The following is a 144179-nucleotide window of genomic DNA, read 5'->3' as shown; positions in this document are numbered from 1 at the left end:
TGATTTTATTCTACAGGGTCTTCACAAAAACCTTGTATTCAAAATGCAATTGATCTGTCTAAAATGCAAATTTCAAATAGGGGCAGAATTTTGATTCGAATTAACCGATTTGAATCATTTTGTTAGAGCATAATTCAGGGCTTCTGCTGCTGTTTAATACAATAATTTTTTTTTATTCCAGCCAGTTTTATTCCAGCAAGCATTGGTTCAGTATCAATGCCTGCTGAACCAATACATAACTTATTAATTAGTTTCAGTGAATTGATTGAAAGTCCGGACAACTGGATTTGAGTAGCCTCTTATCAGAGAGGAATTCAGTAGCTGGCATTGTATGTTTATGAAATGGTTTATATCATTGGTGCAAGTTCAGTGAGAAATACGATTCAAGGACTCCCATATCAACAGAAGAGGAAGTTATTTGGAAGCTTCTTTCATCTTGGTGGTTTTATCTTCAATACAAAAAACCCAATCATACACAAAGTTTTGCAATCTTACCTAGACGCATGAGGCGTCCTTGAAAAAAAGAAGAAGGAACGACATTACCAATAAAACGCTAACATCTCACAAGAAAACAGAGGCCTGTCCCATATCAGAATTATAATAAATTCTCCAAAAATACAAAACCCGTATCGAAGTCCTTGTGTATATCCAACGTTTCGGAGCCCCTCGGACTCCCAGCCAGCTGAGGTCAACTGGAATTGTAGGTATCGAAGCATTCAAGCAACTCATATCACATCGAAATAAAAAAAACGCCACGTTAGTTAACAATTAAAGTCAACTCCATCCGTCTGTCAAGTCGGAAGCTCGTCTGCTCTTTGTGGTTTTGAAGAAAAGAACTTAACTAAACAATTTTGAACCCAAGCAATTAAAGAAGCTTAGACAGAAACCCAATAAGAACAAGCCCCCAAAGAAGCAAAGACAGAAAAAAAACGACTGGCCTCTTGAGTAAGTAACCTGTTTTCATACTGAGCCTTCTTGATCCTTTTTGGCGAGGAGGCGATGTTTGAGCATTTGTAATTGCGACCATGCCTGAAGGCACACGCTCTAGAAATCAATCTACCAAGTGTCCTTGCGCGGAATGTAACAGCGAATGCAAGGACTGGTGTCTTTCGTGTTTTGCACTTGGTATCATTCTGGAACATGTTCTGGTATAGCTGCCAGTTTTTTAGGATCGCTAACAAAGCAACGTGTTTTAGTTTGATTATGCAAAAATTGCCAAGAAAGTACAAAAAACAAATCAAAAGGAACTGGTCAAAACCCTAATATCCATTCACAAGATACAAAGTGGGAAAAATGATGGAAGATAGCGCTACAATACACGGTCTGCCGAAAACAATTGGAAAAGAGATTGATAGCAAATTAAAATTTCTCCGGAATAACTTTGAGGCAAAATTTTATAAGCTAATTGAGAAACAAGAAAAGCCAGCACGGCCTTAACCAGCTTTCCACACTCCGAATTTTTAAATTACAATGAGAGACATTCTAGAGCAGCAGGAGATGGAGAATATTGAGATTCAAAACGAGAACAAATCATCGTAATTTTTAGAGTACCAGAAAACAAGGGATAATCCGGAGAACAGACAAAAAGACCGCATTAATTTTTTCTCCGATTTTTGTACGAACTGTCTAAGCTGCGGTGTGCCTGAAATACAGAAAGCTATAAGGTTGGGCGAATGTCCCTCGCAGACATATCTAATCAGAAGAAATAGACCTCCGAAAAAAGGTCCTGAGAAACAGAACTGAGAAAGAAGAAATATTCAAGTCTCTTAAAAACTGCACCTAAAACTGCAGATCTTTCCTACAGAGGAATAGGCGTCTCCCATGACCACTCTAAAGAAAAGAGAGAAATCATAAAATTGAAGCTACCTGAAGCACTGGAAAAGGACGACCAAAATTTTGAGCGCTGCTTGAATTTCATTAGGGGACCTGCCTCAAAACTCGAAGTCCAGCTTAAAAAAAAATACATACCTCCGCCTGAATCTGAAAATGACGGCTTCTGACTAAAAGGCTCGCTCAAGCTCCTCCTAATAAACGTTAGAAGCTTATTTAGCCTGCAAAAGCGGCTTAAACGAATTGATTTTGTATTGAAACACTCATTTTATATGTTACATCTAACCGAAACGTGGCTTTCAAGCAACATCAAGACCTCAGAACTGCTCCAATCCCAACATAACATAGTTAGGGCTGATAGAAGGTCAAAGAACAAAAAAATCTAAACACAGAGGATGTCTGATAGCAGTGTCAAACAAATTCAGCTTTACTGAAGTAGACAATCGTCACCTTTCAGAGTCAATTCAAGAATCCCTGGTAGTTAAAAAACCAACCTGACCCAGCAGTAAAAGCTCTCTTTTTTAACCCAGCACAAGGGAGCCCCGATAGATCTCAACAAAACAATTTTGATGCTATTTTTGCCTTGTATTAGTTTTCGCTAACAAAAAATTCTCCTAACTGATGATTTTAACTTACACAGGACAGATTGGAACATATACCAATCAAATGATGCTTATGAAGTCTGTTTTATAAACAGATTCTTCGACTATCAGATTTTTCAAGCAATGTATTTCAAGCACCAAGTCATCCTGTTCGGACCTAGTCCTTGCAAATGATGAGGGTTTCATATGTTCAATCAATAGATTAGACGATTTAGAAGACTATTCTGACATTTTTCCGCTTCAAATCGGAATAACGGGTACATCAAGAGTGTCTCAAAAGAAACGAGAAATATAATATAGCTATTGCAATTGAGGCTTTGGTTACCTAAATGAGCTTATAACGAACCATCCCTTTGACCCCTACTGTTAGAGCAGCATAGATAAAAACACCGATTTGTTGTACGAATGGATCTTTCATCTGATAGAAAAAACTAAGCCCAGCAGAGCTCGACGCACACAAGAACTTCAGCCGTTGGTATCATCGAAAATATCGCACAAATTAAACAAATTGAGGTCAATAAGGCTTAAATTGAAACGTTGCGTGAAATTCCCTCCATTCTTAGCCAACCAACTATTAGAACCAGAAAGGATTGTACTAATTTGAAAAAAAGAAACCGACAAGAATACGAAGAACAACTAATTTCAAGCAGTAACAACCTTAGAATATTCAATTATTTAAATAGATTCCAAAAAGAGTATTTCGGGCCAAAATTTGTACACCTGACTGGAATTCCGTTGCACAAAGCAGCAAAGAAAAAGCAGAATTATTCAATAGGTTTTTCTCATCAGTAGTTATTGACGAAAGTTATGAACAGATTGATGCTCCTGATCTTCTCGATGCTAGTGGACATAAAACAAACTTTACCGAGAACGAGATCACCAAAAAACGGGAAATGTTGGTTGTCACAAAAAGTAGAGACGCTGATGACATTCCGACAACTTTGTTCAAGAAAACTGCAAAAACTGTTTCCAAATCGACTAAAAGAAGGTTACACAAAGTTGCCGGTTCATGGAAGCATGGTTTGGTCTCACCAATCTTCAAAGATGGTAATACAGGTGAGGTAAAAGACTATAGACCTGTCATACTGCTCAACATCATATCCAAAAAAGTTGAGAAGTTAGGCTTGACAATTATCTCAGAACATTTGTTGAACAACATTACATCCGGTCAATTTGGTTTTGTAACGCGGAGGTCTGTAATCTGGCATTATATCACGAGTCTGTCTAATATCTCTGAGATCTTGGTCAATCAGAAGAGTTCTGTTTCCTACTGCAGTTTGATCTCTTAAAGGCCTTTGACAAAACAAAGCATTCAGTTCTGATGGAGAAGTTATCCAGCATGAATTTACCACGAAGTCTCGTTTTACTTATTAAAGATTATCTGACTGACAGGACGCAAAGCGTAAACGTTGACGGCTACCAATCTGAGAAACGTCTGGTCTCTTGCGGAGTTCCTCATGGCTTTTTACTGGGACCTCTCATTTTCCTGATCTACATTAACGACCTGCCAATTATAGTCTTTTCGTCTCTGGCACTCTTGTTTGCAGATTATTTAAAACTGATCCATTGTACTAAAAATGAGTCTTTCCATTAGAGCCCCACCTCCCAGCTTAGTGGTCAGATAACTTATAGACCCCGCAATCATGGTAAATATACCATTACGGGGGGCTATAATTTCATGGGGGGCTATAATGGGAAATATCCCCAAATATGACACTCTCGACAAGTCATATTTGTACCAAAAATGATATTCTAGACAAGCTGCAAGTTGACCTAAACAAACTCAACAATCGGATTGTCTAAAACAGCTCCGTTTCCAGTACAAAAACTGATTTTCTACACTATTTGCTTTCGGGAGACGTCTCGGGGAGGTTGTGCTCTCTCTAGAGAACAATTTGATCCAAGAAAAGAGAGTCGTTAAGGATCTTAGGCTAACTAGGATCTTAGTTGTTAAGAGACCCTAAATTGGATAGAAAACGTGCGGAATCGAATAATGAAAGCAATGTAAACGTTTTATCTCATTCGAAGGAACACCAGCTGCAAAATTTCCATGAAAACAAAGGTTCACTTATGTCGAGCTTTTATAAGTCCGACATTAATGTTTGCATCTGAATGCTGGGAGATAAAGCGAAACGAGTATCAAGTTTTATAGCGGTTTAATAGAAAGGTTATGAAATGGATGACAAACAGGATGAATTGTTACAAGGAAGCTATTGTTCTAAGCAATATACTGCCACAACCCTACTTTAAAGTCCTAATGGATCTGCTTTTTAGCAGCATAGTGTCAGTAAAGTACGATGTCGACTTGCGCAACTATTAGATTATTCAATGGGCCGGAAGAAGATCTAGAGTTATACTGCAAGAGATTCGATACCAAGCGCAGAGACTAAATTTCTGGTAAAGAACTGGTTTTCGGTTGAACATCCTCAAAAAGAAAATGAATTTTTTGACCACATTAACCAGAAAAGAAGACTTCTAGAATAAATGTAGAATTTTTTCAAAGAAAACTGCCCTGATAATAACCTCTATATTTGGATCTTTTTGTGCCTGTGCCAAAACGGTAGTGCTAATTCTATATTTTAATTCCGGGACTTATATTCCCCGTGAAATTGTCACAAATCCATAATAAGAATAATAATATCATCATGCAATTTATCATTTGCGATTTCGCACAGTTTTGTACTATGATATTGTGGTTTGTGGCGTCTCAGTCATTGCGCAGGATAATTTCTAGCAGCATCTCTAATACACCAATATCCATTTCAGTCATACTTGTACACACTTGAGTGAAGTGTATGAATTTATGACAGCGACAACAGTCAAGCCGTTGGAATTTGAACTGATATTACCTTTCGGAGCCTGACTTATCAATGCTCATTCCGAACATATCAATGTAACTCTGGGCGTCACACGTATATAAAAAAGATGTACTAAAAATTTTGGGTTTCAGGGTTAAAGATTTAGTTTAAAACTTGATTTTTTACCTGTTTTATGGCTGACACAAGGTTGATAGGTGTCAGAACAGAAAATAGACCTGTGATTAGACAAAGCTCGGGCTTCGAGTGAAATCAACGAAACTGACATATCTTTATTGACTTGGTTAATTTACCACGATGATAAAACCGATATTGGGTACCGACCAAAACGAGGATTATTTTCATTTATTGAACACCAAACTTACCATCAGAGCTAACCATTCTATTAAATCTTAGTTTATTTAAACCAATTTTTCTTCACCATAATCTATTTAACAATTTAACTTCTAACTTTGCATTTTAACCAAATACCACGCTCAATTAGCCAAAGAAATAGAGTTTTGCGCACGGGTGGCTACTATAGTGGCGATATGGGTTAAAAGTAAACAGAAAACCACCACCATATAATATTGAGCGTTGTACTAACTTCTAAAAGAAAACTATTCTTTTGAAAATCAACTTTCGACACGAGTGTGACGTCTTAACATCGCGACCCAAAAAAGGAATTTTGAACTTGTTTCGGGATTCGACAAGGAACACTGCCATCTTCGAACTTTCAAGTGAGAACTCACTAAAAAATCGAATACCGTAAATCGGTTCGTACATTTTTTTTCAATTAAAAAATAGCGTTCAAAATCAAGCGAATTTGAAATTGACATAATTTGACTTAAAATACACCAATCGAACTTTTTAAATTTTTTTCAAGAAAAAAAACAGTGTCAATAAGTTTCAAAACTTGATGAGTTAGAGTGTCAAAAAGTAGTTCGGGTTTCGAACACAATAATTGAAAAAATTTGAAAAACAGTAGTTTTAAGTAAAATACTGATGGAGCGGCGCTCCTCAAAAACGCTGTTACCGGAGCTTTTTACGGGTTCGAATGATTTTGAAAGTTATGTTACACACTTTGAGCTCTTGTGTCAACTTCAGAAGTGGCAAAGAAAGGAAACAGTAAACGGCGCCGAGACCGAAATTGGTGAACAGCCGCATTATTTTGCGTTAAGGCTACAGAAATCGGCTATCGATTTTTATCCTACACTTTCGGAGGACACCAGGAAGAGCTATGATGAGACCGTTAAAAGCTTTCAGACAACATTATAATGAGAAACCTGTAGTTTTCCGAGGGAGGCTAGTTAGGAGGGTCCAGCAGCCGGGTGAAAAATTAACAGATTTCCTCGGTGATTTTCAGACATTAGCCTTGAAAGCATACCCTCAGCAGTCTAATGAGATAAGAGAACATCTCATTTTGAGGGGATTCCTCGAAGGCATAGAAAATATTCAGGTGCAACTCAACCAGAGAAATAACTTGGGTGACGCGGATATAACTTTAGACGAAGTTTTAGAAAGAGCATTACATATTGAAGCAGTCACGAGAATTGAGGAGGAGGATAATGAGCCGCGGGTTTCTGCCCTCCAGTTGATTGAAGACACTCAACTAGTTAAATCGATTAACGATTTAGGGCGAACACTGCAGACTAATCAATCTAACAGGCAAGATAATCAAAAGTTTTCATCGCATGGAGGGAGGCCAAAAGAGTTTCTGCGAGGAAGTGAGCGTAGTTCAAAAGAAAACCGAGATAGAAATAGAATCTCTTATAGCTATAATAGAAGCAGCGCTGATAATAGACGAACCAATTGAGAAAGTAGAGCGCAATCGCCAACACCAGGAGGCGAGAACAGAGGCCGAGGTCGGTCTCACGAGAGTTGTGCCGAGCAGGCAAAGACAGCGGTGAGATTTGAGAGAAAAAGATGTCGCCGTTGCGGTCAGTGAAATCATTCATCTACAGGATGCAAGAATTGTTCTGAATATGGGAGTCCAAACCATTTCAAACGAAATTGCCCGTATTTAAACGAGAATTGGCTGAAGATGGCAGGGCTTCATTTTCAGCTAGCTACGTAAAAACTTTGCGTGGCGGAAACAGCCCAATGGAGGCCTTGTTTGCCTAAATAATGACAAAAGACAAACTGATAATGGCCTTAATGGATGGTGGAAGTAGTCTTTATATTTAAAGCGACACACTATATCAGCAACTGGGAGAATCGAGCCAGATCAGAGTGTGCAATAAAAAAAATAATAGCTGCCAACAACGGAAAAATGCCTGTAAAAGGGTCAACAGCTATTTAGGTCCATTTTCGAAAACATACATCTGAGATAACAGTTGAGTTTCTAAAGACTAAAATTGAGATAACGCCTTGTTTATTGGGCATGGAGTTTTTATATAATTTTGACTGTATATTAAACCTCAATTGTCCCCATCACAACGAAGTAATAAGAATCTGTTTCAGTTGCTACTGAGGATCACGAATTACCTCAATGCTGCGAAGGTTTCATTAAATGCAAAGTTTCCGATGAAGAGTGTAACATAACACAGCAAACAGACATTTTAGTCGAACCCATGCAAGAGTTTGAAGACAACTCACAGTTATTATTAGCGAGATCATCGCTGAATGACATGGTTGATGATGTCGAATGGGTTCGATTTCTGAACCCTACATTAGAACCAAAGAAAGTTTACAAAAACGCGAAAATTGCATGTGCGGAAAACATCGAAAATAATTCAAGAATACAACAAAATAACCCTGACAAAAATACAAAACGAAGAGATGAATTTGATTTTGAGAAGCAGGTGAACTCAAGTTCAATGAGCTTGTCTTGTGAGGAAATAACAAAAGTGAGGTCACTTTGCACAAAATATGAAGTAAAATTTTCACGAAACTTAAATGATATGGGATTTTTTGACAGCATTCATCAAAAAACAAAATTAAAAAAGGATGCTGTGCCATTGAGACGTACATACGGCAGCATGAGCTTTGAGAAAAGAAAAGCCATGAAAAAAAATTGTTGAAGACTTGGAACGAGACAACTTAGTCGAATCACCACATTCCGACTGGGCAGAACCATCATTAATTGTACTAAAAAAAGTTGGAACCTATCGCTTGGTTGCTTTTCAAAACCTAGTGGAGTTAATTTCTGCTGGCCTCTCTTACGAAATGGCTCTAGTGTTTTTAGATGACGTTATCGTTTACGGAACAAATTTCGACGAACATCTGAAATGATTAGAACTGGTTTTCCAACGTTTAGCGGAGAATGGATTAAAGATTAAGGGATCAAAACGCTGTTTTTTCAAAAAACGTGTCAGCTTCTTGGGGCTCATTATATCCGAGAGTGGAGTCGAGGTCGACCCAGAGAAAGTAAGAGTGGTAGCAAGAATGAAAGAACCATCATCCCTGAAGGACGTCAGGGCCTTTCTAGGCCTTGTGAGCTGATATCGGAAATTTAATCAGGGTTTCGGAAAAACAGCAGAACCTCTTCACAGTTTGCTGAATGAGTCGAAAAATTTGGAATGGAGTACAGAGTGCAAAAATGCGATAACCGAGTTAAAAAAAGCTTCTGGACGCCCCAGTTTTAGGATATCCAAACGATAGGGATCCGTGTACATTAACTACGGATGCTTCGTTGACAGGAATTGGAGCTATTCTTACCCAAAAGCAAGGAAAGGAGGATAGAATTATTGCGTATGCTAACAAAACTCTGAGTAAAAGTCAGCGCAATTATTCAGCCACAAAGCGGGAATTATTTGGAATCGTTCATTTTACTCAACATTTTAAAAACTATTTACTTGGTCAGCACTTTTTAATTAAAACGGACCACCGGGCTCTTGTCTGGATCTATAGTTTTGAAGAACCAGACGGTATGGCTGCAAGATGGATAGAGAAACTTGGGCAATTTAACTTTGACATCAAGCATAGAGCAGGCAAAAGAATCCCACACGCTGACTGTCTGTCGCGCATAAACACAGAAGACCATGAACAAACATGAACAAACAACTTTTGTTAACGGTATTGCGATTGATGCAGAGCAAGACAATACCGATTATGGTAGTCGAGGTTGGCAGTTAGAAAATCTGCAGAGAGTACAACTGCGAGGTTCGCAGCAAAATGACAAACTACTCAAAGAAGTATAATCCTGGATACTAAACAAAAAAAGAAGGGAACCACGGCAAATGAAAAATGGAGCATCAAAGGAGTTATGGAAACACTGGGTTCAGTATACAAATCTTTGTCTCGTAGACAGGATTTTGTATCGCAAACACCAAACAGAACCAAACTTTGAGACTGTTTACCAAATGCTTGTACCATGGGAGAGATTGTCCAACGTGCTTGAGCTGTTGCATGACTCTCCTAGCGCAGGTCACTTTGGGATTGAGAAAACATACCAAAGGGCTTGTGAAAGGTTTTATTAGCCCTGCATGAGAAGGGACGTAAGAAACTGCATAGAAAGCTGTTACGTGTGCCTAAAAAGGAAAGGCACTAAGCAGAAACATCGGCATTCACTCACAGAATGGAAACCTAGTCATCCATTTTGGCAAGTATCTCATGATATCAAGGTTCCACTTCCGGAGTTTCTGGGAAACAAGTACAATTTGCTAATCGATGATCAATTCAGTAAGTGGTACGAAGCCGTAGCTTTACCGAATCAAGAAGCAAAAACCGTGTCAAGAGCGTTTGTTGAACACTGGATAGTAAAAATCGGCGAAACGAAAAACAGCCGTTAGGGAGCAGAAGAATACCGAATTGAACAGCTCAGACGATGGTGATGTACTTGAAATAGAATCATCAACAGACAGTGAAAGCAGGCTAAACACAGAAAATCAATCCAAATCTGAGGATGCTAACGAGTCACTAAGTGTTACAAATGACACGTCTGAGAATGAACATAAAGAATCAGAGCAAAAAACCTCTAAAGGCAAGAGACGGCAAAAAATGTTGCCGAGGAAGGAGGTGCAACTTCATCAAAACCTACAGATTACAGTGCAAAAAAATCAGCAGAAACAAAAATTCCAAAACCAGAAAAAAAACACAGGAATCTAGTAGTAAAACAAAAAGTACCCAAGAAAAGATTAATAGTGATCCCAAGGCACCAAAAATGGCTACAAGGCCTCGCAGCCAATTAAAACCGGTGCCTGAGAAATTAAAGAATTACTTTACTGAGCAAGATGAAGAGTACTTTAGCAATCAGGAAACTAATGATGTTTTTGTTTCAGGAAAATCTAGAAAGAAATAATGGAATCGATAAGAAAGGCGAGTTTGTCCGGAGCATCGTGTGATGGAGTATCACTATGTTTGTATCTGGCATTGCTAGTTATATTTGCTTCTCCATCACCTTGTATCAAGTTATACGGGTATGATTTTAATACGGGTATTATCAATATCGTATCAACAAAGATCTATTCTCTAGATCACAGTACAAACTGTGATAAAAAATTTAGAGAATCGAAAACAAAAGAAGAAGGTAGTTTGATATATGCTGAGGTTCAGCCTGAGATGAAAATTAAGTTTTGCATGTATGAAGCGGTATATACAGAGTGGGCAATTTAAAAAAAGCAAGGTATATGACGATGTCGTTTTTCTCAAGGAAAATTTGAGACTACTAAAATCAATATACTATTTAAATGAGGGAGTTTGTACGAACATTTGGGAGAAGGAAAATTTTGCCATACTTAGAGAGAAATTTTGTTATGGAAATTAGAACACTCCAATGCGAGACTCAACGACTAAGAACTCAAACAACGATTGAAATATCAAAAAGCAGTGTTAGTCCATCAGTAACGCTCTTCCAGAAAGGAACTTACGTTGAAAGAGCAGGATTTGTGTTATATGTTCATAAATGTGCCAAAGTGGTAGCAACAATAACTAAACTTCTTTTTGCACAGAAGAAGTTCCTGTGTTGGTAGAAGGTCAGAATTTCTCTTTTATTAGATATATGGACCCTATTACAAAAATTATGTATCAGAATTATACAATCGCTGCATGCAACCCGCTGTACCCAAATGTTGTCAAATTAGAAGACGGCAGTTTTCAACAATATGGAGAAACGCTGAAGCATTTCAATCGTGAGATATATCAGTGGTCGATGAATAGTAACCTAAATGTAAGTAATGAAAACCTGCATCGCAGCCTTTTCTCCACATCAGACGTTAAACATAGTCAAAATGTTCGAGCAATTCGGCATACTAGTAAAAGAATTATCAGTCGGGAAGCATTCTGAGATTCGGATGGAAAATACAACCATGAAAATTTTATTCAATGGAACGATCAGTTCCAACAATTTTTTTCTCACAAATGAGAAAACATTTTTGCAGAATTAAAGAACCGAAAGCCTATATATTTCGTTGAAAGCAAAGGACATTGCTGTGTCAGTCTTGACAGTCCACCTCATTTTTCAATTTGTGAAAAATTTTCCTAAATTGTTCATCTATTTAGGATTAGTTATTAATGGAGTGTCTTGGCGACAACTATTGCGGAATCTTGACCCCATAACGGGAACACATATGTATAATCAATTACTCAAATTAATAAATGAAAGCTCAGAACAAAAGAAAATGATTGAAGAAAAAGAGTCCTTAAAAGAGTCAGATGTTTTTTAAAAAAAAAGAAAGAAAAAGAAAAATAAGTTGTCTTGAGTTCAAGAACAAAAAAAGGACGGAACGTCTCGAATTCGAGGCCAAAGAACTTGTCTTGAGTTCAAGACCAAAAAAAATTGTCTTGAGTTCAAGACCACAAAAACGGGAAGGTCTCGAGTGCGAGACCAAAAAAGAAAGGAAAAAAAGGAGAAGTTTTGAGTTCAAGATTGAAAATATCGAGAATATTTAGAAGCAAAAAGGGTCTTTTATCCAATATAGCGGGTAATGAAATTCCACAGATTGGTGAATATGTGTACTACTTGCCAAAATTGAATTGTGGAAATTATTTCCGGGGTTTCCCCGGGAGCGTATCGAGTGGAATCTTGTCTGTCGCAGACTCGGGAAGCATCTACGCTAGAACATCTGGCACCAGCCGATATTCGTTGGCGTGCTCTGTAGACTGAAGTGTAACTGCGAAACCAGTGCTTACAGTTAAAGACCTCGTCGATCTTCGACAGGAACTGGATAACTATTGCAACAAGACCCGACAGGCAACAAAAGAAGTTTTGGGCAAATGGAGTGCCGAATGTGAGGCGTTACGAGATAACTTAAAGGCAGCAGCAGCCAGAAATGCTGAAAGGGAGCAATCCATTGAAGTATTGAAGCAAGAGTTCGCCGATTTGAAAGTCAAGACTGCTAAGAAGGGCGAAGCCATCGAAAATATGGAGAAAAAGAATGACCAATTGAGGCTGGAACACTACAATTAGTATTTGGCGAACACGTGCCGAAAAAAAGATTCTCTCATTGATCGACAAAAGAGTGCTCTTAGAAACGAAAAAGCCAAAGCAAAGGCCACGGTGAACTGTTTATCAGAGATTCTGAACAAAAACATTTTGAACCGGCCTTCAACGCTATACGAGATTTTGTTGGTAAAATGTTCTGCTCAAAAGATCAGATCAGGAAACACTACCAAAAAAAAGCCTGTTGACGCACCCTGATGCTGGTGGAGAAGGAAAATTCTTCAAGACTATCAACCGGGCATATCAAATTCTGACAAAAGATGCGCCACGGGAAGCGTACAACATATTTGGACTTGGCGAGGCAGAAAAAGTTATGAACAACCAAAACTGACAATTAAACTGTCCATATGAATCTACAAACTTTCTGAATAGTAAGACGTTCACATAACAAGATCTGCGATTGAAAATATTGCTTATTTTTGAGTGAGTGGTGAACTCTATTCTTGTTAAGAGGGGGGGTGTGAGCGTCACACGCATATAAAAACATTGGGTTTCAAGATTAAATATTTAGTTTAAAACTTGAATTATTACTTGATTTATGGCTGACACAAGGTTGATAGGTGTCAGAAAAGAAAGTAGACCTGTGATTAGACAAAGCTCGGGTTTCGAGCGAAATCAACGAAACTGACAACTCTTTGTTGACTTGATTTTTAAAAAAATGTCAATCTAAAACTTTCTTACGAACGTTTTCGAACTCTGAGTTCATCGTCAGGTTATAAACAATACAAAATGCTAAAATGAAAAGCCGGCAAATAAGATGCAAATCAATCATTCAAGGAAATTTAAAACGAAGTTTTACATATCTACAATCGTATCTACAAATCATTTACATCTGAGTAAAAATACATTTTCGACTTGATGTAGCAGATGCATATCGACATGTTTTTTATTAAAAAATCTACATATATTGCTTTAAACTTACTTTGGTTTTGTTCAATTGAAGAGTTGAAATTTTCGTTTCTCAACGTGTTTTTCAGGTTGAATTTTTATCTCCAAACTATGCTTTCAGTGTCAATTTTTTGTTCTTTCATTCGCAGCTGGTTATTGTATACTTGACGATATTCCCTACCCAATGCCTAAGATATTGATTACGTTCCCAAATTTCTTCATATGTTGTCAATGCTTCATGGAACGCTTCCCGATTGCTGGTTGCTCGTAACAGGCGGTGTATTTTCCCCTGTATTCTGCTTTTCTTATGTTGTAGGGGTGCACAGCTACGATTGTTCATTATTGTTTCAGTATCTGATGGTTTTTGATACCATGTGCAAAAAATGTTCCCCTCTGGTTGTACGTTAATTGACATGTCCAGAAATGGCAGAATGTTTTTGTCATCTGTTGTTTCTTGGAGACTTGGATGTAAATTGGAGATTTGGATGGAGGTTATTGACCGCATCTAACAGCTCTTTTGTGTCACCTCTAACTGTTCTCACAATTTCGGCGACATATCTTAGAAATACTTTAGTTTCAGACGAATGGTTAATGTCAGTCTGATCATTTTCACGACAGAATGAGCACATCCAGAGCTGGTTTTCCATGCAATCATATTCTGTGTTACTGAATTGCGTGGAACCATCTATTACAAACTTCACACTCAACACCCCTGGAACGTGTTGTCACACGGTGTTCGCAATTGCGACAAGTGCTAGATTGTCTGTAATTTGAGTTGTGGCTCCCACGATTTCATCCAAAGGTTTGCCAAAATCCCCGCCAAGAACGCACCCATTGCCAACCCGTCTTTCTGACAGTACCAACTTTCATTGCATTTGAAATGGACGTTGGTGACGGCTAATTCAAGCAGACGTTTCATTGTTGTTCTATTTATGTCTGGTTTATTGTTCCTAGCATAAAGCGATCGCAGGGCAATGTTACTGGCTTCCTTTACGGGAACGTTGGTGTATAAACTTTTTACATCTAATGATAGGATTTGTTCGTCTTTTTTGTTCGTACTTTTATTTGCTCCAGATTCTTTCGTGCATCATTTGTGTTAGTTTCTATGTTTGCTCCTTCAATCTTTTGGAAAAAGGGTGTTAGAAACTTGTTAAATTACGGTAACAACTTCCCGGGATAGAGAGAGCAGGTCTCAGAGGGGTTTCTTTTTTGTGTGCTTACATATCCAAAAGTTCTTTGTTTAGTTCTTTTTCATTTTTCATTACGATATTATCACAACTCTTACCAAGTTTTCTGAACTGTTTGCAATCTGAAACTTTTTCCAGTTTTTCTGCGTACGTGCTCTTTTTCATAACACAAAACCCTACCCCCCTTATCAAAAGGAACAGCAATCAGAGCGTTGTCACGCAGATATTTTTGCACTTGCTAATGCTCTAAAGGTGCTTCTCTGATGTTTTTTGAGTACCATTTTGCTGCCGCCTCAATTTCGAACAGTTTCTCACCTGGTACATTGTTCTCACGCAGTTTTCTTGTCTATGTCAAACTGTCTATGTCAAACTATCAAACTGTCTATGTCCGCCAAGAAATGCAACTCTTTAAACTTGTCCCTTATTGGATGCTTTGGACCAAAAGTGAGCAAGTCCCTGACGAATCCCGGCAAAATGATATTTACCACGATGATAGAACCTATATTGGGTACCGACCAAAACGAGGATTATATTCATTCATTGAACACCAAACTTATCATCAGAGCTAACCACTCTATTAAATCTTAGTTTATTTAAACCAACTTTTCACCATAATCTACTTAACAATTTAACTTCTAACTTTGCATTTTAACCAAGTACCACGCTCAATTAACCAAAGACATAGAGTATTGCGCACTGGCGGCTACTGTAGAACTATTGAAAACGTCGGATGCTTAAGACGACTTTTTGCGTGTGGTTTATCCGTTCATTTCTTGAAGATACTACGAATGGCTGCTCGGAAGAGGAATTAACAAACGCAATTGAGTAAAGCGTTCTTTAGCAGTTCCATTTCGCGTTGTTTTGTTGTGTTACTAGATATGAAGTTTGATAGTATTTCGGCATTTTCTCGCTTACGTAGTAGTTTCGTGAATATACTGATACAAGGAAGAAGACGAATTGTAAATCCATAAGATTTAACCTACTCGTCTCCAAAAACACAATTGCAAGGCAAACACAACAATCAGTAGCTGTTGTATCAGACGGTAGGCTACAAAAGCAGTGTGTTTTCTAAATTTATTTGACAAAGGTGTTGTGAACTTTGGTAGCTCGGAACAAGAGGAAGACATGCTACCGAATTGTAGATCTTGTGTCACTTAATCTACACATTGGTAGCATCTCTTCGTCTACGTAGTTAGTTTCTTCAGTATATTGATACAATAATTGTGGAGAAATGCTAATTGATAAAGTGATGACTTGGCATATTGCATTCAAGCAAAAAAAAAACAGCAATATCAGTTTCCAACAAATTTCAAAAAGCAAATGATAAGCTTTTATTAACAGAACAAAATAATAAGTTTTTACTACTACTACTACACTGTAAAACCAAATGCTACTAATACTACAATATCGTTTCTGTGAAAACATTGAAACCCAAATTATCCACTTCAAGAACGGGGACGAAAAATTACCACAGTTTTTTGAAGGGAAAATTTTCGTCTTTTTCTACTATTAATAATAAAAGTCAATCATATTTAAAAAGCAGATGTTTGGGGAAAAAATTGTAAAATTAATTGGATAGATAACCTAACTGTTCCGGAAATGCAAACCTGGAATAATTTCTTAGATTTTTAGAAGCTTTTAAATTTAAGCAATTTTGATTTAAGGTGGGCCTTCAAGGTTTATCAGCTATAAGATGTACTTCGTAATTGAGCAGAATTTCGTTGCTCATGGTTAGCGATGAGCAGTTAAGGTTAACAGCTTTAGAGAAGACAAAGTCAATCAAAATTTAAAGTACTACAAGCGTTTATGAGTGTGAAATAGAATTTTGAGTTGACCAGTCATTGGGACTCATCCATAGCCAGATTAACCTCTACATTTGAAAAAAACTCTCTAATCTTTTGCAATTTTGAGGTGGTTGCCATTATAAACCCCCACCTCTCGAACTAGTGGCCAAATAACCCATGGCCCCTCCAAGATTGTTAAACCTAACATAATGCGGGGCTATAATTTAGTGGGGGCGCTATAATGAGAAAGACACCGTTTTTGTACCAGCAGCGTCATTGATAACTTCTCTACGTTTGTTAAAGCAACCATTTCCTTGAAAAATTCCTCTGTGGATAGGGCGGGGATACGAAGATGTTGTGACGCAAAATTTTTACGAGGTTTGGCATGGTCTGTGCGCAATTGTCAGTTAATGCCGGTCTCTTTCTGTTACGAAATCTTGTTAAACTGCATTGTCCAAAGTTTTGTTATAGAAAAACAGTTCTACCAGTTCTCTAAATGTACTTCGATGTTTATCACCCAATCAGTGGTCCATTTTTTAAAGTTTTGGATTGTTGTTGCAAATTCCAAACTTGCATTTACTCCGTCAGATACATTTGTTTTCCGTTTTGTAGTGATTTCAAAAAAGCAAAAAAAATGGAAGCTGTTTATCTATAAACCTTTTCCTATATTTTTAAGCATTAGGTTGTCCAAAATGATTTTACGGAAGACATTTGTGTCAGTACTTACTAGTCATTTTCTGCTTTTGTGTAGTTCTTCTAGGCTATGTTGACAGGTAATACTTTCTTGAACATATTTTTTTAGTTCAGTAGCTTGGTGTCATACTAACCTTCTCTCAAAGCAATAGGCTACAAAAAGTCATTAAAGTTCATAATAAAGACTTAGAAGTGTAATTTAACGTTAAAAGTTGCTGTTCAGGTTTTCATTAAATTCCTTATAGTATTTTTTGTAGTTTTTCCATTTCTTTCATTTGGAACTTATTTGAAAAAACTTGCCCCTAGTAATTAACGATACAACGTAGCCGAAATAAATCTTTAGATTTGATTTGAATTGACACTTTGAGAATTGTTTCTTTTGCTTTTGAAAAGTGCACATAATCTTTTTAGCGTCCTGAATGACCAGTTTTTATTCCAAAACAGATCTCCTGAAACTTGAAGCGCAAGGTTGCGTTAGTTTTCAAATTGATCTAGCAGATGATGAGCAAAAGACCAGATTATGCTTCGGTTGACCTTTAGGAGGTGTCTTTCGCTGTAATTAAGTCATTTGATTTTCTTCACACCAGAATGAAAAATTTGAAGTCACCGTTTCTAATACATTGCTTCTTTTTTAGTTTCTTATCATTACCAGAACCTAAACAAATGACAGCAGTTGGTTGTTGAAGCAAATCATTGATACTCAGGCAGATTTTAGAAATTGTTTCCGGTTAGTTAAATACAAATGTAGCTGAACTAATTTTCCTCCAAAGCCGATGTTCTTTTTTAATCAGAACGTTATGTGGTACGGCGATAAAAGTTTTCGCACAGTGAAGATACAAGATGCTTAAGACTTTGACTGCTTCATTATCAAGTTCTTTGTACACGGTGTCCAGAAAGAGAAGTAACTGTAATGTATTTGTCGATTTAAAAATTGTAGTCGGTCAATATAGGGGTGGGGAGGGGGCAAGTCATTCTCTGTGTATAGCTACAAATTTTGACGATTAAAGTAGTACAAGATTTAAGTTCAACAAGGCGGCTCGGTAATGTGCGATGGCACATAAGGTTCCGACCCCGCCCATCCACAATTTTGGCATAATTGTGTACCAAATGAGGAACAGATAGAAAAACCCAAAAATTATTTTTTGCGAATCCCAAAAAAGCCCAAGTCTTTTTCAAAAAATTCTGTATGAACGATAAGATAGCCTCCAAAGCAAATAACTCAGTGGAGTAAAAATTGATGCATTAGATTGCTGTAATATGTCAATATTAAGAAAGCGAGTCAAGACGAACAGCAAAATCAAACAACAACAACAACAACAAACATTAATTACATCAAAAAATTTATGTCCCTCTTAAAAACTAAAATTAATAACAAAGTCAACATACCGTCAGATAAACCTAAAACTAAACAAAGATAACATATTAATCACCAGAAAACATATGCCACCAGTCCATAAAAAGGTTTGGTAACAATTACACAAAAAAGAACAAAAACAGTAAAGTAAAAAAATTAACTTATTTTTTTGAAACAGTTAACTTCAAAGTAATAAATACCATTAGGAATCAATTAATATTACCACAAATTTAAGATTACCGCTGCTTCTATAGAAGGGCATTAGGACCTGTCCTTATTCATTTTTTAAAGCGGCCAAAAAGAACAACAAAGAACAAACAAAATTTCAATTGAAACTTGCCAGAAAACGCTGTCAAAACCGTCAAGCCAAATTTTGGCACTCAAAATATATTTGATTGCGCCTTCTTCAAACAGCTATAATGTAGTACGTGGCCATTAATTAATAAGACTAGGTAAAAAGTAGACAAAAAAGCGAAGTGCTAAAGTATGTAATACTTTTAATTTTTTTTTCGAAACAAAATTACATTCAATGTCATGAAAGGCATGAATTACAAAAAGAGCTATTTAAATAGGGTCATTTATTCATGAAAAAGAAGCCCTCGAGACCTGTAATTATCCAGAATATTTCTTGCATCTACAAAAAGAACGTCAAATATGACAAAAATCAAATTAATTTACTTTTTTTTTGTGAAAAACCGGTGTCGAAGCCAGTAAGGTCGTAACAAATTCTCTAAAAAAATATTTTGGGACACCAATCCCTTTTATTCCCTTGACACCCATAATGTCATATTTGACCCGTTTTTAACTAGCGAGATTAGGTAACAAAAAGAAACATAAAAAGAACAAAATTGCGAAGTTAAAAAGTTTTTTTTTTAATTTTGGAAAACGATTGTTTTCAAAGTCATGAAAATCATCAGCTATCTACTAATATCAGAATATCGGTTCTTCTATTCTTCCATGAAATAATGTGATAATGTGACAAAATTAGAAAACGTGAAAAACTGGCAAATATCAAAACAAACAAAAATCTGAAATCTTGTAGTATCAAAGCCAGAAAACAATAACTTCAGGCTTAAAACTGCAACCGAGAATAAATGTTAAATCACTAGAAAGAAGAAGCAGTCTTTCTTTGCTGGCACTAAGCTGGAAGTTGAACAAATTAAGAAAAAAACAGAGGAAAAGTTAATTATGCCATTATTTATTGAAAAGTCAATTATTTTTAAAAAAAGGAACGACCATAAACTTTCAATTAAAAAACTAAATGCATTTTGCTAGGAGCTTCTTAGCAAGCGAATTGGTTGGATCTATCACTCCTGAGCTTTGATTTGATATGTTCTGTTCTTTATTATTAAAAATTTTTTTTTTAAAAAAAAAAGACCGACTGATTACAACTCGATTTTTTTGGATTGTAGCAGTCCAATAATGGCCCAAAACTAGCCCTGCTAATGATTATTGTCCGTTAGGAACAATTGATTTTTCGAATGTTGTAGATATAGATAATTTGTTAGTTGAAAACTCAAAATAAGTTCTGCATTTTTGATAATCAACGAGTAAAGTTAGCAAAAAACGGCAAAGTTTTAACTAAAGCGCACTCTCAGCGGACTCTAAAGTAGAAATAGCCCCCCTCTGAGTCTACAAAAATTGTATGAGTGTTGTTTGGGGGTGTACTGTCGGCAAATTTAATCAAAATGGACTAAAGTAGCTTATTTCGTGCTGTTTTTGATGAAAAAGGCTAAATTTTGAAATGTTCATCCAGATTTTTTGACCAAAAAAAATAAATCAAAACAATCAGCAATGCTTGTTCGTCTTAAAAAATAAAACCAACGACACTATTCTTAAAAATTATAACAAATTTTAGCAAAATTGACGAAAATTTAGGCAAAAATTCCGGGAAATGTGAATGAAAACAACGTGAATTTACTCTTCTTTTCTCAGAATTTCAAACCTCGATAACTCCCTGTAGAAAACGAAAATTAAAAAAATCTTTTTAATTCCATATTCTACGCTGGACGAGCTTTCTAATGATACCAGTCTCAACTCTCTACGATGAATATATCGAGCGGCGAAAATTCACGGAACAAAAAAAAACCCATTTGAGTATATAGTTCCTCCCCCCTCAAGGGGGTCGGAACAATAAAACGATTCCACTGAATGACTGAATAAATTTAAGTTACTCACAAGACCGAATATAATGAGCTTGGGCTTAATTGATTTAGATTATAACCGAATGTTAAAGATTCTAAAAATTAATTTGAATTACCGTCTTTTTCGCTAATATGAGCATGAAAGCTAATAGCTCAACTACTAATCAATGGATGTTGAAAAATGGCTACTTTTTCAATTTGAATGATAGTAACTTTAGCGTCTCTATACGCCATTATATCATTTCAACCCTGCCCTCTGAACAACCTACTGTCGACGAACCCACACAAACTAGTCAGTATAGAGCAATTCATCCTACCTCAATTGGTTATGTTCGTTGCTCTCGTTTCATTAGTCGCATTTAAATACTATCTGACCTATCCACCTTCTTGGAAGATTTTTTTTTGCTTACGCGCAAATTTCGAACGACACCCCCACTAGGTTTTCTTACTTCTGTATTTAACCATAGACACTTAACGTAGCCATAGCACCAACCCATTCTCTCTGCATAAGACAAATACTATGGGGGTTCAAATAGTATGCACCCACTAAGCTGGGAGACAAAAACGGAAAAGATCTAAGTTTTATTAATCTTAGATGATCTATAGCGCATTTTTTTCGTTTTCGGATTTCTGACGTGCAAGCATAGTTTGCCCTTGTTAGAAGTAAACATACTGCTCTTTGAAAAACTGTGCTAGCAGCATATATGGTTATGCAGGAATTGTCAATTGTAGCAATATTTTTGCGATGTATAATTGCGTGCTCACTATTGACTAATAATTTGTGCTAACTTGTGTAATGAGAAGCAATAAACATCTATTTTGATAAAACTTCAAATATAAATGTTTTATTGAGGTGCTTTCAATTAAATTCTATAGCTTTTATGGCAAATTGAATGAGCGTTTTAATTGATGTGTTCACTTTGGGCGGTATTTGTGTATGTTTTGCTTCAATATTTGCTTCAATGGTGCTGTCTGCTCTCAAATCTGGCGAGCTGAAAATTTATTGCCAAACATCATTTTGTTACGTCATTTTGTTACAAGAGTTCATCTTACTTAGTTTGGATGTGGTTAGCGGTATTGCTGGTTTTCAGGTGAGTGTTGCTGATGGTTCTGTAAAATCAGAACGCTGTTGTGAACTTTAGTCGGTTTAAACTTGACCGAGCATGCGCGAGCATCAATGAAACTATGACTTTGCTTTGTTCCAAAATTTCTTTAGAAATGTTGGGGTAATTGAGTAAGACTGGCTGTTTTCCAGACCAAATCTTTTTTTTTGTTTGGTGCCCAGAGCACAAAAGGTGGAACCATATTGAAGCTCTCAACGAGCTGATTTGAACGGTATAATTTTTCAAGTTTTTCTCAATTTCCATGATTTCATAGTGGTATGTTAAAAAGAGTACAGAATTTTAACCCGGTCGTTCTTGCTTCAACTAAAAGTCGAATGAGAAGTATCAACTTAAAATCAAATTTATTGAACTCCTGCGCTTGCTAAAGCAGAAAACAACCGAATCAAGCCGTCGTTTGAGAGCAGTTCGTCTGACATTAGCCATTTACGTTTTTGAGTTGTCAAGACTAGATAATCCGCAGAATTTTTTTAGTCCCGCTTCCTGTTTGATGTGTTGCTGTTATATTTCTGAGCATGTTGCATTTTTCGCTATAAATGTTGAGGAGCTTATCGTTTCGTTTGATTATTTTGAAATTGTTTTTTTTTCCGTTAGAATTTCTGGCCTTCTCTTGGTTTTTACTATCCACAAATTTGGATTGTATTTGTTCCGTGTGTTTTGTACGATGTTTTCACACGTTTTTCTGCGACTTTGATTTTTCAGGATGGGGTAAACAGGGAACGCCAAGTGGGCATTAACTTTCATTAGAGGCCCATTGCTGGCCGTAGTAGTCTTTCAAGTGCTTAGTGGTGCAGCTGCTGGGAAGGGCATATATAGGCGTTAAAAAGTCATTTTGTTTGATCGTACGTAAATTGTCGTTTCTTAATTTTCATAAAGATCTTTTGCAAGACATATTTACTTTTTATTACCTATCTGTCACCTGCATATTTTGGTACTACAAACATAAACACACAAAGTGTTATTTTTGTAATTTTCTTGTAATGTTTTGAATTTTTCTGTCATATGTTGTTCTCTTCCAGCCTCAGGGATCAGGTAACCTCCCCTAGGCTTTGATAATAGGTTACTGCATAGTTTCTAGTTGCATTGGGTTGGGTTTCAACTTTATAATATCACGAGTTTTGGTATAATTTCTATAAAGTTTGCGGTTTATTAAATTTAAATTTTTGTCATTTTCTGAGTTTTGGGCAGCGAATCATTCGTAGAACTTGCAGATGGGTTACTTAGCAGTTTCGCGAGACAAAAAAATTTCGCGGTTTGAACATATTAATAGCGCGAAAATTGGAGACTTTCAATAAATTTTGCAAGTTTCAATTTTAAAATATTTGTCATGATTTTGGTTTGGGTAAAATCTTTGAGTATTTTTGCGTTGAGCATATTTTTATTTAGTTATCGTTTATTTGAATTTCTTTTTATCTAAACTTTAGAGACTTCTGAGCTTAGAGAGTTTTTGCTGTTTCTGAGCCCTGAATGCAGCAATTGTTCCTTGATTTTGTCATTTCATGTTTTTTTTTGAAATTTGTTTTTTTATTTTAACTGTCAGTCATAGCTTATTATTTTATATTATCGGTTCTCTTAACCTTTAAACAGAGTATCTACAATACAGGTTCTGTTCTGATAATTCTCAAATTATTTACAAAGTTTTATTGTTTGGCTTGTGTTATCCACATCTTCTGTCAGTCATTTGAGGAGTTTTCATGGTTTCCATTCAATTCTTTGAACTGTAATTCAGGTCTTGTCCTACTAATTTTTTTATGCAGCCGTCAAGATTATTGTTACGAGCATACGACGCAACATTTTCTTCAAATCTGTTTTTTCGTTCATCCAATTTCAATATTGAATTGCGTGCGTGACGACGTTTTTCACTCTTGTTGAATGTTACTTTGAGACCAGCAGTAAGTTTAACAGATTCCTCATCATAATATAACATCTCAGCTTTTGATGAAAATCAGTTTCTTTTTTGGTCTGTTTCTTTCAACTACTTTATGAGACTGTAGACCTACGAAGCTATTGCGGCTATTCCCTGTCAATATGCCAGCTATATATGTCTGCGTCTGTTTCGATCAATTTTTGCCATTTCACAATTTGGTCTTATCTGAAATTCTGTCATCATTTTTTGTTTCATCTCGTTGATGTCGTTGCGGTAGGCTATGCTTATGTAAACGAAGTACTTTTGTATTCTGCTGCATTTTCGCACTTTTTGCAATAGTATTATCTGAGTATCTAATTTCGCTGACCGAATTGTCCTCGAGGAATTTCGGGGTCATTATATGCAAGACCTATTTGGGTTTTCAAACAACTTGCAATGGCAAGGGCGAACAGAAAAAACATTCCCAATAAACAGTCCGAAAATAGACCGATGACTGTGGATCAATAGATCGAAAAAGGAAGCCCTGGTTAGTCTCGAAACAGCTCTTAGTAGATGGAAAACCAAAATCACTGAAGTTTAGTGGTTAGTATCTTGGATTTTACAGCGTGCTTGTTGGAGCTCGCACAGGGCAGAAAATTATAACATTTTCAACTAATCAGGCAGCTTCTAGCAGTTTGATGCTCTTTCTAAATTAAAAATATAATAATAATAAAGGTTGAGTTATCGAATGGAATTAAAGAAGTTAAAGTTTAAATTTATAACTGCAGCCTCTCAAAAGGTTAACCTTATTGTGATTCAGATTACTCTTGAATGAGTTCTGTAAATTTGTTTCAATATTAAACTAATTCGTTTTTCGTAACTTGATGGGAATCTGCTCTTCCGTATTTCAGCTTTTCTGCTCTACTTGAAATTTATCGCTCAGCTTTTGTGTCGGTAGGTGTTTTCTTCTTACTAGTGTTACTGTTACAGCTTTCATCTCAGTTATTGGAAATCAGGTCTATTTTTGCTCGAAGCAGTTCAATTTTTGCTCGAAGCAGTTCCTAGGTGTAGCCTGGTATTACATCGGGCGATGTAATTGTCACCAGAATATTAAGAATAGGGCGCGGTATAAAATAAATAGAAGGCTGTGTAAATCATTGTTTTGATATCCGATAGGGATTTCAAGTTTCTTATAGCTATTTTTTGCAAGGAAGGAGAGAAGGGTCAAAATATTTTTCAGCCGCAAGATTCGTTTCGCTTGGCTATTGCCGCTCTAGGCCTCAATATCGATTGGATTTTTGCTTCTCAGTGTCTTGTTAATCTGCTAAATTATTGAGTTCCAATAATTTTGAGAAAGAGTTAAGTAGAATTTCGTTTGGGGATTTGTTACCAGTATTAAAAAGCAGTTATGTATTGTTGTTTTGGGCCTGGACTTCAATTGCTCCGATACTTTCTTTCATCGGAATTTTTTAACACCCACCACCATATTTAATGGTCGATGACGATTACTCATGTATTTTTCACAATTTTTCTCTGCATTTTAATGCACTCATAAATATAGCCATTGTCAGCTCTCTATTACAGCAGAGATAATCTTCTGCTTTCAAAATATCTATTTAGTTCTGGAATGTCTAATTTTGTTCAAAATTCTTCACTTATATTGCATCAATAGAATATATTTGCCTTCATTATCATGGAAATGCTGGAATCGCCGAACTAGTTGTCTGCGAGCTAGTAAGTAACGAAATTGTCTTTCATCTCTGTGCATTTTGAAAACGACGAACGAAACTATTGCGGCTATTTCCTGTCAATATGCCAGCTATATATGTCTGCGTCTGTTTCGATCAATTTTTGCCATTTCACAATTTGGTCTTATCTGAAATTCTCTGTCATCATTTCTTGTTTCATCTCGTTGATGTCGTTGCGGTAGGCTATGCTTATGTAAACGAAGTACTTTAGTATTCTGCTGCCTTATCGCACTTTTTGCAATAGTATCATCTGAGTATCTAATTTCGCTGACCGAATTGTCCTCGAGGAATTTCGCGGTCATTATATGCAAGACCTATTTGGGTTTTCAAACAACTTGCAATGGCAAGGGCGAACAGAAAAAACATTCCCAATAAACAGTCCGAAAATAGACCGATGACTGCGGATCAATAGATCGAAAAAGGAAGCCCTGGTTAGTCTCGAAACAGCTCTTAGTAGATTGAAAACCAAAATCACTGAAGTTTAGTGGTTAGTATCTTGGATTTTACAGCGTGCTTGTTGGAGCTCGCACAGGGCAGAAAATTATAGCATTTTCAACTAATCAGGCAGCTTCTAGCGTTATGATGCTCTTTCTAAATTAAAAATATAATAATAATAAAGGTTGAGTTATTGAGTGGAATTAAAGAAGTTAAAGTTTAAATTTATAACTGCAGCCTCTCAAAAGACTAACCGTATTATGATTCAGATTACTCTTGAATGAGTTCTGTAAATTTGTTTCAATTTCAAACTAATTCGTTTTTCGTAACGTGATGGGAATCTGCTCACCCGTATTTCAGCTTTTCTGCTCTGCTTGAAATTTATCGCTCAGCTTTTGTGTCGGTAGGTGTTTTCTTCTTACTAGTGTTACTGTTACAGCTTTCATCTCAGTTATTGGAAATCAGTTCTATTTTTGCTCGAAGCAGTTCAATTTTTGCTCGAAGCAGTTCCTAGGTGTAGCGTGGCATTACATCGGGCGATGTAATTGTCACCAGAAAATTAAGAATAGGGCGCGGTATAAAATAAATAGAAGGCTGTGTAAATCATTGTTTTGATATCCGATAGGGATTTCAAGTTTCTTATAGCTATTTTTTTTGTGAGGAAGGAGAGAAGGGTCAAAATTTTTTTCAGCCGCAAGATTCGTTTTGCTTGGCTACTGCCGCTCTAGGCCTCAATATCGATTGGATTTTTGCTTCTCAGTGTCTTGTTAATCTGCTAAATTATTGAGTGCCAATAATTTTGAGAAAGAGTTAAGTAGAATTTCGTTTGGGGATTTGTTACCAGTATTAAAATGCATTTATGTATTGTTATTTTGGGCCTGGACTTCAATTGCTCCGATACTTTCTTTCATCGGAATTTTTTAACACCCCCCACACCCTTCCACCCACCACCATACTTTATGGTCGATGACGATTACTCATGTATTTTTTCACAATTTTTCTCTGCATTTTAATGCACTCATAAATATAGCCATTGTCAGCTCTCTATTACAGCAGAGATAATCTTCTGCTTTCAAAATATCTATTTAGTTCTGAAATGTCTAATTTTGTTAAAAATTCTTCACTTATATTGCGTCATTAGATTATATTTGCTTACATTATCATGGAAATGCTGGAATCGCCGAACTAGTTGTCTGCGAGCTAGTAAGTAACGACATTGTCTTTCATCTCTGTGCATTTTGAAAACGACGAACGAAGCTATTGCGGCTATTTCCTGTCAATATGCCAGCTATATATGTCTGCGTCTGTTTCGATCAATTTTTGCCATTTCACAATTTGGTCTTAACTGAAATTCTCTGTCATCATTTTTTGTTTCATCTCGTTGATGTCGTTGCGTTAGGCTATGCTTATGTAAACGAAGTACTTTAGTATTCTGCTGCCTTTTCGCACTTTTTGCAATAGTATCATCTGAGTATCTAATTTCGCTGAACGAATTGTCCTCGAGGAATTTCGCAGTCATTATATGCAAGACCTATTTGGGTTTTCCAACAACTTGCAATGGCAAGGGCGAACAGAAAAAACATTCCCAATAAACAGTCCGAAAATAGACCGATGACTGTGGATCAATAGATCGAAAAAGGAAGCCCTGGTTAGTCTCGAAACAGCTCTTAGTAGATGGAAAACCAAAATCACTGAAGTTTAGTGGTTAGTATCTTGGATTTTACAGCGTGCTTGTTGAAGCTCGCACACGGCAGAAAATTATAACATTTTCAACTAATCAGGCAGCTTCTAGCGTTATGATGCTCTTTCTAAATTAAAAATATAATAATAATAAAGGTTGAGTTATTGAATGGAATTAAAGAAGTTAAAGTTTAAATTTATAACTGCAGCCTCTCAAAAGATTAACCTTATTATGATTCAGATTACTCTTGAATGAGTTCTGTAAATTTGTTTCAATTTTAAACTAATTCGTTTTTCGTAACTTGATGGGAATCTGCTCTCCTGTATTTCAGCTTTTCTGCTCTGCTTGAAATTTATCGCTCAGCTTTTGTGTCGGTAGGTGTTTTCTTCTTACTAGTGTTACTGTTACAGCTTTCATCTCAGTTATTGGAAATCAGTTCTATTTTTGCTCGAAGCAGTTCAATTTTTGCTCGAAGCAGTTCCTAGGTGTAGCCTGGCATTACATCGGGCGATGTAATTGTCACCCGAAAATTAAGAATAGGGCGCGGTATAATTTAAATAGAAGGCTGTGTAAATCATTATTTTGATATCCGATAGGGATTTCAAGTTTCTTATAGCTATTTTTTTGTGAGGAAGGAGAGAAGGGTCAAAATTATTTTCAGCCGCAAGATTCGTTTTGCTTGGCTACTGCCGCTCTAGGCCTCAATATCGATTGGATTTTTGCTTCTCAGTGTCTTGTTAATCTGCTAAATTATTGAGTGCCAATAATTTTGAGAAAGAGTTAAGTAGAATTTCGTTTGGGGATTTGTTACCAGTATTAAAATGCATTTATGTATTGTTATTTTGGGCCTGGACTTCAATTGCTCCGATACTTTCTTTCATCGGAATTTTTTAACACCCCCCACACCCTTCCACCCACCACCATACTTTATGGTCGATGACGATTACTCATGTATTTTTTCACAATTTTTCTCTGCATTTTAATGCACTCATAAATATAGCCATTGTCAGCTCTCTATTACAGCAGAGATAATCTTCTGCTTTCAAAATATCTATTTAGTTCTGGAATGTCTAATTTTGTTCAAAATTCTTCACTTATATTGCGTCATTAGAATATATTTGCTTACATTATCATGGAAATGCTGGAATCGCCGAACTAGTTGTCTGCGAGCTAGTAAGTAACGACATTGTCTTTCATCTCTGTGCATTTTGAAAACAACGAACGAAGCTATTGCGGCTATTTCCTGTCAATATGCCAGCTATATATGTCTTCGTCTGTTTCGATCAATTTTTGCCATTTCACAATTTGGTCTTATCTGAAATTCTCTGTCATCATTTTTTGTTTCATCTCGTTGATGTCGTTGCGGTAAGCTATGCTTATGTAAACGAAGTACTTTAGTATTCTGCTGCCTTTTCGCACTTTTTGCAATAGTATCATCTGAGTATCTAATTTCGCTGACCGAATTGTCCTCGAGGAATTTCGCGGTCATTATATGCAAGACCTATTTGGGTTTTCAAACAACTTGCAATGGCAAGGGCGAACAGAAAAAACATTCCCAATAAACAGTCCGAAAATAGACCGATGACTGCGGATCAATAGATCGAAAAGGAAGCCCTGGTTAGTCTCGAAACAGCTCTTAGTAGATGGAAAACCAAAATCACTGAAGTTTAGTGGTTAGTATCTTGGATTTTACAGCGTGCTTGTTGAAGCTCGCACAGTGCAGAAAATTATAACATTTTCAACTAATCAGGCAGCTTCTAGCGTTACGATGCTCTTTCTAAATTAAAAATATAATAATAGTAAAGGTTGAGTTATTGAATGGAATTAAAGAAGTTAAAGTTTAAATTTATAACTGCAGCCTCTCAAAAGATTAACCTTATTATGATTCAGATTATTCTTGAATGAGTTCTGTAAATTTGTTTCAATTTTAAACTAATTCGTTTATCGTAACTTGATGGGAATCTGCTCACCCGTATTTCAGCTTTTCTGCTCTGCTTGAAATTTATCGCTCAGCTTTTGTGTCGGTAGGTGTTTTCTTCTTACTAGTGTTACTGTTACAGCTTTCATCTCAGTTATTGGAAATCAGTTCTATTTTTGCTCGAAGCAGTTCAATTTTTGCTCGAAGCAGTTCCTAGGTGTAGCCTGGCATTACATCGGGCGATGTAATTGTCACCCGAAAATTAAGAATAGGGCGCGGTATAATTTAAATAGAAGGCTGTGTAAATCATTATTTTGATATCCGATAGGGATTTCAAGTTTCTTATAGCTATTTTTTTGTGAGGAAGGAGAGAAGGGTCAAAATTATTTTCAGCCGCAAGATTCGTTTTGCTTGGCTATTGCCGCTCTAGGCCTCGATATCGATTGGATTTTTGCTTCTCAGTGTCTTGTTAATCTGCTAAATTATTGAGTGCCAATAATTTTGAGAAAGAGTTAAGTAGAGTTTCGTTTGGGGATTTGTTACCAGTATTAAAAAGCATTTATGTATTGTTATTTTGGGCCTTGACTTCAATTGCTCCGATACTTTCTTTCATCGGAATTTTTTAACACCCCCCACACCCTTCCACTCACCACCATACTTTATGGTAGATGACGATTACTCATGTATTTTTTCACAATTTTTCTCTGCATTTTAATGCACTCATAAATATAGCCATTGTCAGCTCTCTATTACAGCAGAGATAATCTTCTGCTTTCAAAATATCTATTCAGTTCTGGAATGTCTAATTTTGTTCAAAATTCTTCACTTATATTGCGTCATTAGAATATATTTGCTTACATTATCATGGAAATGCTGGAATCGCCGAACTAGTTGTCTGCGAGCTAGTAAGTAACGGCATTGTCTTTCATCTCTGTGCATTTTGAAAACGACGAACGAAGCTATTGCGGCTATTTCCTGTCAATGTGCCAGCTATATATTTCTGCGTCTGTTTCGATCAATTTTTGCCATTTCACAATTTGGTCTTATCTGAAATTCTCTGTCATCATTTTTTGTTTCATCTCGTTGATGTCGTTGCGGTAAGCTATGCTTATGTAAACGAAGTACTTTAGTATTCTGCTGCCTTTTCGCACTTTTTGCAATAGTATCATCTGAGTATCTAATTTCGCTGACCGAATTGTCCTCGAGGAATTTCGCGGTCATTATATGCAAGACCTATTTGGGTTTTCAAACAACTTGCAATGGCAAGGGCGAACAGAAAAAACATTCCCAATAAACAGTCCGAAAATAGACCGATGACTGCGGATCAATAGATCGAAAAGGAAGCCCTGGTTAGTCTCGAAACAGCTCTTAGTAGATGGAAAACCAAAATCACTGAAGTTTAGTGGCTAGTATCTTGGATTTTACAGCGTGCTTGTTGAAGCTCGCACAGTGCAGAAAATTATAACATTTTCAACTAATCAGGCAGCTTCTAGCGTTACGATGCTCTTTCTAAATTAAAAATATAATAATAGTAAAGGTTGAGTTATTGAATGGAATTAAAGAAGTTAAAGTTTAAATTTATAACTGCAGCCTCTCAAAAGATTAACCTTATTATGATTCAGATTATTCTTGAATGAGTTCTGTAAATTTGTTTCAATTTTAAACTAATTCGTTTATCGTAACTTGATGGGAATCTGCTCACCCGTATTTCAGCTTTTCTGCTCTGCTTGAAATTTATCGCTCAGCTTTTGTGTCGGTAGGTGTTTTCTTCTTACTAGTGTTACTGTTACAGCTTTCATCTCAGTTATTGGAAATCAGTTCTATTTTTGCTCGAAGCAGTTCAATTTTTGCTCGAAGCAGTTCCTAGGTGTAGCCTGGCATTACATCGGGCGATGTAATTGTCACCCGAAAATTAAGAATAGGGCGCGGTATAATTTAAATAGAAGGCTGTGTAAATCATTATTTTGATATCCGATAGGGATTTCAAGTTTCTTATAGCTGTTTTTTTGTGAGGAAGGAGAGAAGGGTCAAAATTATTTTCAGCCGCAAGATTCGTTTTGCTTGGCTATTGCCGCTCTAGGCCTCGATATCGATTGGATTTTTGCTTCTCAGTGTCTTGTTAATCTGCTAAATTATTGAGTTCCAATAATTTTGAGAAAAAGTTAAGTAGAATTTCGTTTGGGGATTTGTTACCAGTATTAAAAAGCATTTATGTATTGTTATTTTGGGCCTGGACTTCAATTGCTCCGATACTTTCTTTCATCGGAATTTTTTAACACCCCCCACACCCTTCCACCCACCACCATACTTTATGGTCGATGACGATTACTCATGTATTTTTTCACAATTTTTCTCTGCATTTTAATGCACTCATAAATATAGCCATTGTCAGCTCTCTATTACAGCAGAGATAATCTTCTGCTTTCAAAATATCTATTTAGTTCTGGAATGTCTAATTTTGTTCAAAATTCTTCACTTATATTGCGTCATTAGAATATATTTGCTTACATTATCATGGAAATGCTGGAATCGCCGAACTAGTTGTCTGCGAGCTAGTAAGTAACGACATTGTCTTTCATCTCTGTGCATTTTGAAAACAACGAACGAAGCTATTGCGGCTATTTCCTGTCAATATGCCAGCTATATATGTCTTCGTCTGTTTCGATCAATTTTTGCCATTTCACAATTTGGTCTTATCTGAAATTCTCTGTCATCATTTTTTGTTTCATCTCGTTGATGTCGTTGCGGTAAGCTATGCTTATGTAAACGAAGTACTTTAGTATTCTGCTGCCTTTTCGCACTTTTTGCAATAGTATCATCTGAGTATCTAATTTCGCTGACCGAATTGTCCTCGAGGAATTTCGCGGTCATTATATGCAAGACCTATTTGGGTTTTCAAACAACTTGCAATGGCAAGGGCGAACAGAAAAAACATTCCCAATAAACAGTCCGAAAATAGACCGATGACTGCGGATCAATAGATCGAAAAGGAAGCCCTGGTTAGTCTCGAAACAGCTCTTAGTAGATGGAAAACCAAAATCACTGAAGTTTAGTGGTTAGTATCTTGGATTTTACAGCGTGCTTGTTGAAGCTCGCACAGTGCAGAAAATTATAACATTTTCAACTAATCAGGCAGCTTCTAGCGTTACGATGCTCTTTCTAAATTAAAAATATAATAATAGTAAAGGTTGAGTTATTGAATGGAATTAAAGAAGTTAAAGTTTAAATTTATAACTGCAGCCTCTCAAAAGATTAACCTTATTATGATTCAGATTATTCTTGAATGAGTTCTGTAAATTTGTTTCAATTTTAAACTAATTCGTTTATCGTAACTTGATGGGAATCTGCTCACCCGTATTTCAGCTTTTCTGCTCTGCTTGAAATTTATCGCTCAGCTTTTGTGTCGGTAGGTGTTTTCTTCTTACTAGTGTTACTGTTACAGCTTTCATCTCAGTTATTGGAAATCAGTTCTATTTTTGCTCGAAGCAGTTCAATTTTTGCTCGAAGCAGTTCCTAGGTGTAGCCTGGCATTACATCGGGCGATGTAATTGTCACCAGAAAATTAAGAATAGGGCGCGGTATAAAATAAAAAGAAGGCTGTGTAAATCATTATTTTGATATCCGATAGGGATTTCAAGTTTCTTATAGCTATTTTTTTGTGAGGAAGGAGAGAAGGGTCAAAATATTTTTCAGCCGCAAGATTCGTTTTGCTTGGCTATTGCCGCTCTAGGCCTCAATACCGAGTTGATTTTTGCTTCTCAGTGTCTTGTTAATCTGCTAAATTATTGAGTTCCAATAATTTTGAGAAAGAGTTAAGTAGAATTTCGTTTGGGGATTTGTTACCAGTATTAAAAAGCAGTTATGTATTGTTATTTTGGGCCTGGATTTTCTTTCATCAGAATTTTCTAACACCCCCCCCCCCCCCCTCCCCGTCCACCCACCGCCATATTTTATGGTCGGTGACGATTACTCGTGTATTTTTTCACAATTTTTCTCTGAATTTTAATGCACTCACAAATTGTCAGCTCTCTATTACAGCAGAGATAATCTTCTTGGTTAGAAACTGACAATATATGCATTACAATTGCCCATGTTTCTGCTTTCAAAATATCTATTTAGTTCTGGAATGTCTAATTTTGTTCAAAATTCTTCACTTATATTGCGTCATTAGAATACATTTGCTTACATTATCATGGAAATGCTGGAATTGCCGAACTAGTTGTCTGCGAGCTAGTAAGTAACGACATTGTCTTTCATCTCTGTGCATTTTGAAAACATTTCAATTGATTTTACTAGTACAATAACAAAAAAATTATAGTACTTGATTGAATGCGATTTCGCCCACGCCGCACCGTTTCCTTGGAAACGACCCAGACTATTTCTGTGGGCTTGTATTGAATTGTATTAAAGCAGCAGTGTGCAATCGATTAATAATTTCAATTTGTGTTAAAATGAGGGATTAATTGAACTTTTCATTGGAGCAGTCCTAATATCATGTTTCCCCCTTTTTGTTGCTCTTTGGTACCCTTTGCCCCGGGTTTTAACTTTCCCTGGTTAAATTTGCTATTCTTTTTTTTCTATTTGGCTTATCCATTAAGTACGATACGGAAAATCCCCCTCTCACACATGCACAGACGTGCACGCTCACACACACACCTACCATTCCCCCCCCCCCCCCCTTAATTCATTCCCCATCTTTCCCCAAATATGCATAGATACATCTTTCCCCAAATATAATATATACAGGCCTGTTTTCAGTCTCGTGAACCAGTTATCAGCTATGTATACGCTAGTCAGTCACTGCTACCAGGAAAGGGCCCAAAATATTAAGAATGGGCTTGTTGAGATAAGTGGCTTTTGGTTCGATTTGAAAACCCTAATTAGCATTTTTGTTAGGGACTGGATGCCAATTTGAACAGCTTTCCCCTCCAGTTTCATACCTGACATCAAACAGACCCTGATCAGCTCAACGAGGGCTACGAGGGGAAGGAAGCCGAAAAGGCATTTCGTGCTTTGTGCCTCTGAGAAGAAAGTGGACACAAATTTGAACTGGAAGACTCCTTGTTATTGATTCCACCAAAATATACCTCCCCATTAATGGTATCATTACCCTGATGGGGGGGGGGGTGTATTCTATTGCACCAATCAGCTGGTAGAAGGTGACTGATGCTGTAATAAGAAAGCAGATTTTGAATGCAGAATTTGAAAACGTATTTAAAATAAAAGGGAGAAAAATTGGTAGAGCATGATTATTATTTATTAGCGATGGTTGTAGTAGTGGATAGACTTGGGGTGGGTTAGGGATTAATAAGCATAGAGGGGATTGCTACGTGGACTGGGGGAGGGGACATTGGTGCGATTAGGTATTGTATTAGAGTAGTTTTCTAATTATGTCTCAATCTATCTCTAAATCTATCTTGTGCTGGTGTTGGTGGTAGTGATTGTGTTGCTGAGGTAGGTTTGTACGCTCAACTACTGATTTATTCATACACTCTCTCTGTATCACTCCTTTTCTCTCTCTCTCTCTGTGACCATTCCTCCGCGTTCTCTCTCTCTCTCCGCTACCCCTGTGTTAGCTAGCTAGCTTCGAATCTTCGCTAGAGCGATTGTGGAGTTTGTTCATTCGCTTGCAGTGGTGTAGTGTCTGTAGTAAGCAAGGGGAAACTACATTAAGGGAGAAAGATTGAGAGAGAGAGAGAGAAGAGCTATCATTATAAAGGAGAGAAAGAGAAGGAATAGGAATTAAAAATGTATCCAATCTTACCTTTGAGGTCTCTGAGCATTAGTCACAAAGGTGTTCATTCCCAAATAACTCTATCCCTCATTCTCTCTCTCTCTCTCTCTCCCTCTCTCTCTCTCCTAATGCTGCTCGCCTATTATTATTAATATTGCCTTCTCCAACTATACTAGCGAATAACATCAAACGTGCATTACCTGGCCAGCACCCCCCCCCCCCCAGCCCGACATTCCCCCTTCCCACTGCCTTGGAAGCTATGCTATTTCAATTTCTCCAGTTGGCCCTCAATGCTACACTGCTTTCTAACTCACACTCAAATGTCTATTACATTCCCCCTTCTCCCTTCCTTTTTCCTTGTTTTCTACCAATTTTGAAGTTGGTCGCTGCTCATTTGTGTTGTCTTAAATTACTATACGCTTCCCTGGCCAATTCTTGGATTAGTTGTGCCTGCATGGCTCCCTGCCGACTTTACCCGTCTCTTTCCCTGTCCGCCCTCTTACAAAACAAGCCTTTCCTCTCCAATTTAGCCCTAGTGCCTGCCTTGCTTCAAACTTTACCCCCTCCCCCTTTCTCAGATCCGAGGTGCCCGCTTTAGTTTCAACTCAAGTCACCTGTTTTTGATATGTAATGTTACCGATTAGCTGTCCGATAGTTTGTCTTGGTGCGGTTTTTATCTCTCGCAGCCGCAATAGTAGTTGTAATTTAACTTAAATAAATAACAACTGAAATAACCTTTTGGGAGTCTTTCACGCATGGGCGAACACCCGGACCTCTAATCGACGTCCAATTGTTCATGTTCTTCATAGAAGCAGTGATGTGTGCACTTCACGTTAAGTCTGCGAGGTCTAATTAATAAAGACGTGCACCATCATGTTACAGTTTCAAATTGAGCACATTCGAGCATCGAAAACATCGGCGTTAGTCTTTTGTTTAAAATTATCCCGCGGTTTGTTGGGGGGGGGGGGGGGGGGGGGTAATGGGTAATGGGTTCGAGAGGAAACAACCATATAATTCTCAATAAGTTTATATATAACGAATCGCCTTTTTTATAGTATTCTAGGACATGAACACGTTTCGGATTGACTTGAATTCTAAAAAAAAATAAAATTTTGAAAGACTTCGAATTGAGGCAGATTTAACCATGATTTAAGTTAATTGACGCGCAAGGGATTTTAAATAAAAAGACACTTTTGATTGACCCGTTTTTCAGAATAGAAGCTATAAATGTGAGGAGTTTTTCTAAAGTCAGTTTCAAATAATTTTTATGCATCTATATTGCCTTGGGTTGAGCTAGCTGTAAGCCGTTCTTGTTATAATTGTATATACAAATTTTCTGAACCATCTTATGGTTTTTTCGAGTCCTCACTCGCAGTTTCAAATAATAAATTCAAATTAGTACTGCGAATCGAGAAACTTCTCCTATAACTTAACAAAATTTGTTTCATCACAAAATTTTTGTTTCATGTCCTGATGAAAATGTTCCGAGTGTTGCACGTTATTGTTCGGAATGATTTGACTATAACTGTTTCGCTGATTGATCTAAGGTATCTGCTTAGTGTGGGAAGTGGTTAAATTTTTACGGCAATAATAATGGTTAATTAAAAATTTTGGAGTTCATAATTTTTTTGATGGAATTAAATAAGCAATATAATTGCTGATCTGATTTTATCTCAAACAAATTATGAACTCCAATAGGCTCCAAACTACGATTTCAACCATTATTTACTTTAGATGACGCGGAAGCATTTTACATAAAAGGCCCCTTTTTTGACGCTTTTGGAAAGAGAAGCTATGAATAACATGAGTAATTTTTGTACAGTCTGTAGCTGCTGCTCTTGTTAGAATTCTATATAGAATCTTTCCAAATTAATTTATGATTTTTCCGAGATCTGCCCCGGAGCTTTAAATTAATTGCTCTCAAACGAAGTTCGTAGCAGTTCTTTATATTAGTCCTGTCGGTCTTTTTTATGCAATTTTTCGATTGACCGATTTTTTGTCTGAACCAATTGACTTTTCGTCCTCAATAACGGGATAAACAGGTAGCCCCAGTGGCATAAAGTTCTCTTAGAGCCTTTTTGGCTCAATAGTATCCAAGTATGCGATTCACAGAAACTGTTTTTGAGACTTATTTACATTTATGATGTGAAGGGCTGATTTGAAAGCACTTTTGAGTTTATAAATGGTGCGTAAACCTATAATAATAATAATAATAATAATAATAATAATAATAATAATAATAATAATAATAATAATAATAATAATAATAATAATAATAATAATAATAATAATAATAATAATAAATAATAATAATAATAATAATAATAATAATAATAATAATAATAATAATAATAATAATAATAATAATAATAATAATAATAATAATAATAATAATAATAATAATAATAATAATAATAATAATAATAATAATAATAATAATAATAATAATAATAATAATAATAATAATAATAATAATAATAAATAATAATAATAATAATAATAATAATAATAATAATAATAATAATAATAATAAATAATAATAATAATATTATTATTATTATTATTATTATAAGGGCGGTTCATAGAGGTTGACCCCCAACATTTGCCCCCTTCACTTCACCCCCCCCCCCCCCCCCAATCCCCACCACTGCACATCGTTCAGGCCGTAAGACGCCCCTCCCACCGTTGCCCCCACCCCCTATTAGCCACTCCCCCCTCAGTGCACCCCCCGTGCGCTCACCTCACGCCCCTTTAAGCTAAAGCTAGCCTCACAAAACCATGGTTAGCTACTGACGAAGCCAAACGCTTGTCGGTCGTTTGAGAGCAGTTCGCCCGACGTTAGTCGGTTGTTTGATAATTTCAAATTTAGTACTGACAGACGTCTCTATGACTTGTTGAATTCTGTTTCATGTCTGAATAAAAAATTGAGTGTTGAGAGAAGTTGTTGTTCGTGCTAATTTTTTAGCTGACTTATCAAAGGTTTCCTTTCGTTGTTGAAATTGGTTAATTTTGTAGAGCAGGACCAATGGTTAATTGAAACCCTGATATTGCCTATTTGATTTTAAATCAATAAAACTTATGAACTGAAATTAGGCCCAAACTTGCGCTTACAAAACTACAGTTGCGCAAAAATTTGTTGATCAACCATTTTCAAAGAAATTTGTGGAATCGTTATTGTTCACTATCTTTTTTCTACACCCAGAATTCAAAACTTTAATTTTCGTACCCAGTGAAAGCTGACGAAATATAGATTTGAAAAAAAATCGGTTAATTGGTTTCGAGCCCCCCCCCAACAATAAGCAAAACAACCATGCAAAAAACTGCATGTTGGATGCAGAAGAGAATGACTTTAAATTGAATGAAGTTAATAGATTTTCCCCCATTCAGCTTAGCTGAAAATATCAGGGCAAGTTGAAGTTTTTCTACTCATAACCCTAATTACCTCCCTCTCAAAAGCACGCGCAAGCAGCAGCGCATGCACACACGGGTGAACCGCGCGCGGGTTCACAGTAGACTAATTTTATGGAGTTTCATGTACTTGTTTTCAAATAGTGGATTGTTCCTTTTGTATAAAATTACCTAAATATATTTCTAGTGTCATCTGCTTGTCATTTTAAGCTGTATCAATTTTTTTGGCTTAAAAATCATCTGCTAACTTCAAGAAAATGCTATTCTCGGCATTTTCGGCCTGTAGTAATTGCTTTTTAAATTGAAATTTTGACAAATTTTTGTCTAACTCTCTTAGTTTCTCATTTAGGGGCTACTAATTGTGTTTAAGAATTTCTAATCAGTTCTGCTCTTTTCCTATTATCTGGTGAAGTGCCTTTTTGGAAAATATTTCAGGAAAAACGCAATTGATTTCGCATCTTCACTTATGTTTCGCCTCGCTTGCTTTCAGACTTGACCACACCTTTGTCCAAAATGACACTTGACTCGCAAATTTTGCACGAAAGGCTAAATTTTGATTGGAAAATTTATCAGCAGTATTTTTCTTCAATGTGGATGAGTTTGTTGCTGTGTACGGAAAATATGGGAACGTTATAGGTCTAAAGTTGAATTTTTTGTTGGCGCAGCTGCAGTGTTTGGATGTTTTGACTAGATCGATGTTTCTAAACGCAGTGATGCAATTCTTTCTGAATCTTATTGCTGATTAACTTTATTATTGATACCGATTAGTCGCTGCTTTTGATGAAAGTTTTCATAAGTCCTTAGACAACACCATACCTTCAAAGTTGAATTTTTCTTTGAATCATAGTTGATTTGAGATGATTTTGGAAAACAGCTAAGATGTTCTATTTTTTTTTCTGTTGCTTTTGCTGGAAAAACGGTCACAACCATTCAAGCAATTGTTGAAGTTTTGTTTACTTGAGAAACAGCCGGAATGAACCGATGAAGTGAAGTCAATACTTTTGACGATAATATGTTAAAACTTTTAGGGGCATGATATTTTTAGAGCATTTGATAGCCTTTTTGTAATTTCAGCAGTTTTTAAGATCCTTTTTGCCGTCAACCCAATTAATGTAATTTAGCACTAGTCCCCCAAATATTTTTAGATTCAGGAAAGGGTTGCCGGCTGCGAACATTATCATCTAATAGGTATCCTAAATAAACGTTTTCCAATTTTCCTAGCTTGAAGTATGAAGCCTATCAAAATCAAGAATCCTGAAGCCTGGATGACTTGTGAAATAAAAAAGCAAAATGGGTGTGCTAAAGTCAAACTAACTTTTTCCTTTTTTTCTATTTTTCCACCAAAGCGATTACAGTCAATTTTATCAAATTCAAAACCAACGCTCGGTTAACTTACCGGTCGTATACGGCGTTTTGAATCCATAGAATGGTTAATGTTTTCCTTAAATGTCACACCCAATCGCCGCTCAAGGCTATCACACTTCAATTTAGTACCAAATCAATTTAATACTGAATAAAGTTAAAGATTTCGTATTGCATTTTTTCGAACGGCTGTCTAAAATTGTTTTTAAAATGAATGTCGTTTTTTTTTTCAAAAAATTAGCGGTCATCAGATTGTTTGCTCAAATATTTTGCGCATTTGTTTTCTCGAACAAAATCAGCATATTAAAAACTACTGATAACACTAATTACCTACCTCACAAAAGCCCACGCAAGCAGCAGCGCATGCACACGCGGCTGAACCCCACGCGGGTTTACAGTAGACTTGATTTGATGGGGTTTGTTTTCAAATAGTGGACTTTTCCTTTTCTATAAAATTAACTAAATGTATTGCTAGTGTCATTTTGCTTGTCGTTTTAAGCTGTATCAACTTTTTTTGGCTTGAAAAATTATTTGCTAATTTCAAGAAATTGCTATTCTCAGCATTTTCGGTCTGTAGCATTTGCTTTTTAGAATTAAAATTTTGGCAAATTTTTGTCTAATTCGCTTAGTTTCTTATTTAGAGGTTACTAATTATGTTGAAAAATTTCTAATCAGCTCTGCTCTTTTCCTATTGTCTGGTGAAGTGCCTTTTTGGAAAATATTCCAGGAAAAACTCATTTCCTGGTCAAAATCTTTCGTTCGGCCAACTGATTTCGCATCTTCTCATTTATGTTTCGTCTCACCTGCTTTCAGACTTGACCAGAACTTCGTCCAAAATGACCCCTGACTCGCAAATTTTGCACAAAAACCTTAATTTTGATTGGAAGATATATCAGCAGTATTTTTCAATGTGGTTGAGTTTGTTGCTGTATACCAAAAATATTTATGGGAACGTTATAGGTCTAGAGTTGAATTTTTTGTTGGGGCAGCTGGAGTGTTTTGGATGTTTGACTAGATCGATGTTTCTAAATGCAATGATGCAATTCTTTTAGAATCTTTTTGTTGATTAACTTTATTATTGATACCGATTAGTCGCTGCTTTTGATGAGATTAGACAACAGCAAGTCCTTAGACAACACCATACCTTCAAAGTTGAATATTTCTTTGAATCATAGCTGATTTGAGATGATTTTGCAAGACAGCTAAGATGTTCTTTTTTTGAGATGCTTTTGCTGGAAAAACGGTAAGAACTATTCAAGCAATTGTTGAAGTTCTGTTTAAGTGAGAAACAGACGTCATAAACCGATGAAGTGAAGTCAATACTTTTGACGATAATATGTTAGGGGCATGATTTTTTTAGAGCATTTGATAGCCTTTTTGTAATTTCAGCAGAAAAAAAGCAAAATGGGTGTTCTAAAGTCAAACTAACTTCCTTTTTTTCTTTTTTTCCACCAAAGTGATAACAGTCAATTTTATTAAAATCAAAACCAACGCTCGGTTAACTTACCGGTCGTATACGGCGTTTTGAATCTATAGAATGGTTAATGTTTTCCTTGAGTGTCTCACCCAATCACTGCTCAAGGCTATCACACTTTGTCAAAGAAATTTAATACTGAATAAAGTTGAAGATTTCGTATTGCATTTTTTCGAACGGCTGTCTGAAGCTTTTTTATAAAATGAATTGTCGTTTTTTTTCAAAAAATTAGAGGCCATCAGATTGTTTGCTCAAATATTTTGCGCATTTGTTTTCTCGAACAAAATCAGCATATTAAAAACTGCTGATAACACTAATTACCTACCTCACAAAAGCCCACGCAAGCAGCAGCGCATGCACACGCGGCTGAACCGCACGCGGGTTTACAGTAGACTTGATTTTATGGGGTTTGTTTTCAAATAGTGGACTGTTCCTTTTCTATAAAATTACCTAAATGTTTTGCTAGTGTCATTTTGCTTGTCATTTTAAGCTGTATCAACTTTTTTTGGCTTGAAAAATTATTTGCTAATTTCAAGAAATGGCTATTCTCAGCATTTTCGGTCTGTAGCATTTGCTTTTTAGAATTAAAATTTTGGCAAATTTTTGTCTAATTCGCTTAGTTTCTTATTTAGAGGTTACTAATTATGTTGAAAAATTGTAATCAGCTCTGCTCTTTTCCTATTGTCTGGTGAAGTGCCTTTTTGGAAAATATTCCAGGAAAAACTCATTTCCTGGTCAAAATGTTTCGTTCGGCCAACTGATTTCGCATCTTCTCATTTATGTTTCGTCTCACCTGCTTTCAGATTTGACCAGAACTTCGTCCAAAATGACCCCTGACTCGCAAATTTTGCACAAAAACCTTAATTTTGATTGGAAGATTTATCAGCAGTATTTTTCTTCAATGTGGTTGAGTTTGTTGCTGTATACCAAAAATATTAATGGGAACGTTATAGGTCTTGAGTTGAATTTTTTGTTGGCGCAGCTGGAGTGTTTTGGATGTTTGACTAGATCGATGTTTCTAAACGCAATGATGCAATTCTTTTAGAATCTTTTTGTTGATTAGCTTTTTTATTGATACCGATTAGTCGCTGCTTTTGATGAAATTAGACAACACCAAGTCCTTAGTCAACACCATACTTTCAAAGTTGAATTTTTCTTTGAATCATAGCTGATTTGAGATGATTTTGCAAGACAGCTAAGATGTTCTTTTTTTGAGATGCTTTTGCTGGAAAAACGGTAAGAACTATTCAAGCAATTGTTGAAGTTCTGTTTAAGTGAGAAACAGACGTCATAAACCGATCAAGTGAAGTCAATACTTTTGACGATATTATGTTTAAAACTTTTAGGGGCATGATATTTTTAGAGCATTTGATAGCCTTTTTGTAATTTCAGCAGTTTTTAAGATCCTTTTTTCCCGTCAACTCAATTAATGTAATTTAGCACTAGTTCCCCAAATATTTTTAGATCCAGGAAAGGGTTGCTGGCTGCGAAAAATATCATCTAATAGGTATCCTAAATAAACGTTTTCCAATTTTCCTAGCTTGAAGTATGAAGTATGTTGTAAAAAAGCAAAATGGGTGTTCTAAAGTCAAACTAACTTCCTTTTTTTCTTTTTTTCTCCACCAAAGTGATAACAGTCAATTTTATTAAAATCAAAACCAACGCTCGGTTAACTTGCCGGTCGTATACGGCGTTTTGAATCTATAGAATGGTTAATGTTTTCCTTAAATGTCTCACCCAATCACTGCTCAAGGCTATCACACTTTGTCAAAGCAATTTAATACTAAAAAACGTTAAAGATTTCGTATTGCATTTTTTTGAACGGCTGTCTAAAATTGTTTTTTTTTAAAAATGAATTGTCGTTTTTCAAAAAATTAGCGGCCATCAGATTGTTTGCTCAAATATTTTGCGCATTTGTTTTCTCGAACAAAATCAGCATATTAAAAAACTACTGATAACACTAATTACCTACCTCACAAAAGCACACGCAAGCAGCAGCGCATGCACACAAAAATGTCCATTTATGGAAGTTATGTTCTTTGTTCAATTATTGGTATCACTTGTTGAGGTAAAAACTGCAAGCAGGATACAATGTTAAACTTTCCCTGTAGAGAACATTAAATATTTTATGTTCAATGTTTCTGCTGTGACTGCAAAAAACTTTTTTGGATAACTGAACTAGCGCGTTTGAGTTCTGTCAAAAATTTTTGCAAATTAAGTTGGTGTCCAAAACGTTTGAAAAAAGTCTGTGATGCTAACTTTAAATGTTGACGCCTCTCATCATTTAAAGTTAGCATCACAGACTTTTTCCGCTTGAAGCAAGTTTTTTTCAGGCCATTTAGGTTGCTTCTGAAGTAAATTCGAAAGGATTACTTTATGACATTTAACAGAACGGCCCTATAGTGAAAAACACTCATTGCCAACGTCTTCATAAGTTAGAGTACCATGGATGAATATTTGAATTCATTCCTTGTGATTTATTAACATATCAACATAATATTTTACATAGGATAAATGTAAAGAAAATCACAAGAGGACTTCAGATGAGCTGTTCAAACTCTCATATGAAGAAGCCCTAAAGAGAAGAGTTTTCATTATATTAAGATTCATGTAATCGTTATCATGTAAAGATATATAGGATGTTTTTTTCCCGGAAATTGATCCTAGCTAACGATTTCTGACTACGCGGGCAGATATGGATTCAGAAACCTATTTACTCGTTATGGTTAAATAAATATAAATTCATTTTGAGCTCTTTCTAATACATGATTTCAGCATACCGTTTATAATGCTCGTAACCTCAAATACTTTTGGTAAACTTTGCGGTTTTTTTCGGTTGAAAATTGTTCTGCTATTTCTTTTTGGCTGTCCAGCGAAGCTTAATTGTGGGCTTGTCTATAATAAATCTGTGAGAATAACTATCGACAGCTAAAAGGTTCATTATGAAAGTAGCCGACCTCTATTGCATCTTTGCCCATTCCAACTTTAACGTTAGTCACTCGGTGTCGACTCCTCCCTTGTAACCCCACCTATAAAGGAGGATTATTCACTAGCGTGTCCTGTGCTCTGTTACATGTATTGAAATATTAGCCGTTCGTTCCTCCCATTTTGTTTACTTGGAACATGTTCATATTTCAAATAAGTGATTTTTCCCAACCCATGCTATCGAGGTTGATTCCCAGGATAAAATCAATTGTGTTATCAGTCCATAGTCTGTGTAACGGAATTATGATTTTTATGTTAAGGTTAAAATTGTAAGGTCACAAGACAATTACATTCTGATAAAACCCCTCGCTCTGTCTTTATTTCTTTATCGCTATCTATTTACAATTTACAACCTATCGCTACCCTTATCTGGGCTTGACGGTGGAGCTAGACTATGCGGGCAAATGGGAGATATAGTTGACTAAAAATATTGCTGAAGTGAGCATTATTTGATGAATAAGAAAAAGTGAGGATGGTAGAAGAAGGGAATGATGGATTTCAAAACTATAAAAAGTAGAATTGATAGGTAGCTTTTAGTAATAATCTGCGGTGGGCTGTAATTGAGGCAGAAATGATTACTGGGGCTTCTTCGGTTGTTTCTGCTTTTGCTTCACGTGTTTTCTTTCTTCTGTTTTTTTCCGTGATGGAGGGTTTTCTAAATTATTATTATGCATGCATTGGCCTTTCAATTATTCACTTCCCCCTTTTTAAACACCGCTTTCTTTCGCGTTTCTTTTGCTTCCCTGCTTCCATACTTTTTATACTCGCAATGGATTTATTGCTCAATCGACCCCAAAGCTTCTAAAATTATACCCCCTTCCCTTTCTAGTCCAACCCCCCCCCCCCTTCACCCGCTGTGTAGCGCATTCGTTCATGTCCGGGGTGCTTTCACTTATCAGTCATGTGCGTGTTTGAGATGTAAGCCGTGCTGTGACCACCAATAGTGATGTTATATGATGGCGAAATGATGGCTGGCGTAGCGCTAAAAATATGCACATACATTGGATAGGGGACGATTTTTCCCCTGCGCTTAGGGATTGGGGAGGGGGTGGTTATTTGAAGGTAGGGAGGTAGGCACCGGGTCTGTTTCTATTGTAACTAGCAGTGCACTTAAGCTGCCTTACAAGTTAGTGGTGGTGTGAGAAGAAGTAGTAAAAGCGTAGCAGTGGTCGTATTGGTACTAATGCCACAATCGGAGTTATAGTTGTGACATTAGTGTTCCTGTGCTAATTTTTACCGTTCTCTCTCTCTCTTTTCTCTTCTCTGCACATAAATGCTATATATTTGGCCTTTATTTCGCTCCCTCTTTCTCTAGTTATGTTTTCAGCAGAAGTTGTAATGGTAATGATAAATGCTCTGTTACATTTTAAATCTTGCTTTCTTGACAGTGCGTTTGCTCGTTGTTGGTTGTGCCGGTGTTCCTAACTTAGACTACCTCTCTGTTTTCCCTCTCTCTCTCTCTCTCCTTTCTCCTATTTATATATCTCACGCTGTTCTAAAAGATATTTCAACAATAATGGAACTAGAAAAGCGGTTAGGTGGTTTGAACGCTTGCTGGACTAGTTTAGCTGGGACGATTGTCGAAATCCTATTGGTCCATAGCTGTGGCGGTGGGGTTGAACCCTTCTCAACCCAATTTCAAACCCTCTCTCTAAGTTTGAGGATTAGAAAGTTCAGGAAACTTCAGTAGAACTGGGCTGAACGTTGTTCCAATGTTGTTTTAGAGGGACTAACTTTAGTTGAGGGAACCAACAGAGAGAGAGAGAGAGAGAGAGAGAGAGAGAAATGAATTAAAAGCACTGGAATTAATGGCGATAATAGCTACGGCACTCTCTCTCTCTCTCTCTCTCTCTCTCTCGCGTTTTTTTTCTCCATAATTTTATCTGTACTGCTGGTAGAGCGCCATTATCCTTTTTTGTGTGTCCAATTAATTCCCTCAAATAGAGCTGATATTATTTTTGGATTGTTTCACGTGTTTCGTGCAAATACAACCAACTCCAATGAAAGAATGAATGAAAGAATTGTGGATTGAACGTGCGAGCATTGCCATTTCTAACAGATTTAAGCACATACAGGCGGGGGACCTCTTTGTTCAATCCAATAGCATTACTTGAGAAGTAGTAGTACTAGTAGTTGTAGTTGACTACAACTATGTTATCCCCAACACCACAACTGGTATTACCACCGCCACCTCTTACTACTTCCTACCGTCACTGAAGTACGCTGTGATCCAGCAGCCTTTATCGTACATCAGTACAACCAAAAGAGAGAGAATTTCTCACAATTGTTGTACCTCGCCTTGCCTTTTGCTGGTAGTGGTTGTGGTATCCGCGCGTTTTTTTTTACTTCAGTTCCCTCTTTCTTTATCCATCTTTTTCCATCTTTCTCCTCAACAACCATCACAGACCAATCGAATCATACCAACCATTCTCATCTCTCTCTCTCTCTCTCTCTCTCTCTCTCTCTCTCTCTCTCTCTCTCTCTCTCTTTGAGTTCGCTTTAATTAAATACCATTTTATCTTTCTGCCTCTTCCATTTAATTTATCAAATCAATCTCTAGTCCAATTTTACCATCACAACCAACCATTACCACCAGTCGGAGTAACCCTAACATCGAAATTCTTCCCCGTATCAGCATATCTAAGGCGTATTAATTTATAATGATTACAATTCCCTTGTTAAATACCCCAAGAAAGATATTAGCCAATCTTTCATTTCAGATCCTGGCAATTCCCATCCTTTTTCCTGCTTTTGATCCTTGAAATTTTATTTTTTCTTATTCTGTTGCTACTATCGGCAGGCAGTTGTAATATCGCTGTTTACATCAATTTTTTGAAGAAATTGGCGACAGGTTTGGGTAGTTTATACTATTTAAGTCGAGAGTTAAATATAGACAAGATTTAATTGTAGTCGAGGTCTTAATATAATCTAGATTTAAAAATAGTCGAGATTTAAGTATAATTGAGATTTAAATTTAGTGGAGGTTACAATGTAGGCGATATATATAGATCAGTTTTAACGACGAAATACTATCGAAATGGCAACAAATTATTGAAGTTTTCATAGAGTTTCCAAATGGAGTTTCGATATGCGTATGGTGTACCTGCGAATTTGCAGCCAACAAACATAGGTTATATGTACGTTATTTCTTAAAACATTTCGATCAAACGTTACTGCGTTTTAATTTCACTGATGTTCTCTCAAACGCTCTAAGTTTGGTAAGTATTCTAAATGGCGCATTTTGTGTGAAATTTTGGGTGGTTGACTTGGTAGAAATACATTTTCAGGTGTTTTCATAAAACAGAAAATTAATTATACTCTCGAAAGTTTTCGGCATCTTCGATGAGAAACCAATTTCTTTATACCGAGATGATATATTATACCGATATTTTTTTCGATATATTTTGGAATTGGGTGCGACGTATACTTGTGAAACACTAAGTCTCTCGTTTACAAATTTTATAATTTCAGTTTTTAAAGTTTTTTTCGGGAGATTGTTCTCCCGTTTTCTGGTGATGAGAATTTTGAAACTTAATCGGGAAACGATTAAACTTAAATTTTATTGTTGTGCGTTTCCCGAATTTTTTTAAAATTGTTTAATCCACTATTTGTCTGCGCAGTTGTCTGCAAATAGGAATTAATTGTTAGAGCTGACAAAAGTGATTGTATTTAAAAAAGTACACCTTGATTTTAAATGGCTAATATTTAATAGTGATGCTCAACTTTTCCTTCAGTTCTAAGTTTTAACAGCAAATTTTAGGCTTTATTGTCTTAGGTATTTCTTTGAAATTTAAACGTGTATTTGTTGGTCTAATTTTTGTTGGTATATTTTGTCCTGTAAGGCTGATTTGTGTTAAATTTATTTTTCTGACAGATATTTGGTTTTTAATTGCTCCCAAACAACGTTGGAGGCAGTTTTTTCCTAGTCGTGTGTGTATTTTGTCATTTCAAGTATTTGCATGTCCGCTTTTTGTTCTAGAATATTCTCCGACTCTGTGGAGCCGTTTGAAGTTTCGAATGACTGTTTCCAGCTTGAATTCTTGATGATTGTGTGATCTAAATAACTGTCTAATTCAGAGGTTTTAGCAGCTGAACTCTTATTTCACGCTAACTCTTCCTTTCTGTAAATTTTAAACACATTTGACACCATTTGAAGTTCCTTATGTTTTCATGTTACTAACCCCGCTGAACTAAATTGAGCCCTGTCTGTGATTCAAGAGCAATTCTTTCGAAGTTGTTGGTATTTGTACCGCTATTGTCATTCGATTTATTGTTTCTAATTAATGCTAAGCTGTCTAAATTTTTTGTGATGAGCTATATAAGAAGTCGCGCCTTTTTGATTGTTTGTGCATTGCAATCTGAATAATTGTAAAGGTCTATTATGACATATGTCAGGAAAATTTACCCAATTCTATGTTACCCAATACTCTTTGATATTTTCATTCAGTCGCTATACGCGTTTGTTTTATCTTACTTAACGGCCATGTCTCACGGGCCCAGAGAGCTTGATATGAAACTATCGCAACCAAACATGGGATTAAATTGTCCTCTTAAGTATGTTAAAGCATGCGTATAAGACCGACTGCTAATTTGTATTAGGATTACTGAACGAAAATTTCAAAATGCATTGGGTAAATTATCATGTAACCATTATGACGCACTTGCTATCCTCAAATTGCTAAGCAATTGCGTTCAGATAAATTAATGTTTCTTTCGGACAAAAAGTTTAAAATGCGTAGAAATTTCGTCTTCTTTTCCCCTGCTTTAAAGTTTTACTATAACCCTGGGACCGCTTGAAATCTTATCAGTCATATGCTAATCTCAAACATTAACTTTTCTGGTGAAAATCCTGAAAAAAAGTTGCTATTGTTTTGGTTGTGAGTTTGTTATTCAAATAATGAAAAACTCTAATTGCGATCTTAATTGCAAAATGATTTTAATCATTCGAAAAGATAGTCGTCTTGACGTTGAGTTGAATTTTTGCCTCATCAAAAGTGGTCCTATGTGTGTGACTGTTAAAATTTTCCCTACAATTCAAGTGAAACGTAATCAGTTCAGCTTTATTTTGAGAGCCTACTGTGTGGTATTTTTTTGGATAACACTTGTTCAGAAATTCAAATCTATCCGAAAGTTTTTAAGTTAACTTTGTTGTTCTCTTTCGACATGAAAAATTCTGCTGGTTCTCGAAGTTGTGTTTGTGACAAATCTAAAGGCTTTATTTCAATATAAGCTAATTGCTCTTATTTAATAACATTCGAAAAATCTTTAGAGCGTTTTTGTCGCAAAACAAAGTTTTTACTGATGTTGAAATTGCTTTTAAGTCTCAACGGCTATCAAAATTTGACAAACGTGCGTAACTTGAAAATTGACGTACCTAGACATTATGGCAGTGAAGAAAAAACATCAACTATTTATTCTACTCTGACTTTTTAAGGAAATCAATGTCTATTTGGTTGCGTGAGTTTCCCGTAAAAGGCGAACCGATTAGGATAAAAACGTCAAAGCGTGGGAAGGCTGCCTAAAAAACCTAAGAAAAAGATAACAAATTTAAAAAATAGAAAAAGAGGAAGTTATAAAAGAACTGATTAATTTAATTAGCGCTCACCAAAATAGAACGCGGTCTTTCTAAATTCGTATTGGATGTAGTGAAAATATCATAGACTTTCATATTTATGGCCTTGTATTCATTCATCAATTTTTTTCGTATGAGATAATTCGTTCTTTCATTTGTCTTGAATGTATTATGTCGGACAATTTCAATATTCTGTGTTGTATTTCTGGTGTTATGTAATATGTGGTCAGCAGTACAGCAAGTTGTGAAGTTTATGCAAAAACTGGACAACGGAAATGGAATGCCCTTGAATAGTTTTTTGTCTTCATTTTGACAGGATCAGGTTATTTAATTTCCTGGCTATTATATGGTTTATTCATATTTGATAAGTCATCAAGACCACGAGAGGGGTATGTTTACAGGGTCATTGAAAAATGAAAAATTAGGGAAGATTATCACAAAGCATCGGAGGAATAACTTTGATAATCATATAGTACTAAGCATACCGTTCAGATTAAGCTTTATTGTTATTATTCATGGAAATTTTGCAAAGATTTTTGCATGGAAGCGTGGATTAAATTGAAGTTTTGGGAAAGCTTTTGTGTAATCTTTGGGCAGTTAATTGATGTCGTTTTGAGTGACAAGCTTGATGGTCAATTGTGAAAGAACTCGAATCAATAGGGCTTCCCTAACTTTTCCATACTTTTCCTTCGCTCACATCTCACTCACATCACCCCCACCCCCTCCCCATGGTATGTTCATTCCTTATTCTGTCGATCTGTGTGTTCCCTGTTGTCTCCCGGCACTTCCTCATTAATTTAGATGAGAGGGGGAGAAAAAGGAAACCTTTATCCATCTATACTCCCGTTCTCTCTCTCTCTCTCTCCCTCTCTACCGGCTTCCCCTTGTGGGGTGGCAGTGATAACACACACATGCACGCACAAAGCCCTAATACAGCAACCCTATGTTCCTCTGTAGTCTTCCATGCAAATTTTTTGCTCTTTCATCAGCACCAACTCTGACGTCATTTTTTTTTCAAATTATCAAAAGAATTATTTGCTAGTTAACTGCTCAAGTGAAGTACAGTTATAACTGGGACTAGTTAGTGGCTGTGATAGATTAACTGACAAATCAAAACGCATGTTTTCTTCTATTATTTATACCGCATTCGGCAGTGTTTGGATAAGCATTGAAATTTTCACAACGTTGACACAAAATATTCTCAGAAAATTTAACACCAAAATTTTCAGCTCATTATTTTTGTTTTCCTGTCGATAGAAGATAATGTGCGTTGTGAAATATAAATCTGTGATGCTGCAGGTTTTTGTCGATTTTGGTCGGGATTTAATAAGTGGTATGAATAAAGGGGATACAAAAATTGATGTCTGGACGCGGGCAAAAAGTATCAAGACAAGAATTCATATCAAGAATGGTTGTTTCGTTTGTGATACTTAATTCATTTCTCAGAAGTGCGCGCGCAGCTATGCTGCCTATCTTCTCATTTCAATTTTTTCTGTCATATAACGGACTACTGCTCTTATTGATTTAACTATTGCAATTTTTGAATTTTTAGTGCCGCTTTTTAGTCAGCCCTTCCTGTCCATAATTGGTGTAGTTCGTAGTGGGTTTTCAGCAAATTATAGCATAAAGGCTAGAGGCTCCTTTTTTTCATTGTCCATTATGTTATTTTTGGTAAGTTTTGATGTTTCATTGCTTAGTTTTTCCAGATTAACCAGTGCTTTATAAGCCATAAAGAGCAGAAATTTACTTCTTAAATCTCATTTTTATTTCTCAATCTTAACAGCTCTCAATACAATTCAAATCTTTTGGATTGTAAAAACTGCGATGAGTCCAATAATAGCCTCGTTATTGCTTCGCGGCTATTAAACCATAAACCTCGAAAAATAACCTCGAAACAGTAGCCTAGGACAGGTTAAATTTTGTTATGAATCAACCTAGGACTCATTTGTTATGAATCGGTGAAAACACAGCCATATTGAAACATCTTAAAATAGAAAGAGGAAAGAGTAACTTCAGCGACTCTGAGAAAACAACAAGGTTGCGTAGTATTTTCTGAGAGCCAATAACTAAAAGAATAAACAGAATAATTTGGCTAATAACAACCAATGCATTCTATTTTAAGATGTTTCAGTGTGGCTGTGTTATCACCGATTCATAACAAATGAGTCCTACTCTTTTTTTTAACGTTTCCTTGCCAATTAAAGTTAAATTGGAGTGATAATTTTATCCACGCTGGGGCAGTAAAGGGAGCAAAAAGGGACCATGTGTTTCCGAACCGTAACAGCAGATTTTTTTGAATTCCTTTGTGTTTTGGTATCTTTGTCGCTGATTTTGTTCTTTTGAACGTTAATTTTCAGTAACGCTAAAATGCTCAGTATATAGTCAAGCATGTTTTTTAATTCCACGTGAAAATGGAAAACTTTCTTCTTTATAGTTTTTTTTCTTTTCTGGTAAAATTGTTGGTTTTGTGGGGTTGTGCTCTGTGTTGACAATCACAAGTTAGTTTTTTGTTAGAGTGCTGATAGTCGAGTTATTAGATATTTTATTTCTTTGGATTGTAATTCAGAACTTTGTTTTTAAATTCGTAGTCTCCCCTTTTTTGTTACGACCATTTGAGCTAGCGACAAATAGTCAATGCAACTTTTTCGTAGATTTTTACCACTCTACAGCTGATATTGTGTGCCTGATTTCAATTGTTGCTGCATTCTATGAAGGTTTTTAGCTCAATTATGTAGTAAGCTTTTTAGCGTACATGACTTACCTCACTCGTAAAAATGTTTGCTGCACTCACTTTTAAGTCTAAATTAATAATGTAAACTGTAAATAAAACTGAATGGATGTCTTCCAAGCGTTATAATTATAAGGCCATATTACTTGATAGACAATAGTTTTTGAAATTTGGTTTAAAAATGAGGATTTAAAATCAGAATCTCCTTCTCTGAATCGCAACTTTTTGTCCTTAGTGTAGTTGATTCATTTTGAACCAGTGGACCCTAACATCCTTTTTCGCGGCTAATCTTCTGCTATGTTTTAGACATGCGGAAATATGTTCTAAGAACGATTCAAACTTCGTCCAATAATACAAAAGGTTTCCTAATGAAGGAACTGCAGGATTGAGAGCCTACTATGTCAGTAAATGCTAAACACTGACAATTTATAAATTTTTCAGTCAAAAATGTTGAAAAATGGCAGCATTTTTTAAACTATTGCTGCTAACTATTTCAATTAACATATTCAAAGTGAAAGATGCAAACTGGTGGAAAACCTATTGGAACTCTGAGCATTCGCATCAAATTTTTCAATTTTTTACACTACTTATACTCGTTAATTGCAACGCTTTTGCTAGAATATATTTTCTCCGATTTTATTAAGTGTTTTCCTGGATATATTTTTGCTTTTTCATAGTTTGCTTTTTCTGAATTATTGCTTTTTCGTATTTTTCTGGATTATAGCTACAATGGAAGTTTATACGTTTATAAAGTGTATAGGTGGTTTTGATATAAAATATTTTGGCTGATTTTAAGAGACTGTTCTATGAGAAAGGTACTATAGAAATCAATTTGTATATAATCTGATTTTGTTTCTATTTCCGTCTCTATTAACACAAACATTGTTTGACAATCTCTGAAGGCGGAAAGATTGATGGAATACATTCGAAAAATTCGAGAACGAGTTAAAGGTCACAATTCCTAATCATAATTAATAATAATAATAAAACAGAATTTAGGCATAAATCCAAGGGTTATTCATTAACCCCAGTTTGTGTCGTTCAGTTTATTAGATAACAAAATTCAGTTTTTTCACGTTCTTGCAGTTGTTGCACCCACACATAATTCGCCAAGAGCACGCGTTGTTTTCATCGTAACGCAGCCTGAAGTAGACAAAATATAGATCGAGAAGTTTGGCTGTGGTTTTCAAGAAATAGGATATCGTATTTGAAGAACTCGTTGAAGGTGTTCGCAAGGTGGCTGGCCTTCAAACTGAAGCATTTAAAGAAGTAACTGTCCCGTTTTGAGTTTTTTTTCGCTATTTGAAGAAAATAAAAAGTACACAACAAAAAGCCAATGGGTCATCTGAAGAAATTTACCCTTTGTTAATAACTCCATTTAGAAATTAGATGATTCAAGTAAATTAAAAAACGACCATTTGTCTCCACGAGATTCTTGTCGAGATTTCAAAAAATCAATTCTTACATAAAGGGTGCAATTTAAATGTGCTTCAATGGTACGTTTTTTTGAACATTTTTGAGAATGAGGAGCGATTAAATTATTTTGAAAAGCAAAATTTGATACAAGAAAATTGAAAATCCTGAATCAGTCACGCTGGGATGCCAAAATACTAAGAACAATTTGAAAGCAACCTCAACTTTTCGACTCAACGCTTGCTCATAAATTTCGGTAAATATGCCCGGATAATTTCACATTAAAGGATACAACACGTGATACATATTTGAGATCCTTTTATATTTACCCAAAGGTATTTACCCAAAGAAATGAGCAGCCTTAGACTCATTGATGCCTTTATTTTTTTTGGATTTCGGCCTCTCATTAGCATGCTGGGTTTTAACTCGGCGTATGAGGATAGATGAGACATAGGTACGCAATCAAACAAAACTGAGGCTAATAGGGTTAAGGCAGTCCTTGTATTCTGCAACCCGTTGGTCGACCTTTGTAAACTCCACTCTAAAAACGAGTACTTCTGGTTATAAACATCAGGGGATAGATCATTCCAAGTCTTTTTAAAGTGGGTTTTGAAGCGTTTTATTTTGAGATTTTGTTTTTTTTAAATCACACCCTCTTGTTGCCATTGAAAGAGCAATTGTCGAGTTATGGTTGGTTGTCATGTTTATGAAGATGATAATGAGGCAGTAAACCTTGAGTAATGAGGCTTCCGTTGATTAGACCTCGCTAATGATGCCCTTATAACGACGCTGCTATCATTACTTCGAGCTTCATAAATACCCCCCCCCCCCTCTACCTTTCTCCGTAACTGCAATGGCGGCTTAATTGGACCCTAACATCCCATTTTTCATCCTGCTAAATGACACAATTGCCTCCTAATCTCACAATATGTCATTACGTTTTGGCCTTAATGGCCAACGTGCGTTACATATTTATGATGAAATATCTACTTGTAAATCTAGCAGCGATCCAGAGGAAGTTGTATTCTGCCTCCTCCCCCCTCTCCCCTCCTTCTTTGTCCATCAACTCTGTAGGCATTTAAGTAATACGCCCCCTGGTGCTTATGAATGCAGCCACCAGCGATATCTTGTTCTTATAACTTTAAAAAATTCCGTCGTGATGAGGTGTTCGGTTGTGATAGTTGCATATCAAGTCCCACGAGCGGCACAGGCATCTTAATGTCCCGCGAGGCATGACCGAAAGAGCTAATCTCATGTTTAAGTTTGTATAATTAGCGCTGAATAATCAGCGCCAATGGGAATAAGGTATAATTTTCGATCTACTTTCAACACTTTTACTGTTTTCGGTCAATTGCTCCTTCCATCTATTGTCCGGTCACTTTAATTTTGCGTCCCCTGACTTTTGTTAGTGTAATGTGTTTTACAAGTTGTAACGTGCCATATAACTAAATAACAACTTGCAACTAGGGTGGTGCAGAAACGTAACGGGGGGTTACATAATAGATCCTTTATTTGTTTGGGTAAATGAATTTGAACGCATTGTTGCAAACAATTTTTCATTAATGTTTTATGACAAAAATCATCATTTTATGAGAAAATATCAAATAATCGAGACAGCAGAATTCGTTCGACTTCATTTACGGAAATTGCCAGTGATTGAAATTTCAGTACATTCATTTTGTCTTAGCAAGTGTTTAACAGTCAGCTGGAAGATTATTTGACTGAATTCAAGATTCATTGGCTGCATCTTTGTAATATTGATGAAATCAGAACGAAAAATTTCTCCACCAGCAATAATAAATTGACATTTTGATTATTTGATCTACTTAAAAAATTGAACTTTTGATGAATTGAACTCTCATTGTTCAAGCATTTTTCCAAAGTGGGGGAATATTTATGCGAGGCCTGCTTGCTTTTTGTTCTTCAGTCAGTTTTTCACTGTTTTGGTTTGTATCTTCGAGGAAAAAAAGAGAAAAATCATTTTGTAGCTCTTAGGGGCTACTTTTCATTTTTATTAAAAATTACAAATTTGAGAACGGTTTGATAAAAGAGTATTTTGAAAAATCTGAAAAGTGTACGAAAAAGTGTCTATATGGGAGGGGTTCGAGGGCTGTCATTTGAAGCTTTCTTAATTGTTATTAAATTTTACTATGAATGACCAACCGCAATTTGATTTGTACACAAAGACACGGGTTAGAAAAAGCCCAGGCGAAACAATTGATATACAAAAAAAAACCACTGCAAACAGTTTTCTATTGAAGATAGACCAGTGAGTTATTTGAGCAATTTCTTATTTTGTTTGCGTAACTAGATCCATGAACACGAGAACCTGGTAAAAAATGTTTCCTAACTGTAAGAGGTTTGAAACAAAATTATACTGGACATCATTAATTGCTCTCGAACGAAGTTTGAAGCAATTATTGTAAACGTGTTGGTCTTTTTTATGCAAAATTTTCCCTTGACCAATTTTGCGCTTTCGTTCCAGAACATTCTGAGACTTCGCATTTGCTCATTTCTCTTTTTTTTGATCTCATTCTGAAATGAAGTTTGTTGCTAATACAAGTGATTGTTAGCGGTTGAGTAACAACGTGGTTGTTGCCCAGTGATTAAGATGTCTGACTGCTATCCGGGAGGTCGATGTTTCGAACACCTATTAGGTCCGAGTTTTAGCACCCAACAAAATTCTAAGCTGTAACCCTAAATTGAATTGTCCCAGCCTGGCGTTCGAGAGCAGTTCCGACGTTAGTAATAAGACCGATAAAAGTTTCTATTGTTTCTCTGTGAGCGCTAACATTCAGTCTTTAAACTTTTGGCCCTAAATGAATCCGACGATTGAGTTTACCGAATCTTGTTAACTGACCTGACCGTATATGGGATAGTGAGAGAAAAACAATAAAACTTTCAGGTTACTTTCAAATTCAGGCCCTCCGTTGGCCTCCATGCCAACAAAAATCCGGTGAACAAAATGTTTTTGCTAGTCATATCTAAGTTTTGACGTTAAAAGAAAAACGGAGGTAAATATGAAGTGTTCTGATGGTTTCAGCTATACCTTAAAACAATTCCATCTGGATATGAAAGGATATAGTTAGACTATCTATTTACAGAATTGACGCCTACAGGGATATTCAAATCCAGAATAGTTGAGAGCGTAATCGCCTTAGCAACGCACAAAAAAATTTGTTTTTCAACTATACATCGCGTTCTCGGAATTTAAGTCGCCTTTAGTGCCTGTTTTTTTTTTGCGAACAACAGAATACGTAATCGCGTGAGCAACGCACGAAAAAAGTTCATTCAATTTTCATTTTTATACACATTTTTGAAACTTAAATTTAGTTGCCTTTACTGCCTATGCTCGCCAACAAATTGATTGGCAGTCTCAAATCAAGGAATACTATACAAGTCTTGTTTACTGTTCATTCAATAGAAACGGCGAGCATTTTTTTAACAAATTCAAATTTCTTCTGCCAATTTTTTTTGCGGATCTTTCCTCCAGTCCTTGAAGATTTAATTTTGCTTGCAATTTAGTGCAGCTAACTAATTATGGGTAATTGACGGTTCAGAACTTTAAAACCGAATTGCTTCATAATAATTGTACTCATGTTTTCTCCAAACAGTTTGACTGAATTTGAGCTACGTAACATTATAACGGTGAGAGCTTCCTCTCAGAACAAAGAAAAAATTTTGACTTTGGAACATTCTGTGCTACGAGCCGTGTTGTTAAATTCAACCATTCGTAAATTGAACTCCAAACTTCAATTTAGTACCTGGAATTGGCACGAAAAGTGAGGTCCGAGACTTTACTCTTCTTATCAATGCTTTACTTTAAATATCTAAAAAATATCAAAATTGAAAATTAAAAAATGAAGTTAAATTTTGAGAAAATTTAAATTTTCAAAGGCAATCAATTCTTCTTTTCATTGACATTAAGATTGCAAAGTAATGCTTGGTGGAAATTTAAAAAGAATTTCAAAAATAATGTTTTATTGGAGAATTGAAGATACAAAAGTGAAGTTATAAGGTAAACTAGAAAATGCAACTATGGTCAATTTTTTATCATTTTGAACTGGAAATAAATAAGAATGTCGAATGCAACCATTAGAGTTAAATTCCCCTCATCGGAGTCCTATCATTTAAAAGGTTTTTCTGAGTTATTTATGAAAAAATTTAGTATGAGCGTGTTATACGTGGTGAATATGAATACGATTACCATTTTTCATATTTAACTCGAATTAGCGACATATAACCTGGCTTTATTCTATAACAGTATTATATAATTTTCTCATAATTCTCAAAAAATTTCTCGGTTTTTTTGCTATCTGTTTTGTGGACATAACTTATTTACATTTCTCGCTGTGGGGACAGTAACATGCGTCAGAGTTAGTAAATAGAGTCAGCGCAACTGAAGTGGCAACTGAACAAATGGGTGGAAACCAAGGAACACACCACTGAGCTTCCTTCCTGTCTCTCTCTCTGCGTGCCATTACAATAGAGACCCAAATAAGTTTAGCAGTAGTTCTTAATTGAGGATTTAAATGTCAGATGGCAGTTTTGTTTTCAAATGTCGCAGATAGTTTCAAACAAGCGCTTCTCTTCAACGATTTTCTTGATAAATTATGCCATTTATTTGCTTGTTTGGTCTTCTATGTCAATTTTTCTCGCGATAAATTGAGTTCTAATTTTCAGCTTGTTAATGTAGTTTGTTTCGGCTGAAATACTTCACATCTCGTTGATCGCAGATGGTTTCCATAAATGGACAAAGCTATTATTGTTTTAAATTTTTTGACGAAGGTGTGAGTAACTTTATTGCGGGGTGTCTTTTTTCTCCAGCCAATGTGCAAATAAAATCGCATTTTCAACAGGAATGACATATTAAAGCCGTACCCCTTAAATGGTATTTTTGAAATATTTGCTTCAATTTTGATGAGGTATCCATCTACGCTAGGGTATATTTGGTATATTTAAATATCATTTTCGCCCGATTGGAACGTTGCATTTAGAAGTTATGAGTTGTTTTATTAGAGAGCCCAGAAAGCGCAGAATAAATCATTTGACTCGGGAATATTTGAATTTATTATCGGTTTTTAAGTGCAATTCTTTACTAAATTAAGGTGATATTTCAGAACCACGTTGTTCACCCCAATTCTTAAATTTAAACTACTTGGGCATTTTTTTAAAACCGAAAATACACTTTTTAAAAGCTATCGGGCACAGTATTGTAGAAATTGTTGCCATTTGCTACTTTTTTTTACTCAGAAAGTACTATGGCTGCGTTTGTAGAACGTTAAACGTCTTTAGTCATTTCATTTTGTTTCCGAAAAAAGTTTCTGGTGTTTTGGCTCGAAATATGGTATGTTCGGGCTGTTTAGTCAACTTTTCCGTTTGTGCGCTAAATTTACTGTTTCACGAGTTAGTGGATTATGTTTTTAATTGCTCTCAAACAAAGTTTGTAGCAATTGTATTAGTCCTCTCGTCTTCTTTAGTGCAATTTGTCACGTGACTGATTCGTGGTCTGACCCGTCGTCCTCAAAAATGGGATAAACAGTTAACGCCCGGAGGTTATTAAATTCTCTTAGAGCCTTACGCCTTACTTTTAAGAATGCGAATCACCAAAACTTTTGAGGAGACAATTTTGTGGTGTCAAGGGAGGTTCTTAACCTTAAAAGTTTGATACCCTCAGTTAACCTACGCCCATCCCTCCACTCACGCCACCCCAACACTCCCAGTCCACCCTCCTCCAACTGAGGCTTTGGACCCTCTCTCGTCCAGTCCTCCCAGCCTTACTCTTCGTGGCTTCAACCCCCACCATGCTAGCGTCTCTAAGCACCAGCTGTGTATTACTGAAGACAACCGCCAGCCGATCGCCTGACATTAGTTTTTCCCTTAATAGCTACGGCCAACGGTTTTGAAATTTTAGAGTAAATAATATAACAAAGATCATATATTAGCCGAGAAGTGATTGAACTGAAACGTTCTCTTGATTCATGGGACATCTGATATATCAGACTTACAACTGTAAAATAGTTTATTATTATTTTTGAATTTATTCACGGAATCGAACAAATAATCATATCAATAAATAAAAACAAATTCGGTAAAAAGGACATATGATCGAGCCGTAGCTCCTTCAGCATATGCTCTGACAAAAGCATGTTTAAAAGCAAAACATAGATTTCGTATTTAGAGATTTAGATTAAAAATTTATTCAAGTTAACAGCAATCCGGCCGCTGTTTTGGCTTTGGTTGGCTGTCGGGTTTGGTTGCCAAGCTGTCTGAAAAAAGATGAAAAACCAAATACTTCTCTTTTTGCTTAGATCTGTTACTCTACATTTCCTTATTGTAGGGCCGTGCTTTTAAACCTATTAATAGCCGCAAAGCGAGACAGAATAAATCCGACTTTTCTTTACTATAATTCATAGAGATAAGGTCAAGTGAGTGTGTGTCATTCTAATTGAAGGTTATTTGAGAGCAGCTAATAGGAGCAGCTATGAGTTAAACAGATTCCTAATCAAAATATAACATCTCAATATTTGATAAATAGAGGTTTATTTTTGGTCTGTTTCTTTTAGTATCGTTTTGGGACTGCAGATCTACTAAGCTGTTGTGGCTATTTTCTGTCATATTATAAGCTATGCTTTATTCTTATGATGATAATATTTGACTTGTTTTCCTTATCATTTCGAAATGTTGACCTTTTTAAAATTCTTGCCTTAAATCATGAGATATTAACAGTGAGACATTGAATCAACGTTTTATTGACAGTTTAACCTATACTCCTCGAAAACAGTCTTGTTTTCGGTCTTTCAGTTGAGTTTGAGATAGAAAAAAATCAGACCTTTTGAAGAAATTTTTCTGTTCAAAAATTTTTCTTGAAGCAAAGAATTTATCTAGCAGATTCTAATTCTCTAATATCGTTCTTTGGTTGCAAAGGTTTATCACCATTCGATGGTCTGGTTGTTTGAAATTTTTGCAAACTTAATCTTAATTTGCAAGTGTGAAAAAGGGAAAACTTCAAGAGCGAAAATTTTGTCTCCCATTTTTGTGAATGTTCGAGTTACATTTGTTTCCAGCATCTCATAAATTGGAGATATGGATTCAGAAAACGTTGCTAGTTAAATCTAAAAAGGCTTGCTGAAAATCTCTGCTTGGTGAAATCTAATTGCTTTTTAGTTTTGAGAAAATATGTAAAATTGACCTTTTTACACTAAGTCCAGAATTGTTGAAGTTAATAATTGCAATTTAATACCTGAAGAACTATGATTTTTTCGTGCCAGAGAATATATCAATCCCTTGGCTACGCAGATAGAAGTAGGAAACTGCTTTATTTCATAGGTTACCTGTGAGAATAATTGCATTCCAAAGATAAAGTATTTTTTGAAATTGATGTGATTTCAGTTAGGAATCTTTCTAGAGGATACGGTTTACTCTTTATTCGATCTAAAAACGTGTCTTATAGAGAACACCCTCCTCTTTGGAAATGGAAGATTTGGTGACTTGCGTTGAGTTTCGAGATATATATAAAGGAAAAGGACCAAGAGGAGATTTTGTGGGAACGTGTTAATTGTGTCGAAATCTGAGTAACTTTTTAAACTTGTTTTTTTTTCGCTACTACAAAATGCCTTAGCTCCCCTGCAATTCGCGGCCATAAATAAGGAAGGAACGAGTTTCATACAACAGTCAATAGAATTCACCAGCAGATGCGTTATAAATGGAAAGAATATCTTACTGCCGTAGCAAAATTGATGCAGTTTTTAATTGCTCTCAAACGAAGTTTGTAGCAATTATATTAGTCCTGTTGGTCTTTTTATGCGATTTTCGCTTGACCAATTTTTTGTCTGACCCATTTGACTTTTCATCCCCAGAAACGGGATAAAGAGGCAGCGCCCAGCGGGCATTAAGTTCTCTTAGAGCCTTTCAGCTCACTAGTCTCCAAGTATGCGATTCAGAGAAACTGTATCGGAGACCTATACTCATGGTGTGAAGGACGGTTCTTAGAGACTGACCCCCCCCCCCCCACAACAACCCCCTCACATCGCCCCCCCCCCCCCCACCTCACTTCACCCCACCCTTACAAACAGTTGAGGCCGTAACGACCCGGTGCAGCCAAAGACCCCCTCCCCTCCCACGTCCCCCCCCCACTGTTGCCCCCACCCCTCCCACCGTCCCCCCCACTGTTGCCCCCACCCCCAACTGTTGCCATGAGTAGTATGATTTGTTATTTTTGTTGGGTGCTTTGTCTTGATCGATGATTCTTGCGGCAGCTCAAAACAGCGTTTTTCAGTCTTTTACAGCTCAGTGCCTGAATTTGTGTTGATATATCAATTTGGGTTACATGAAAATTTACCCAATGCCATAATACTCAATGCCCTTATAGCCATTGCTATTATACCCAATGCACACGTTCAATTATCCGAGTACAAAGCACTCGATATTACAAGCATGGTTTACTCTAGCGGATAATTTAATTATATTTTCGGTTGTGATAGTCTTATATCAAGTCGCGCGGGCTGCTGAGGCATTGTCATGGCCACCATATATGTTAGAACATACGTCTAATAGCGACTACTTTTTTGGTAAGGTTTTTGAACGAAAATAGTAAAGTGCATTGGGTTTAATGGTATTGGGTAAATTCGTCCTGACCAAATTTTCTACGCGCTTTGGAGTTAGTTTTGATGTTTTCGGATCACCAGGTTAATTAATTAACCCACAAAGATCAATTCTACATTCTCAATTTTTTTACTTTTAGCTGCTTTTACTTTACTATTTTCTCTGCTTTTATCATAAGTTCTGTTTTGCGCTCTGTATTGAAAAAAAACGGGAAGCCCTTCAATTTTATGTTGAGATAGTTTTGGAAGTACGTTCTGAATTCATCCAGTTATGGTTTGTTAAGTTTTATGAACGGCACATTTTCCGTAACTAGAGCACATTAGCTTGAGTTATTGATCGTTATATGCTAAATAGTTGAATTGATTTTTTTTTGAAAGTTTTTAGGTTTGAATTGTGAACCTGCATTGTGAGCCTATGTCTTCCATTATTTTTTCAAATGAACGAAAACACCATAGCCATAGATTTTTCTGATTTATCAAAATGAATTACCTAAATGCGTTGCAGTGAGAATTTATGAGTTTCATGGAAACAAAATGTAAAATTAGTTGCCAAAATATCTTTGTCAGAAATTTCTGAACATTTTTGGGTGACTGAACATGTGGTAATTTGAGCTGTAGTAAGTTTAGTAGTCAAAAGACGAAGACGACTTCCCAGAAAGATCTAAAAACGTGATTCTTTCGCGGCTAGTTCCGCTTGCCACCTGCAATCATTGTTGCGGTTATATAAACCCCGTGAGACCTGAACGAAAAGATTTCGGAATTTTTTTTTCAGAAATTAGATGAGAATATGTGAGAAATTAGCTCTACCAAATTGGTGTTCTATTTATTATAAAAATTTTGATAATAATATTCTCTACAGTTTAATTTTTGTTTCCACTCAATGTGATTTTTCAAAGCCTTTGCGAGTTCAGTATCAAATCATTCGTTTTCTTTTGTTCTAGAGTGCTTTGAAAGTGACTAAAGGCTTGAAGCCACTTCCTCGTCCATTAAGAAAACGTTTCATCTGCACAAATCACAAGAGGATAAAAGCCAGAGGGAATAAACAGTCGAGTTGAACTGTCATTTGTGGGAGAATTAATAGGACAGTTGAATCTCCAAACACACTATGGCGCCTAATGGTTGAAGTGGTTAAAAATGAGCTAATTTTGTTTGTTCAGGCGTTTATTTTGAACATATTTTTCAAATAGTTGCGTGGGGAGCATTGTATTCAGTAAACTAAGTCATAGTAATTCCTAGGCTACAAAGGTACATCAAAGTTGACCCAAAATGGAAATAAGGAAGCTTTAAATAACCTCTAATATGGTAATCGCTCCGATATTAAAATATAGATAGATCATGTAATTATTCTCCAGGCAGTGAAAAAGTAGGAATTAACGCCCCATGTAGATACCGGTAGATGCTCGGTACTTTGTTTCGGTACAACACAAACGAGCAGTTGATGGGTCATATAGGAATTATAATTCAATAACCTTCTTTCAAATTGAATTCAATAGAGCCTTAAAACGATTCCTCGTATTTTATTTGGGGTTCCATTGTACTACATAGTCAATTTTGAAGTCATTCATTTCTGCTATTCTCTAAGTTTCTGATTGTCTCTGTTGTTTCATTTCCACAACAGACGACCAGAATCATAGAGAATTACAGAACTGAATAACTTCAAAATTGGCTAAGCAGTACAAAGGCACCCGACTAATATACGAGGAATCGTTTTAAGGCTCTCTGCGTCTTAAATTCAACTTCAAAAAGATTATAGAATAAGAATTCCTCTTTTACGAAAAGGGTTTAAGCCCGTGCCCAAAAAAAGTTAATGACTCTGTGCGTTTTTTTCAACTGATATTTTGCTTAAACCCTATCCATAACAGGCAAAATTGTCAAACAAATCAAATCGAACGGGCTTTAACGTTTTAGAAATTATTACGAAAAGACATAGGAATGTTCTATCTCAAATTGACTTCTGCGCCAGTTAGAAAAATTTACAACAAAATAGAAATTGGTTTTAAAATTGGTTTTAAGAAATCTGTTTAATACGAGGTTGAAGTAAGTGGCTTGCTGATGCTGATTGTTGTTTTTCAGTTTTTGTTAGTTTTTTGTTACTCAATTTTGATTCACTTTGAATAATTTTGAATGCAAAACGTCAGTTGAATTGCAATTCATACTATGCAATCGTTGAAATTTTCAATTGAATGTTTTTTTCACTTGGATGTTTTTTTCACTATTTTCAGTTGTTCCAATAGTTCATCTTTTTCTCGCTTCTAAACACTTTAACTAAACAGGCATCACTAGTGTGATCTGGCTAAGGATGCGTGTCCAGTTTTTTTTATAAATAATTAGTTCTAATGTATAAACTTTCGTAACTTGCCCTTGAACGAAGCAACCATTGTAAACGTGTGTCTTTGATTGATCGAAATATATCGCTTCACGGTTTTTGCATTTTTAGCTAGAATATTCTGGAGCATTTTTTTCGCTAGCTTGAGCGATTTACGTCGATTTTTTATGCTGAAGCTAAATAAAACCAAAGCCAACCGCTTGACTATCGTTGGAGATCAATTCCTCCGACGGTAGTCGGTTGTTTAGTTTGCCAATTTTTTTGAGAACCCCGATTACGACTTTTTAATTTTTAGTATGATCGGTTTTGTGCCATTCCACTTCATTTTCATGATGATTAATTTGGAAAACTTTTAGAGTTATGGTTAACCATTATGGATATTTAACATTACATTTTTTTCTTGTAAATGCTTGTGGACAGTGGTCTCGAAAAATTGGCATATGTTAAAGAGCACTAACGTAGAAGGGAGCTTCTCGTCGACTATTGTAAAAGCCGTGGAGATATTTCGTGGACAAAATAAATTTCTAACTTTTTTTTTACAAATTACTATTGTAAGCTTTATATTTTGCGTGAATACATCTTGCGTTACTGTGATCGAAACATGAGTTTTGTCGTCTGGAAGAGAGGTAGTGTTTGTGTTTATTCTGCATCTCGATTTTATCAAGTTTGTTTTTGGTTTTCTTCAACGTGAGTATAGATGCCTTGGTGTCCCTGTTAGTTTTTTGTTACTCAATTTTGATTCACTTTGAATAATTTCGAGTGAAAAACGTCAGTTGAATTGCAATTCATACTATGCAATCGTTGAAATGTAATAGTTAAAAGGGTAAATCAGAATTGTTTGACGAGAAATTGCGAAAAAATGGGAATAGTTTTAAAAAGAAATCTTTTGATAGCACAAGAACTGTTGGACAGTTTTGCTTTATGAAAATTAATTTTTGTGATAATTGAAGAATTCATTATCTCCCGTGTGTATTCTCATGCATTGTTTCCAATAAAAGTTTTAATGTTGGAATTTCTGTTTTTAAGATTTATATTAATGGTTGTGGACAGTGGTCTGGAAAAATTAACATGTGTTAAAGAGCACTAACGTAGAAGGGAGCTTCTCGTCGACTATTTAAAAGTCGTGGAGATATTTCATGGACAAAATAAATTTCTAACTTTTTTTACAAAATACTATTGTAAGCTTTATATTTTGCGTGAATACATCTTGTGTTACTGTGATCGAAACATGAGTTTTGTAGTCTGGAAGAGAGGCAATGTTTGTGTTAATTCAGCATCTCGATTTTTCAATCAAATTTGTTTTTAGTTTTCCTCAACGGGAATACTCTTGGTGTCCCCGGAATACTCCAGGTAGTCACCAAGGATTGATTTGATTCCATGATTTGTTTGTGCAACCTCTAGGTACTTTTGTCTAAGTTTGTTATCAAATATTTGTCCTTGGTCTAAACAAAATTTGTCTCTATCTACTCTTCGTATTATAAAGCTCTTTATCCTTGTCTAAATTACAATCACATTGTTATGACTCTTAAATAAATAGTGGATTAAGGAAAGCTTGTGTTGTAATACTTTTCAAGTGGAGCTGAAAATGCGGAGTTCAGTTTCACGTTATCGAACCGAGCTTTACCCTATCATTGTCGTTGTTGTTAATAGTTGGCTAGAATGATCTCTGCTAAATTAATGTTAATCTGCCCCTCACCAGAATGATATCACTGCCTCTCATTAGGCTGTGCAACCCATAATTAGTGCTTGAAACCAGCAAAATTTGCGCTTCAATCAAGTTTACGTGACTCTGCTGAAGTCACTTCGAAATTCTGACGTACATCTCGAACGGCTACATGGTTCTCGTAGTCACGTAATCTATCCAAAAATTTTAATCTTTTCGTTTATTGCGTAATGAAAACGATAATTTTGTTCACGGGGTGAAAGGAAGCAATTCTTTCTTGGTAACCCTAGCTGAAGATTTTTTTCTGAAATGTGGATATAATTTTATGGTTCTGCTTTTTCTTAACCGAAACTTGATGATATGAATAGATTTTCCGTTTCAGACAAAACTATGGCTGCCTGTTATAATCACAAATCATCGTTTGTCACAACGGAGAACTCTCGACGTCAAATGACAACTAATTGAGAGTTGCTCCAAATACTCTACGAATTCGCTTTTGTTCTGCTGAACTTCACTTGCAAACATCGAGCGACGAATAAAAGATGACTTTTTGGACGAATGTGGAATTATGGAGTGATTACAGCTTGCTAATGGCCAGTCATTTGATCTCGAGAAACGTCGAGGCGTCTTTAGTTTGACTGGAGTTATTATTCCTGGGACAGAAAAGTGACCACATTAGCAACTCTTGATTCTGGCATCTAATTCTTCGCGTATCAAAATTGGAGCCTCTTGAGTATTTGAACAAGCAGTAGCTGTTGTTGCAAAAATGCGTTAATCTCAAACTCGGAGAGAGCACTCACAAAAGATTGTGTTGACTTGAGAGCATTCAACTTGTCATAATTGTGAACCAAGTTTCACTTCTTTGTATCGAGCTCTTTTTCAAATACATACAAACTGCTGTCGTTGTTTGCTAATCGGAGTCTTAGAAAACTTGTCCGAATGTTCATCTACTAAATGCTATTGTTCTGCATGCTATGCTAGTGGCTGCCTTCACGCTCGAATTCTTAACAGTCCATTCATATCACGATGAAACAAAATCCCAATCCTGTTGCAACTTGAAGTCGTAACATCTCGGGATCCAAGTTGCTGTACTTCAAATATAAGTGGCAATATTTGTAGGACATGCACTTTGAACGATCAGGGTTCCCGTGACTACAGAATAGAAATAAACATATTTGGGCTGCATTTGAGCGATTTTGTAACTTTTACAGAGTTATCTCTAAGCAATTTGTTTGTACTACTTAATCCTCCTCTTGCAATGAGTATTTACACAGCGGAGCAGTCTAGTTAAATCAACTGATAAATCTCTCTTATTTCTTTCACATAACTTCATTCAAACTTCTCATCTTAGTTAATTTCTAGTACCCTGTTCTGATTCTGGACTTTGACTTGGTAGTCGGTCCGCCCTGATAGCAGGCGTCTTTATAATCCCCCTGGACGTTACTGATCAAAGCTACTTTCCACAGTCAAACAAACTTAGCCAACAATTGCAGTTAAACGCTTTTTATTTCACCGCTGTTTGAGTTGAATTGTTCTTGTATATTATATCTCGGTCTCTTTTGTTTATCAGGAGGCGTCCGGCAGCTTTTTGCGAAAGTCGGAACTTTTGGAGCCGAGTGTTCATACTATTTGCATTCTTTGTCAGGGGCGTTACATTTCGCGATATCAACTTCTTACGCTTGAAACTCCAGCAAAGGACGATTAAGTTTGAGATACGGCTTAGAGAACTGAGACAACCTCTTTGAAGCTGTATTTCATTTGTCTCTTAAATTGCTACACTCATTTCGCGGTACAGCTTAACAGTGGAGCATTTGAAGTAGATCCTGCGTGTTGTGTTTGTGCGACACAGTAAAAAAAACTTTTGGTGGGAGTGACGTGTAGTGACAGGCAGTGCTGTGGTGCTGAGTGTGTGTATTTGTGTCTGTGGGTGGGATGCTAATTGTGATGCCCCCACTGAGTTCTAGTCAGAGGGGCCATGCCGCCATACGACGCTCTTCCATCGACCCTATCGACATCGAAATGCGCATTGCAGGTCAGTAGTCATCTAAACAAACGAACAAATTATCATATCGTAGTTCATCAAATGATAAATACTTTCCTGGTGTTACCGTTGAGTAACTAAATTGAATAGCCGTAGCTTTTTAATAGCCACCGTCAGCCTTTGAACGGCTATTATTTAGGCGCTCTCCTTTTTTATGGCAGCTTAGCGTAGCTATATTGCGGTGTTCGTGGTTCTTCACAATTCAAAGAATTTGAATTTTATTGGGGCGCTGTTTTTTCAAGATCTGTTCCACATTTTCAAGATTTTTGAGGTCAAAATAGTAATCTTTTTGGTCACGCCGAAACAGGAAGTGGAGCCAAAATGTCACAATTAATTTAGCCTAGACATGCTTAAGCTAGCTACAACTAAAGCTTACTCCGTGCCAGTTGTTTGCATGCAATTTTCAGACTGTCATGTTTGAATTTGTTTAATCAGCTTGTTCAATCTTCTACTAACCGATCCGATCAATATGCCGCAAAAATTAAAACTTCCTATTCGAGAATATGGTCGCGAATTTGTAACCTTGTCTCGAATTACTTATTCGAGAGCAATAACTAGTTGAGTTTTTGGATCAAGAGAGTGTTTGTTCATTGACGGATAAACAGCTTGTTAAAGACGAAAATTGGGCTGGCATGTTGGTCTGGCATAACAACAAAATTGGAAACGTTTGCTTCCCAATTTTTGATTTTTAAACATTTATTCCTGCTTATTTGTTCTCTCCATGGTTCATGTTGTCTTCTGAATTTCTGCTAGGCTCAACAGTGAGGGGACTCTGTTGCCCAGAAGATCGATCAAATTATTCCTTTGGAATAAACCAAAGGTTTTGAATTGGTGAAGCAAGCGTTACTTTGTTACTCTGCTATTTCCCCTCTTCCACTCTTGTATGCTGTTGCAAATTAGATTGCATTGAAATAAGTTAATTCACAATGGGGCTCGTAATATCAATTCTAGTTATATGGATAACAAATGTAAGAAAATTACTTGCACATCAATGGAAAGGACAAACTTAAGGCAACTTATAATTGTAATTAAAATAATAATAAAAACAAAATCCACGGTTCACTTCCCAAATAAACTAAATCAAAACCGCTCACAGTATCCCAACTGGTCTTGCAATTATAAACTTCCAGATTTCAATCTCACTCTCAATCTCTTCTAAAGTTTAGTCCCACTAAACCAACTGCTTTCTCTCGCTTGTGCGAAAATCTCTCCTGTGTCCAAACTTGAAGTTCTCCCAAAGTTCTCCAAAGTCTCCCAAAATTTCTCTGTGTCACTTCAATTTATACTCAACCAATACGCTCTTATCTTAAGCAAACAAACCTTAATCTCTTAAGTAAACATTGCAACTTACACTTGAAATCTGTCACATTCTGTAGGAGGGCTTTGTTTCCTATGCAAACAAACCAATATCAAATTATCTGTCAGTCAACTGCTACCAACCATCTTTCTCCTTATCTAAAGTAAACGACCATTGGACTCTTATGTAAAAAAAAATCCACTCCGCTTTATCTCGTATGCAATTTACATATCAATCAGGGTTTGTTCAGTAAACATTAAACGTTGCTCTGAAAATGTTATTCCTCTATTTCCGCTATCAAATTAACTAGCTGCAATCAATCCCTGTCAAACATCATGTGTTGAATAAGTAACTAAACTCAATCCCAAAGCTGAGAGCAATCGTTTTTCTGAGTTTTCTCAACGTTTCACGCAATTCCCCAGTTAAAAACTTACGAAAAGACTAATATTTCTAAAGGCCCACAATTTGACCTCTAGGGGTCATCCAAAGTTCGTCACCCCTCCAAAATCAGGGGTCAAGTTGATGAAACTAACTATTGTCACGGAAACTTCTCTCATAGTTGCACCTATCTACAAAATTTTGTAGTCTAACTCCCACTAGAGCACGAGTAATGACCGCGCGCACTTCTCATCGACCTCCCGGATGACTCCAAATTTCAGAACGCAACTTCTCGCGAAGTAGTTTTTCAAACGTCTTCGAGTAAAAACTTCTTGTAAATATAGGGTGCCACCGACATGCCTGTCAAGTTTGATCACCAACGGATTAGCCGTTGCGGACTCGTTTGCAATTTGAAAATTTTTAGCGAGTCGTGGGTGCCAAAACCTGAAAAATCTGAGTTCGTCAAAATTGACCAGGGTGGGTATTTTTTTGTCACTAACTGTCTCAGGTTATCATATTATTACCATTTCAAAGTCATTCGGCTGCTCAAAAACGCCAATTTCCGGTTTTCGGCACTCGGTTTATCCCGCAGCACGGGCGTGCGGTCGGAATTTGGGGTTAAAAATATCACCAATCGAATGCCCTTGAAAAGTTACACTATATTATAAAGCTGCTACCAATACTTCACGAGCAATTCAAGTTTTACGTCCCGCAGCACTGGCGTGCGGCAGTTCCGTGGGGGTTGATCTGGGGTCAAATCTGACAACAAAATTGGATTCTCGTACCCAAATTAGTCTTCCCCTATTTTCAGGTCAATCCGACTTCAACTTATAGAGAATTTTCTATTTCAACTTAAGTGCCAACATTCTTCCGGTAACATCCTATTTACCGCAGAACACACAAAAAGTTATCCTAACCCTTTTCCATGATCATCTCATACATTACTGTAAACTTAATACCCATTGCAACCCTTAATTAGTCTTATATCATACTCAAACAGTCATTTTTCTATTCAAAATATCGAAAACCTTCAAATCACAGCACTTCCGGTGGTAATAGCTTGGGGTTGGGTGGTCGGATTGGCCCAAAAGGTATACCAGCTTTAGAGAACCATTGGGTGTACCTGACATTAAAATAGGGTAAACGTCCGCTAATTATAACCCTCCATGGGGGGTTTAGATCTGCTAGGTGGTATTTCGAAAAACTGATACATTGCCTTTTTATTTAATAAAAAACTCTACTTAACTAACTCAGATCGAAAAGGTGTTACCGGCCGCACATCCCTATTATATATGGACAATTGTTAGGGGAACATCTCCACAATTTTTCAGAGTCCAATGATAAATATAACTCCTGAGTGTACCAGGTTTGGGGTGCCAATTAATTTACAAAGTCAAATTCGCACTTTTAGCTACTTCAAATTGAAATTACAATTCTGTTCAAAGTATCTAGTTCACTTCAAATGATCGCTCTCTAGTTTACTTCTAAATTTAAATCACTCATTTCGATTTTGGCTTGATGCACAATTACAACTTTGCTAATTCAACTAAATATTTTGACAGCTCAATATGCTTTTGTTCATTAATTTGTTTGTTTAAGATATATCACTCAGCTCCCCTCTCGGGCGCCTTCGAAACAATAACCCTTTAAGAAAGCAAGATTATTTCAAACACCTAATTAACTTGTCTAAGTTGAACTAAATTATCTAACTTACTCGCAGTTTCTACATATGAAAATTTTTTATGTTCTACAGTTCAGACAGTTTTATTTGCGGATAAATAGGATTAATTATTCGCTAGTTATTTTCAAAGGAACTGTTTTGATTGCAATCTTTGGAAAAGTAAATTTTGCATAATTGTTAGAAATTTTTTTAATAGATCAGAAAGCTTCCCAAAATAGACGAGAAAGCAATCGTGTAAATTTTTAAAGGAAACAGATGAGTTAGAAATTCTAGGCTTCCTTTAAGAGTTCCGTAGAAGGGATCTCTTATCTTTGATCTCACCACAAGTCAATAGCGATTTTCATTCTGTATAAAGCTCTTTTCGCTGGATCAGTTTTTTTCGTAGGTGATTTTTTTCGTCTGATTCAAGTAATTTTTCTGCATCGTTAATTGGGCTAAGTGATAAATCCAAAAACTTTGCAGATTTCTTAGAGGTTAGAGCTTAGGTTGGAGGAGGCACAGTTTCATGGCGTAGGGTGCTTTTTCACCCCCGCCTCCCACTCCCATACAATTTTTGAAAATTGAATAGGTTCGTTTATTCCTCCAAAGGAAGCCCTCGGGACCGGCAATTATCCAGTACAAGTCTTACGTCTAAGAAAAGAACGTCAAATATGACAAAAATCAAAAATTAATTTACTTTTTTTTTGAAACACCCGTGTCGAAGCCAGTAACGAATTCTTTAAAAACATTAGATTTTGTGACACCAATCCTTTTTGAGACCTTCCCTTGACAAAATTAATTTCATCTTTAACCTTTATTTAACGAGACCAGGTAACAAACAGACAATAAAAGGAACAAAATTGCGAAGTTGAATTTTTTTTCTTTTTGGAAAACAATTGTTTTCAAAGTCATGAAAGCCATTATCTATCTTCTAATATCAGAACATCGGCTCATATACTCCTCCAGGAAAAGCCAATCAAAGCTGGTCATTGTACAGGAAATTAAATACGACTAATAAGACAAAGTAAAAACGACAGTTAAAGACAAAGTTAAAAAACTCAATTAAATTCTTCAAGAAAGTACTGTCGAAGCGGTAAAGAACCACAATCTATATCTTTTAGGATTTTATTATTATCAATTGTGCGTTTTTTTGAAAGCGAATATGTGATATATGAACTGACAATAACGTGATAAATTGACAAAACTAGAAAACATGAAAAATGGGCAAACACCTAAAAATTAAAAAAAAAATTGTGAAATCTAGTAGTATCAAAGCCAGAACACCATAACTTAAGGCGTAAAATCGCAATAAAGACTAATTTGAATTCAGCAGAAAGAAGGAGCACTTTTTGATTGCTGAAACTAAGCTACAAGTTGACCAGATCAAGAGAAAAATCGAGGCAAAGTTCAATAAGCCATTTTTTATTTAAATATCAAATATTTTAAAAGTCAAAACGACCATAAGTTTTACAGCAATCAACTAGATAAATTAATTTCAAGCTAATTAGGAAGCCAATAGGACCTATCACTCGTGAGCTTTGATTTGAATTGTTCTGTTATTTAATTAAAACAAAAAAGTTTGAATTTTTTTTATAAAAACCGACTGACGAGTATCCGATATATTTTTGGATTGTAACGGTCCAAGATTAGTACAGAACTAGTCCTGCTAGTGCTGATTTCTCTTAGGAATATTTAATTTTTGGAAAGTCATTGATATAGATATTTTGTTAGTTTAAAAAAAAACAAAATAAATGCTGCGTTTTTGATAATCAACGAATAAAGTTAGCAAAAAACGGCAAAGTTTTATTTACAGAGCACTCTCAACGGAAGTTGAAGTGGAATTGGCCCCCTTTTCAGTCTACAAATATTGTGTTAGTGGTGTTTGGTTGTGCACTTCTGCAAATTTAATCAGAGTGGACTAAAGAAACTTATTTCGTGCTGTTTTTGATGAAAAAGTCTGAATTTTGGGAAATATTTAGCCGGAATTTGTGACAAAAAATTCAATGAAAACAGCCGACAATATATTTTGTCTGCAAACGTAAAATCAACAATATTTTCTTGAAAATTTTATTCAATTTTATCAAAATTGGCGAAAATTTAGTCAAAAATTCCGAAAAAAGGTGAATGAAATAAACTGAATTCACACTATTTTCTCAAAAGTTTAAACCTCGATATCTCCCTGTCAAAAACGAAAATCAAAAAAATCTGTTTAATTCCGTATTCTACGCTGGACAAGCTTTCTAATGATACCAGTCTCAACTCTCTACGATGAATATATCGATCGGCCAAAATTGACTGAACGTTGGACAAGCTTTCTAATGATACCAGTCTCAACTCTCTACGATGAATATATCGATCGGCCAAAATTTTGGGCTTTTCTGTGTTAATTTTGGGCAATTTTTAACACCTTAATTTTTTTTGACATGTTTGGATACGCTCATTCAAATAAAACAAAGTTGTTCACTATATTTATTTTTTTTAATGTTCGTATAATAATGGATTATAATTGGCTGTCAATGAAATCTTGTTTCATAGAAACGATTATGATATTATCCTTGATGGCTTTTTCAAAAAAATCCTATTTGCAAGACCTTTTCGTACTTGTGCTCTTTTCACGAAAGAGTACTAATACGAAAGAATGAGCCAGGCAAGACTTAAGCGAATTATCTTTGTTTGGATAAAAGCTTTAATAAAATTTGAGTATTTGGAGAATTTGTAGCAGCTGAGATTTTCTGAAATCCATTATTGCATCTGTTGTCAACTTTTTATTTGGACAACTTAAACCTGGAAAATTTAACTCGAGCTTCCCTGTTCTAAAGTGGCGATTAAGTTATTTAGTACTGAAATTTGATATAAGCAAAAACTGCCTTCGTTTTGCAACCTGATAGCTGCTTTTCATCGGTTGCAGCTTTGAGTAATTTCGATCTCTTTGTTGTGACAAAAGACAAGCATTTTTGTTGAGACGAATCTATGGAGAATTTTTACAAGAGTCGTCGGTTATAATAGACGGGAAATTTATCCAAGCGTTTTTATATTGTCTGAACACAAAATATGTTAGTGCGTATGTGTGTTAAAAACATTTAGACTCTTATTGTTCAAATCCGTCTGAAGAAGTCGCATTAACTTCTGGTACTTGAATTTTTGGTTGATTTCGGAGAAATAGGAATTATGCGCCTCTAGAGAAAATAATGGTATGTTTAATTATGAAATTATTGAATGTTATGAGAAAATTATGAATATATTAATTTGATTTGGATGTGATGAATTGCTCTCGAGCGGTCGTGATTATTATGAACTTTCGTGTTGCGTGACCGTCTTCTAGAACATTCTATCGATTTCGTTTCTTGAGGGACTTCCTCACGCTTGACGACGTCTTGAATTTTTGCTTGACCTAAATGCTACCTCCCTAGTCGGATTTTTTTTGCACCTATAAAGAAAAGTTTTTCTTCGCTGCAGCCCCCTCCGAATTAAAACTGCTTCGCCTGTCGTTCGAGAGTAATTTTTCCGGCGTTAGTCGGTTTATGTTTTATCTTTAAAACCAACAATGAGAACATGCATTAATGCTAAGCGTTATTTTGATTACACAACTCTGACCAATTTTTAGTTAAGTTGAAGACAAATATAGAAAATTAGAAATTGTTCGAATATTACTTGATTTACATTACTAAAAGAAAAGCTGCAGCGATTGTTTTCTGTACCCGAATTGTGCGTCTTTTTGAAAACAAAATCAAAGCTTTTGTTTGGGGGCGTTAATAAAAGGGAAATGGGTTTGAGAGGAAATAATGTGTGATTGTAATGTAGCCGGGAGGGGTGCGCATTTGTCTGGATTATGGTGACAATAAATGGAATGAATTGGGTTTTAAGCAGTGGACAGTATCATCTAATTCTCTCGCTCCGACTCTTTCTATCCTTTCTGTTGCTACCCTCAAAGTGTGGCTGGGGTCCCTGAAGCGATTAGCTTACACGTTGATGGGAGGACCATTTCTCCTCTCTTCGCTCAAATTGTAGACCACTGCTACAACAATTTTCTAATCTAAATTGACTCTGTGCCCTGCAGGGCTAGCGAGGGCGGACGCTCGGTCGCCGGATAAATTGAGTACATTTTATAGGAAAGTAACTGGGGAAGGAAATTTTAGGGGAGACTGAAGACAGGGCTGATAGGTGGCCCGTTTTTAATTTTATAAACGCTCTCCTAATGCTGCAAGTTATGGTTATTAGTTCAATTTTGGAGCATAATTTGATACGGCTCAAGTGTTCTGGTATTGAGCTAATTGGAATATTTTTGAGGGGGTAATGGAACAAATTTTGCACCGATAATGAAAAAAAAACGCATGGTAGGTTTCTGTGCAAAATTGAGACTTGAAATTTGCAAAATATATTTAGCGATCACCGTTTTGATATTCTATACGAGAACAAGAGGTTCTCTGATTGAGACATCCTCGCGGCCTGAGCAATAGTGGCTGAATTTTTGATACCATGTAAGAATTTCAGACGCAGATATCGTGTTCTAACCCAACGATAAAGGACGCTGAAGCTCAATAAGACGTAATTTGCAAAATGGGGATCATGATAAGACCCAAGCTGAAGCAGATGACCAGAAATTAATAATTGTTCGCGATATTCGAAGTTTTCAATAAAAAAAACGTATATGATTCTAAATATATGTCCGAAATAGCAGTTTCGTTATTTATTCGATAATAACGAAAATAATTTTAAATTTTTATGAGGCTGCAACCATCTGTTGCAAAAAAAAACTAATTTAAAGTGATTTGCCTTGCAATCGTCTGGCACAGATGGGGAGTGGTAAAATTTCAGTTTTGGATTTTTGCCACGATCGGAAACCAAATAACAGGGAATTGTCGCACTAATCAATTTTTTTCTCGAAGATATGAGAAAAGAACAGCCAATTGTATTTAAAAAAAAGAAGGTCGCAAACGATATAAAATTTTTCAAGGATTGGATAAAAAGAACCAAGAATTGGCAATTTTACTCTTTATAGACAAAAGCGTAAGCTAATAACGAAAGAAGTTGAAGATTTCCGTACTCAGTTTGTTAACAGAATATACAAGAAAGATGAAAATGAGAAAAAATCTTAATAATTGTTCTCGAGCCAGTTATTAATTACTGTAAACGTGTCTTTCTTATGCAAAGTTTTCGCTTGACGTTTTATTACCACTTGTTTTTGAACACTTAATTGCACTTCTTGAGTGACTTTTCAAGCTTGACTTCTTGATATGTGCGTGATATTAATTTCTCCTATTCCGAAATTAAGTCTGTCAAGTCTAAATGCTCGAGTCTAACACACGGAATATAGCCGCAGCTTCGAGCCCCTCACTAGCCGGAATGGTTTTTGCACCCATAAAAATTATCTATGCTATCCCTCTCTAAATTTGCCCCGACTGCCATTCAAGATTTGTTCAAAGTTAATTTGTTCATGTTTGATTAATTGCTCTCAATCGAAGGTTGTAGCATTTATAATAGTCCTGTCGGTTTTTTATGCGATTTTTCGCTTGACCGATTGTTCCACTGACCCATTTGACTTTTCGTCCTCCAAAACGGATAAACAGGTAGCGCCCATCGGGCAATAAGTTCTCTTAGAGCCCTTCAGCTCACTGGTCTCAATGTATGCGATTCACAGAAACTGTTTTGTAGACTTATTCTTATAGTGTGATTCTTAGAGGTTGACCAGCTAAACTTTGGCAAGCTACTGACGAAGCCAACCGGTCGTTTGAGAGCAATTCGCGCGACCTTAGTTGGTTATGTTGTATAAGTTAAGTCAATGACAAAAATGAAAATAAATTTAATTTTGATGAAAGTAAATTCAGCAATTGGTTTTGCTGTATTGAACTTCAAGTATGTACTGTCTTTTAAGTAACGTAAGCTCTTGGCTCAACAGATCACAAAAACCTGGAGAGATCAATAAGATATTTATGTTCAAATCAATGCTGCTAAAGAAGTATAGATGTGATGTGTTAGTCATTGGATTGCAAAAAAAAGTTGTGGTCATGATGGCTTTATTAACAGGGCTTTGAAATGTTTTTTTTTTACTTTTTCAGCATCTTAAACCCCTGCTTATCAGTGATTTTTAACCCTCAAGACTGGACAATTGCAATAGTAAAACTAGTCCACAAGGGTAGTTCTAATACCGACCCTAATTAATTTGGACAACCCATGTCTGTTTAGTTCATTAACTAGGTTTGGGAAAAAGGGTATAGTCGAATGCTATTTTTGTTACCAAAATCTAAGATATTGTTAACTGTGCGAAATTGTTTTCAACCTAAGCGATCTTGCGTTGCTCTATTAAACTGTAGTTGTTCTATGCGGAAAGGTTTAATAAATCGGTGTAAGATTTTCCTGTGATTCAACGCTCGGTACGACTCCCTAGGTGTTTTCGTTGAATTTTTCACAGATTACTAAACAATCAAGCTACAGTACATTGTAGCCGATTTTGAATGTTCAGATTTAGAAAAAGTGGAATGTAAATGGCAAATTAGCGTTGCTTATAATATTCTTGTTCAGGCAGTCTTACCAATTAATCTTCAAGAACAGAGATAAAGTAATTTGTTATCATATCGGTTCCTAATACGTAAGCATTGACTTGGAGCCTGGAAAAAAAAATGCTGAACCGAGTCCAAAACCTGTTTTCGGAGTCGCATTTAATTTTCCTCATGATATATTTCTGGATTGCTCGATGTAATATACTTATCTTTGGTAATGCCTCCAATCAGTAGTCATCAATTTTTTTATTCATAGCTCCAAGCGAGCGAAAGTTGACTTCCTGCTCCTCCGTCCGCCCTGCTTGGGAGCAATTCGTCCGACATTAGTTTTGAGAATTTTTTCTAAGAACAAAACGCATTTTCTGTGCTAAATATTTGAACTTGTCCGTTAATAATATGTACATAGTTGTTATTAATCCCGTACTTGTTCATCTTATCACTGCTGGTAACTACTTAAAATATTTATTTATTTCAATTTATTTAAATATTTTAGTTCAAATATTTAGCACGGAAAATTGCGTTTTCTCCTGAGAAAAAAAAGTATGGGATTAAAAACAACCATCTTCGAAACCTGCAAACTTTTCTTGCTGTACCATTACAAAAATTGGTTTTGAGATCTCGAAGTTCAATCTGCTATGGCCGTTTCTTTTTGTTTTGCTATTGCTTCCTGCTTTGAAGAAAAATAAAACTAAAATATATACAAGTGATGTTATTTTCACTTGTTTTAGCAATCACAGTGCTGCAAAAGCAAGACGAGGTCGATGACAAATCACATGCGCCCACTTATGGCACCAGGGGCTCCCCCACTGGAACTAGCTACACAGGCAGGATAGTGCCCCACTTCCCAGGCGAAGACTTCCCCCAGCCCCTGACTGCCTTGACCACAATGGAGACTCAGTCTATATATGCTGTAGAAGACTATAGTGCGGGTCACGGCAGCCATTGTGGGACAACACAAGCGTCAATTTACACGTTGACTGCAGGAGCCCCGCCTGCAAGGGAGGCACACTTGATGCAGTTGCATGCAATGCGGCATTACCCACTTATTGACCAATATTACTTTAGCCAACAGGAGGTAAACATTCCATTTAATTTTTTAAAGCCGCGAAGATCAACATTTTTCCAGATTTTTCAAGATTTTTTCCAGATCAACAAATCGAACAAGCACGTGCAAGTTTTAGATACCAGTGCCAGCAATGCTAGACGTTCATATATGTACATAGCCAAAACTAGACTTCCATGAACTTAATGTAGTTTCAAAGTTGAAAATGTGTTTTAAGCATTGTTACGCAACCGTTACGCGGTTCTCGATAATTGCCTGAGATTCTTAGCAATTTCAAGCATAGTCATGTAACCCATACTTATGTAACATTGTAACAATCTAACAACTTAAATTAACTGGCAACTCGATTTCATTCAAGAATCTTTTGTTTCCGCGATTGACTTTACCCACTTGGAGAGACGGGTAATCTTGTACAACGTATAGCGGCTAATACATTGTATCAAAATTCAAAAATTTTTGATTAAAAGCGGTAAAGCGATAGCTGGGGCTATTATTGGCGTTCTCTTGGTTTTTTTACAATTTAAACAATTTGATTTGCATCGAGACGTTGACTTTCTTTAAGATCTGTTCACATATTTCTATTATTTTTGAAGTCATTTTGAAGTAGTGGTATATGACGTGACGTTCTTCCAGTTTAATTGAAAGTAAGGTGAGAAAAAGTGTGTTTGAAAAACATTAGAGCTTTCTCGATTGTGATTTTGTCTGTTCGTGTCGCAATTTGGCTTCTGTATTTACTTTTCTTTCGTAAGTTTTGGATAATTTTTTATAGCTGCGAAGCTGTAAGCTGAGCGTAGCTATATTGCGGTGCTCTTGGTTTTTTTTGTTTCGTCGTCTGACGCTTTATTTTCGTTTTACATTTGTTCTAGAACATTCTGTCTCGTCACTGCTTAAATGGCTTTTTCGCGCTTGATCTCACGCTTTCTGCGTGACCTAAATTGCGGTTATTCAGAAACAGAATCTGTTCCTAAAACAAATTTGATTGTAAGAAAACAGATTGTATGGTCCGACAGCCGAGTGGTTAAGGCGACTGGCTGTTAATCCGGAGATCGCCGGTTCGAGACGCGACAGGGAAACTTTTTTTGCACCTAAAAACAACTTCAATTTGAAGTAAACTTGTAAGTTTTATAGGCGGCGGCGATAACTATTATCAACTCACTTCTGTATCTTTTTCCATCTGTATTTTACGGCACGCAAGTCTATTTCGCAGCTATTCCGGCAATCTGCCGGCTATGTTTTCTATTTTTCTATTGCTTTTCGGACTCAATTCCTGATCTTTTTTTAGGTCTAGTTTTTTGAGTCAATGGAAATTCGTTGAATTGTATTTCAGGAATTGTCTTGTCATATTTAAATTTCGTCATCAAGATTTTTTGTTACGACCATATCACGTCAAAATTTCGTCGAATAGTTTTTTGCTCATTCATTCATGCGATTTCAACTGAATTGCATGGGTGACGTCAGAATTTTACTCTCAATGGAGTGAGTTTTTGTTCATTCGCGTGATTAAGTTTTTGGTCACACGTGACTTCTCTCTCAAAGATGACTTTTTCACTCTCAAATTGACTTTTCCTACTTTAATTCAAGGAGACAAGGTCAACTGAGTGTGTGTCTTAAAAAGGTCATCTAAAACATCTCATGGAATTAGCGTTTAGTTATACAGATTTTCGAATCAAAACGTAACATGTCTGCAATTTATAAAGAAGAGAAATTTCTTTTATTTTTTTTTGAGACTGAAGATCTACGAAGCTGTGGCGGCTATTTTCTAGCAATCTGCCTGCTTTATTTTTATGAGCTTGGAGGTTATAATGTTTATTATCTCGAATGGCATTTTGTTTTGTATTAGCATGTTTAAACTTCAAATCCCCCATCACTTGCCCTTGACAGTAATATGTACCGAGCAGTAAAATGTGTCATTTTATCGCAAAGCATTTTATGTTATTATAGCACTTGAGCGAGGGGCTTGCAAATAATTTGCTTAGATTATGCCAGGAGCCAGCGGAAAAAATCTTTCAATTTGTTAAACGATATACACCGTGTCCACTGAACTGTCACCATTGTAAAGTAGCCTATTAAATTGTTGTTTCTCTCTCAGAAACTGTTGTGTTACTCTCTTACTTCCCGTGCGGTGCTTATGAACCCACTGGAAAAATTATGCGTTATTCGCACGTGTGCTAAAATAGCACCTGCTGAGGTATATAAAATATACTTTTACAAAGCTTGGGACTGAAAAAGAATAGATCCTATAGCATAGGCCAGCTCATGCATTTTATCAAAGTGAGAGACAATCAGTTATAGAAGGCCAAGCTCAAATTAGATAGGGAACAAACAGTTTCATGAATTTTGCGAAAAAATGAGGGCAGAATATGAGAGAAAGTTTTTGTAATTTGATGAGTAATATATCTGCGAGGGTGTGAAAACATTGTGTGAACAATTATTGCACGATAAATTAACCATCTGTAGTAGCAGAGACGATTTGAAGTAATTTTTAAGCAGTGCTTTCTGTGCCAGTCAGCTGTGTTTTATAGACACACCGTTATGGTGCAAAGTAATTTAACGCTGAAGCAGTTATCTTCTACTGTTTTGAGAAACCATGCAGCTTGTATTTTTAATACTTGGAATTGAAAACTTCATGCTTTGAACACCGAAAGGCGCTATTAATTATAAAATTTGAGAAGTCGAACAGAAAAAGATCTTGAATTGCTATGTTGAGAGAGCGCGCGGCCTCAGAACTTTATTTTTTATTACTTGAAAATGAGAACATGTTTTGTAAAACTTTCTGAGAAATTGAAGCAAGGCAAATTTTTACAATCTGCGTCATTAAAAAAATAGTGGTTCAGCCTGTTTGTGACTGATCGACATTGTAGATCGAGAAAAAAGCCAGTGGTTTAATTCGAAAGCATTTGCTAATTAGATAAGTCAAATAGGCCTTTGAGTCAAATAGGCGCTCCACTATTGTACAAGTGTGTTTTTTTAACAAACTTTTTTGCTGGCCGTTTTCTTCTGTAAGGTTTTTGTTCGCTTGAGTGTTTTGACTTTTCGTGAAAAGAAACATGATAAATGGTGATACCCGAGGGCATTAATCTATGGGCTGCTGTCCTAGAACCATTATAAGATCCAAGTGGACTGTGCAGCGAAGCTGCAGCGGAATCCTGCAAAAAGCAGATACTCATGGTTTAAAGGGCGATCTTAGACCCCCTTTCCCCACCCCCGCTTTTATCCCGCCGCTCAGAGGCTGGCCTACCTCTACTTAATTTAGGTGCTAGCTACCAGTAAAGCCATCAAATCGCTTTGAGAGCAATTTGTGCGACAGTACTGTGGTCGTTTATATATTTTATGCATGCTTATTGAAATTTTTGAGAAATTGGCTACTAATGCAAACAGGCATATAGCAAAAAAGATTTTTGGGTGCTCACCAACTTTTATTATCCATTCATAGAACGCATGGATTCAACAAACGTCGAGTACGCATTTTTTACGACTCTTAACTGAACGGAGGAATGTTGCCATTCCGTGGTAAAGTTTTTTCTTGTTTTAATGCCTTATCCTTTTAATTCTGTTTTTAGTTTTATATGTTCATTAGCAGCTAGTTTCAAGTTGACTTGCTCTATTGTTTTTCTATTCTGAAATGTCTGAATGTGATTTCTTATTACTAAAATTAAATGTCACCTAAATTTGATTGTTAAAGTTAATGATAACTATCACCCTTTCAAGATAAAAAAAATAATTACTTTTCAACTAAACAAGACGACCGCTTAACTTTTTCACGGTCAATGACGGGAACCCGTGTAGTGACAGATCCTTTTAATAGAGCTCTTCGGATTAATCAAATACAGCAATTTGATTTTCAATTGTTCTAAAAATTGCCTCGGTAATCTTTCTGGTAGTAAAGTATATTTTGCTATCTGCTCCGTAAATATGGCATCAATTATGAATATATTTTGTCCGTTATGGTTGGAATATGTTTTTCAGTAACGTTTATAGGTTATGCCTGTTTATATGCTATGAAGCTAGTTTCTTTATTGCTCTCAAAAGGAAGGTTATAGCAATTATATTAGTCCTGCTGTTCTTTTCATGTGAATTTTTGTTATACGGTTTTTTATTTGACCACCAAAATTTTGCGAAGAACGGGATAATTCGGTAAAGACTCTGGCATTAATTTACTGAACCGTTATTAATTGCTCTCGAACGAATATTGAAGCGATTATTGTAAGCGTGTGTGTATTTTTTTGCAGAAGTTTACCTTGACCTTTTTCTAGAACATTCTTTCAATTTCACTTGTTGAATGTCTTTGTGACGCCTGGCTTCTTGATTTTTCGCTTGACCTAAATGGCTCTTATCGAGAAATCAAATCTTTTGCTAAAATAAAGCGACTGTAAACTAGAAGAACATAAGGTCCTGATGGCCGAGTGCTAAGTGCTCCAGTCTCGTTGGAGTTTTCTCACAAGTTTTTGAATTCAAGGTCACATCAATGTTTTTGTACGTTTTGTTGACAACCGAGGTTTGGAATGTAAAAATCTTAGAACATTTGTGACTATAATAATGAAAAAAATTTTTGCTACAATAATTATTATGTAGCACTTATAGTTTATTAGTTCTATACATTTTTGCCATTTTGATACCATTATTTTGCATATCGACTTGGAAATTGGCAGCCCAGTAATTGAAAATTATCAACTGTTGCTTGAAAATTGTCTTTAATTGCTCTCGAACGAAGTTCATAGCAATTATTGTAAACGTGTGTCTTTTTTCAATGCAAAATTTTCGCTTTACAATTTTGCGCTTTTCTTCTAGAACATTCTTTGACTTCTCAAGTGACTTTCACTCTTTCGTTCTTCATTTTTCAGTGATCTCTATTGCTCCGAAGTAAAGCGTGTTGCTATTATAAAATCAGTTGCAGAATAGTACAGGTAAGTGATTTGTAGCGCAGTAGTTAGTGCGTGTGGATGTGGATCGGGAGGGCAGTGATTCGAATCCCGGCTGGGGAAAAGTTTTTTGCACCCATAAAGAAAAATTGACCTGAATTAAATTACCTTGCCTGTCGTTCAAGAGCAATTCTTCCGACATTTGTCGGTTTATGTTTGAAGTTTTTGGTCGACAAATTAGTTTCAACTACTTTCTCATTTTTTGGGAGTTTTGTTCAATATGAGGCTGTTCGAATGCGTGCTTCTCGTTGAAATATTTTTTCTGGTCAAATGAGCTTTGGCATTTGAAATCAGCAAGCACAACTGATAGTTTGACTTAAACTAGAAAATTAAAAGAGAAAGGATGAAAAGATTTAACGAAGGATGTTTTATTTAACACCGCAAATGTTATAATCTAATAGTTTCGTTTCCTCTAATTTGTGTTTGATCACAGTAATCAACTTTATTTGACAAAAAGGGCGGCATATTATATAATCTATATGCAAATTTTTTAATTGTAAAAAAAAACATCCGCAAATCTACAGATATCTTAGTAGGCTTTAAATCCACGAGTTGGTGAAATGCAAAAATACTTTGATTCAGAATTCCCGTCCGTTTTTTTTCAAAACAAGAGAATGTAGCTGTAGTGCTGACCCCAAAAAGGGTCATATTTGGAAATAGTCGTTTTATAAGTAGACTTTTTCAAGAACATTCATGAGAAAAGGTAACTTCGATAAACATATCCATGCTTTTTTTAAATTTTATGCGTTGTTTTACATTTGGTGGGTAAGAATGTGAAAAACTGATGTATCACTTATTTTTCTCTATTGATCAAACTGAATAAATTTGAGGTTTCTATTAATTTTCTGTTTTCAGTGCTACCTGAACAAGACGCTTCTCAAGTGGGAATTCGATGTCCTCAAACTGGAGGAATCATCTGCTCGTGAGTCCTTTTTTTCACACATTTCAAGTTAAATGAACTTCTTCCAGAACTTCATGAAATTTATTTGTAAATTTTCAGAGCTATGATTTGATTTCAAAGACATAATTTTTGGACTGTTTATTTGCTAATTACTAATAAACCAAAGAAAAGGTTAAATTAGAGATGTTTTCTTGTTACAGAAGGTGTGTTGAAAGATGTTGGCCTGAAGCTGTTTGACATTTACGGTCTTGTGGATGAGTTTGAGTTGTCCCTGGTGGCTCTGCACCAGACTTTCCAGCTTATCCAGGCCTCCTACCATAACAACCCCTATCACAATGCAGCACACGCAGCTGATGTTGTCCAAGCCGCTTGCTGCCTAGTGGCTGAACAAAAGGTGAGTTTCATGAGGTGATCCAAAAGTTGCAGAGGAAGTTATTAAATTTAAAAAAAGAACAGTCTGAAATGTGGGAAATAACAGAAAGGGCAGCTGAGAACAGGCCGCGGTAGCCTAATGCTGTTCCGCTGCGATTACGCAGGAACCAAAAATATTATTATGATTATTAAGGGTTTCCCAGTACCTGCATCGTTTCATTTAATTCTTTAATAACCCCTGACACCGAAAAGCAGCATCAGATAATATAAATATATTGTCACTTGTAAATAGATAATAATATTACGTTGTCGTTTCCACCAATGAGCGTGGGGACTTGAAATCAACAACCGAAATACAAAATCAGGCTGGTCATGGTTATACTGAAAGATTGAAAACTGCTTGTGTGGGTACAGTTTCAAAATGTCCGCATGGACAGTTTGACTTTTTCGTCATTTGAACTCATGAGAATCTTGCGGTTAACTAAGATTATCTAAAGACCTCTCTTTATATAATCTTAGTTAACCGCCAGATTCTCATGAGTTCAAATGACGAAAAAGTCAAACTGTCATGTGGACATTTTGAAATTGAACCCACAAATTGAACTAAGGAAATTATGCATTTTTCAGTAAAAAAAAACAGTACACATGCTTTTTGTTCTTTAAAACGCTGTTCAATTTTTCTTTTAAAATGATTAAGTCTGTGTTTTGACAGATATCGAAGCATATGACGAAGTTAGAGCACCTGGCCATGATCATAGCGGGTGCATGTCACGATCTGGACCATCCGGGAGTCAATCAGGCTTTCCTCAAGACCACCAACCACTACCTCACAGAGGCTGCCAAGCGATACCCGGTTTGTACTATAGTTTCCTTTTTCTTGTACAGTAGATAGTATGTAGTATGCATATCTTCTTGTCAGTGACTCATGTGTCCTCAGCACCGCATGACATGTATAGTATAAAAATTCGTTATTAAAGGGACGCATTTCATGGTAGTTGCTCTCAAATTAAATTCGCAGCTTTTATTTGGCTCGTTGGTCTTTCCAGCAGTTTTTTTTGCTCTTGTTCAAATAATCTTACTCTTAATTTATCCTTTATATTAAAAATTGAGTGTTTTGTTCAAATTCTTTGTGTTTTTTGTTTTATTTATTAATAGACGCACAGCGATAGCTGGGGCTATTATTGGCCTTCTCTTGGTTTTTACAGTTCAAAGAATTTGAATTGTATTGGGGCGCTGTCTTTTTTACGACTCGAAGAGGAGTATTGGTTTTCTTAAGGTTTTTTTTACCGGACGTACTATTCGTTCAGACGATGTTTTGACCTAAAAGCGAAAGCGAGTAAAATTGCAGTGTGAACTAATTTTTTCTGAGCGAGAGAAGTTTTTTGATCATGCGCTGCGTTTAGTGAATGACTTTTTGACATTGAAAAGTAGTTTTTGACTGAATGGCACATATAGATAACCGTTTTTAGCCGTTTTTTCGTCTAAGTGGCCTAGTTTTTTTTGCTTGTAATTTGGTTTTTTGTAGAAATAATTTTTAATCGATGCTATGTTGAAATGGAAACCTCGGAAATTGATAGCACAGTATTTTGCATAGCCTGAAATTGCGTTTCAAATGCGAAATTGGTACTTATTTCTTGATTTTTTAGTTAATTTTTGGCTTTTTTTTCTATTAATTTCTTCATTTTTGGATTTTTTAGCTGTTTTTTGTCAAAAAGCAGTTAATAAGGCAACTTCCCTTTGATAATTCATATACTCAATGCCTCTTTCTACCTCGATGTAATTTTGTTTCATAAAATTGTACATTTGCTAATCCGATTTTCCTAGTTTTTTTGCAATTTTTTTTCAGTTTTTTGTTTGTATTTTGCTTTTAATTACTAGAAATAGTATTTTGGGGAGCACGAGGGACTTTAATTTCGTTTCAATAAAAATTCAATCATTTTTTGGTGTTAAGTTTTTGAAAAAACAGATAAATTTTTTTCATAAATGTCTTAAATATTTTTTGACCACTTTTTTGCAAAATGTTTCGTATGTCTGAATTCTGCTTTTTCTTGTTTTATTCTGTTCAGCAAGTTGGATTTTTGTCTCGAATGACTCGTTGTCTTTTCTATGTCTCGAATGCTGATCAATGAAATGTACTCGTTTTTCTTGATTTTTTTAAATTTGATTTTTAACTTTCAAAAATCAAGAATTGATCTTTTTGTTACGGTGTTCCTAACATTGTGTCCATATTCTTCACATTCTCGTTTGTATCATTCTTGTTTTGTCCTGGCACCTACTTTTGTATTCGTTATATTGATTTTTTCAGTTGTTATAAATTGAATGAATTCAGCTTTTTCTTAGATCTTGGTTTCTTCGGTTTTCAATTGATTTAATTCAAAATAAGGCAGTACTGGGAGTTTGCTAGAAAGTCTTTTCCAACATTTCGACTTATTACTGGTCATTGCAATTTTATTCCGGGCTTGGTATTGTTTTTAGACGATTGTTTGCCTTTGAATATTATTCTGTTGCTTTTGTTTTTCTATAATTAATTTAATTTTTGAATTAGTATGAAGTCATGTTGTCTAGCATATATACAACAAGGAAGAATCATGTATTATTTTTGTCTTAATTGCCGTGATTAGAAATCTAATTGTAGTGGTTCTCTGATTCTTAAAATTGAGCACTCTTTTTTGAATAATTTTGACTTTCCTGTCTTTTGAAAAGTTTTTCTGCCGTTTGCTTTCGCGATCTTTTTGAGATTAGAATCATTAATTATCTGAGGGCAATTGATGGCCCTGTCAGCTTTGTCAGGCTATCAGTTTTTTGACCATCCTAAAAATTTCAGACTTTTCTAACGTTACCAAACGTTTTCAATAATAAACTTTTGCTGCATTTTCTTTCTCTTGGTGACAGTGGTTTAATTTTCACCGATTTTTAGATCAGACCAGCGGAGGTAATGAGTTAATGGTTTAATAAAAAAGGTAATGGCTTCAGCTTTTTGTGAAGTTTTGGTGCTTCGAGTCACTTCCGGAATTCTTCCGGCTATGTTTTTTTTAAGATCTGTTCACACATTTTCATGGTTTTTGAAGTCAATGGAGTAGTGATTTTGGTCACGCCGAAACAGGAAATGGAGCGAAAAAGCGAGTGGTTTTGCGGCGTGAATTTTTTTCGCTCTAATTTTAAAGTAGAGTGAGAAAACGGTGTTTGAACAAAAATTCGGTTTCTCTAGTGGTTTTTTGTTCACATGCGGCAATTTCACTCTGATTTTTACTGTTTTTTCGATTTCTCGAATCGGATTTTTTTTCTAAACGGTTTTCCCAATCCATTCACAGCCATTCTAGGCCGAGTTTTTTGTTTGAATTACAATTTCATTTCTCGCTAGCGGTTTTTTTGTGTTCACATGCTGCATTTTGTCATTGATTTTCTGTTTTTTTTTCTTATTTTTTATCTGATTTTTTTTACAAATTATTTTTAATTAATTCATAGTCCTTTCTATGATCAACTAATAGAGGCAGCAATACGTTATACAGATTTTTAATCAAAATATAACAGATCAGCCTTCAATGAAAAGATGAATTTTTTTGTCTGTCTTTTTTACTGTTTTTAGACTGCTGATCTACGAATCTATTGCGGCTATTTTCTGGCAATCTGCCAGCTATGTTTTAAATTATTCGTTTTCCAAAATTCATTATTTTACTGCACTCATTCATTGTAAATTTTCTTTTCATAATTAACTTCAGAGGCTCTTATAAAGTTAACTTCCTGTATTGTAAATTTGCGAAATTTTTGAAGTCTTCAATTGAATCAAATTTACACTTTCGATATAACTCTCACTAAATGTTTAATTTTTAAAATTATTTTTTGATGTCATTCGTCGCAGCTGTACCATGGTTTTAAACTCCCTAGTGTAAGATTGGTTGCACAAGTTTTGTTTGCAAAATCAGAATAATATTTATAGGGCAGTTTGCAGCTTGTAGAATATAGCGAAGATCATATGAAGCAATTACTGAATGACCTTTTTTGGTTTTCATTGTGATTTGTTTCAATTGATATTTGTTTGCGTTTGTTTACGCATTTTTTAGAGAGCAGAATGAAGAAAGTTTAATCAAAGTTCATCGTTCGTTTTCTTATTTTCGTCCAGCAAAAAGATTGGTTTGTTCCATGCCTCAGAAAATTTTACTAACTACTGACCAACTAAGTTGTATCAATGCTGTGTCGCCCGTGAAGAGTCATTGTTCGGTTCATTGTATGTCCTACAAGATCGTTTAAATACAAGATGAACAGTAGAGGTCCCAAATTTGAGCCTTGAAGTACACCTATTCTTAAAGGGAAAAAAGTATTCAATTTCTCCGCAACGTTTTTTGTCCTGTTTGTTGGGTTGCTTTTTAGCAAGGCCTTCATTCATTCACAGGTCCATGGAACCTCATTCTGTACAACTTTTCTATATGAAGTGAGTAATCTATACATGGAGAACAACTGCTCTCAAGCAGTCCAAGAACGTCGGAGTTTTCAGTGCTTTGTTTATGAGAAATGTCATATTGTCTATAATTCCATCAACAAACGACTATTACGAAAACACTGTTTCGAAACAATAATTTGTGTATTTTGGTTGGCGAAGACGTTACAAATTTTTCAATCTAATCTTTAATAACACAATCCAAATACATTGAACTGTGTACTTGAGGAATTTTGTCAGTTTTCAAGTTGGTATTGACTTTTTTGTTCAATTTTTCTGAGTTGGGCTCAACACTGCTCTGTTGGCCGGATTGGTTTTTGGTTTTGATCCAATTTCTATTCTTTTGAAGAGATTAAATACGTCGAAGACACCTATTTTTAAATTGCTGTCTGCAGCGATTAGTGTTTGAAAATGTAATGGTTTCTTTTGTTGACAGTTTTTCTTAGCAGCCTTTTTAAATTCCAAAAACCCTCTCAGTTATCCCGGGAAGAATTTTTGTAACTTTTATACAAAAGATGTTTTCTTGCTAGATAAGTTTTGGATTTGGTTTTGAACCGATTTTTTTGGCCTTTTCTCGATTTATGCTCTTTTTCCTCGATTTTCAAGTTAAAGTGTTCAAAAGATCAGTGTATGTTCTCCATTTTTTTGGACTTTTGCAGCTCAGTAAGCATTAAAATGTAAGCCTTTCCTAGAGATAATAGAAACACCACCCTTTTCTGTTGATAGTTGCATGATAAGGGTTCATTGTTTCGGTCCATTTTGAATTGCTGATTCGTATGAGTGCCCGATAACCATGTTTCAGTGAAAGACAAAAAGACCATGCGTTAAAGGCATCGTTGTTTTCTTTTCTGTGTTTACCAAACCCTTGTTTCGGGATCATAAGAGCCAACAAGAAATGTATGAGGCGGTGTTTATTAAAACTACAGTTCTCATTTTCAATCTATTCCGGCTTTGTGGAAGAATATTACAAGTCACTTTGCCCAGTTATAATTATAATGGTGATTATAATCTGATGAATGGTTTCAGTCTGCATCAGCCGTTCATTCAGTTAGTTCACACCCATTCTATTCTATCTCCCTCTTTTCAAATCTGAACATCTATTCACTCACTCCCCCTTGATCGGAGATTTTATTGCTTATTCAAGGTTTGTTTCATCACCATAGCTTCCAAGTGTGATTGAGTGTGTGTCTGTGTTTGTGTGTGTTTTAGCTCCAAAAGCTGCAAGCTACTGATCAAGCGTCTTAAATACCCTACCCGTTGTTATTCTAACCATAATTTGATTATCATGTTAAGACTTGGCTGTCTTCATTTAATTGCTCTCAAACAGTATTGTAGCAGTTACGGTGCCGTACTATTTTAAATAATCGATTTTTTATTTGGATTAATATTGTATAGCCACATGGCGATAAGGAGGCCATTATTGGTATCGTATTTTTTTAATATTCCACAGAGTTCTGATTGTGTTTTGCGTTGTATTTGACGACTTGAAGACTAGTGGGTATTGATATCTTTCACTTTTGCGACTTCAAGATTTGTTGGTATGGTGACATGCCTTTTCATGACCTGAAGGAAATCAATTATATCGTATATCGTTCCCCTGTTTCATGCGACTTCAATAGAAATATTGATCATTTTTTTGTATGACGCGAAGCTGGAGTAACAATGTCGTCCACTTTACTTTTAAAGTTTGCTCTCGCGGAAGCAGAAGTTGAGGCGAAACTAATTCTGAAGAAGAGAGAAAAATTTTATTAAAGTGTTTTTCGTTCTTCGTGAAATGGAAAAAATTTCATAGTTTATTCTAAATATTTTTCTTAGTTTTCAATTTAATGTTTTTGGTTAAGTTGGTTTTCTCGTAATAGTGGAAATCGTTTTGCTGTAAAAATCTGTTATTGGGTCCCTTGATTCCAATACGTTTTTAAAATTTCGGTTGCCGTTAATCTTTCATTTTTTATGTGACCTTTCATCTCTCTTGCCAGAAACTTATTGAGATTAATCAAATTTTTGCCTGATTTTTTGAAAATTCGTTTTTCTTCATATTGTCTGGAAATTTTAGTAAGCATTTTTACATGCTCTCGAACGAAGTTTGAAGCAATTAATGTGAACGCGTGTGTCTTTTTATGCAAAATTTTCGCTTGACCGTTTTTGCGCTTTTGTTCTAGAACATTGGTCTTCTTGGGTGACCTTTCCCCCACTAGGTCTTCATTTTTGAGTCATCTCAGTTGCTCTTGTTCTGAAATTTAGTTTGTTGGTAAACGTGATTGTGATCGATTGTAAATCGACTGCATTGTAGCTGAATTGTTAAGATGTCGGACTGTCAACCCTGATATCAGGGGTTTGAACCCATGTGGGTTTTTGCAGCCATAAAACCTGTCTAGGCTACACCCCATCTAAATTATATTGCCTCCGCCTGTCGTTCGAGAGCAATTCATCCGAACTAGTTGGTTTTTTGTTACGTTACTAAAGGCTGCGTCCTCTACTTGACTATTTTTTGGCAATACAAGGAGTCTATTGATCAGAGCATCTGTCTCGACGCACTTCTTTCTTTCGACGCACTGTTTCAACCTTATGGGCTAATCGTCAATGTTTTCCTCGAGTGGCATTGTAGAAAAATTCCTATAATTTGGTCTACAATAGTTTACAATGCAATTTGGTCAACTTGACAAGTTGCATTGCCTGCTAACTATGCTCAAGTTGACTTTTTTGGGTGTTTTTTTTTCTGGAAATTTTGCCGATTCATCAATTTTTTGGTATTTGAATGGTTTCTTTCGCCATTTTGTCGATTAGGACTGTGCAAGCTCTGTTCATATTGTTAAGTTTCGCTGGTGCAAAGAGTTCTAAAGGAAAGTATTATGGGATTTTGATGTTATCGTTTCCTCGTTTTTACTTTCTAGAACTGGCTTCAGATTTTAATGTATATTACAGAATAAATTTTCTTCTTTTCCGTCTTCGTTCCAATCCTCAATTATGACCGAGGTCAATGGGGTCAATCGCAACTGTTTTTCGAGGAGGTTCATCACTTGTTACTTTCTCTTAGTAAGCCTTCTCCAAAAATTTTTTTGTCAGTTCTTGAACAAAAGTATCTATGGCACTCTCGTAGTGTTGTCATCTGTTGTTTGAGAGCAATTTCGCCGACTCCTCTCTACTGCTTTGAAATATAAACTCGCTAAGAATCGGAAGCATTACAACATAAGCGTTTGTACAGATATTATAGAAGGTGCCACTGTTTTAGGACAGTGAAAACACCAGTTTAGACATGGAAAAGGTAAGCACAATCTGAACTTAATCTGGAACTGTTTCCTATCTTTACCCAAAATCTTACTTGGTTGTAGCTTGGGACATTTTAATCAACCCAATCCCTTCTTGTGCGACTGGTGAATTCCCTCGTAGTAAAATTTGATGATTATGTCCGCTCTCAAAATTAGTAAAGCACTGGTCGACTATCGAAATGCACACTTGGCGTTCCATTTTTTAAAAAATTTTTTGCTGATCAGAGCAAAAGAGAGAGCCTACTATTGAAATGCACAATTGGCGTGCGTTCAGTTCAAATTTTTAGCTGATAATTATATTCAGGTTTTTAAATATAGTCTGGCGTTTATTATCTTACTCATGTAGTAATTGAAGGTTGAATGGAAAGTCGACTGAGCTGACGTTAAAATGACTTTGGCTCAAATTTTAAGCCCAAAAAGAATGGCATTGTAAATCACGTTTTAATATTTTGTGCTTGCTCATCAAGGAATATGGGCTAAATTTCAACAAAGGCTACTAGCACTATCCAAATGTTTGCAATAGACTTATTTGTTGCGTTGAATATAGTCAAGTAGAGTTGTGGGAAAATTGTGCCCCGCCCTCTCATTCTGTTATTATTTGCACAAATTAAGCATCATTAATTACCTGCCCGCGCCTCTTCGTATAAAGTGGACCATTTGATCCATTTTACCTTTTCAAGTCCACAAAAAGTATATTTATACATGTAAAAAGGGCCTTGCAGTTTGTGATATGGCGACGAAGGACGAATTATACCAATTGTTATTAATAGCTGCCTCAGATTCTCAGCCGGCTATTATAGCGCTCCTATTTTTTTAGGTAGTATTGGTTTTCTTAAGGTTTTTTCTACCGGGAGTACTATTCGTTGAGATGGCGTTTTGACCTAAAAGCGAAAGTGAGTAAAATTGCTGAGTGAAGTAATTTTTTCTCAGCGAGCTAAGTTTTTTGATCATGCACTGCGTTAAGTGAATGCCTTTTCGAATTTGAAAAGTGTTTTTTCAACAGAATGGCACATATAGATAATGGTTTTTAGCCGTTTTTTCTTCTAATTGGCCCAGTTTTTTGGCCTGTAATTTGTTTTTTTGTGTAATTTTATTTGACGTCATATTGAAATGTAGCCCTCGCAATTTAATACTATAGTGCTTTGCAGAGCCTAATAGTGCGTTTCAATTTCTAAATTAGCATATATTTCTTGATTTCTTAATTAGTTTTTGGCTTTTTTCCATTAATTTCTTTATTTTTGGAGCTCTAAGACTAGAAACCAGTCTTTCTGCAACATCAGGGATTTTATAATTTCGTTTTATTAATAGCCGCCCTCATTTTCTCAGCCGGCTATTATAGCGCTCCTATTTTTTTTTTACTTCGTCGAACTTTTTTTCGCTTTACCATTTTGTCGCTTTTTCAGCATTTTGCGTGAAATCTTTTTGACTTCTCTAGGCTAGTTTCTCGCTTCTCTCATTCAGCTAAAAGTGAATTTGAACATCAGTTGCTCAGCAAAGCAATTCAAAATGAACAGAGTCAGAATAAAAAACTGAAGTCAGAAATAATAGAAACGGGATAAACCCATAAATTTTAGATGCCCGCTATTTGAACGTCGTTCCCATAAGTCTTAGTTACCATCTCTTATGCCTATTGGTATTGATAGTAGCCCCTGTAGCCTCTGTCTAAGAAACAGAAGTATGTTCAACTGCGAAATGCAGTCAAAATAAATCGGACTTTAAAAATGTTTTTGTACAAAAATCTTTTCGATATTTTCTATTCTTTCAATCCCAATCATGCTTATTGGAATCAACGGCGGCTCTTTTCCGGCAATCTGCCGGGTATGTTTAATAATTCAACTATTTTTAGGTGTTAAGTTTTTGAAATACAGCTAACATGTTTTCATAAATGCAGTTTTAAAATTTTTCTGCTTTTCAACGTTCAAAATTTCAACGTTTCCAATATTTGGATTTTGTGTCTACTTTTTACCTGTACAGGAGGATGGCTCGTGTTGATTCTAAGTCTGAATGCTAAGTTTTGAAATGTATTTGTTTTTAATAGCTGCCATCAGCCTATCAACGGGGATTATTTAGGCGCTCTCCTTTTTTTAATTTGCGCTACCTTTTGATCACGCTTTTTGCTTTACACAAGTCACGATTTCCTTGTTTGACTTCTGACTTACTTCACTCACTATTGCAACTAAATGGATTATAAATTCTTTTACTCATTCAATTACGCAATGTAGGGAGTACTGTGAAAGTCAAAAGATCAAAAATCGAAAGAGACGATATAAACCGATTAAGCCAGGTCATTAAGTGGGTTATCAAAGTGGTATTAAGCTTTTTAGCTTTCAGTTGAGAAACTGAATTAAGTATATTTTCAGACTCCAACTGAAACTGCACGCCAAATTAGAACACCTTTTGACATTGAAAAGAAAAACAGAGAATTCTGTCAATTTTCCTTTTTCTGTTTCAATCCCGATATGCAGCAAGCGCATCAACAGAGGATATTATCCGGCAATCTGTCGGCTATATTCTTCATTTTTTCTTTTAATTTTTTTTAACTTTCAAGAATCAACTTTCAAGAGCCGTTTTGTTTCTGTGTCTCTTGTATTGTGTCTGTATTCTCTACAATATCTTATATCATTCATTTTTATTCGTTTTGCTTTTTCGGTTGTTAAAAATTTTATCAACTTTTTTGCTCAGGATTTTGTCTCTTCTTTGGTTTGCATTTGATTTTATTTAACAGAATGCAGTAGTGAGAATTTGCTGGAAATCCTTTTTCAAAATTGTTCTAACTACTTCCTGCATTTTTTTTTGACTTTTTGGTTTTGTTTTTGAACTCTTTTTTCTGTCAATGTTTTTTTTTGGTTTGTCTGTAATCAATTTATTTTTGTCTATCATATGTCCAACAAGGAACAAAATCTTATATTTGTCTTAATTGCAGTGGTTTGAAAAGTAAATAATGTGGTTTTGCGAGTCTTTGTTTTTAGTATTCTTTTTCTTTTGAAAAATTTTGTGCATTTGTTAAGAGGTTTATCTGCATTATGTTCTAAAAATGTGTTTTTGGGTATTACAGCTGATTGAGGAGTTCTATTTTTTAAGACCAGCAATCATGAGTTATTTCACGCCAAAATTGTTACTTCTAACTACTTTATGCATTTTTTTGAGTTTTTGGTTTTGTTTTTGAACTCTTTTTTCTGTCAATGTTTTTTTTTGGTTTTTCTGTAATCAATTTAATTTTGAATTAGTTTGAACTTATTTTGTCTATCATATGTCCAACAAGGAAGAAAATCTGTTATTTGTCTTGATTGCAGTGATTTCACAAGTAAATATTGTGTTTTTTCGAGTCTTTGTTTTTAGTATTCTTTTTCTTTTGAAAAATTTAGTTTAGTTTATATATCTAGTTTAGTTTAGTTAGAGGTTTATCTGCATTTTTCTAAAAATGTGTTTTTGGGTATTACAGCTGATTGAGGAGTTCGTTTTTTAAGACCAGCATCATGAGTTATTTCACGCCAATATTTAGCGCTGACAGTATTTCGAGCATATCATTATTTTGACCAGCCTAACAATATTCGACATTTTCTTACGTTATCATATACTTTTAATACATTGAAATTTTGCTGCATTTCTTTCTCGTAGTCACTTCGGTATGAATTTCAGCAATCTTTTAAAATCAAACCTGGCGAGGTTGAGAGTTGATGGTTCAATACCAAAGTTAATGGTATCAGCTGCGAATATGGTTTTTTGTGAAGCTTCCAGTCGGTTCCGGATGGTGTCAGGCTATGTTTTTTACTTTGTCTAATTAAATTTTTTCGCTTTACCTCAGTTCACGGCTTGTTCAACTTTTTGCGTGAAATCTTTTTGACATCTCTAGGCTAGTTTCACTCTACTCTCATTCTGCTAAGAGTGTTTTTAGACCGCAGTTGCTCAGCAAAGCTATTCAAAATGAAAAGATTTAATATCAAAAAACGAAATCAGACATAGAAATGGGATAAACCCATAAAGCCAAATTTTAGATGCCTCTTACTCGAATTTTGTTCTTAGTTACCATCTTTAATGCTTATTGGTATTAAAACTAGCCCCTGTGTGGTCTCACTGCGAAACAGGAGTATGTTCACTTCCAAAGTGACATCAAAATAGTTCACACCTTAAAATTGTTTATGTACAAAATCTTTTTTTTCATTAGTTTTTTTTTCTCTTCTTTCAATCCCAATCTTGATTATGGGAATCAACGGCGGCTGTTTTCCGGCAATCTGACGGGTATGTTATACCATTAAACAATAGATTATAGTAAGTTATACTACAATAAAACATAATAATTGGTATTATACTTTACAACGCCTTCGTCTCCAGAAATTCCAGAAGTTATTTAAATTATTGGCAGGGGCGCTGGCTCGTAATGTTGCTTCAAAAATAGACCTCAAAGGTGCTGCTTCAAACACGGACATTTTGCTGCAATGTAGCACTAAAGTCTGATTATGAATCTTTTCTAGGAACTAAGCATGGCGTGATCTTCCTATGAAATCATAAATTTCATCTAGAAAAGTGTTCTTGGACGGGGGGGGGGACTTTTTAATAGGAGCGATGAATTGCAGCTAGTAAATACACTGAAGTTTAAGATGTGTGAGTAGTACACTTCGCTGTTGTCTTGTATTATAAGGGAGAGACCATTTGAATGGGGGGGGGGGGGCAATTTGAAACATTTCCTCGTTTATATTTGTTATATTTTCAAGCCCCCCCCCCCCCCCACTTATATTACTACTCAATTGCCTTAAGTACTGCTGTGCAAACTTTTGCAGTGCTTTAAGTTTATATTGCGTCCAGAAACCGTGCAACAATACAGGTAAATTTCAAGGTAAACAGTCAAGGTAAATTTTCTAAACTCTAAATTTTGTTTTACAGGAATTTTTGTCCGCTAGCTTTTTGGCTCTCTTGATTTGTGTACTATTAGCAAAGCGCCCGAATTTTTACTTGAATGTTTTGATTGTTTATGAATACATACATCAAAGACGATATGTTTTGAGCATCCGGGGAAACAGTTCCACATTAATTATTAACCTCTTCTTGTCTGAATTGTGACAGATTTGTTGGTGATTGGACATGCTAAAATGATCCCAGATTGAATCAATCATCTGTTTCAATCTATGAACTAATTCACACATCTAGTATATATATCATAACAACCCTTCTGAGGTGGAGTGAATCATTTGTTTAATGGTTGGAGAAAACCTAACCTACTGATAATATATGAAGGAAGTTGTTCAAGTTTGTCGAATGAGCTAGGAAAAAATGAGATTTTTGTCGCTTTTGATACTTTTTCATTTGTAAAGTGATGAAAATTTTGCGGCAGTCTTGTCACCTGCAATTTTTCCACGGATGTCTATTGAATGAAGAGTGTTGAATTGGCGGGGAGGCATAGTTATCGCATTCTGGTCAAAGAGCTTTTAATCTGCAGTTTCTCATCAAAAGAATCAACAGAGTCAGTATCGAGAAGGGAAATCGAAAATAAAAACGGGATAAAACCAAAAAGCCTAATTTTAGAAACCTGCTATTTGAACTTCGTTCTTTTAAGTCTTTATAATTGCTCTCGAACGAAGTTTAAAGCAAGTATTGTAAACGTTTTGGACTTTTTTTATGCAAAATTTTTGCTTGACTGATTTGACTTTTGGAGTGAATTTTGCGCCTTTGACTTTTTCGTTTTGTGTGATTTAAAGTTCTATCTCATTACAATCCAGGGGTCTTGAAAAGTATTAACACAACAAAAATTGCCAAGCTACAAATCGGCAGCCAGAATTTTTGAAACTAGAAGATCGTATTTAGCTGTTGGCCCTGCTCCTAAGTTAATTTCTAACCGCTCAGGCCATGTAAAACCAAACAGACAAAAAGAATAGTTTTGTGTCAAAGAATCGTCTTTTAGTAATTAATTAGTTCGACGAGAGATTGCTTCAACAATTTAATAATTTTAAATTAACTAGCCACAGTCACATTACACGTTGTGATTTTAGTTCACACCACTCCCCCCACCGAAGCACGTCGCAAAAGGTTGAAGCTCCCACTAGTCGTTCGAGAGCAACGTTAGTCGGTTATGTTTTACTATCTCTAATGCTTTTTGATATTGATAGTAGGCACTGTATTCTCTCCTTGAGAAACAAGAATGCCTAACTACGAAATGACGTCAAAATAGTTATTAATATAAGTGTTTTTGTAGAAATTTTTTTGTTTTTCCTTTTCCAATCGGGTTTAGGGGATTCAATGTTCGCTGTTTTCCGGTAATCTGCCGGGTATTGTTAAGTCCTTTGGTCTTTTTTAATGCTTCTTTTAATGGGACATCAGCACTCTTCAACCCCCAATCGCCACCCCACGGTCAGTCCACCCCTCCTGTGCTTACAAGTTGATTTGAAGACATTGACACCAATATTTTTCCCAAAGTGTTTATATTTTGTCAAAAAGTCATTTAACGGTGACAGATTTCTGATGGTGTTTCGCGATTTTTAGGCTTAGTAGAAACAGTATGCAGTGCACATTGAACAAAAACTGGCAGGTGGGGAACAACTGTTTTGTTGAGGTATATGAGCTTACTTTTTTGCGCATTGTTTTGTTTTCCTGAGCTTTTTTTTGTTTTTCCTAAAAATTGGTTCCTGTTATATTCCATGAGGCATTGTTTGATTTTTCTGAATTATTCTTCAAACTGAATTGTGGCCATTTTCTCGTTAGTTTTAGTGCTTTTTCTTTTAATGACATTAAGGAAGCATAAATTTGAAAATTGTAGTTTTTGATTCAAATTTCGACATTTTTTGTTTTCAAAAAAGGTACTGTCATTTTTCGTTTTCATTATTAATTGCTCTCAAACGAAGTTTGTAGCAATTATATTGGTCCTGTCGGTCTTTTTTTATGCGATTTTTCGCTTGACCAATTTTGCGTCTGACGCTTTTGACTTTTCGTCGTCAAAAACGGGATAAACAGGTAGCGCCCAGCGGGCATTAAGTGCTCTTAGAGCCTTTCAGCTCTGTTTCAGCTCAAATTGGTTTGGAGACTTATACTTATGGTGTGAAGGGCGGTTCTTAGAGGTTGAGACACCTCCCCCACTATTGCCTCCACCCCCACCGCGCTGTTGCCCCCCCCCATCAGCCCCCGGTGCAACCCCCCCCCCCCCCCCCCCGTGACTAGCTACTGACGAAGCCAACCGCTCGCCGGTCGTTTGAGAGCAATTCGCCCGACGTTAGTCGGTTATGTTATTAATTGGTGTAATTTTACTAACAACTTTTTTAAACGTATTAGGTCTGAACATAAGTGTGAGACGAAATTTTTATTCATTGGTAATGGCGTTAAATCAGATCGAGCAACATGCAAATTATAGATAGTCAGTAAAGTTATCAATTCGTTTTGTTTCACTACTCTGTTAATATTTTACTCGCGTGTTTGGAAAATTGAGTACGCGTTTAGATTTTGCCTCTTTTTGTTAGGACCAAGTCCAACTTTTAAAACCCTGATTTGATACTTGCCGAAAATATCCTTCTTTAACGCAAAGTTAAGATCTATGTGGGAAGATTTTCTCGAAACATTTTTATAGTGACTGACGAACAGGTTGTTCTTAAAGACAGCCGATTTTTACTCGGTTTTATTTTTTGACTCGGCCTATTAACGCTGACTCCAACTGTTCAGTTGATCACCCGTAGATTTCGATTCTTCTCTAAATTTTTATGGACCAAAATTAATGTTAATTTTGCAAAATATCTCATCGAAAATTTTGGACTTTTTCAAGTTTGTGACAGCCCTTATCAGTTAAAGCTAGTTTTACTGCTGGGATCATAATGGGAATAGAGTGTTTGTCATCGTGCTGCTAGCGTTTTTCCAACAATTTATAGCTCGACTGGAATCTTTGTTCATCTTCTCACGTGAGCAACTTTTAGTGCAAAATTTTGCCGTGCAATTTTGCCGACGAGTAATTTGTAATGAAAACTATAACGTTTCTACGTTCAATAAAATTTGATGGTTTGGGGAATTTTTCAGACTGAATTATTGTAAATCTAGACGTCAGTCGTCTTTCTATTTTCAGCTTAGCGGAATGAAAGTTTTCACGACCCCATTACCTGAAGATGTCATTGTTTTGATTAGTAGTATGCGTGGAGGCTCAAACAGGTGTAGATCACAGTTTTCACTTTTTTCATTCTCGTGAACTTTATGTTCACGAACTTTAGTGAACAATCTAAGGTGGTTTTGGGTTTGGGTTTTGGTGCTAATAATTGTTTGTACAATCTGATAAAAGGTGGGACTAGCCATTCAAATTATTATATGTTAGTAAGTTCATATAAAATAAGTAAGTATAGATTGCTATGTTCTGCCCTGGGTTGAGGTGAGTTTTTTACTTGAAGAATGTCAATAATTTTTGAAGTTTTTACATTTTTTTACTTGGCGAGTATTTTGAACCGAGAAATGATAGCCAGTATCACAACACTAATTTTCTATCTTTGCTGTTATGACTCCAACAAAAACATTGATATATTTAGTAATTTTGCAATATTTAGTGACTATACCTGCGATGTACAGATTCTAATATTGCTATATAGTAGGTAAGAGTGGATTGTTCAACTTTTTGGTCTCTTTACCCCTTTCAAAGCTTAATGGGTCTCGGGCGTAAAACCACCTCAATTACCGACTATTGTTTGGCGGACTAGAACGGAAACGACCCGACCCGACCCTTTATTCGATGTATTGATGTGTGTTGTAGAAGTCGAGCAATGATGAACAACAATCTCCCCTTCAGCAGACAAAGACGACCACCAACACTGCTCCAGTTGCAGCCACAGATGAGAGCAATGTGATGAGTGTGTTAGAGATCCACCACATCAGACACGCGGCTGCCATCTTCGAACAGACGAGGGTGTTCGCCCACTTCTCCCATGAGAAGTACCTCCAATTACTCAGACTCATCAAGGAACTCATTCTCGCCACCGACATGGCCTATCAGGTAACTGTCCTGACCTATAGTGACCTGTCATAACTTCTTAGCTGGGTTGGGGGAGGGCGGGGGGTAGTTATTTGTGAGTAGTGGCTAAGGGTTGAGTAGTTATTTGTGAGTAGTGGCTAAGGGTTGAGTAGTTATTTGTGAGTAGTGGCTAAGGGTTGAGTAGTTATTTGTGAGTAGTGGCTATGGGTTGAGTAGTTATTTGTGAGTAGTGGCTAAGGGTTGAGTAGTTATTTGTGAGTAGTGGCTAAGGGTTGAGTAGTTATATGTGAGTAGTGGTTAAGGGTTGAGTAGTTATTTGTGAGTAGTGGCTAAGGGTTGAGTAGTTATTTGTGAGTAGTGGCTAAGGGTTGAGTAGTTATTTGTGAGTAGTGGCTAAGGGTTGAGTAGTTATTTGTGAGTAGTGGCTAAGGGTTGAGTAGTTATTTGTGAGTAGTGGCTAAGGGTTGAGTAGTTATTTGTGAGTAGTGGCTAATGGTTGAGTAGTTATTTGTGAGTAGTGGCTAAGGGTTGAGTAGTTATTTGTGAGTAGTGGCTAAGGGTTGAGTAGTTATGCGTGAGTAGTGGCTAATGGTTGAGTAGTTATTTGTGAGTAGTGGCTAAGGGTTGAGTAGTTATTTGTGAGTAGTGGCTAAGGGTTGAGTAGTTATTTGTGAGTAGTGGCTAAGGGTTGAGTAGTTATTTGTGAGTAGTGGCTAAGGGTTGAGTAGTTATTTGTGAGTACTAGCTAAGGGTTGAGTAGTTATTTGTGAGTAGTGGCTAAGGGTTGAGTAGTTATTTGTGAGTAGTGGTTAAGGGTTGAGTAGTTATTTGTGAGTAGTGGCTAAGGGTTGAGTAGTTTTTTGTGAGTAGTGGCTAATGGTTGAGTAGCTATTTGTGAGTAGTGGCTAAGGGTTGAGTAGTTATTTGTGAGTAGTGGCTAAGGGTTGAGTAGTTATTTGTAGGTAGTGGCTAAGGGTTGAGTAGTTATTTGTGAGTAGTGGCTAATGGTTGAGTAGTTATTTGTGAGTAGTGGCTAAGGGTTGAGTAGTTATTTGTGAGTAGTGGCTAAGGGTTGAGTAGTTATGCGTGAGTAGTGGCTAATGGTTGAGTAGTTATTTGTGAGTAGTGGCTAAGGGTTGAGTAGTTATTTGTGAGTAGTGGCTAAGGGTTGAGTAGTTATTTGTGAGTAGTGGCTAAGGGTTGAGTAGTTATTTGTGAGTAGTGGCTAAGGGTTGAGTAGTTATTTGTGAGTACTGGCTAAGGGTTGAGTAGTTATTTGTGAGTAGTGGCTAAGGGTTGAGTAGTTATTTGTGAGTAGTGGCTAATGGTTGAGTAGTTATTTGTGAGTAGTGGCTAAGGGTTGAGTAGTTATTTGTGAGTAGTGGCTAAGGGTTGAGTAGTTATTTGTGAGTAGTGGCTAAGGGTTGAGTAGTTATTTGTGAGTAGTGGTTAAGGGTTGAGTAGTTATTTGTGAGTAGTGGCTAAGGGTTGAGTAGTTTTTTGTGAGTAGTGGCTAATGGTTGAGTAGCTATTTGTGAGTAGTGGCTAAGGGTTGAGTAGTTATTTGTGAGTAGTGGCTAAGGGTTGAGTAATTATATGTGAGGGGTGGGAGGTTGATGATAGTAGCTTCGCTTTGTATCTGTATTTCAATCAAAACCTTACTGAACAAAAATTTGTTGATGTGAAAATAATTGTCCGACTTTTGCGAAATTTCTGCTATCATGTTGATAGTCGATCGACTAATTGATCCAATTGACTTAATTTGTATAGTTGATATAGTTTTAAGGAGCAGTGAGCGCGTATTGCCCTATATTCACATACTCTTGTATATTCTAAAAGGTCAAATTTGACCTCAGTAGATTTTTCCCCCTGTTTTAGGGAAGATATATGGAGAAGCTGAAGCGTCTGAACAAGGAGTATGCAGCACTGGAGAGTGAGGAAGAGAAAGACTGCTTCTTCAGGGACGAAGACACTCGCAGGTTCTACCTCCAAATCTCACTCAAGTGTGCCGACATCTGCAACACCTGCAGACCATGGGAGGTCAGCCAGAAATGGTCCAGACGAGTCACTGAAGAGTTCTTCAATCAGGGTTAGTTTACACAGATGTTGAATTGATCTTGGATGTTGAATTGAACGTGATGTCTTTTTTGCGCAGAATTTTTACTCGATTGTTTTTAGAATATTCTGGATCTTTTCCATTTGTGCCCCCCCCAGTACGTTTTGCTCCCCCACCCCCATTTACAGAGCACGTGTCATTACATGGTACATCATTATGTTAAAATATAGCCCAGTGGTGAAGGATAAAATATAGGACTGAGGTATTTTTGCACCCATAAACAGAATTTTATCTAGGCTACAGCCCCTGCATTAAATTGCCCCTGTCGTTTAAGAGCAATTTGTCCGAGGTCAGTGGGTTTATGTTTTAAGATCTCGGGACTCAGATTCCAACGACAACTTTTGAATTTAATTCACTTAAATTGTCAATGGTCTTTACTTTTTGGAATTTCAAAGAAATTCTTAGTATCGAAACTTTGAATGATATTGAGTAGTTGAGCTCGGTTCAAAATTTAAAGGACTTTGTCCGCTTCCCTAATTGATGTCGACTGCTCTAAAGTGCTCTCAATCAGAATTTAAGCATCTGAAGCCAAATTCATTTCAATTTCTGAGTTTCGAGATTCCTTTTTGTGCTGATAATAGTTCATACACCACTGGTTTGGAAGACAAACAACTGGTGTATTTTGAATTTTTTGTAATTAATAGCCGCCCTCATCTTCTCAGCCGGCTATTATAGCGCTCCTAATTTTTTTACAATTCAAAGAATTTGAATTGTATTGGGGCGCTGTCTTTTTACGACTCGAAGAGGAGTATTGGAGAAGTCCTTTTTTTAAATCAATTTTATTGGAGTGATTTTTGAAGCGGGAAATGAAACGCGTGAAAAAAATTGGAGTGATTTTGGTGCTGAACAAAAGTGAAGAGCGGAGCGAAAAAAAAGAGTGGTTTTTGTTCATACCGCTGTTTTTGAGAGAGCGGGAAATTGATGTGTGAAAAAATTTTTTCTAAGCAAGCGAAATTTTTTTGTTCACGTGCGGCATTTTAAAGCATTTTTTATTTATTTTGGTTAAGAGGTTTGGTTATGATTTCGTTTTAATTTTAGGCTGGTTTCGGTTTTGTTTTGAAGGTTTCTGGAATTTTATATGAATTTTATGATAATTCGGAGGTTTTTAATGTATTTTGCTGATTTTCGGGCTAAATTTTGCGTTTTTTTGACGATTATTTTGTGTTACTGGCTCAAATGGGTATTCAAGAAACCTCATCTACTTGAGCAAATTTTGATTCCAGTTATGTGGGTAAGAATCTTTTTTTGTTGAGAAGTATGACAAAAAATGGCGAAAATTGGAACTATTCTTAATTTTTTGCAGTTTTTCGTTTTTTTTTCTGTTTTTAGCTAAGTTGCCTAGCCTATTATGACTTGCCTAATGTTTTGCGAGCATCTGGATACCTTATTGGCTGAAGGGAATTTTTCTTGGGATTTATATGCTTTTGAAATATTAAAGAATTTAGTAACTTTTTCCAGTTTTTCAGTGAAAATTGTTCTTAAGAGCTTTTTTTTTCATAGTTTAGCCTAAAGTATTTTTTCAAAATTCACATAAGTGATTTTTGTAAGTACTAGTGTTTTTGATGAAGTTATTTTTGGCAGAGATAGTTTTTCGGGATCTCATTCTATAACAAAATTTGATCAGATTTTTTGTCATATTTTAACAGATTTGATTTTATTGTTTTTACTTTTTTGTTTCATGACTTTGTTTCAAGATAATCATAAATTAGTGAGGGCACGTTTTGTTTGATGCGTAGTTGGATGGCTTTTAAATGGATTTTCACTTCGAGTCGTTTCCGCAATTTCTTCCGGCTATGTTTTTTTTTTAAGATCTGTTCACACATTTTCATGATTTTTGAAGTCAAATTGGAGTAGTGATTTTGGTCACGCCGAAACAGGAAGTGGAGCGAAAAAGCGAGTGGTTTCGCGGCGTGAAATTTTTTGCTCTAAATTTAAGTAGAGTGAGAAAAGGGTGTTTGAACAAAAATTCGCTTTCTCGCTAGTGGTTTTTTGTTCACATGCGGCAATTTCACTTTGATTTTTACTGTTTTTTCGATTTTTTGGATCGGATTTTTTTCTAAGTGGTTTTCCCAATCCATTCATAGTCCGTTCTAGGTCTAGTTTTGTGTTTAGTCAATGAAAATTCTTTGAATTTTTTGTCAGGACTTGTCCTGCTATGTTTTTTACTTCGTCGAATATAAAAATGTTTCGCTTTACCTCATTTTGCCGCTTTTTCAACATTTTGCGTGATATTTTTTGATTTCTCTAGGCTAGTTTCTCTCTTCTCTCATTCTGCTAAAAGTGATTTTGAACATCAGTTGCTCAGCAAAGCAATTCAAAATGAACAGAGTCAGTATAAAAAATTGAAGTCAGAAGTAGAAACGGATAAACCCATAAAGCCCAATTTTAGATGCCCGCTATTTGAACGTCGTTCCTATAAGTCTTAGTTACCATCTCTAATGCTTTATTGGTATTGATAGTAGCCCCTCTCTCTAAGAAACAGAAGTACGTTATGTTCAACTACGAAATGCCATCAAAATAAGTCGGACTTAAAAAATGTTTTTGTACAAAAATCTTTTTTTTTTCAATATCTTCTATTCTTTCAATCCCAATCATGCTTATTGGAATCAACGGCGGCTATTTTCCGGCAATCTGCCGGGTATGTTTGTAATTATTTTGAGTGCGAGGTTAGTTGTTTAACAATAGCTGCACAGCTTTTAAGCCTCACTGTATTCTGATACACTGTAGATTGCGTAGAATAGAGAATTCTAAAGTTTTAGATGCGAACTGTACTTCTCGCAGCTTTTAGTACGGTTGCGAATTGATTTATACATAATGTTTTTTTTTCAATCGATCTGAGAACTTTTTAATTGCTCTCGAACGATGTTTGTTGCGATTATATTAGTTCTGTGGTATTTTTATTAGCTTCCAAGTGGTAGCTAGGGCTATAATTGGACTTGTCGGTTTTTCATTTCGTCGTCGAGATTTTTGTTGCGACCATGTGACGTCAATTTTTTCAAATCTGCTTTTTGTTCTTTCAATGACGCAATTTCAACTGAATTGCGTGCGTGGCATCATTTTTCGCTCTTAATGGAGCTTGTGTTTTCTAATTCGCCTGATTAAATTTTTGGCCACCGTGATTTACCACAATCTCAGAAATGACTTCCTCACTCTGAAAGTGACTTTACTTTACTCTAATTCAAAGAGAAAAGGTCGAGTGAGAATCTGAGACTCTAAATGAAGGTTGTTTGAGAGCAGTTTGTAGAAGCAGTAATATGATAAATAGATTTTAAATCAAAATATAACATCAGCATTTAATGGAAATTTCTTTTTGGTCTGTACCATCTTTTTTAGACTACAAGTCTATCTCTTTCATTTCAATCTATCCCCCCACTTCACCCCTCCCCACTCCATGCACACCGTTCCACCTGTAAGCCAGCGCGCTCACTGCACATGCGCTCCGCCATTGTCACCCCCACTATGCGCTCCCTCCTAGCTCGCCCCACGCTATCCCGCTTCATTTAAGCTTAATCTAACCTCCCTAAACCGTAGTTAGCTACTAAAGAAGCCAACCGCTCTTCAGTCGTTTGAGAGTCATTTGCCGGACGTGTTTATCTTCCAAGCATGATTCCATGAAGTAAATGAAGTCGGGAATTAAATATCGTATACGTCTTGGTCATTTGCGACTCGAAGAAGAGTATTCAAAGTTTACAGGTTTTTTTTTGCTGACGCAAGTTTGTTCATGACTTGATTTTTTGACTTTTTGTTTTTTGAGCATTGACTTCTATTCTAGAACGTCGACTTCTGTTTTCGATCATAGAACTTTAGCAGTAGCTTAGTTTGTAATAGGTAATAATTTGTACAAGCTGGTAATGTTCAAGGTGAAAAGGTCACTTCGAGAATTTTTGATCCCTTATAATTCCCCCCCCCCCACCTACCTAAGCCCCCCCCCCCCCCCCCCCCCCCCCACTTACGCCCCCACCGACCCACATTCCTAAATAAAAATCGGCTGTTTTCAGCTATATATCGCAATGTTTGTTTTTCTTTTGATATTTCTGAAATAGGTAAGGTTAATTGAAAGAGTTTTTTATTGCACGACTCTTCGTGTCGTTTCCGGTATTCTACCGACTATGTTTTTCTGCAAAATTTTCGCTTGACAAATTTAACTTTTTGAGTGAAGTTTGCGCCCTTCACTTTTTCGTTTTGTGTGATTTAAAATTCTCTCTCTTTCCACAATTGCAGTTGAATTCAAGTAGCGGCAGTTCACTACTAAAAGTCAAATGAAAATTGTGTTCACTTTGTTTTTTTTTGGTGACTGTATAGCTGTATATAATAACCTCTAATGACGTCATTTGAAGCCCCCATAGTGATTTTAGCCCCCCCCCCCCCCCGATGAAGCAGGCTGTAATAGGTTAGAGCTCCCACTAGTCGTTCGAGAGCAATTCCTCCGACGTTAGTCGATTCTAATTTTTTTTGTAGGGAAGTTAGTGATCAGATGTGTTTCAGGTGACATGGAGCGAAACCTGGAGCTTCCCATAAATGAGATAAACGATCGGCACAGGACTACTATAGAAAAAGTTCAAGTTGGTAAGTTGAACAGTGTTAGAATCAACTATTGCTAACGAGGGGCACTGAACGCTGTGAAGTACCGCTTTGCAACTTTTGGCACCAAGTCGGCCTTTTCTGCGACATTCAGACTTTTAACATTGGGTGTTTTTTCTTATGAAACTCAGATTGTGGTGACATACAAGTAGGAATCGGAACCTTAAATTGTTTAACTTGTTTTGTCGCAGTATATGAGAACCTAAGCGCTCTCAAAGTGTTCTAGAGAAGATCGATAAGCGCCTCATATTCACTGAAATTAGAAAAGTAATTTGACTTGGGGTGTGTTGGCAGGCTTCCTGAAATTTGTGGCTCGGCCTCTGTTTGCGGAGTGGGATTCGATTCACACCAGTGATTTAAGTCAATCTCTCCTCCGATACATTGACGACAATCTGGTGAACTGGTCAAAGGTTCAGCAACAGACAGAGAAATTGCAGTCAGCCAAGCTGTCAGCCAGCAACACCACAACTACAACTGTTGAACAGCAACGAGCCCATGCCTCCTCCGCTGACACGAAATCCACCTCCACCGTCCAGCAAATTCCACCCTCTCACCAGGCTGCCACTTCAACTCCACCCCATTTGCCACCTATGCAGTCAACAGACTCTCTATATGAGACGAGGCAGTTCAAGCCACATCCGCCAGACGGTATGACTGAATTGGGTGTGATTGGAGAGACCCCGGGTGACGAACAGAACCCAGATGGCGATGACGACGAAGTGTTACCCCCCGCAGACCTGCAACAGAAGACGCGGAGACCCAGTGTTCCCTGTGCTTTCGTATCCTTAGACCTATCGGTAGCTATTATCAAAGACAATCTGCGCCAACAAGCGGCCGAGGATTCCAGAGGGGCCGATGGAGCGTACGATACCAGGTATTGTATGGATGCATATCTCGTTAATCAATAGAGAAATGATGCCGACTTAAAATCAGCAAACTTTTCCTTTCCCAAGGTAGAATGTGACCAGATTTAATCGACAATTTTGCGATGCATAAATTTTAATAGCCGTGACGGACCAACATTTTATTAGGCCGTACAATTTATTAACAGTGAAATAGCCGGTATTTTTTGTTCACGCATGCTGATGACAAGAAATTTTTTCTTGGTGCAATGGAAAATCGGTCATCTTGTTGTTACATCTGCTCAGCTTTTGACTATCCATTTCGTAACAGAAGTAATTTTTTGAAGGATTTACTGAGTGTGACCAATTTTTCTTCGATGTTGCTAGTGTTTTTTTTCTTGATATGATTCACTGCTTGGTTGCAGGGGATTAAATTTGACATCTGACAAACATGACCAGGCAGAAATGATGGTTGGCAAAAAGAAGAACCAAGTAACGGCTTTAGTGGAAGCTTTATCAGAGAGAGACTCGTCTACCACGGCTCCAGGGATCGAAGGACAAAAACCAGGTATTTCCTACGAAATTTTTAACTCGCCTGGTCACAAGTACCTTCACGCCAGTAATGATTGTTTAAAGGCCGCCGTCCTCTGAGTTAATTAGTTAGGCGCTCTTTTTTACAATTCAAAGAATTTGAATTGTAGCGGGGAGTGTCTTTGCGAGAAGTCTTTTTTGGAGTCTGTTGGAGAAGCCCTGATTAAATTTTATTGGAGTGAATTTTGGAGCAGGGATTAGAACGCGTGAAAAATAGGTGAAAACTTTTCGCTTGGCGAGCGACTTTTTTTCGTTCACATGCGAATTTTTCAGCAGTTTTTCAGCTAAGAGGTTTGAATAGGCTATATTAATGAATTTAAGTTTGCATTAATAGCGTTTTCAAGTTTTTTTGATTATTAATCTGAAGTTTATGATAATTTGGAGGTTTTTCAAGCATTTTGCATTTTTTGCCTACTTAAGCAATTTTTTGCCCATAGTTTTGTTTCATTGCATTAATTGGAGATTGAATATATGCCTATTGCTAAAAGCATCTTTTAGATATCACTATTGCATTTTTGATTATATAAAACAGTTTTTTTTTGTTGAGAATTCAAGAATTTTGTTCAAAAAATCGAGAAATTTTAAACTCAATTTTGTGCAATTTTCTTCACAATTCTTCCGATTTTTCTTCACAATTAGACAGGTTTGTCAGCCTGTTGTAGATTTCATTTTTTTGCGTGAGCATTTTCATGATTTTGATTGAAGGTTTTTTAAATGTGCCTTTCTATAGATGCGGAATTAATTGAGGTTTTCTATTTTTTTTAGTTCAGTTGGTTTTTGGGGGCTAAATACTTAATGAAGCGACTTTAAATTGCTTCTTTGAATTTCATGCGTGGTTTCGATTTCAATAATTCTCTGAAGGGTTTTTTTAGTTTTTTACGCAGACGATTTTTTGAGTCCGTTCGGAATTCTTCGGCGATGTTTTTTAATATCTGTTCACACATTTTCATGATTTTTAGGTCAAATTTTGATTAGTGATTTTGGTCACACCGAAGAAGGAATTGGCGCAACACATTGAGTGGTATGAAAAATGCTGCGTTATTTTTTTTAACTCGAATTTAAAATTAAATTGAGAAATTTTTTGAAATAAAAATTAGTTGCGATAGATGTTTTTTTTATTCACACGCGGGGATTTGACTTTTTTGTTTCACTGTTTTTCGAGTTTTGCTCGTTTTTTTCTTCTAAATTGTCTTTTCAAATCCAACACTAGTCAGTTTTACCTCTAGTTTTTCCGTTTATTCAATGATAATCCTTTGAAAAATAGTTCAGGACCTTTTCCGCTAGGTTTTCCCATTCCTTTTTACCTTTTGTTGTCATTTTTTTGTTTTACATGAGTCACCACCTTCACGTTTGACTTCTGAATTACGTCTCTCACTGTTTTTACCGAATGGAATTTAGAATTCATTCTGCAAATTTATGCAAATACTATCAAGTGCTTTTAGTTATCAATTTTCCTTAGAATATATTTATAACTGCTTTTATTGTAAAGCTTAATGTCCTCAAATTTAGAGGCTGAGCTCAACCATATTTTTCAAATCTTATGAAACTATGGACCCAATTGAACTTTTTTTGACACTTATGAAAAATATCACCAATATTTCTCTAACGGTTTCAATCCCAACGTCGTTCAGTGGGATCTACCTCGACTATTTTCTTGCAATATGCAGGCTATGTTTAATTTTTGCGATATTAAATATATATTGTTCAAAGTCATTATAAAGATGTTGTAACCCGATACCTCATTCTTGAGCAAATATATAGCTCAGGTATTTAGTGATGTACAAAAACACTCCGCTAGAAGGTGAGTTATCGCTTTAGGGGACGATTCAGCCGTGGCTGTGTTTGCTTCCATACCTCCCCAAACATCAGAATGCAACAGGGACTTACAACGAGAGGGAAAAGACAGTAATAGTCGAAGAGAAGCTCTACAACATATCGACTCGAGCGCCACTATTGAGCTTCCTTTTGGTGATCGGGATGACCCATATAGTGGGGCACCCGCCGACGAATTGCACGGAGGTCAAATTCTGGAAAACAGCAATAGAGAGGCAACCAGATCGCCCACGTACAGTGGTAAGCATTATTTTAAGCAAATTTTAAAATAAATTGCTACGGGGCTAAAGCTGCGATACAAAAAAACGCTGTTTTTAATTGCTCTTGAACGAAGTTCATAGCAATTATTGTAAACGTGTGTGTCTTTTTTCATGCAAATTTTTTGCTGGACAATTTTGCGCTTTTCTTTTAGAACATTCTTTGACTTCTCAAGTGACTTTTTCACGCTTTCGTTCATCGTTTTTGAGTGATCTCTAGTGCTCAGAAGTTGCTAATATAAAATCGGTTGCAGCAAAGAAAACTTTAGTGACGCGTAGCGCAGTGGTTAGTGTGGGTGGACATGGATCGAGAGGTTACTGGTTCGAATCCCTGTGGGGTCAAAGTTTTTTTGCCCGCATAAAGAAAAATTGATCTAGACTAAAGACCATGAATTAAATTGCCTCGCCTGTCGTTCAAGAGCAATTCTTCCGACAATTGTCGGTTTATGTTATGTTCATCAGATGTTACAATTTCGATAGGTTTCCGTACCCCTCTTAGGTGCTGCCTGTTAAAAAAACAATTCGGTCTTTCCAGGTGCTTTTTTAAAAGGTGCTAGTTTTCAAAAAAATTGTCTATTATAGCTGTAATCTGAGCGGAGCTATATTGCGGTGCTCTTGGTTTTTTACTAATCAAAGAATTGGAATTGTATAGGGGTGCTGTGTTTTTACGACTCGAAGAGGAGTTTTGGAAAAGTCCTTTTTTGAATCAATTTTATTGGAGTGAATTTTGAAGCAGTAAATGAAACATGTGAAAAAATTTGGAGTGATTTTGTTGCTGAACAAAATGAAGAGTGGAGCAAAAAGTGGTTTTTTGCTCATATCGCTGTTTTCTAGAGAGCGAGAAATTGAGGTGTGATAAAAAATTCTGTAAGCGAGCGAAATTTTTGTTCACGTGCGGCATTTTAAGGCAGTTTTTGTTGGTTGAGGTTTGGTTATGATTTTGTTTAATAGCCGCACAGCGATAGCTGGGGCTATTATTGGCCTTCTCTTGGTTTTTTTTATTTCGTCGTCATGATTTTTGTTACGACCAAATGACGTCACAGCCACTTTTTGTTCATTCGTTCATGCAATTTCAACTGAATTGCATGTGTGACGTCATTTTTCGCTCTTAGTGGAGCGAGTTTTTTTGTTCATGCGCGAGATTAAATTTTTGGTCACACTTGACTTACCTCACTCTCAAAAATGACTTCCTCAATTTGAAATTGACTTTTATTTACTTTAATTCAAAGAGATAAGGTCAAATGGGTGTGTGTCACTCTAAATGAAGGTTATTTCAGATCAGCTAATAGAGGCAGCAATAACTTATACATATTTAATCAAAATATAACAAATCAGCCTTCAATGAAAAGACGAATTTTTTTGGTCTGTCTTTTTTACTGTTTTTTTTTAAACTGCCGATCTACGAATCAATTGCGGCTATTTTCTGGCAATCTGCCAGCTATGTTTTAATTTTAGGCTGGTTTTGGTAGTTGTTTGAAGGTTTCTGGAAATTCATACGAATTTTGTCTTATTAATAGCCGCACAGCGGTAGCTTGGGCTATTATTGGCCTTCTCTTGGTTTTTTACAATTCAAAGAATTTGAATTGTATTGGGGCGCAGTCTTTTTTTTAAGATCTGTTCACACATTTTCATGATTTTTGAAGTCAAATTGGAGTGGTGATTTTGGTCACGCCGAAACAGGAAATGGAACGAAAAAGCGAGTGGTTTTGCGGCGTGAATTTTTTTCGCTCTAATTTTAAAGTAGAGTGAGAAAACGGTGTTTGAACAAAAATTCGGTTTCTCGGTTGTAGTTTTTTCGCATGCGGCAATTTCACTCTTATTTTTACTGTTTTTTCGATTTTTTGAATCGGATTTTTTTCTAAATAGTTTTCCCAATCCATTTACAGCTCATTCTGGACCTAGTTTTTTGTTAGAATCAAAATTACATATCGCACTAGTGGTTTTTTGTTCTCACTAGCAGCATTTTGACATTGATTTTCTGTTTTTTTTCTGATTTTTTCCAGAAATGGTTTTCCCAATTCACTCATTGTCTGTTCTAGGTCTAGTTGTTCGTTAAGTCAATGAAAATTCTTTGAATTGTACGTCAGGACTTGTCCTGCTATGTTTTTTTATTTCGTCGTCATGATTTTTGTTCTGACCATATGACGTCACAGCGACTTTTTGTTCATTCGTTCATGCAATTTCAACTGAATTGCATGTGTGACGTCATTTTTCGCTCTTAGTGGAGCGAGTTTTTTTGTTCATGCGCGTGATTAAATTTTTGGTCACACTTGACTTACCTCACTCTCAAAAATGACTTCCTCACTTCGAAATTGACTTTTATTTACTTCAATTCAAAGAGATAAGGTCAAATGGGTGTGTGTCACTCTAAATGAAGGTTATTTGAGGTCAGCTAAAAGAGGCAGCAATAACTTATACAGATTTTTAATCAAAATATAACAGATCAGCCTTCAATGAAAAGACGAATTTTTGTGGTCTGTCTTTTACTGTTTTTTAGACTGCCGATCTACGAATCTATTGCGGCTATTTTCTGGCAATCTGCCAACTATGTTTTGTATTTGGGAAGTTTTTCATTTATTTTGCTGATTTTTGGGCTAATTTTGTGGATATGAAGTATTTTTTGCTGAGAAATATGACAAAAAATGGCGAAAATTGAAACGCTTGTTTTTTTGCTATTTTTCGTTTTTTCTGTTTTTTAGACAAGTTTCTTAGCCTTTTTTGACTTGCCTATTGTTTTGCGAGCATCTGGGTACCCTTTTGGTTTATAGGAATTGCTCTTTCGATTTGTGTTTTTGTAATATTAAAAAATTTATCAACTTTTTCCAGTTTTTTAGTCCAACTTGTTGTAAGAGCTTATTTTTTCGAGATTTGGATTCAAGTATTTTAAAAAATTCTCATAAGTGGTTTGAGTAAGTATGAGTTGTTTTGATGAAGTAATTTTGGCAGACATAGTTATTTCGGGATCTCAATTTATGACAAAATTTGTTATATATTTTTTTCAAGATAATCATAATTTAGTGGAGGCACGTTTTGTCTGATGAGTAGTTGGATGGCGTTTGAGTGAGTTTCCACTTCGCGTTGTTTCCGGAATTTTTCCAGCTATGTTTTTTTAAGATCTGTCCACACTTTTTCATGATTTTGGAAGTCAAAATGGAGTGGTGATTTTGGTCACACCGAAACAGGAAGTGTAGCGAAAAAGCGAGTGGTTTAGCGGCTTGAAATTTGTTCACTCTTGTTTTGAACTAGAGTAACAAAACGGTGTTTGAACAAAAATTCGCTTTTTTCTAGTGGTTTTTTGTTCACATATGGCAATTTCACTTGATTTTTACTGTTTTTCGATTTTTTGGATTGGATTTTTTTCTAAATGGTTTTCCCAATCCATTCATAGTCCGTTCTAGGTCTAGTTTTCTCTTCTGTCAATGAAAATTTTTTGAATTGTACGTCAGGACTTGTCCTGCTATGTTTTTTTGTTTCGTCGTCTGACGCTCTTTTTTCGTTTTACATTTGTTCAAGTCAAATTTTCTGAATGACTACTTCACAGTCATTCTAGGCCTAGTTGTTTGTTCGAACCAAATTTCCCTTCGCTAGTGGTTTTCATGTTCACATGCGGCCTTTTGACTTTGGTTTTCTTCCATTTAGTTATTTTTAACTGCTCTCAAACAAAGTTTGTAGAGTTTATATTAGTCCTGTTGGTCTTTTTTATCCGATTTTTTGCTTGACGGAGTTTTCGTCTGACCCATCTGACTTTTCGTCCTTAAAAACGGGTTAAACAGGTAGCACCCAGCAAGTATAGAGTTTCATCAGATGCCTTAGCCGCGTTTAGTAGTCTTTCAAGTGCTTGTTGTGTTGAAGCTACTGGGAAGGCCGTAGTTAAAAGTTCATTTTTAGGTGTTTTTAAGCACAAAACGTTGCAACTTTTCGTCATTTTTTGCATTTTTTGTTGAACCAGCCTAAAATTGAGGCTCGTTAAAGTTGATAAAGGTTTTTTGCAAGACATAAGTATCTTTTTGACCTTTTTAAGAGCTATATGATTTGGTAATTCAGACAAAAACACTCAAATTTATACTAATTTTCACAATTTTTTTCAAAAATTTTTGTCTTTTTTCAGATTTCTCCAGTCACAAGAGCCAAGGAACCTCCTCTAATTTTTGTTAATAGGTAACTGTATAGTTTCTTGATGTAACATCACGAATTTTAGCTTTCTTTTTTTTACAAAACTTGCATTTTTTAAAAAATTTGACATTTGTCATTATTCAGATTTTTTCAGCCTCACCGGCCAGAAAACCTCCTTAGGGGTTTGATAATAAGCTAATGAAAAAATTTTCATTGGCCGTGGAATACTTTTCAAGCTTTTAAAATCACAAATTTTTTTTAAAAAACCTGCATTTTTTCACATTTTATGAAGTTTTGTCATTTTTTATGTTTCTTCAGCCTCAAGAGCCGAAATTTTCAAAATTTTTATTTCTCAAATTTGAGCAATATTAAAATTTATTTGCAATTTTTTCAAGTTTTAAATTTTTTTGGCCCCAGGGGGCCAGGCAGGGATCTTCTCAGAGATTTCATAACAAGCTGCTGAATAGTTTCTAGAAATAATTGAATGGTTGGCAGTATTTTAATGACTCGTGTTTTAGCAATTTTTGATAACGTTTAAATTTTTTTCAAATTTTTGAAAAATTATTGGTCCAATTTTATGGATCTTTATGAGCCAGTCAAACTGTTTTAGGGTTGACAGAGGGTTTCCGAATTAGTCTGTTGAGACAATGAAATGGTTCTGTAGTTTTTAATATCACGAATTTTAGCAAGATACTGTTAAAATTTTCATTAGTTTTTAAAATTTTTGAATATTTTTTTCTGAGTTTAACAATCAATACTGGCTAACAAAACTTAATTCTTTACGATGAGTTACATGACTGCACTCCACAGGCAAAAATGCTTTTGAACGTTTTTCACTGCTAAATGTGGAATTTTTCACTTTTGTACTGCTTTATATAAGATTTAATTTCTAACAAGGCTAGAAAACTAAGTTGCAGAGCCTAGTCTCATCATGGAAAATATTCCTAGCTCTCTCTCTCTCTCTCTCTCTCTCTCTCTCTGTTGGTTGGGATCTTTTTCCTTCACTTTCTCGTTTACGTTTTAATCTCTCGCAGACTATCTCTCTTTCCTTAACTCTTTTGTTGATGCCGAACTTCAGCTGCTGATATGTGGCGTGATGTCATCATCTATTACCATCACCTCACGCCCCTTCAATTAAACTAAAGCTAGCCTCACTAAACCGAGGCTAGCTGCTGAGAGAGCCAACCGCAAGTGACTTCATTTCTCCTTCCCTCTCTAGCAAAGGTTTTACGATCATTTGCATGATTCGATTTTGATCTTACGTGACATACTTCAATCAATGAAATGACTTTTGAACTTTAAAACTTAAGTTTAATTTGAATCAATTATAAGGTCAAAGGAACTCATATTTACTGTAAAGGTCCCTAATAAAAGGCTTCTGCGGAATGAATTTTAACCAGCTTAATTGATTTATCGCTGAATGTTTTTAGCCTAGCTTTTTGAGTGGCGTCAATTTTTTTCAATTTAGATCTGTTTCTATCTCTATTATACGGCACGCAAGTCTATTTTTTCGCAGCTATTTCGGCAAGCTGACGGCTATGTTAAATTTATTGCAACGAATAAGATTAAAATAGTTATATTTCTTAGCTTGAATTAGCCAAAGCCAATTAATTGATTGAGAATCTATCCTATTACTGTTGTTTGGATCTAGCTCTTCAGTGCTTGAACGAATACCTTTAACCCCCAACCCCGGTCACTATGAGGCTATGCGAGCCTCTTTGCGAGCCTTGCTTGAAGTTTTATGTGGTTACGCTTGACTTGTTGTGTTGTGTTCAGTATATAGCCAGTTCAAACCACGGCCCAACTCCGAAATGCTGGAGTCGATGCCATCGGAAGGAGACAGTGAACAAACTCAGCAACACATTCAGCAATATCTCACCCCTACTGACTACGAGGCCGATCTTCTTTCTCGTCTCAAGTACCAGCCATTCAACCCCGAGATTGTGGCAGAGATCCAGCAGCTGTCTCCCTATCAGAGGGGACGCATTGACGAGTTGACTAGGCAGGAAAAATCTGCAAAGTCATCTAGCAAACCTCAGTTGCAACAACAACAACAACCTTTGAAAGTGGAGACGTCGAGTATGAAGGTCCACAGAAGCAGCAATGTGGTTGCTTCTGATAGTGAAAAGACAACCACAACTGGCTCGAAACCAGAAGCAACAGCTGAAAGTAAAGATCTCAATTCGTATGCCAAATTAACGAGCCCACCTCCTTACAGGTTGGTTTCTAATAATACTATTAATATAGTTTCCAGGTGGTTCCAGTGTTAAAAAGGACCAGGGTAAAAATGGCACAAGATAAAAATAAACGAACTCTGTGAAAATACACCATCACTGGGTTCGAACCATTATCGCTTAAACAACAAGCTTTTTCCTAAAGGCTTCGTGACTCTGTTAGTTGAACAAGTATAGATTCTATTCTTATATATCTCACTAAGATCATCTTGTGCATGTCTTAAATTTGGCTGTATATTTCATCCTTCTAAAAGTTCGAGGATGTTTAAGGAAGAGCATAATGCTAACTGTGGATAAGGGACTGGAGAAGCTAAGGAGTGACCACGCTGCCAAAACATCTGCAAGTGGCAGTGGTAAGAAATTTGGGTTGAGGGCAGCCAAGCAATCGCTAACGCCACAGGGTGCTACACAAGAGTGCGTGAAAGCCACACAGGCCACAGTTTACGAGCCAGCTACTCTGACGAGCCAGAAACAAACGCGGACTCTTCCCGCTACTATTCCGTTCCTCTCTTCCTCTAAAGTCCCCACTCCTCAACATGCAACTGCACCTGCTCTGTCGACTGGTGTTGCTCCTGACGATGCTGGGGGTGGTAGTGGCGGTGCTCGACCCCCAAGGAGGACGACCTCCGCTAGATCAGAGAACCTCTTGCCGTCTTCCATAGACTACTCGCCCATTCTCAGCAGTGAATCCCTCACCCCAGGTAGCGCCAGACTCCTCGCTCCATTAATCTTTGTTCACTTTACTCTCTATTCAGCACTTCAGGGTTTTTGTAAACATATTACATTACATTTTATTGTTCCGGGACTGTAATTTAAGTGGAACTTTTTTTTCTTACTTGGGTCAGAAGGGTCAACTACGACTATTTGAAGGTCAACGTGATGGTTGTATTGCAGGCTACTCCTCGACCAGTTCCATGACGTCACCCGAGATGCCGAGACGTAAGATCAACCAATCAAGGAGCAAGTTCTTCCAGTCCCTGCTTCCAGCGTCTCTCCACCACCTGAAAGCCTCATCACCTGAACACTTGAACCATCACCACCGCAGGTTACAACCAGATCACCAACAACCACACCATCCGCGACACCACTCATCGTCCAATGTGACAGCGGCGTCTGAGACACCCTCCCCCCGCTCACCTGGGGTATATGGGCAGGAGGGGGAGTCCACGACTGTCTACTCATCCTCGTCATTTCTAACCACCTCCACAATTCCACACAGCAGTCCGAATGCCTCCTGCTCCTCAACCAGTGGGATTGAGGGTGATAGTGGCCACAGACTCAGAGACGAGGATACTACTTCCGGTGACGTCACTGGCAGTTCCTCAAAATCTCGCAAGGTAGAATCAAGTTCTGTCGTACAATGAGTTAGTGTAAACTTAACCTTAGATTCGTAGAATAAGTTAGAGCTTAATTTATCCAAATTGTGTAAAACTAGAAAAGGAGTTGCTCTAAAATACGACTGTAGTAAATTGTTTGCCAGCTGCTGGTCTAACAATTTTCGCCGTCAATTGGCATTTTTGCTTCTTTTGGGATAGGATTTTGTACTAATTTAACTCAATTTTTAGCGTCTTAAAGATGCAAGTCTTTGCCAAAGCTATGATTTCGTTTCGTAGTCGGTTGTTTTTTCAGACGCAAGTATTAAATTTATAAATTGTTCAAATTATAATCCCACCTGAAACATTTTATGCCTTGGTCTATTATGTCGCACCAATCGGATTGACTGATCAAGAGAGACAATGGCCATAGGAGAATTTTTTGTTAGTTTACGGGTAGTTTTGCAGAATAGAGACATTTAAATTTTCAAGTAGGTATCGTTTGGTTCCTGGCAATAGAATCAAAGATTTTCTACACGGTTATTGATTGTTCGCAGCGTAAGTAGCTACTGTAAAAAGCTATTTTCGGTGGCAGTTTTCTTATGTTGAAAATGAGGGGGGAGGGGGAGTTGGCTGGGCTGCAAAAAATTATGTGCAACCAACCCATAATTGCAGCTTTTTGTAATAATTTTTATTCTAAATTCAGTAAAAAATTATTTTGCTTTAATTTTGGGATTTGATGTTTTTGAACATTTGCGATATGAGATGGCGGTACTATTCGTTATAATGTCACTCAATTGGACATTTCACGTCATGCGACGAGTATGTTGCAAGAAAACAAAATGAGATTTAGAGCAATGGTTTCGGTGTTAGTTGACTTGTTATATCTACTAGTGATTTCAAAAAGATATTTCTGAATTGCGGTGCTATGATGTCAGTTAGGACAGGATAGTTTAGTTTCTCAGTGGAGTGCTTTTATAATTTGCTTGAAATTTTGCTACGCCTGGTATAGTTGTCACATTCTGCGGGACACTTTAGGTTGATTGTTTTAACGTACTTGAAAATGTTCTATAAGGCTGTAGTCGGACAAAATTCCATGTCTTATTGTAGATGATAATCGGCTTAATTTAATCACTTTGTGAGAGAGTTTAATTCTTAATTCTGCCTCATTGATAAACAATTTGTTATGGTAAATCTAACTCTTTATTAGCCTGCTATTTGAGCTACTCATATAAATTTAGTGAAAGGGGTGGTGGGAGCTTATAACGTCTGCAATTGATAACTGGTCATCAATTTTTGGACTAGATACGATCGCGGATGGATCAAGATTTCCTTCTCAGAGATTATAGACGTTTCCTGTAACAGTACCAAATATAGACTAAAATGTTATTGTTCCTCATATAGACAGGGATTTTTTAGATCCGTTGCCCGTTGATGTATTGACGTGTTGATGTTGTGTTTAGATTATGTTCAGATTGCCGAGTTTCCCGGTAAATTATCTGCTTGAAGCTTCTATTAGTTCAAAATTGTATTCATCTTTATAGTTTCTGTTTGCGTTCTTCCTCCATATAAATAATCATAATAATATTGATTTGGGGGATATTATGTTAAATGCCTTTTTGCTTTAACTTTATAGCCGCAATATGTGTTGCATTAAAAACAGTAAAAGAAACTTTATTGCTTAGAAACCTCCTCTATCCATCTTTTCAAAGTACTGTTATTTCTCTCGCAATACTTTATACCCCCCCCCCCCCCCCTCTCGCAATACTTTATACCCCCCCTCTCGCAATACTTTATACCCCCCCCCCCCCCCCCCCCGTAATAGAACACGTCCCACTACATAGTAGAGCTTTATGTGGTTATATAGTATGTAAGTTTACGGGTGAAAACGGAAGTGATCCGAAAAAGGTAACTTATAAGTTCATATATTCAATTGCTCTCATTCGCAATTGGTAGAAGGTAGGACTAGCGATTTAATTGGGTTAGGCCCCGTTGTTAGTCTTTTTTTGCGTGATATTCGATTTTCGTCTATGATTATTAACCAACCGCGTTATTGAAACAAATGGGATGAACTGATAATTCCCAGTCGTTAATGGTCATTACCGTTATTGCAACGCATTAGGTTTAGGTGTGTGATCTCAATGAATTCTTAACGTAACTGCGTGATGAATTCTTGTAACTCAGATAATTGATTTGCTTTCTGAATAACTTATTACAATATTAAGTTCATTTGAAGATACTCTAAACCAATCTGACAAATCTACTGTAAAATGAAAGCAGTTATGATCTGAAATCTCCGAATGTGACGTGAACTAAACAGTTTGATTTTTTCATTTTTGTTTTCGGAAAAAAAACTTCATTTTTAATAGCCGCCGTCAGCCTCTGATTGGCTATTATTGGGGCGCTGTCTTTTTTGTCGGAGTCAATAAGTCGGAGTGCATTAGGTTAAAGTTCATTTTTGTCGGAGTCAATTAGTCGGAGTGCATTAGATTATCAAAGTTCATTAGAGCGATTGCTAGCTGACGTTATTAAGCCTAATAGCTTTCAATTTAGAAGCTGAATTAAGTATAGTTTAAGAATCTAACTGACACTACACCTTTTTTGACACCGAAAAAACGGCCAAACATTCGCGCGTCAACGACGGCTATTTGGGGTTATCCGGCAATCTGCTGGTTATGTTTGTTCTTGGTCACACGTGACTTAAGCCGCTCTCAAAAATGATTCCCCTCACTCTGAAATGACTTCTTACTTTAATTCAAAGAGACGAGGTCAAAAGAGTGTTGAATTATACATCATAAAACATCGCACCATCTATCAAATATGTTTTTTTTATTCTGTTTCTTTTAATAGCCGTAAAGCGTTAGCTTAGTCTATCATTGGCCTTCTCTTGGTATTTTTATTTCGTCAAGATTTTTGTCACTACCATATGACGTTGCAATCACTTCAAATTGCTTTTTGTTCATTCGTTCACGCCGCAATCTGAACTGAATTGGTGTGAAGGGCGGTTCTTAATCTTGACCCCCCAGTGTTAATGTTTGACCCCCCCCCCCCCCCCCCCCGTCACCACCCCGATCTGGGCCCCTCTCTTGTCCAACTCGACCCTCAAGCCAATGCATGTTCCCTCCACCCGCTCTTCCGCCAGCCGCAATGCTAGCATCTTTAAGCCCCAGCTGGCTGCTATGCTTTTTTTTGCTATGCTACTACCGAAGCCAACCGCTCACCGGTCTTTAGAGACCAATTCGGCGTTTATGTTTATAGATTTCACCGGTAACTCATCCAAATAAGCTCTTGAAAAGTTTTTTACCGTTGTTTTACAACAATCAACTCTGGGTTGTGCTCAAATTCTACGACAATCTGCTAGGTTTTATTTAAACGTTTATACTTTTGCTTGTCCATTTCGACTTATCCAATGACTTTGAAGACTCTCGTCTTCTTTCTGCGTGATCTAATTTGCTCCCCTTCACAACTAAAAAGCTGGCCAAAACTATTCCCATTTTCACTTTAAATTTTATCTCAGTGACCTATATAAGACTACTAAAATCTTTTGAAGCCCCGTTACTGAAAGTAATGCCCCTCTTCTATTTTTGATATCTACTCAGGTGTTTTTCGTTTATTTGTTAGCTATTTATTTATATCGAAAACTATAAGTCGTGCACGAGTTTTCGATATAATTAGTTAATCTCGATTTCGTAGCAATTATCTATTGGCTGTTTTTGCTTGCTCGCATACCAAATTTGTATTAATTATTTTGTCTTTTTATGCGATTTTTTTGGCTGACCGTTTGGATGCCGGAGATGATTCAACCCCTAAACAGCCACACTCGACCACCTCCCTTACACCCCCGCTCCGATCATCCCACCATAACCCCCTCTCTCATAATCTTATGCGAGCTTCCCTAAACCCAAGCTAGCTGCTACTGAAGACAATTGCTGGCCAGTTGTTTGAGAGCCGGTTATATTTGTGAGCAATTAATCCTAAGTCTTTCATTCGGTTCTGCTTTAGCATTTGTTTCTGAAATATTCTCGAGTTTACGATTGGAAAATGTTACCCAATTTTCCCGGAAAAGGTGTCATCCATTCTTTATGCAACCCTATTGCGGCTAATTGGATTGTAGGAATCTGACCATTAAGCTTATGTGTGAATGATAATTAAAGCCTAATGTTGATAATCTCAATTTAACAAAGCTTTGTCCGCTTCTGAGCTGATTATATGTTATTCAGAAACCTTTTTGACGAGTGAAACTGCCGTCTTATGAGTTTGTTTGAGTTCATTTATATTGTACCAATCTGAATCTGCATCATTTTATCATCCTTTTACCATAATTTTCTTCAGTTTACCTAAACTGTTTTATTTGCTCAACTATAAGCCATGATTTTTCTTAGCCACGCGTGGACTAATTTTGAAGAGCAAACATTTTCAGAGCCATTTTAAATCTAAATTTTGAAAAATTTTCTTATTTTGAGAAGAAATGGAGCAACCGCTTATCTTTCTCAAAAGTCTTGTAACGTGCAAGGAACTGTAAACAATGCTTAGAGCCCCCCCCCCCCCTCCCGCCCCCAATAGTTCAGTTTGAAATATCAGTCTGTGGAAGTTGTCGCTTTGAAAAGTTGACCTCTTGAAACTTGTCTGCGCGTTAATTGCAGTATGTCTCAGTTTGCAACTGACATATATTTTAAGGCTCTGGATCAAGAACTGCAGGCGCTGAGTGCCAGCGTAACCGCATCTCCTGAAGAATCTTCGGAAAGTCCCTGCAATATTACTGCTGGGGGTGTTCATACCTCCTCTGGGCAAACATACAACATTCACATTGACAACGAAGACACAGCAGCAGTCGAAGGTCCCAATCAAGGCAGAAGACCCTCGAGAACCCTAGTCCAGGACCCAGTAGCATCCAGGACCGCCAAGAGGTCGCAGTCTGCGTCTGCAAGGCTCGCCAAGACGTTCCAGAAGTTTTTTGGAGGTGGAGCTGCCAGTAAGCCTGCAGGGGGTCGCTCTCCAAGAGAGAAAGCTCCCGAAAGGAGCAAAGCTCCACCAGCTGCGGGATCTACAAGGGAAAATACGGTGGGTGATGGAACAATTGAGGCATCCGGTTCAACGAATATGTTGTCGACCTCGACTAGTGTGTCTGGCAGTAGGGGAACAACCTCGCCATCTTCTGCAGTAACTGCACCAACTGATCAGTCTGCAACATCATCATCATCAACACAACAGTCGAGCAGGAGTACCGCCCCCATTTCGGAGGACAATGAGCACACTAACCATCCTCCGAATACTGCGAGCAATAAAAAGTAAATATCACCGATCTAAAGTTGGATAATCCGATTCCTAAATACTGGTTTTATCCCCCCTACCAGCTTTTTTAAGAATTGGTTTTCGGATTAATTGCTCTCAAGCGAAATTTAACAATTATACTGAACGAAGTAAAAATCCCTAGTTTTACGAAGTAAAAATTCTAATTTTTGACGCAATATTACTCCATCTTCCGATCAAATTTCGGAGAAAAATTTTACACAGGATCAAATTTCGGTCTTGTGAAATTCAGATAATAAGCAGCATTAACTTACCAGATACTCCAATGTTAAGTTGACAAACTCCATCCAAGTCTCACAAGAAAAAGAAATTTGTCACGAAAACACTTCTTTTTAATTGCTCTCGAACGAAGTTTGTAGCAATTATATTAGTCCTGTTGGTCTTTTTTAATAGCCGCACAGCGATAGCTGGGGCTATTATTGGCCTTCTCTTGGTTTTTTACAATTCAAAGAATTTGAATTGTATTGGGGCGCTGTCTTTTTTTTTAAGATCTGTTCACACATTTTCATGATTTTTGAAGTCAAATTGGAGTAGTGATTTTGGTCACGCCGAAACAGGAAATGGAGCGAAAAAGCGAGTGGTTTTGCGGCGTGAAATTTTTTCGCTCTAATTTTAAAGTAGAGTGAGAATACGGTGTTTGAACAAAAATTCGCTCTATCGGTAGTGGTTTTTTGTTCACATGCGGCAATTTCACTTTTATTTTTACTGTTTTTTCGATTTTTGGATCGGATTTTTTTCTAAATGGTTTTTCCAATCCATTCATAGTCCGTTCTAGGTCTAGTTTTCTGTTTAGTCAATGAAAATTCTTTGAATTGTACGTCAGGACTTGTCCTGCTATGTTTTTTATTTCGTCGTCAAGATTTTTGTTACGACCATATGACGTCACAGCCACTTTTTGTTCATTCGTTCATGCAATTTCAACTGAATTGCATGTGTGACGTCATTTTTCGCTCTTAGTGGAGCGAGTTTTTTGTTCATGCGCGTGATTAAATTTTTGGTCGCACTTGACTTACCTCACTCTCAAAAATGACTTCCTCACTTTGAATTTGACTTTTATGTACTTTAATTCAAAGAGAAAAAGTCAAATGGGTGTGTGTCACTCTAAATGAAGGTTATTTAAGATCAGCTAATAGAGGCAGCAATAACTTTTACAGGTTTTTAATCAAATTATAACAGATCAGCCTTCAATGAAAAGACGAATTTTTTTGGTCTGTCTTTTTTACTGTTTTTTTAGACTGCCGATATACGAATCCATTGCGTCTATTTTCTGGCAATCTGCCAGCTATGCTTTTCGATTTCTTCTGTTCTTTCAATCCCAATCATGCTTATTAGAATCCACAGCGGCTGTTTTCCGGCAATTTGCCGGGTATGTTTAAAACTTTGTGTCAACCCGGGTGCTTTTGTCGTTCACTAAATATCATTAATAGCCCGCCGTCAGCCTCTCAACGGCTATTATTTTGCGCTCCTTTTTAAAATTCGCTTTGCCTTTTGATCACGTTTTACATAAGTCACGATTTTCACGTTTGACTTCTGACTTACTTCACTCACTGTTTCAACTGAATGAATTTAAATTCTTTCACGCATTGAATTACTGAATTTAGTGAATACGGTCAAAGTCAAAAAGCAAAATCAAAAGAGGGGTAAATCGATAAAGCCCGGTCATTGAGAATTAGGTTATCAAAGTTCATTCGAGTGTTTTCTAGCTGACATCGGTATTAAGCTTATAAGCTTTCAGTTTAGAAGCTGAATTAAATTGGTTTTAAAATCTAACTGAAACTGCATTCCAAATTAGAACAATTTTTGACACTAAAAAAAAAACAAAAAAAAAATAGGTCAATAATTTGTTTGTTCTTTTTTTTATGATTCAATCCAGATGTACATCAAGCGCCTAAACGACGGCTATTTTCCGGCAATCTGCGGGCCATGTTTTCCTGTTTCAATCTCAATGTGCAGCAACGGCGGCTATTTTCCTACAATCTGCCGGCTATGTTTCCTGTTGCTTCTTCGGGAGAGCCGTTTTTTCGGTGACTTCTAACCCAGCAATTGAATGTGTGATTTAAGTAATTTGTTTTTGAACATACTTTAGTTCGTGTTGTTTCAGAACTTGAGACAAGTGGACAGCGAACCTCATTTGGGTAAAACTGGTGCTGCATTCATTCTTAGTTTGTAACTTTACTACTACTCCCTTGGCAACGACCACAATTTGCCAAAGCTGGGCTGACGTAACAGAACACAAAAACCTGAGACTAATTTTGGAACTCATATGATGATTTAGATTTTTATGAAAGCGAAGTAGAATTTGGTAAACATATGATGAGTGAGCGGACTCATTTCTGTTCAGTGCAATTGAATTGTTTTGTACCACAAATTTACACTTTGGGCGCTTTCCATGATCTACCCCATTTTTTGTCTCCCCTTTGTCTCTCATTTTCTTTACTTTAGTTCAACTCTGGTCCGTTAAATAATATTTTGAATAGCTGTTTCATACTGCGGTTAATAATTTTACGAGAAACAATTTAGAATTTGCGACTATTTGTCAGCAGTGTCAATGAACACAATATCCCAAATTTAATACCAAGTAAAGCAATAAACAAACGTTAAGTGCAAAAAAGTGAAAACTGAAATTGATATCTGAAGCAATAGCAGTGTTGTTTGTGCACTTAATTTTCCCAAAATTCATCAAAATTCTCCATCAGCTTGAGCTTTCAGGCACTTGGCTCATACAGCATCCCCCCCCCCCCCCCACCCCGGTCCCGGCCCTACCCGTCGACTTTATAATTTTCCCGCCCTGCCACAGTCCTCACACCCCCTACTCAATACGGTCTTACCTAACAATTTCTTCCACAATTGCCGACTTAACTAGATCAGTCCTATTTATAAATACACTAATAAAAAGTTTTGCATATAATTATTTGCAACTATTGATACTTTGAAAATTAGATGTATCATTGCTATATATTATATTTTTAACTCAAATACTTGAAAACTTTTTTAAAATTTAGTTTGGAAAGTTTTCTTTTTTTTACTTTTGTCACATTTGAGATTAGATTTAAAGACCTAACCATTGTTCCTCAGTTGTTAAATTTTTCTCTTTACGATAGAGTCTAGGTTTGATCTGTTAGAAGGTTGACAATACAAACAAACAAGGAGGCGCGGTAATATGCGCGTGCAAATAATGTTACAATACCGCTCCTCTTCATTTTTGACCTCATTGTCCTCTAAATGATGAAGATAGGAAACTTTAAAAAATTGCTTTTTTCTCAAAGATAAAAAAAGTCGGATCAAAACCGGTTGGATATGTACTCCTAAGTTTTTGACGCCCCCATTTACAAATTTTTGATTGTTATATAGCACATTACTATGTAAACAAAAGCTCGTGCTTTTGGGGCGTAAAAATATAAGCCCACTGAGCTGGGGGGGGGGCCAAAACAATAGATCCAAAGAACTTTCGGATGATCTGGTTCAGTTTGAGGCAACCCACGATATAATCGATATGCCCCCCCCCCCCTACTCAATCTTCACTGAATATAAGTGAAAAAATGTCAGTTTCTATATCTCCCGTCAAAATAAACTCACAGGAACAAACTACTAGGAGTTCAGGAAGGAGCGTTTCGTCAGACTACTCGTCTGAAACTGGTTAAACACAGCAGATGAGTGAACTGACAATTAACGATGACTTGTTTTGTTTCCTGATTCCATTTGGAACTATACTTTTTTACCCCAACAAAAAGATAATATATACAAAGTCTCCATCCTGGCCAGGTCCAAGGTGAGGTACCTGCAGTTGGGTTCAAACTACGATGAATGGGTGTTTTCTAAATCAATTTGGGCATATTCACAATTCACTCATTTTTTCAACAGTGAAAAAGATACCGTATTATCTATCTGTTCGCATAGACGTGTTGGTTCAATCTTAAACACTGGTAATTGATTCACCAGGCACCAGTGACAATTCAAACGAGTTAACACATTTGAAATTTGTTTGCAGTAATTATTCCAACGCTTCGCTATATCTCAGTGAAATTTTGGATGCCATGGTCGGAGATTATAACGTTAATCATAGAGGACTGCATCTCAAATCATTTTTGTGTTGATAACGAAGAAGTTTTTCGCAGCTAGCAAGTGCCCTTTGCGGGTTTCCAACTGAGGTTAAAAACAGCAGTAGGAAAACTCAATGATGAAGATGTTTCAATGATAAAGATCGGGTGAGTATGCTGCCCTTTGGTACGAAGCGGATACAATGAAACAAGCAAAAATTAAAAGCAACCACACGATAGAAGCGCTTGCCTACCGAGCGACAACACTGTCTTAAGGACAATTGAGCCGTGCGACAAAGATTCTGTCATCGGTGGGAATAGCATCCGACAACAGAAAAATCCTCATTGAACTCGAAAAACTGCATTCAGGGGAAAACAAAAATCTTGATCCGTTGGAAGACTATATCTGCAAAACTTTTCAATTCGATGAGGCAAAGGTCCTTTTATAGCTTTGGCGGCTTTAATTTTTTCGAATTTCATAGCATCTGTGCCATCAAAATGTACGCAGAGCATCTTTACGCGATCAATTGTTCATTTTCCGATCAATCCTAGCGAACAATGATTTTCCTAACCAAATTAGACAACTTGGCCTGCAAAGGCCAGATCCCAAACTTCATGGCTCCGGCTTTTTATAGTGCTACCTTAACAGCATTGAAAACAAACGGCATTAGACTTATTGCTTTGGGTGAGGTTATTTGTCACCTCGTTGCCAAGTGCATTGCCAAAGAAGCAGCCTACGAGGCGGTTGAGTTGTTTCCAGCGAAGCAGTTGGGAGTTGCGGTTAGAGGAGGAGCTTAGAGCTTAGTGCATGGCACAAAAAAAATCGAGAAAGTGAAGAGAACAAATAGTGGAACATGCTCCTTATTGATTTCAGAAGCACATTTAATTCGGTGAAGCGCAGGCAATTCCTCGGCTCAACAAAAGTTTTGATGTCTAGTATAATGTCTTTTGCATCTTTTTGTTAAAGCATAGTGATTTTTTTTCAATAGCTCAGCTGTTAACAGTCACTCAGGAGTTCAAAAAAGAGATCTGCTGGGTCCACTGTTGTTTTCACTGGCCATCCGCCCTCTTATTGACAAAACTGAAAGCAAGTTATCAAACCTCTTGCTGCATTGTTGGTATCTTGATGACCGAAATATTGTTGCCTTTCTTGCCTCTTGTTCACAAAAATTAGAGCAACTTGGAGACACTTTAGCATTTGTGGGCAATCCACAATGAGCCTTTGGTTTTTTGCGTTTTTGCACTGCTGCCACTAAAATGGTATAATCTTTGCGATGCAATTCTCTTTCCGAAATTCGAGTCGGTTCAGCCTGCAACTTTTGAATGACCTTTGGGAGTTTTGATGTCAGATACTTCCTGGGATTAAACATGCCTCCCAGTCAACAAAAACGGTGTAGGAATAGGATCATCAGCAGATCGAGTTCAGGTTGCTTGCGTTGTTCCCTTTTTCAATCGTCTGTTCTTGTTGAAAAATTTAAAGGCAATAATCCAACTGAAGACATCACATTTTCTAAGGCAATTGAAGAATTGGGCAAAATTGCGACAACTCATACCTCAAAGAAAAATTGCGACAACTCAAAGAAAAATTTAGGAAGAACTTGATAACTCGGCAAACAAGAACTTGTTAGAAAAACAAAATTTCATTAGAGAAAACGCTTGTTCGCAATCTCTCTCGCTTCCGCAGTCGAGTGCCTAAATATCCGCAGCTCCCATTCCTGCTCTGGAACTACAGACTACATCTATGTCCCCACGAGTTTTCTGTTTCTCCTAAATAATGACTAGGTGTTAAATTGTACGAGAACATGAGAAAATATCCTTTTAAACGCAGCAACTATTGCATACGCTTGTAGAGGCTGGTATTACCGCGGCTGCTGGCACCAGACTTGCCCTCTACTCGTTCATCAATGGAGCTTTTAAGTCCATGCCATTCTGATTGGGACTTTAGATGTGATGGGTGATCATTGATTGCCAGAGTCGGGGTAATATGGTCTCCTGTCATAATCGTATACAAGACAAAATTATATCAGGTTGCTCGGGAGCTCTTTTGCCTCCCATTTGTGAAGAGAAGAGTACTGCCCAACAATAATTCGAGCCAGACAGGGCGACTTTTTTACATGTATGGAATGCGGCTCAACCAGCAGCATTGGATGTTATCGTTACCTCTCCCTTGCAGTCAGGTCCTATTATAAATGCGTCGGAGAAGAGTTTTTCCCTGTCAGCAGCTGAGGATAGGAAGTACGAACAGTACGCCCAGAAATGTAGCGAAGTCGCAATGCATCTCACTCCTCTGGCTTTTGTTTCGTTTGTGGATTTTCAGAGACAATTCGTAGGAACTTCAAGCGAACCGCTACTCTAGCTGATGACAAAAAGATGCAGCCGGCGGGTTTGTCGTTAGCTTTTGGTGGGTTATCTTAATTTTTGTCTCTGTTACAGCAACTGCGGGGTCCACAATCATGCTTGCAATGAGAATGTAGACACATATAAACGCGAGCAAATCGTCGGCTTTGAGAGACGTGTTTGTCAGTCATGAGCGGGGACAACCTATACTGATAAGTTCTCGACGACTAACCCAATGATTGAACTCAAAATATTTTGCTTTATCATACGGGTTGTTAGTCAGTGGCGGAAAATTTTGAATGCAAGAACGAGAAGTAGTACCTCAAACATTTGTTTCAAGAAGGAAGCGAGTATGATTCCATTGGTGAATGGGCCTGAACTCGTGATAAAAACAATGATCGTTTATGACACAAGATTTTCTAATTGTGAATAATATCTGTATAAGGTTGCAATTGAAGACATTAAAATTATCAGACACTATCTAAATATATGCTAGAGTTTGAATTTCTGTTTGTATTGTTTCTGCTGAAAAAAATTAAGCATTGTATGTATTCAATTCAGTTTCATTTGAAAAAGTGGACTTGTTATTTTTGCAAATATTTTAAAGGACAGCAAAAAGAAGCTTTAAGAGGTCGCAAAACATCGATCGTGAAATAAAACCAATAGAGAAATTAAAGTTAAAATCGCAACCATGTGGATACGACCTTTCACTGATCAGACTAAGTTTCAAGTTGAAAACATGAGGAAGAAAAAGGGAAGAAATAAAAAAGTGAAAAAAGTAAAAAGTATCAAAACTTTTAGCTAACAACTGACAGAATTGAAAGATTTCAATAATTGTTTAATTTGGTGCTATAGATAACTGTCATTAATCAGATAAAGTCTCACGACTCAAAAGAAGGACACCAAAAACAGGCAATATCCGGAAACTTAAAAAAAGAACTGATAATTATCAAAAATGTATTAAGGTTAGTTTTTTAAACACCAATGAGAACTCTTTGTTTTGTGATGTGACCTCAAAAAAAATCAGTTAATACAAATATGAAATAGACAAAGCACAAATTTTGAACACAACTCGTAGTAACAGAGTCGTCAGACAAAACAAATAGCTTTCAAAGGAAAGCATTACACACGTTAAGCTTTAACTTGATTGAAAGCTAATGGGATCGTTCATGAATCATAATGAGTCTTAGATCTAAAAATTGATAACAAAAAAGGCAAAAACCCAAATTCAAGTAAAAAAAGTGCAAGTACAAACTGTTGAAGTCGTTAAAACCATAAGCTGGTTGCTGATGACAATCATTCTGTTGAGCTAAGTATCTATTCAACACCAATGGGAACCTTCAATTTTCTGATAGCAAGACTTCATAAAATCCAAATTTGCAAACAAAAATTCAAAAATCAAAAAAAAAAATTAGTAGCTTCTAAGTCGTAACATTCATTATTGTAATGTAAAACCACTAACCAGACTGAAATTTGTTTTAATATTAAGCATATAGGGCCTGTCATTAGTTAGACCAATAATCGGGAAGTTCATCGAAAACAGTTTAAAAAGCTGGTAGCGTTCAAATGTTTTCGAAAAAAAACGCTTAACAGGTATTAGGTATGTAATAAAAGCATTAACTAGGATCACATAACCCTCCTTAGGAAGCCAATTCTACTTGCTTTTAATTAAACAGAATGCGCCATATGACGAAAGCATATGACGAACAAATGCAGGCAGCGCCATATGACGGACTGCGCCATATGACGAACAAATGCAGGCAGAACAAAAATTCAATAAAAATTTCCAAAACAGTGTCGAAGCCAGACAAATTGTGAGCAATGAAAACAAAATGAATTTTCAGTGGGCCTCATTTGATCTTAAATGGGGTTTGTCAGCAGTGAAATCCTGAAATGAAAAGTGGCTTTAATTCCGATCTAAATGAGTAAAACCAAAAAAAAATTCGCGAAGAAATACAAAAACACCTTTCCAATTGAATTTGTTTGCTTTAGGCTGGAAAGTTCTTGATTCGAACAAGGTTAGCCCTTTTTATCACTGCTAGTTTTTTTCACAGAAAAAATATCCATTTTCTAATAATAAATTTTGAATGACCATTTTGATACAAAAAATATTAAATTGAGCCAAAATGACTCTAAAAGTGAACAAAATTAGACCCAAATATAAATTATTAACAGAATTTTTAATCTTCGCTTACTCCTTAAATAAACCTGAATTTAAAAAAGTCCCTTTAATTTCAAAATCTTTGCTGGAAGAGGTTTCTTATGCTACAACTGAACAATTCTCTACGATAAATATTTCGATCGGACAAAAAAATTGACAGAAGAAAACAGCCGGTTATCGACCAAGACAATGGTGTTCAGACCACCAGGAGACAGCCAAAAACTGGATCTACAGAGTGAGGAATCAGCTACTGCGTGGATTGTCTTTTGTGTCGAAATGTTTCCCAGAGTAGAAAGGACAAGATGAAGACCGACGGTACTATAGTGGACCTACAGGTAACCAATCTTTCTTAGTATGTGCGGTTAAGTTGTAATTCTTAAACTTAGGAGTCTAATAAGTTCTAGGAATTTGATAGACACTCCGAATAAAGACGTCAGATTGGCGATTGATATTTCTTCTTAAGGGAGAGTACTAGTGGCAGAAAAGGCTAAATTCCCTCCGTATTACAAGGTGTAGGGGAGTCAGGCCGCGATTTCCTGGCACGTCTCAGAGAAAAAGCACGCTTTTGTGACATCAAAAAACTGAAAGCAGAAAATCGATCAAATGCTGTTTTTGAGAGATGCCAAATTTGAAGGATTTTAATGAATTGGTTTGCTGGCACATTTGGTTTCTAAGACCTTAGTGGTCTCACGTGATTCACTTTGAACATGAAATTTGAGTATTAAGGCAGCATTTTTCTTAAAGATCTCATTACATTAAAATTTGTTTCAATTATTTGCATACTTTGATCCTAGGACTTAAAGATGAGTAATAGATTTCAACAGGGTGAGGGAACGTTAGTTTTCTATCGGTTTGTTACGACTCAAGCGTTTTGGCGTTGAATTGTTTTCGAATGAAGTGTGAAGCAAAATTTTGTCTTCATTCTGTTTTTTCGTGTGACCGTATTTAATTGTTTAAAAAATTCTTTCTCTCGCTTGATAAAAAAACTTTTCATTCCGAAAAACAGGAAAACCGTTGATTCCGAAGGTTTTAAGTCTTTAGAGCCCTCTTTGAACCTTTACCGGATACAAGCTGGTGACAATCAGAACTTCAAGTTTGAATTTGAAACAGCCCAAATTATCTGGGACTTTGCACAAAGAGAACGGCCTTCCTAACCTTAGATACAACCAAGGTACCCTCAGGCGTATTTCGACAGCATTTGTTCGTGGGCACCCGATTTTCGATATTTTAAGAGGTCAGGTGTCATTAGTACACGATTTAAAAGCCATTTGCGCACGTGTAAACTAGTGTTTAATTTTTAATGCACACACATCGGTAAATCTTTCATCTTCCGCCTTCAAATACGTTTGAATTGCTCTTTTCAGCATTGCTGGTGCTCAGTTTTGGGTAAAAATTCCAATTTGACTCACCAGATGATCACTGTAACTTTAAAAGCAGGAAGAGAGTTTTAGTTTTTAATCTGTCAATATAAAAAGCAGGCTGATTGATCGCTTTGTTCCTTAGAGATCAGTCACTAGAAATCTATAGTTGCAGGTAGGTGTGTAACAAAGAGTGTAGTTTCAGTGGTTTTAATTGACCCGAAATTTTTAATTAAAATTGAGTTAAATTTTTCGCGACTGTTTTTGTTACAATTTACATTTTTTCCACCCACAATTTCCAAATCTTTTAAGTTCGCATTTTGTACCAGCTTCTTCATTTTTCTGGATGGTTTCGAAGAAGCATCCAGAAACTTGAGGTTTTCTCTATTAAAGTTTCAAAGAACGAAAGAAGAACTTAACTAACGAACTATTGTTGTGTCGATAAATAATGGCCACAAAACCCAACTTGAATCCTATTCTACTTTTGTGTTGGCGCTATAATTACTTTTTTGACCCATCAATCACGTGTCAGAAGTGAAATTTTTTGAGTTATGGAAATATGATTTCCGACTCCAACCGATGAACTCGATTATACCAAGACCATGAATGATTCTCATCAGAAACACCGGAAATAGAAAATCAGATCCGAGACTCGGAACTAAAATTTTTTCGCATGTCAATCATGTAAAATGTTTTAAGCTAATCTAAATTTTATCTGTAAATTTTCGCATCGACGAGCTAACTATCGTACATTTTAAGGACCAATGATAATTTTAAATTCAATTTTTTAGTTATTTCGACCCTTGTTATCGAACACGACAATGGTGTCCAGACCACCAGCAGAAAGACAAATTCTGGACATGCAGAATCAGATACTGCGTGGATTATTTCGTTTGTGGCGAGATTTCGTGCAAAGAAGAAAGAGGACAAGATGGTACTATAGTGGATATACAGGTAACCAATCTATTTCTGAGCAAGTCCGTGCAAGATGCAATAATTCAACCTAGCAGCCTAATGAGTTCTAGGAATGTGATAGACACTCCGTATAAAGACATCAGATTGGCGATTCAAGACTATATTTTTCCTAAAAAAAGAGTAGTAACGGCAGAAAGGGCTAAATTTCTGTCTGCAATACAAGGTGCAGGGAAGTCAGACGACGGACTTCGTCAACTCAAAACAGCGACCAACCCCAAAGAGGAGTTGGTAAAAATAATCCCTTAAGGAACCCTGAAGCAAAGCTTAGGTTTTTAGACGGTATTAAGGCAAATCCAGATATGTCGGTTACTGAAGTAACATTGTGCTTTCGGTTCAGAAGAGAAGCAATGTCTTTTGCAAGCTGTTCCTTAGGTAATATGTTAATGTGAAAGAAGAAGTTGGGTACCAACTCAAATAGGCCTTTCGAAAACCAGGTGAAAAATTTTGCGGCTACAAAAAAGCAACAAGATGTGAACAAGATGTAGAGGTAAGCCACCTTCTAGTAGAACCTGTCCAGCGCTAAGTAAAAAATGCAGCACCTGTTAAAAGGAGGGATATTCTTAAAAATGTGTAGAAGCAAAATCCAGCCAAAATCAGATGAGCAAAAAAACAAGATAACTATTGTGGAGAAGAAAAATTTCCTCAGAGCACGCATGTTCAGGAATGGAGATTAGACTGTTTTATACTAAAGAAAAAACACTTAACTTGTCTGTGACATGTAAATATATTACAATAAACAAAAAAGCTGGTAGACACAGGTGCGGATAGCAGTGGTGTCAATTAGTGTACTGACTGGACTTGGTAAACCTCAGGTACATGGTAAAACAACAGATCTCAAAGCTGATGATCGTCATCAATTAACAAACACCTTTGAGATCACTTACTTGTGTAGCAGTTGTGAAGTCTGACAAAAAATTTGGACTGCTTCGAAGAGACCTTTTACCCAATCACTGTGTAAACAGCATCACAATGGAACACTTGCCCGCTGTGAAGGGTTACTAAGCTGATATGTGAAGCTGATACAAGAATCACAGCCAATTTTCTGCAAAGCTAGACAAATATCTCTACCTCAAAACACGGTCACAGAGAAGGTGGAACATATGGTCAGACAGGGCATCCTTCAACCGGTACAGCCAGGAGGGGTCACTAATGCATCTCCAGTGGTGTGCCAGAGAAACGAGAGTGGAGAACTGAGACTTTGTGTGAACTTGAAAGTGTATATCAGTGGTAAGGTCATGGATGGGGACTACCAAATACCGGACAGAGACAATCTACAAAAACCTCTACAGGAAAAAGTTATTGAAGATTGTCTCTATGTCTGGCATTGATTTTTCAGATGCCTGCTACAAACTGAACTTCACAAAGAAGCAAAAGTCATGCACAATCAACAGCTTTCGGGGCTGTTCAAGACGAACTGTCCACCTCAGTGATTGAAAAACTCTTTTTTAATCTTCCAGAATTGCATGGAATCCGCACTCAAAAGAATCAAAGGTAATGCGATCTTTCAAGTCAATGTGTTGGTCTATGCAACTAATTAGGAGCAGTTCGACAACATGATAAAAAAGTATCAATGAGAAAAAATCCGAGTGAAAACCAGTCAAAAGCGTTTTGGGCAATATTCCTTTTCAAAGCAGAGAGTAGCACCATATCTCAAGCATGCAAAAATTTTAAAAAAATGCAAAAGCATCAACTGTCAACAAACCACTCTAATCGTTTGCTGGGCAATTAAACTTTTACGGAAGAAAGATTCCTGCTTTTGCAGCAACAATGTTACCCTCAAATGACATGACAAAAAGCGATTTCTCATGGGGGCCAATTGCAACAAAAAAACTTTCGAAGACTTACAATATAAATGACGTGCTAACCCATATGTACAGCCATAGTGTTTGCGAAAAAAAAGCAACAGTTACTACTGACGATGGGGTTCTTTCACAAGAAGGACGTACATTTATATATGTATCAAAAAAGTTGACTCTAGCGGAGCCAAATTTTTCGAACATTGAGCGAAAGGCGCTGAATTTTGTCTTTGTGGTCACAAGATTCAAGCAATTCCTTCTTGGAAGACAATTTACGACAGACGGACCACAAACCACTCAAATATCCCTTTGCATCAAATGTGGAGATCCCAAAAACAGCAATAGCCAGAATCACAAGACGGGCAACAACTCTAACGGGTTTAGACTTTGAATTGAAGTACACACTAGGAGAGCATATAGCCCAAGCAGATGCTGTGAGCAGAATGAATTCTGATGATCATGACGACGAACCCGACAACGATCGTGTGTGCTTTGCAATCAAAAATATCTACTTCGCTCAGAGTGCTTTGCTGACCAAAGCAGAAATCTAAGCTGAATTTTGAAAAAACAGGCTCTTCCAGGACATAATAAAGCGATCGAAAGCGGCAATTTGAAACAATGTTTATAAGCGGAAACAGATTCAAACAACAGAAAGATGAACTGACCATACAAAACGGAAGAATTTTCAGAAGTGTTCTTACACATCCTTGGAAATATGGAACTGAGGCATCAGTCAGAATGATAGCAAGGTGGCATAGAACTACACAAGACGTTCAATATGATGTTAGCAAATGTAAGAATTGTCAATTGAACATGCCTAGCCTGGGAAAAACTGTCTCACCGTGGCCAGCATTGGAAATTTTGGAACGGCTCCCACATAGACAGAGGTTTTGCTAAGGACCAAGACAATATCCTAGTAATTGTTGACGCGGATTCTGGCTTGATAGAAGCTTTTACCGCGGGAAACAGAAGATCAGAAGCAATCAAAATATATCTTAGTCAACTCTTTGCAAGTATCGGAATACCTTAGTATCTGATAATGGCCAGGAATTTGTAAGTAGCGATCATAAACAGTGGTGCGAATCAATGCGAATTAAGAAAATGGAATCACCTTTCTATCATGCAAGAGCTAATAGACTAGCTGAAAGAGCAGTTCAGACAGTGAAGCAGGCACTTCAAGCGCAGAGTCACAATCTTAATCTCTCATTTGGTGCATTCCTGCAAAGTGCACTGATGAAGCAACGCAACAGTTCAAAGCCAAGGGGCATAACAAAATTTGAACTTCTTTTGGGACGCAGAGTGAGTCTATCAGCAACAGCAGATTTCGACTTGTGCGGACCCACTCTATTCACGGCCAATGAAAACACGAAGACAGTTCCTCCTGCTTTTAAAATTAGAAAGGGCTTGGACATCTATTTAAAACAACCTGAAAACTCAACTCTGACTATTTTAATGAGCGACAACCAAATTACGAGAATAGACGAGGACAATGTGAAAATTGAACAACCAGTGGTGGAGACCATATCGCAATAGGAACCACAAGTTCAGAACACAAATGTGGGACCAGCACATTGAGACGAAGCTTCTGCAGAGCAACAACAACCTGAACCGTCAGAGCTTTCATGAACATCAGCAAGAGATAGAAAGCAACCCAAGAGTTTTGGGCAACCTATACCCCAAAATTGCTCAAAAAAGAAGGATGTGATGGTTTCGGAGAAATTTTCTCTATAAATTTTCAGAGAGTGGAAGAAGCACTTACCTGACGAAATCTACTGTTGTGTCGATAAGTAATTGCCAGAAAACTAATCTCTACTCCTATCCTAATTTGTCTTGGCGCTATAATTATTTTTTTTGACCCATCAATCACGTGTCAGAAGTGAAATTTTTTGAGCTATGGACATATGATTTCCGAATCCAACTGATGAACTCGATTATACCAAGATCATAAAATATTCTCATTAGAAGTACCGAAAATAAAGCTCGGAACGAAATTCTTTTCGCATGTCAATCATGTAAATTGTTTTTAACTAAACTAAATTTTCTCCGTAAATTTTTGCAAAAATAAGTATTATAAATACGGGCTGATTGTATATTTTCAGATCCAGTTTTCTTTAAAAATTCTACTTATTGAATTCTTTTGACCTGTATTGACCACGACACTTTAGGCTGCTTTTAAGTCATTTGAGCTATTTAGTAAACACATTTGCGCCTAGTTTTATGATGAAAATTTTATGATGATCTACTTAGTAAACTTATTGCTCCTAGTTTTATGACGAAAATTTATTCTTAACATAAACTCCATGTCCCAATCTGGTAATCAACTTTCACAAAATAATTGCAATTTAATGTGTTAATTTTGCATATGCAACTATATCAAAACAATTTCATGTCTACTGCTACATTTTATTCGAAGTTTGTAGTTCTAGTTGGCGGAAATTCCTCCAATCTACAAGCTGTCTTGCTTCTTTTTTCCAAAATTTAGGATGTACGTCTTTTTAAATTTGTTGATCTAATACTAAGAAGGTACCTGAAAAAGAAAGGTAACTAAAAGCCAAAGCCTGCTTCGCAGTTACCAGTAAGCACCGCTAACACTTCAATTTTCATCTTTTTCTGAGTTTATGTGATGAATGTGTTGAACGTGTTGAATTTGGCAATTTTGGAAATGCTGATTTGTGTTGTACAGATAATGTGTTAACAATATGCAGAAGTTGAAATGAGTTGACAGGGGCTAAAAACATTTTTATTCAGCGCATTCAACACCTGAAACTAAATCACGAGGACATTTTTTACCCAACTTTATCTTATTTATTGCATCTGTTTCAAAATTTTTTGGCCGCTCCTGCTGACTCAGCGACCCTTTATACAAGAAAGCGAGACTTTAAGAAGAATAAAAGCATCTCAGTATAATATTAGAATCCTCTGTTGCACCTCAATCATACAGAGTTGTTGAAATCCAAGCTATAGAAAGTAAAACCAGAATTCGTCAAAAAGGGACTTGGTGAATAAAACAGGACCAATCTTCCTTCTATCCTTTAAGTCCGAGGTTCGAAATTGGTCCGATCCGGAAAGCCATTTTTTAATGACTCCGCTTGACAACTGATCGGATACTGATAACGATCAGGATCCTTCAATATAGAGATAAGACCAATTCGTTATTTGTATTAAGTTTTTGTTCAAAAAAATTTCCTTTAAAAATCATTAACTAGTTGTTTTGATTAAAATTGTTTTGACAACATCTCGCCTTCGATCGGGGGAAGTACTGACGGATTGGTCCAGGATCAATCTTGAAAGCAAGCACCAAGAATTGGTAAAGTTTTCCTGCAATTTAAGGGTGGTGGCGTTTGACGTCGTGGTTTTTATCTTAGGCATAGTATTTTCAGACTTTTTAAAATGCGCAAGCTTTGTTGCTGCAAAAGAGTTTCTTGTTAAAGAGGGTAACCAAGAAAGAACTGCATGCTTCTGAGCCATTGGAAACTTCAACTAACGGAATGATAATCTTGAGTTTGAAAAATCATTCCGTTAGTTGAAGTTTCCAATGGCTCAGAAGCATGCAGTTCTTTCTTGGTTACCCTCTTTAACAAGAAACTCTCAAAAGCTCAATTTGCTCAAAAGAACGGCTATAAAAATGAAAGTTAGTAACTGGTTCACTGGAATTAATCCCAAACGAATTAGAATACGAATTAGGAATTGCTCAATTTTTCTCAAATTAGCAGATGAGAATTAAACACATCATCATACGTTCCTAATTATATAAAAAGGAAATGCCAACAAGGCTGTTTTTACAATTCAAAGAATTTGAATTGTATTGGGGCGCTGTCTTTTTTTTACGACTCGAAGAGGAGTATGGGAGAAGTCCTTTTTTTTTAAATCAATTTTATTGGAGTGATTTTTGAAGCGGGAAATGAAGCGCGTGAAAAAATTTGAGTGAATTTAGCGCTGAACAAAAGCGAAGAGCGGAGCGAAAAGAGAGTGGTTTTTGTTCATACCGCTGTTTTTGAGAGAGCGAGAAATTAATGTGTGGAAAATTTGTCTCTAAGCGAGCGAAATTTTTTTGTTCACGTGCGGCATTTTAAAACAGTTTTTTTTTCATTTATTTTGGTTAAGAGGTTTGGTTATGATTTTGTTTTAATTTTAGGCTGGTTTCGGTAGTGCTTTGAAGGTTTCTGGAAATTAATATGAATTTTATGATAAGTCGGAGGTTTTTAATGTATTTTGCTGATTTTCGGGCTAAATTTTGCGTTTTTTTTTTGACGATTATTTTGTTTTACTGGCTCAAATGGGTATTGAAGAAACCCCTTCTACTTGAGCAATTTTATGATAACAATTGGTTACAGTTTTGTGGGTAACAATCATTTTTTTTGTTGAGAAATATGACAAAAAAATGGGGAAAATTGGAACTATTTTTCTTAATTTTTTGCAGTTTTTCGTTTTTTTTTTCTGTTTTTAGCTAAGTTTCTTTGCCTATTATGACTTGCCTATTGTTTTGCGAGCATCTGGATACCCGATACCCTATTGGTTGAAGGGAATTTTTCTTTGGATTTATATGTTTTTGAAATATTAAAAAATTTAGTAACTTTTTCAGTTTAAGTTGCTTTTAAGAGCTATTTTTTTCATAATTTTAGCCTAAAGTATGTTTTCAAAATTCACATAAGTGGTTTTTGTAAGTACTAGTTGTTTTGATGAAGTTATTTTGGCAGAGATAGTTTTTTCGGGATCTCAATTTATAACAAAACTTGATCAGATTTGTTATCATATTTTAACAGATTTGATTTTATTGTTTTTACGTTTTTGTTTCATGACTTTGTTTCAAGATAATCATAAATAAGTGAAGGCACGTTTTGTTCGATGAGTAGTTGGATGCCGTTTAAATGGATTTTCACTTCGAGTCGTTTCCGGAATTCTTCCAGCTATGTTTTTTTAAGATCTGTTCACACATTTTCATGATTTTTGAAGTCAAATTGCAGTAGTGATTTTGGTCACGCCGAAACAGGAAATGGAGCGAAAAAGCGAGTGGTTTTGCGGCGTAAATTGTTTTCGCTCTAATTTAAAAGTAGAGTGAGCAAACGGTGTTTGAATAAAAATTCGCTTTCTCGCTAGTGTTTTTTTGTTCACATGCGGCAATTTCACTTTAGTTTTTACTATTTTTTTCGATTTTTTGGATCGGATTTTTTTCTAAATGGTTTTCCCAATCCATTCATAGTTCATTTCAGGTCTAGTTTTTTGTTTAGTCTATGAAAATTCTTTGAATTGTACGTCAGGACTTGTCCTGCTATGTTTTCTAGTTTCTGCCACTGCGGTACTAAAGTTCTTGTTATTGGTATCATACATTAGTTCTTAACTAGAATTTTCTAAGGTAAAAACTATATAACTCTATTTTTTGTTGATACTATCTCGAGCGAAAATATGCTGCTTACCGAAGACCTCACCCGACTAGGCGTAAAAGACTTTTGCTTTCTTTTCAAGTGTGTGTTTTTGCGTGTGTGTGTGTGTGTGTGTGTGTGTGTGTGTGTGTGTGTGTGTGGGTGTGGGTGTGTGTGTGCGTGTGTTTGTGTGTGTGCGCACGTGTGTGTGTGTGTTTGTTTAAATTAGTTCTATCAACTAATCGGTTTATATACATACCTGAGAACAATTTATTATTATTTTGGCCGGATTTCTATTCAACCATTTCAAGTCATCCTTGACATGAAATTCCTCAGCAGCGAAATTTGTTCAAAATACTCGGTTAATTTTCAGCATATTCCATAACTTGATAAGTGTTACCAGGTCTTATTTCAATGATCCCGACTAGTAAGACTGCAAGTTCTGTAAACATCCTTGTCCTCGGGGAGGTGAGTAGTTGGAGGTGGATGTGAAAAATAAATGCTAAATATGGGAAATCTTTCCATGATTAAGATA

The 144179-nt window shown here is 36.4% G+C and overlaps 1 protein-coding gene across 5 annotated transcripts; it reads left to right on the top strand.

Moving 5' to 3' along the window:
• The first annotated feature begins 46255 nt into the window (after positions 1-46255).
• On the top strand, positions 46256-128634 carry LOC142353511 (uncharacterized). Of its 5 annotated transcripts, XM_075405764.1 has the most exons (20): positions 46256-47221; positions 67058-68707; positions 79277-79623; positions 85386-85452; positions 85632-85825; positions 86516-86656; positions 91265-91285; positions 93468-93500; positions 102212-102451; positions 104309-104519; positions 109032-109112; positions 109422-110001; positions 110395-110537; positions 112379-112633; positions 118540-118981; positions 119268-119698; positions 119892-120334; positions 121774-121800; positions 124988-125598; positions 127722-128634. In XM_075405764.1, the coding sequence occupies exons 2-20, from the start codon at positions 68608-68610 to the stop codon at positions 127726-127728; spliced, it is 4374 nt and encodes a 1457-aa protein (XP_075261879.1). In that variant the 5' UTR covers positions 46256-47221; positions 67058-68607; the 3' UTR covers positions 127729-128634. The 5 variants fall into 5 exon arrangements, with proteins under 5 accessions (XP_075261879.1, XP_075261880.1, XP_075261882.1 ...); XM_075405765.1 differs by lacking the exon at positions 91265-91285; XM_075405767.1 differs by lacking the exon at positions 93468-93500.
• The last annotated feature ends 15545 nt before the right edge of the window (positions 128635-144179 follow it).

The sequence above is a fragment of the Convolutriloba macropyga genome, chromosome 14, assembly GCF_964194025.1.
Source record: "Convolutriloba macropyga chromosome 14, txConMacr16.3, whole genome shotgun sequence".
Classification (NCBI taxonomy): domain Eukaryota; kingdom Metazoa; phylum Xenacoelomorpha; order Acoela; family Convolutidae; genus Convolutriloba; species Convolutriloba macropyga.
Note: the sequence above shows the minus strand (reverse complement) of the source record. Positions and strands in the feature narration are given on the sequence as shown.

Coding starts and splice junctions, on each gene's coding strand:
- LOC142353511 (XM_075405764.1), top strand. CDS start 68,608: ATGCTAATTGTGATGCCCCCACTGAGTTCTAGTCAGAGGGGCCATGCC. Junction 79,624..85,385: donor ATTACTTTAGCCAACAGGAG/GTAAACATTCCA, acceptor TTCTGTTTTCAG/TGCTACCTGAACAAGACGCT. Junction 102,452..104,308: donor CCACCGACATGGCCTATCAG/GTAACTGTCCTG, acceptor CCCCTGTTTTAG/GGAAGATATATGGAGAAGCT.